At 41.4% G+C, this 122,348-nt stretch overlaps 1 protein-coding gene across 1 annotated transcript; it reads left to right on the top strand.

Annotated features, from left to right (window-relative positions):
• The first annotated feature begins 2,746 nt into the window (after nt 1-2,746).
• On the top strand, nt 2,747-97,485 carry sox6 (SRY-box transcription factor 6). The gene is made up of 18 exons (XM_033983214.2): nt 2,747-3,050; nt 5,078-5,184; nt 18,490-18,560; nt 23,406-23,456; nt 35,455-35,695; nt 37,679-37,889; nt 50,037-50,126; nt 58,902-59,074; nt 61,102-61,170; nt 70,124-70,244; nt 73,140-73,219; nt 78,903-79,052; nt 80,786-80,966; nt 81,575-81,759; nt 89,410-89,515; nt 94,733-94,906; nt 95,568-95,784; nt 96,724-97,485. Exons 4-18 carry the CDS (start codon nt 23,422-23,424, stop codon nt 97,034-97,036), a joined length of 2,346 nt encoding a protein of 781 aa, XP_033839105.1. The 5' UTR covers nt 2,747-3,050; nt 5,078-5,184; nt 18,490-18,560; nt 23,406-23,421; the 3' UTR covers nt 97,037-97,485.
• The last annotated feature ends 24,863 nt before the right edge of the window (nt 97,486-122,348 follow it).

The raw sequence follows: 122,348 nt of genomic DNA, 5'->3' as shown, positions 1-122,348 counted from the left end.
TTTTTTCTGTCAATACATTCTTTAGTAAGACAAAAGTTGCTTTAAAAAGTGTTTTTCTTTTCTTTTTTTAAATGAATGGAAATGTTCTGAAATATATAATTATTCCATATAAAATAAACTGTCATTTCACTGTCATAAATGTAGTTATAGAATACAATATTTTCTGTTGATGTGTTTTAGTGTTTTCTTAATCTGAGTGAAATATTTCAGCCATGATTCAGCTCTGCACCTTCTCCAGCCCCTCACTGTCCCATAACGACCCCCCTCCTCTTCACTCAGTGAATGGGGCGCTCTAATTAAACATGCAGAACAGGAGAAGAACACATGTTAATTTAATGTAACAAAAATGTTGATTTTTATGCACTCTCCTTTTCAAATATTTATGGGCTAGACTTGAATTTCAACATGCATCAAAGACTCACAGGATATGCAAATGCATCTGCCTTATACCCCCCAACAAGTTGGACTGTCTTCTGCTCAGCTCAGTTCTGTTACAACGGAGCCATCGCCAGCTCAGTTTTACAATTAGACTTGAGTTTGTAGAGCTGCTCTGTGTGGCACATGTTTAAAAAGAGTCATTTTGTATAATATACAGCATTATAAAGAATTATTATTATGGTATTAAATTATTATTGTTTCTAAAGTTAAATCTAAGACAAACTGATCAGGACTGACTCTTTTTTATTGTGACTGAATTTACACTTGATTTAGTGATGATCCTTTGCTCTGTGTAACTTCAGCCTCCTGTTTGTCTCTGCATGTCTCTGTCTCATCATGTGCTGTCCCGCTGTTGGCCAAAAGGTGGCGTATGGGACACGCAGAAGAGCCGGAGCCGCTGGAAACAGTGAACGAAATCAGCGCAAGGAACGAGTGAGCGCAGAGTGAGCACAGAGTGAGCACACACTCATAAGAGCAGAGAATAAAACACCAAACACACTATGTTATTCATGGACTAATCTAATTTAACATAATCATTTAAAACATACGGTTTATCTTTTAATAATGTGAATGATTTAATTGTTTAAAGAGTTCAAGTTCAAGTACCAGCAAAGTTTTCTTTTTTGTTCCTTTTTTTGTTTGTTGTGTCTTTCTTTCCACAATAGAAGCACCAGAGGAAGTCGAGGAGGACAAACTGCGTGGAAAAGCTGATATTCAGTGTGTTTTTTGTGATGCTCTTGTGGCTGTGGCCCACTTCACCTTGAGAGGAGAGAAAAGCCAAAGGAGCGGGGCGCCCAGGAGAGCGGTGTATGGGCATATTGTATATAGCTCTCTCTCCCTGTCCCTCCACCCTTCTCCCCATCTCTCTCCACCCTTCCTCTCTGCCTCTTTCTCATTGCTTCTCCTCCCTCTTTAGCTTTATGTGTATCTGCAGTTAACAATCACAATTTCCTTCAGCTGTCTCCTCTTTTTGTAAGTAACTTTATTCTTGTATCATTTTAGTCAGTGCATGTTTTAAGTGTTTTCTTGTTGTGGTTTCTGTTTGGACACCTCTCTGTCCCCAAATGCCTCTGATTTATAGATGACAACTTTTCCTTGTGCCTTGTGGCTTGTGTCTTCTCCTCTTTTCTCTGCTCTGGACATGAGGCACGAGGCTCAATGTACTTTTTGTTGGTTTGACGCGCGCCGGGCCTCTTTCAGGTTTCAGCTGTTAATTTAAAACACATGTCCTTTCAATGCACAGAATTGTTTCATTGTGAAGACTTCTGTTTTGGCAAGTGCTCTCCACCGGTGGCTCGTCTGGGTCAACCGCTGGACCTTTGATTTAATATCAGATACAGGCGCGTTTCTAATATGTGAGGACAAATATTGAAATAGTATCAAATGACTCTGAACAGAGAAGGAATAAATCCAACCAAGAAGATTCTTATCGCGCTGAGAGCCGTGCGTAAAACCAAAAACAATTGTAAAGGAATTAAAAATAGGGAAGAAAAATATAGAATAGTTATTAAAATAAAAAGTCCTTAGAAGAGGCGGGTCAGAGGTGAATTTTAACTCACTTCAGCTCATCACAACAAAAATACAGCGCATTTAAATTCCTGCACATGTCACTGAACAGAATCTTAACAAATCCATGTGCGTTAATTGTTTTACATTTAAAACATGGATACAATTTTATTCTCTTCATAAAAAGTCAAAATCTCTTATTTTCTATCTTTTTTTAAATTCCAAAATTATCATCACCACTATTTTATTTTTTGCCTGTCCACTTTTATAGATTTTGGAGCGGGAGGTGTGGATCTTCTAATTGTTGAGGTTGTAAAAGTCTCACTAACGGCGCAGTTTCGTGTCATTTTGCGCAGGTTTAATTGATGCGCACGCACAGTTCTCACACACGCACAAGTCCAAACAGGTCTCCAAACTCTTGAGGCTGTGACTGCGCGTCTCTCACCTGCTCTCTGTATCTCCTCGAGCAGCAGCAGCTGATTATTTACAGTTTGAAACACTTTCACTGAAGTTTGAGCAGGTCAGTGACGGGAGCGCGTCGTCCTCAATAGAAACGCGTTTCCATTTGTGACCTTAAAACAACTGTAGAAGAAGTAATCTCCTCAACTTTCACTCTGTAAGTAAGTGGCGTTTATTTAAGTAAAGGACAGTAACATATCCTTTTCTCTATACACTCCTCTCGCTCTCTTGTCTCGGGGTGAGGAGAGGGTGGGCAGAGGGGGAGGAGGAGGGGAGCCCTGCCTCTTTGCCTTCCTCAGATCAATGCTCTCTGGCCACTCACTTTCTGATGTTGCACGACGGGAAATGCTTTGAATACTTGCGACATGGCTGCGCGCATTGATTGCCAAGATTGACAGCGGCTCTACGCACCATCTTCTTCTACTTGTCTTGAGAGATAGCGAAAGGCGATACAACAAAAGGTAGTTGTAGTTTTGGACAGTTCACTCATGCACGCAGTGTTCACAGTGAGTCAGTCTACGGGATCCCCTCATATGGCCCCGTGTTAAGCAGTCTCAAGTTTTTTTTTTTCCGCTCAATAGACACAATCATCGTGTTAGTCTTTACGCGGGAGGAAAGGACGCACATCTACGACTGTGACCAACAAGGTAAACAACCACGTTTTTCCAATGCTTAACGTTGATACGTCTTCAGTCCTTTACGCGGATTAAGCCGCTGTCACTGGAAACTCCGGGCTTTACGCGCGCTCCATTTTCACTGTAAAAAGTCAAGCACTTGTCAACTTTTAGCCCCAGTTTATTCACAAGTGACGCTTGTAACTTTTAGGTCTGGTTTTGAGTCTGTGCGCGCTTCAAACTAAGAAAAACTACCAGAAGAAGCGAGAGTGGAGCGCGCTGTCCCCGCAGCCGAAAAACACTAGTGGCGCTAAATATAGACCAAAGCAAACGCACGCGGAGATAAGCGTTAAATTCTCTTTACAGACGGACTCAAATGGTGTTTTTGTAATATTTTTGGATGACGCTGTACGTTCAGATGAACAGTGTAAGTAACCGGACACTTGGGGAGTTTAACTTTGTCAGTCTGAGAGCAGCTGTCAGTGGAGTCCAGTCCACAGCGCGCGTTGAATCAGACTTTCAGATATAGGCCGAGTTAATTGGTGTTTATAACTTGTGCAGCGCTTTAAGTTTAAAAAATACCACACGTCTGGCTGTGCGTCTGAGCTGGAGGCAGTTTCACTTGTGTCCACAAAGGGGTACCATTCATTGACAGCGACGCACGCGGGTCTTATAAGACTATCAGACACGAAGAGGATAAGTTTATCTCCTCCTCTCGTTACACTCGTTACATCCAACTAACAGCGACTTCTTTTTGTCTTCTTCTAAAATGAGAGAAACATTTGGGCCCCGTGCAGCCTGGGAATTTGCTCTTCCTTTAACTTTCTCCGGGGGTCAGGGGAATTGACCTTTAAAGAATGCATAAGCCATAAATTAAATGCAACAATCGGCACAGAGAGCTTGTCCATTTAGAGAAGAAGATGCACTTGAACAGTTTCCCATTGAAGCCTTTTGCAGCGCGCTCAGTTTGCCACACTTTCCCTCTGTGCCAAGAGGAAAGAAGCTCAAAACGGGATCATTATTTTATTGTTTTTGCGCATTCATTTTGGGCAAATACCTAAAAAAAAAAAAATAAATAAAAATCTCCTTTTGACTCAATTTAATAGCTTGACAATAATTACAAAACTAGTTTAATTTCAATTTTTTAAAAAGGCTAAAACTAAAAATGTGCTGCCTACTTTTATTTTATTTACAGCTGCACAGAACAACACAAATCCCAGATAAATCCTTTTTCTCACATGATGCAAAATAATACAAAAATGTGAATTATCGCGAGAGTTAATAATGAGATAAAGAGCTGTGATTAAACTCTTCTAAATGCTCTAATCACCTGCCTTTGTGATGGAATTTACCCGGAACATACCTGCGACTAATTCATTAACGCGTAATTACACCTTGGGCACCTTTCCTTAAACCTGATATTACATCCAAAAGGGGAGTGTGTTTTGCACTTTGACTTGTCTAAACTCTGAGCTCAAACGCTGCGGTGGTGTGTCGTGCGTGTCAAGGCGTTTATTTCGTGTGGTATGTAGTGGAGTAGTACAGTTGCTCTTTGCTGAAGCTGTGAACGCAGGTCTCCAGATAAGGTAAGACCAAACGTCCCCAAGACTAAATGGCACACTTATAATTAGACTGCCCATTCAGCACATTGTCCGGGCTGCTATACACGGACACACGGCTCTGTCTCTCACTGAGCCTGTCTCTGACCTGACGCTGTGTGTTGTTGCTCAACCAAAAAAGAGAAAAGAGGAGAGCAAAGAGCGAAAAGCGAAAAGAGGAGAGCAAAAAAAGCAAAAAAGCAAAGAGCGCAAATCGAAACGCGCCAGTGCCCGACTGTGCCCAAAGACCCTGTGGCTCCATGTTCAGGCGAAATGTGTGTTTTTCATCATGTTTTTCATCATGTTTTATTGTCCACATTATTGCACTTGTCCAGGTTTTGTTATTGTTTTTATTACATTATATAAAGTCACGAACGACATTTAGATATCGTGAAAAGCCACATATTTACATCTATAAAATCCTTAATGAACTTTTCCTCTTTTTTTTTTTGTTTCTTCAAGGACTGGACCTTTGGAGGTGGCTTGAACATTTTTCCAGTTTTTGAGAAAGAGTGTGTTTCCCACCTGGACCCAGCACAACACACAGACTCTGTGACGCTCATGAAGCAGTAAGTTCAAAAAGATTTGAGCACTTTTTATTTTGGCATGTGAGGAGAAGCCACCTGGCTCGCTTGTCTAAACACATCCTGCTTCTGTCCAAGAACACTGTTTACTGCGCTGTAAAAGCAACACTGCTCCTCCGTGTGTGTACATTAATGTTTGAATTATAATGATTATTTGTTAAAAACTATCTATTCGGGGGGAGACAAATGTGCAGGAAAGAGACACTTTAAATTGTTTAGACTAGGTGTCACACTCTGAATTTACTTCTGTGCAACCTTTAACTGTCCTCATCTCTGCAGGTAGGATTTGTTTAAACTGAGCTCATGTGCCAGCAATTAGTGGGATCAAAGCAAACGCAGGGAAAGAGAGAATGGAGAGGATGGGGTGATAAAAGGAGGGCATGAAATCTTTTCACGGTGTAAGAAACTGTTTGACGACTTTAAAAACTTTGGTCATTGTTTATCCATAAATCGTGATTGGTCTTTGTGCGTCCAAAAGCACAAAAACGTTGCCTTTATGGACTCATCACGCCTCATCTGTCTCATGACGAGCACAGGGGCCGTTATCTCATTTCTTTCTCATCTTTATACAGAGCATACTTGTCGGCTACATCCAAACACAATCTGATTTAATCTGCACTGAGCAAAGGGGAAGCTTCAGTCCAGAGTCCACAGCACAGCCAGAAGTTGCATTAAATTACTATAATTTCAGAAATGATTAGATCATATTACTGTTGGTGTAACTAATCCTCTCAAAGTTTGGGAGCAGTTTCAGAATGAACGATTTCTTTTTTATTTTTATAATGTGGCATTTTTTATGTAGCTTTTTACAGTAAACAGTGCATAATTTTCTTGCTCAGGTGTTTTATGGGTTTATTTGTGGTTGAAATATGATTTATCTTAATAATATCAGAGTAAAGCTGCAGTGTGGAACAGAGTCATTAGATTAAAGTCACTAAAACAAGGATGTGTACATATTTTTGTACAGAAGAGATGCAGATTATTTTACTACAAAGAGAGAGATTCCAGGCTTTTAATAGTTGTGCGTTATTTTGTGACGTGTGTTGTCTTTGCCATTGCCCTTGTCGGACTCAGCAGTGACACGAGTATAATATTGTCATTGAGCTCATTAAAAAAAGCGTTTGTGTGGTTCCATATGTCCTGCTTTGGTTTCAAGTGGCAGAGCTGCAGAGGCAGAGCCAGGGCGTGTGAGGGAGCACTACTGAGCTCTCTTCATGTCGGTGAGGAGCGTCTAAGACCTGATGATAAACAAGATGTGAGGAGTAAACAACAGCCGGCCGCATAAAGGTAGAGGAGGGGGGCGGCAGACGGGCGACATAATCAATGTGGCAGCACATGTTGTGACATCTGTCTTTCTAAGTGTTATCTAATTTGCTGTAGAATATTTCAACAATGATCCAAACTGATGGGCACATGCCAAAACACACACTTTCTGATACAAAAAGAGCGTCTGACGTTATTCGGGAAATATAATCCGCTCAGTATCTGTAATGATTTGTGTGAAGTGACTGAATATGACGAGGACGGGGCAGTTTGTAAGTTTGAGTAGAACAGGAGGCGTCTGCTGACACGTTTGGTTTTATTGGGTCATTGTTGAATTTGAACTTGAGACGTTGTGCGACCGTCACATTTGTCATGTTCTTAATTATTGTGCGTCTTTATTGAAGTGGTTTTGAGACGTTCACTCGTCTCTGTGTCTGTGATGAGCGAACAGCCTTCATTTTATTTTTAGCATTTTAGGCTCAATGCCCCAAACGTCATTGACTAAACCTGAGCTGAGGACGCACAACCAGAAACACACAACACCAGTGTGTGTGTGTGTGTGAGCTGAGGACGCACAACCAGAAACACACAACACCAGTGTGTGTGTGAGCTCTGTGTGTGTGTGTGAGCTGAGGACGCACAACCAGAAACACACACACAACCAGAAACACACAGCACCAGTGTGTGTGTGTGTGTGTGTGAGCTCTGTGTGTGTGTGTGTGTGTGAGCTCTGTGTGTGTGTGTGAGCTGAGGACACACAACCAGAAACACACAACACCAGTGTGTGTGTGTGTGTGAGCTGAGGACGCACAACCAGAAACACACAACACCAGTGTGTGTGTGTGCTCTGTGTGTGTGTGTGAGCTCTGTGTGTGTGAGCTGAGGACGCACAACCAGAAACAAATAGCACCAGTGGGTGTGGGTGTGTGTGTATGTGTGTGAGCTGTGTGTGAGTTGTGTGTGTGTATGTGTGTGAGCTGTGTGTGAGTTGTGTGTGAGTTGTGTGACTTGTGTGTGAGTTGTATGTGTGAGTTGTGTGTGTGCTGTGTGTGAGTTGTGTGTGAGTTGTGTGTGAGTTGTGTGTGAGTTGTGTGTGTGCTCTGTTTGAGTTGTGTGTGTGTTGTGTGTGAGTTGTGTGTGTTGTGTGTGAGTTGTGTGCGTGCTGTGTTTGAGTTGTGTGTGAGTTGTGTGTGAGCTGTGTGTGAGTTGTGTGTGTGCTCTGTGTGAGTTGTGTGTGAGAGCTGTGTGTGTGCTCTGTGTGTGCTCTGTGTGAGCTGTGTGTGAGTTGTGTGTGAGTTGTGTGTGAGCTGTGTGTGAGTTGTGTGTGTGCTCTGTGTGTCAGTTGTGTGTTCAGTTGTGTGTTCAGTTGTGTGTGAGTTGTGTGTGCGTTGTATGTTCAGTTGTGTGTTCAGTTGTGTGTTCAGTTGTGTGTTCAGTTGTGTGTGAGTTGTGTGTGCATTGTATGTTCAGTTGTGTGTTCAGTTGTATGTTCAGTTGTGTGTGAGTTGTGTGTGTTGTATGTTCAGTTGTGTGTTCAGTTGTATGTGAGTTGTGTGTGTGTTGTATGTTCAGTTGTGTGTTCAGTTGTATGTTCAGTTGTGTGTGAGTTGTGTGTGTGTTGTATGTTCAGTTGTGTGTGAGTTGTGTGTGTGTTGTATGTTCAGTTGTGTGTTCAGTTGTGTGTGAGTTGTGTGTTCAGTTGTGCAGTGACAGGGCAGGGCCTGCTCTTCTGTCAATGAACAGTGTGTGAGTTGTGTGTGTGCTCTGTGTGCGTTGTGTGTTCAGTTGTGCGTTCAGTTGTGCAGCGACAGGGCAGGGCCTGCTCTTCTGTCAGTATGAACAGTGTGTGTGTTGTGTGTGAGTTGTGTGTTCAGTTGTGTGTTCAGTTGTGTGTGAGTTGTGTGTTCAGTTGTCTGCTCTTCTGTCAGTATGAACAGTGTGTGTGTTGTGTGTGAGTTGTGTGTTCAGTTGTGTGTGAGTTGTGTGTTCAGTTGTGTGTTCAGTTGTCTGCTCTTCTGTCAGTATGAACAGTGTTGCCGACATTAAAGGCTTGTGGATGAAAAAATATATAAATTTGTATCTTCACAGAAAAGTCTGTAATTGCACAAGTAACTTAAGTGTCTCATTCTGATGTGTATATGTGTGTGTATCAGTCAGAGCATTGTGTGTGTATCAGTCAGAGATTTATCCCAAAATAATTGGGCATTTTCTATAGTGCACAGAATAGTTGTGTATAATTAACACAGACTTCAAAATGCAGTGTCAGTGGTGATAGTAGCCTCTGTTGATTTTTAAGTCCCACATTAATATGTAGAGTTAATTGGGAGCGCGGTGGTGTCCATGTGCTCCACACACATGTGCTCCACACACATGTGCTCCACACACATGTGCTCCACACACAGGTCAGGACTGGAATCAGGTGGAGGAATCAGTGGGCCTCATTGTTTTTATGAATCAGATGAAGATTTGTACAGTGTCTGTGTGAAGATGGTTGGCTTTATTTCCATATCAAAGCTACGCACAGCGCTGTCGGGCAGTAATTAAAATGTGTTGGATTTTGGAGTCCCCGCGCACACACACTGCCACACACACAGCCACACACACCCCCACACACACAGCCACACACACTGCCACACACACAGCATATGGGCGCAGGTCGAGGGCGATGTGGAAACAGTGCAGGTGGCACCAACTGGATTTAAACAAACAAATGTGATGGTATTTGGCAATGAGAGCCACAATCTGCCATCAATGGAGCATCTTTACTTCACATTCTGATCATTAGCACCACTTCAAATCTCTGTTATGTTTTTATTGACATTAGATTAACATTTGATAATGGTTTTATTGTGAACATTTGAATGGAGATTGACATTTAGTCGTTACTTGTCAGTGATATGTTTGGTTGTTTTTACTGGAGAGTTCTGCAGCTTATTATTATTATGAGTTCAGACTTTGGAGAAAATTGTACTGTTGTTTGTGTTAGATGGCAGTTTCAGGAAATAAATATCGAAAGCCCTTTTATTTGATATGATTTTACAAAACAAAATTGTATCAAAAATGGTGATCAATATGAGGGATTTTTTTTGTTTTTTTTGTCATGTCGCACAGCCTTACTCGAGTCTCCCACAGCAGTCGCTCTGTTGACTTTGAGTCTTGTGCAGACACCAGGGAGAGCAGATTAGTTCTCCGCTCTGGGCTTCTCACGGCTCATCCTCATCACATCCATTCTCTGGTGATCTGTCCATTGTGCTTGGATCAGGCCTTCCTATGGGCCCGCTGCTGTAAGCCTGTCTGTATAAATATCACATGGACAATTAGGAACTTAAATGTGATTGTTGCCTGTGTTTTGGCAGTTGTGTGCCAGTAGAGTAGATATTTTTAGTTATTAGAGCTTTATCTTAGGGCAAATGTGACAAATATCTTATATGTTATTAAAGATGATGCAGAATATTTATACTGGATGTCATTTTTTTGCACATCTCCTGCTACAACCCAGTGGATGTAAACGTAAATCTTAAGTTTGTGTTTGTTTTCTCTACTTTTGTTGAATATGTTGCAGTTTTAAAATGCTCAGTAAAAGTGTATTTATGCATTTCTGTAAATAGGTGAATAGCCATAGTCTCATGAAAAGACCAACCATTGTCTCTCCTCATGGCCAGGTCTCGTTCACAGACTGTGATGTGGTTGTGGTCAAAAAGTGCATTATAAGGAAATGTCTTCAGCAGATGCAACCGCCATCTCTGGTCTTTCTACCGCACCTCGTCATTCTCTTAATAAAAGATGGGCTACTTGGAATCTGTTGATGAAATTAAAGACTTTGTGCGTACACTTTATATTACTGGAGTAACTATGCGACCAAGTTGTAGACCGTACAGTTGGGATGAGACACACTTCCCACAATCTATATTTTTATTATTATTTTACATTTTGCGCTGTCATTGTAGCTTCGTCTGGAGATGTTACTCACCAGTGTTGACCCTTTTGACCGAGCCAAAACGTAAACACATGGAAACAAAAAGATAATTTTCCACATGTGTGCACAATCTTGTGGCGTTAGATCTTGTCCCATCCCCACCGTACGTAGATTTAAAATACTGATTGTTAAAGTGCAGTTTTGACGTGTGCAATGCGAAAAAGGGAAACAACTGCTGAGTGCGGTGGAGAACGTTTTCTAACTCGCACAGCTGCACTTTTAAGGCGAGTTATAGTGAGGGAAACCCGGAACACGGAACGCGGACGAGAGCTGGAAGCGTAAAACCAATGAAAAGTGCGTGTGATAATCACTTTCTTCAATGGACTAAAAAGAGGAATCTGTTGAAATGATAGAGAATGCCTTGTGGGTTTGGCCCGTGCTATAAATTTCCCATGAGCCTCCAATGACAATCTGAGGGGATAGCTCTGGCACACGACACACACGCCCACATCCAGCGAACACACAGCACACCCCTCTCCCTCACCAGGACCACGGAGAGTCGGGCACTGACAGGAGGCAGAGGAGGAGGGGCCACCTACCGCCCGTCGCTGGTTTACACGAGAAACTATCCAGAATGATCAAAAATGTTTAACCCTTACCATAACAATCGACAATTTAAAACAAAATACTATAACAGGAAGCTCAAAGCCAAGAATACACAACAGGAAAAGGCAAAAGTAGTGACAGATTGTAGAAGATAAAGGTAATGCATCTTTTATAATTGTTTTGGGGAATAGTAGTCGTCACAAAAGATATATTTTACACTAGCGCCTTCGCAGGTCAGAGGGTGTATTATACGCTCTTTATTGTATGTTAGAGGCTGCGGTTTGCATTCAAAGAAGACCTTTTTAAATATGTTCATGATGTTCTTTCGCCCTTATCCAAGTGTCTCCGTTTGACCACCTAAACCATATCATATTTACGTGACCACGATACTTCCCTAACCCAAACCAAGTGCATGTAATTATTCTATACACCCAGAGAAATAAACTAAAGAAAACGTCATTCGTAAACGTTTTTGTCCAAAGACTTGTTGTTTCCATAAAACATGTGTTTGGTTGTGGAGAGGCTGGTGGAGGCTCCTTGCTGTATATAAACGCAGGCTGTGGTGCTGCAGCCTGTGTTTTGTTAGAGCGCAGAGAAAAGCTCCGTCCTTGGTTTGGGGGGTAGGACTGAGGGTAAACTGGGGAGGGACATGTTCCTCCTCATACTCAGCAAAGCTAAATTTATTGGTTACCATCTGCAGGGTGGAGGAGTTTGGGCTGTGGCCAGGCCAAAGAAAGGCTTCTAATTAAACAGTCATCATTATCAACTTGTGGTCAGTGATCATCATCCCACCGTGGTTCTCCAAGATGAACATGGAATCATTGAGGCTTTTGTGAGGCTGCTGCTGGACTGAATTAGAAAGGCAGAAACAGAGGAGAAAAGTGCTAGTGCGAGTGTTTTTTTCTCTGTGTCTTGGCAGAACAGCAGCATGAGGCCCTGTGCCATATCCACTCAGGTTTAAACAATTACCCAACATCAGAGAAACCAGTGGAGCCTCTGCGCTGGCACTGCTCCGGTGCTTCTGACGGCTGTTCCTCTGGCCATGCTTTAGACATGGCCAAGTGTCACATGTAAGCGAGGCTTTCGATAATTTCAATTAGTGTAAGAGGGTGTGCCTGCCGTATCTGTATCAGTGCTGATGGAGGAGCTTTCCTTTGAGCTTGACAGGCCCTTAATATAGTATTTCATGGTTTGATGTGTGAGTGACACAGTGGCGCTCCAAGAGGATGGCAAAATGCTTTATTAGGACCTAATTAGAAGCCAGTGATTAAAGGGGAAGTGCATGTGATTAGGAGACCTGCAGATGATGTGGAACATGGATGAATATTCAGCTTCAGAAGCTCAGAAAGTCTTTGTATGTGTCTGGGCGAGCTGTCACAATACACAGTCTATAGAGCAAAGAGCTTCTCCACACACTCGAGCCCTGGTCCTGGTTTGATCTTTGACTTTACGCTCTGCTGTGAACATCAGTTTTGCCTTTTGGATATGTGTTTATTTATTCATAGTGAAAGTCCATGATATTATTAAAATGTTGTCAAGTCAAGTAAGCGCCATAGAAACCCACAGCCAATTGAACATGAAACCATGAGGAATGCTGTGCAAAGCCAGGTCTGCTCTGGGGGCTTACGGCCCATGTAAAGAATCACACATTCTTGTGAGTCAGATCGCTGTGTAATCACACAGATAAATGGACTCACTATTATTACCCTCCTTCAATGGAGAGATTAGCATTAGATTTTCTTCACAAACTTTTTAACTTTGGTGGACATGTGATAGCCGTTACCATTAGAAATCATTTATGGGAGTGTTCTGAGGGCAGGAGATTGTCAGCAGAGCCTTGTGATTTTACAATTTCACAACTGACTTCCTCCTTAAAATGACACTGGCTTACCTGCCTATTACCCTCTTTGATTTCTACAGTACATGCCTCTGCGCTCGGAGAGGTATTCATAATAAGCTTAAACTCCACTGGCTTCATTGCTATATGGTGCTTATCTCTTGGCCATTCAACAGAGAGAAGACTCATATTTTTTCCAATTTCAACATTTTACTGCTGGCCCAGTGTCTGCCCAAAACCGTGTTTGAGGAGCAGTTGTGGGGAGTCTGCACACATACATGCAGACATAAAACATTATTTTGCCTTTTAGAAATGAACGCGGCAAAACTGCATCATTTTTATTGCACTAAAAGTCCCATAATTCCACATATTTTTGGTCTGTGTTTCTTTCAGTTTGTATTTTATCACATATTTAAATACATGAGCAGTCTGCGAGAGCCATTCATTTAAAAGTGTTTTCTTTTCTTATTTGATCAATGTCATATTCCAGTCAAAATGTTTGAATGTGTTTATATGACTCTTGTCCTAGTGAAGTGCTAAAAGTTCTTTTGTATATTTAAAGGAAATTCTACAGATACCTGAGTAGTTTGTGTTTCGCAGTGGTCCTGAAAAGATTGTCTTTTTATGAGTTTTGCTTGATCAGAATTATTAAAGAAGAAACTTTTTACATTTACAACCAATAACATGTTACATTAAGCAGCTAAATAAACACTGTAACGGCCTCAGAATGCTCCAGTCTGAGATTCATTTTTGTTCGGTCCACTCCCAGTTCCTCAGTTTCACCGCTCCTTGTGCCGTGCTGTAATGGGCTCCCAAGGCATGATGGGTACCGAATAACGATGTTTTCCTTACCCCCCTTATTCTGAGCTGTAAAAGTGAAACATGGGATATAGTATAGTCTAGTTTGTGATGTCAGTTGTTTTTGCTGGATATCCATACAGTGACTTTTGGGCTATTTTCCACGTTGTGTGGCACCGAGAGCATTATGTCACAAAGGGCACATTGTAGCGGCGCGGCTGTACGTCTGTTGTCTTTGCTCTGCTCACTCACCTTCTACAGTCCAAACCCAGACCCATTTCCTCTTCTTGTGCTGCTCTCAATATACAATGGCTCCATGGACGTACTACATAATGGAAAAACACATACATTCAAAACACTTTTGTCCAGACTAATTGCTTGTGGACACTTGGGCAGAAACGTGCATGCTTTACATCCACTTATTTGCTGAAGTCATTAAAAGTCTGTATTAAACATATAAATGCATAAGAGAGGTAAATCTTTATATACTGCATTGCCTGTATAGATATTTGTCTTTGAGAATCACACAGTGCGTTATAAGGATCAGGAGTGTCTTATAAAGAGCCTTCTGTTTTCCTTCTAATTGAATTTGCCACTAACATATGCTGGCAGGAACCTCTTACCTTGTTTGACTTACTGTATTTATTGCCTGACGGTAGAGGTAATTTGACCTTTCATTTCAAAGGCTCTTTTTTAATCCAGATAAGGAGTGTTAAACTCAATTAGAGCAGTGATCAGTGGTTCAAACACTACATTTGTTTCCTGTGAGGGTCCAAGTGGACGGAGGCCCTGCTCTCAGCTCTGAGCTCGGCCGGGGCAAAGCCAGGAGCTCTGCTGGAGGAGGGGCAAGAGAGTTCCTGCCATGTCACTGGAGATTTGTGTGCTCCGTTTAAATCATTTCCCTCTTTAGAAAATTAAGAAGGCAGAAATATTCTCAAACTGGTCATTTTCCCTCCCCCTAAATGGACTCATTTGCATTGGCAAAAGCTGCTGTTAATTGTAGGTTTCAAAAAAGACAAATGACCCAGACAACTGTAAATAAAAGCAAAAGAAGAGTCATATTGTTAATTGTCACAATGGTTCAGAGGGGCCATTGTGACAAGGGGCACGTGGCTGTTTCTTTATGATTACATCTGAGACTGTACAACCCTTTGTATTCTTATGGTTTTGTTTTAATTTAAATTCAAAACCATCAAAAAGAATGAGATTTTGACATGAATTTAATCGTGCTGCTCACAATAAAATCCAGTGGCACTAACTACCCAGAGGAAAGTGGCCATGTCCCTGCTCCCTCTTTCACAGGAAAAACACCAGTACCTTGTTGTAACCTGATCATTTATGGATCAGTTGTTTTCATTCTAGTTTAATTCACCATGTGATTGATTTGCAGAGCGGTGCTGTTGGAATATATCCTCCGTAAGCTGGTCTGAAATGGGGGTGATTTGAATACAGATGCTCACAGCTTTGGCCTTGTGACTGGAAGCACTTGGAGCTAGGAGACAATTGCAGGTTGATTATGTTGCTTCTGTCAGAAGTTGCACGTTCTTTGTACAAGGCTGTATTTGCATCTAAATGCTTATTGTAGACATCTAAACAGCATAAAGGCTGATTGTAAATGCCAGCTGTTAGGCCGTACTCAGAAATAAAACAAGAATTTCTATGAGGAAAATTGGGATGGAAATGAGGAAATTATTTTCAAACAGTGGAAGTGAAATCAATAACAAGGAAATGGTTGTATTTGTCTTGTGTATCCAGGCTGTGTTACACTCACATATGAATCTATTTACAGTGGGCTACTGCATGTGTATTTAACTGTGGGAAATTCACACTTTATATTCAAATGGATTTCTCTTTTGTTGTTATTATGGTTTGTATTAGTATTGGCTGTTGTTGCAGATAACTTTAACTATGTTGTGTTGTATTAGCTGAAAACAAATGGGAATATATCATGTTGTTTACTCAGTGCTTAAAGGCCCACAGTACACATGTGTTGCTATAGGTGTTTTAGACGGTGCCCGCTGCAGAGTGATTCCCCTGCTGACTGGCTCCTCCAGCTCTTTGTCCAGCTGCACTCAGTGTGTCGGGCTCCTTGGGAGACTGGCAGCCTTCTCCAGTGTGCCTCTACAATGGCCCAGCCTCCTTTGAGGTGTTAAAAACTTCCATTTATGCATCTCCCTGGACAAAAACGCACCAAGCCCATTTGAGTCCAGTGGCAACACAGCACACATTGTGGACATGCTTCTTGAGCACTCATTTCACAGATTCTAAAACCAGTATGTGGTGAACAGGATTTGAGGGGCTAAAGTGCCCCACGAGGACCAGGCGATAAGAGGCAGAATCGCCACCGCACAGTAAACTAGAAGATGGGCCGCGCAATATAACCACATTACCTGTGAGAGGGGCTTGTTTTCAGACTCTGCTCTCAATGCACACACAAACACAAAAGCAACAGAGAAATAAAGCAACAAAAACACAAGTGACTGGTACAAAGTGGTTCTGACATGGTCATCTTTTTGTGTTGTTTAGTTTGTACACAAAAGAAGTCCTTTGAGACTCAAGGTCGTTTGGAGCACAGAGATAATAAACAGAAGTAGAGATGTGCAGATGTGCAGATGATTCTTTGTGGTGTTTGTGCATCAAGAGCAGCATTTAACATACGACATTACTGTGATTATTTTATGTGAATGACCAGAGATTGAAATAGTACGCTTTCGCGGTGGCCTTCCACATACTGGATTATAGTGACGATATTAAATAGTACTTTCATATTTAGACGACGCAGCTGCCTACAGCATTGCCTTCGTATAGTGGGGCTTTTAAAATACAATCACATGTTGAGAGACTTCTCAGAGTTTTTCTGTGGTTCACACGTCAAACCAAATCAGCCCTCAGCCCATTTCCTCTTTTCCTCTGGGACTGCAGTGACAGCCTCGGTCCCGGACAGCTCCAGACCAGGCCTGTGCCGCTCCTGCTGCTGCTGCTGCAGAGATAACCACTCAGCACCAGCTCCGAGCAGCGGCCTGATGCCACAGATTACCTCTATTGTACAAATAACTCACTCTGCAGAATTCCTACTTTAGCATGTTTGATCGCAAAGGAGTGAGGATTTGGAATAGAGGAACATAATAGAGAAATGGAAGATTTTTTTTTTTTTTTTTACATGTTGCAGATCTGGACAAATTCCAAACAGGAGTGCAGGTTTGGACTTGCCTGTAGTCGGACTGCTGCTCATACAGTATACACCGCGTATTATGACCATGATTCACCTTCACTCTCAGAATAAATGTTGTATTGAAATAATAGAGGAGTGAAGTGTCTCTGTGACTGACCCTGCTCCGTGACACTGAACCACCGAGCGTTCCCTGAAAGACTCAGCTCTGTCTGTGAAACAAAGTGATAGAAACTGTCAATCTTATTTGACCATGAGAGTGGTTTAAGCCTTTGGAGTAGGAGGCTTGAACTCTGATATGATATATTTCTCTTCTCTGTTATTTTCGGTAACATTTCCACGAGCATGTCTTTCCTCTACTATAATTGTTTTCCTTACTTAACAGCATTTTAATCCTGACTTCCATTGTGTTTGGATATTTCGTGCACATTGTACGGCTGGTGATTTTGCCTGTGTTTGTGCGTGAGCTGGATGTTGTGAGCTACAGAAAAGGGCGCTCTTTGACAGAAATGCCACAGGTGGTTGTGAGCTCCTTTGATGCCAGTTTCAGGATTCTTGTGTCAAAGAACTACACCCCCGCTCATTCTGTACGACACGGACAACGAAACATGTTATTATTTCACCTGTGAGATGAAGCTGTACTGTTTAAACTGACCATTGTCGAACCAGAATCTCACTTACTTTAGATGTTTGAGCTTTTTAAACTTGGATTATTGTGAGCATGGCTGTCTTTCTTGTTCACATTGTCTTAAAAATAATCTACTTTGCCACGGGTTTTATTTAACTTGTCATTTGTAATATTTATTGTGAGACTTGCACAAATGGGTTCAGTGTGTTTAAACTCTATAATAGCTGTGTAAATATAAATCTATGAAGTAATGCAGTAGTATATACTATGAGTGAATATAATATGTGTGTGTGTTATTTTGGAGCTTAAATTGTGCATTCAGTCTGAGAGCTTTTCTTTCAGTTTGTGTCTCTGGAGTCCTCTTTGCCCATTGTCACCCCGCTGGCCTTTACATGACTCGTTCTCTCAACCCTCGCCTCCCTCCTCTCTGCTGCTCCCTCCCTTTCTCCCTTTCTCCCTTTCTCCCTCTATCCTGACTACAATACAGTGGTACAGTTATCCAACACTCTTTGTTGTTTGGGAGCACGTTGGCTCCTGCAGAATCAGACTGAGGTGCTGTACTCCAAATTAGTTTCAGATCAGTTAAGCGTGACCTTAAAAACCCTTGGCCTTGTTTAATTGGCAGTGCCGCGGTGGACTAATTGCATAAATCAGCTTGTAATGAGATCCAAGCTTATTGTGGAAAACAAGATAATGTGAGAAAATGAGCATGGATGAAGCCACTGTGCTGGAGATGTCTCTAACTGTGTGTCGTTTTATTATCCTGAATACATTGTCATTTTCCACATCACTAGTGCTAAGTCCCCACTGTAGTGTATGTCAAACGTAACGAGCCAAAACCAAAGAAAGCCTCTAATGTTTTTCAGTGGTGCTTGAAAAAAAGTGTAATGTGATTTGAAACATTTCTATTGGTGGCAGCTGTGTGGACTCGGGGTCAGCGTTGGCTTACACTAACCCCTAGTCATCAGTCACTGTCACCCCCTTTGCGTCCTGATTCCCTTTTAACAAAATATATTTTTAGCATCAATAATGTTTCATATTCTCTTTTTCTCTGTGTTTGTATCTGTCCTCAGGTCACTTACATGAATTCACAATCAACCGACCAGTGATCGCTGGAAGCCGGGGATTGAGTCTTTCAGTTTTTGTAAGTATCAATTTGCCCCTTCAGCTGTTTCTGTCTTGCCACATGTGTCGTGCCCCCCGCTGTCCTCTCCCACTCTGAACACCTGCATCAAATGAAGTGGACAAATGCTTAGGCTCACATTGTATGCACAATTAGAGGAGTTACATGCACTCAAAGTTAGACCTTTTCAGCACCACGCTTTGAAATGGCATTTTTACTGTGGTTTGCAGTACACTATTGTGCCCATAGTATACATACATAAATATAAAGTATTTGGGATGATATTATTGCATGTGAGAAGCCTGTAGCCTGGTACATCTTGAACAGTCATCACTGAGCAGATTAAAATACAGACCTTTAAAATTGTATCTAAGATATTAGGCAAATAAAAAAGAAATATCTTAGTTGATTTTATTATTTTTTCCCAAATGTCAGTGAAAATATCTTCTCAGTTATATTAGCATGGTTAAAAACACATGAGATTTTTGGGTGAATCCAAAGTTCATGGCCATTTACCATTGTGTAATTGTGACATTTCACATCAAACACTCTTCTGCTCTCATGAACACGCACCTGCCAGCAGCACGCAGCCTCGCGGGGCACAGACTCCTCCTGCACCAGATCAGATACAAAAAGCCAGGAAAAACATGCACAAAAATGTATTTATCATGATTATTATAACCATGAGACATTATTATAATAACCATAATATACCATAGTTAAAACACGGACAGAATGCAGTGTAATGCTCCACCACTCTGTTTATGTTATAAACTGTAATAACTAATATAGATATGGCTGGAGTCATCACCCTGCGGTACTGGGCCTAATGGCTTTATAAGACTGAAAACAGGACTAAAGAACATGTCATTAATTTCCCTGCTACCCCAGCTGTAGAAAGTAATGCATATCTAAAGTCCAGCAAAATGAATTAATGATTTCAACCATGAACTTTTCTCCCAAAACGCCATGAATCGTCTCACACTGATAATGCACACGACCCTGGAGTGTGAAATCCCTGTTGCGTTGAGAGTAGCCAGTTAATTGATTCGCAAATTATTTAAAGTTTGTAGTGCCCAGGGGAGTGCTAGCTCTAATGACAGCCCTTTTTGAAAGGGTTTAAAAACTCTTAGCAGCAAGCCCTTATTAAACTGTTACAAGAAGGTAACACGTCTAAATTGGGGCCAAAGTGAGATAAAGTGTGATTATTTTCTATTTCGTGATGAGGTTGTTTTACATGTTCTTAAAAAAGTGCCTTTAATACAGTGCAGTCGTAGCATAAATAGGTACATTGTCTCTGAACCTCAGTGGCAGCACTAAACGCCCCGTGCCGTTCTAACTAGTGAGCACAAGTTGGTGGGTCTCTGTGTTAATCTTGACCCATTAGCAACTGCTGTCATTCAGACACACGGCGTCAGCCCGATTTAAATAAAATGAAATGAAGATAGTTGTTTCTGGTCCCTTGGCTTCACTCATTGCCATAAACATATGCTCTGTGCCTCGCTTCCTTCCATCTTATTTATGACTTTAATTTGTTGTGTGGGCTGCGTAAGAAATCAAATTTAATCCAATCCTCCCAGGGACCCTGTCATATAATAACATGGTAATTTCTGTGTATCCTTTTGAAAAATGAGGAAATTAATTCTTCCTGACATGTTCTAATTATTCCAGTGTGAACGGCGGATGGTCTCCCCTCCCCCAGCCCCCTAAGTGTCAGTTGCTGACGGGTGGCGAGGTGCTAATGCTGACCAGCAGCGCGTTTAATTTGAAACATGAGCAGACACCTTTCAACACACCTTCCTAATGTTGGAGTGGCTCACACAAATTAATTCACTTCTCTGGCGGCAGCTTTGACGTGTGTACGCCGTATGTGCATCCACTCTGTGTGTTTTGTGCTTTCTGCAGAAGAGGTGGGATCAGGAGGGGGCTACGGTAGGGCATTAGGGTAGTGCAGGAGGGTACTAGGGTAGGGCACTGAGGTTATGTAACGCAGGACGGTCCTAGGGGAGTGCACTAGGGCAACACAGAACAGTACTAGGGTGGAGTACAAGGGAGGCACTAGGGTAGGACACTAGAGTAACACAAGAGGGTACTATGGTAGGGTACTTGGGTCACACATCTGCCCCCCACACAGCCCCAGATCAGGACCATTACCTAAATCAACCAGACACTTTTACACTGTTACACAGACACCGTGTCTTAGCTGCAGTGGAGCAATACTTTTACAACTTGTGCACTACACTGGAGATTAAATAAAAGGAAAATATTAAGTATAAAGTAAAAAAAAAGACAAAGGAATTATAATTATAAACATAAATGCAAGTGCACAAACAGGGCAGAGGGCTCTTAGTTTTAATACTTTGCCTAAAGCTGCAAATGCTCGAGAGGAAGAACTGAAAAAGAAGGAAATGGATTTTGTTGTTTTGTTTGTGTTTGTTGTCTGTGAGTTTTACTACAGAAAACACATAGTTGTGGTGTCAAGACTGAGGGGAGGAGAACACAGTTCTGTGAGCGGAGGGTGGGTCCCCCATGACTCAGAGAAGGCAGAGGCGTCAACATGGCCACTGGGTCCACAGGGATTAAAGTGTCCCCCATCACACCCTGCAGGGTTAATCACTGCCATTTTGGATCCACACAGAGGAGAAAACCAACTCTCCATCACGGTGGAAGAACTGAGGCCGACTCTGGCAGTGCAGCTTTACAAACATGTTTCCATTCTGCTAAAGAAGTATTTGGCGTCTTGGTTTATTTTTGGATAGTTATGGATAGTTTTTCATAGGCTCTTTATGAACCAACTCCCTCTTATCTTCTATATGATTAATGCATTAGTTGGAGCGTGTGTCTCTGTGTATTGTGTTCTCCGGGAGCATGTAAATGACTGAAGGCCGAGAGTGCTGTCCTGTGCCAAGACCCACATGGCTGCTGGCGGTGCATTAAATCAGCAGTCAATTTGACTGTAAGTTAGAAATCTGGGCTAGGTTAAGGGGATGTGCTGAAGCCGTGTTAATAGCGAGCTTGTTGTCCATATGGTACTGCTTTAATAGAGCACATTTGTTGCAGATGGTGGGAGACTTGGTTAGGCAGAGGCACATTTTGGCAGGGACTCATTCTTCGAAAGGGCTGCTGTGCTGCTCACCCTGGATCGGGCCAAACTGATGTCTATCCTCTGCCTCTCCTTCATCAAACCACTGCCCTTGAATATAATTTAAACCTGATCAGGCTTTTTGTCTCTGCGCACAAAGGATAGAGCTTAGTCACTTTTTCCAAAATGTTGCTACCAGCTTTCCAAACCGCACCTTTGCTTCGATGGACTAAGTTGAGTTTTTCTGACCACAATGGGATTGTAGACAGCAGGCACAGCTGAGGAAACACAAGCAGAGCGAAGGAGAGGAACAAGGGTTTGGAGTCCAACCAAAGATAAAGATAGAGCTGAGTGCTGCCGTATCCCATAAACAATTGGCTTTGAAAGCCCCATGAGCTCATGTGCATGCTTTTTAACAAAGTTATTATTTAGTCTTAATTTTTATCACTAGACTATTGTATTCCTTTATACTATTTTTCCTACACATTGTATTTGTGCATTCACACCTGCTTTTTGTAGTTTGATCTCTTGGGCGCTCACTGGAGGGATGTGTGCTTTTTGCACTGGCAGAAGTGAAGAGACACGCTCGATGTGCTCTGCTCTGTTTGACGGTTGTTTTCTCACGTTGTCACTGGCCTGGTGTGTCCTGGTTGTGATGGTATTATGTGCACAAGCCCAGCTGAGTGGAGAAAAGAGCAGAGCAGTGCCCCTGGCTATGCCACTCCTGCCTCCCCAGACACCTTATTGTGAGAAAAGTCTGGCTGAGCCCTCTGGGCCTGTGGATCCACTGCAGCGCTAAGTGCACCACCAACTCAAAGGCACAGTGTCCTTGGCTCCACTCATTCTTTCCATTCTCTCAGAGGCTTTGTCTTAGGAGCCAAGAGAGCAAGACGAGAAATGCCAAATTACACTCATGCTCCTCAAACTTTAGGTGTTCTGGGCCGGCGTGTTATTTAGAATATTTAGCATTTTTAAAAGATGGTGATTGTGGAACATAATATTACACACTCAAGGATTTTTTTCTGTAATTTTATTTTTTTTTCTGTAGTATTAACTTCCAAATTAGATCAATACCAGAGGGACCTAAAAGTTAGTTTAGAGAAGAAAAATAAATTATCATTAATTTGATCAAATTCCTACAATAATCTCAACCCAAAAATGAGTTTCCCGTTTAGGACCAGAACATGCACAGGGTTTCATCAATATCAATAACTCAGAACAGCAACAATATCAGAACAGAACAGTCTCAATATAAAACTGAAAAGTGTTGTGCAGTAAGTAATGATTATCCCCGTGTGTCCATGACTTTGCGGGCTCGGCTTCTGAGCGACCCCTGCGAGTGCTGACATCATGACCACATCCTCCTGCTTCACTTGAGCTGTGCGGCGCGCTCCGCAACCACACATGTGCTGCAGCTGGACCACCGCTGGCTACTCTGAAGTGAATACATGTATACATCTGCACACAGCCGTGGAACAGGCCTGGGTAGACATCAGTAGGCAAGGTTTATTTGATGCAAACATATCATCAGGCTCTCTGTGCAAAACCAATGTTGTATGCAAATCCACTCCCTCCACGGAAAGAGGTATAATTAATGATGTCAGTTCATAAAAGAGAGGATGGGTTTGCAGCCATACTCTTGCCTTAATTAAAGACATGCCTTATTATAGGAGTAAGATATATGTACTGTGTGTTTTCCCTCTTCTTTTTTCTTTCCCTTTTCTCTTTCTTGATTATTGCTCGTTTCATAGTGAAAATGGTTCTCTGTGATTTTTCCCTGCCAGAACCCCACACGCTGACATGGAGGGCTATCTACGTAGCAGCTTTTTACTGAGGTTAGTTTCCTTTACCTTGTTGCCATTCGGGAGGCGGAGCATGGGCGGTCCCGGGTCACTCGGGCTAAAACGTCGGACACATTTTTTCTTTTGTGTTTAGACTTTGTCCTGTGTTGGCGTACACTTGTTTGTGTATGCACATGTGTCTTTATCTCTGAGCTTGGTCAACATGGATTAGAGCATATTTACTTAAACCATATGTAATGACCATGTAGTGTCTGACCAACTGGCATGTTCACATAAGCCAAACAAACAACACAAACTAGAAGGGCAAAAACAGACAGTGTGAATATGAAAAGTGCAGGCATTGTGTCTATGACGTTTTTGCATGCTTTTGTTTGGCCTGACTCCAGAACTGCCCTAATCAGGGGTACGGCTGGGACTGGCCTCTCATTTCTTGTGATGTTCTGTTGTTTTTTCCTTGTGTTTTGTGTTTGTACTCAACCTACCATAAAGATTTACATTTTTAGTCTTTATCCTTGGTGTGATTCTAATTAAAAATGGGTGCTGTCATTACACACAGTGGAAGTAAATAGGAGCAAGTGTATTTACCATTGGCTCCTTTCCTAGTCAACCACCTTCTCTAGGCTCTAGTGTTGCTCCCTAATTAGGGCTGGCTCATTAGAAGCCACAGCAGCAGCATCTGCCTTTCAAAGCTTCTGTCAGCCAAACTTTACTAAAGCTAATGAATCCGCTTTGATTTCAGTTTCAAAAGGTCACTTATTTGATTAAATTAACAGCATTTTTCCACATAACTGTTGGGCCATTTTAAAAAGAAAGGACAATTTGATACGATTACACTTGCTTGTCAAAACGTCCTTCAGGAATTCAACAGGAAGTTCCCTTATGCTGCGAAATAGATTTTTATTTTATCTTTGGAGTCCATTAAAATGTAGCAAATGATCAAGTTCAATATTTACAAAAAGTGGATTTTTTTTTTTTTAATCTTGCTCTAAAAAGAAATCTAAGAAGGTAGTTATGGGTAGTGCACACTCTATTTCTTTTAAATTTATTACACTTTTTCAACTCTCTGATGATGTAAACAATGAATAACAGTAACAATGTACAGTTTATAAGTTATAGACGCGTGATATAGACGAGTGATGTCGGGGTAATCTCACATTCCGGAAGAATGAAAAAAAAAAGGAAAAATGACCTTTGCCCTTGCCCTGCTTTGAACTCTTCTTTTTTGTTCTGAACACAGAGAGAAAACAGAGTGATTATTGTAAGTAAACACATTACTTTGGCCCTAATCCACATCCTTCTGTCAGTGTGTGTTTTAATTAAAGAAGAAGCAACAGTAGAGACGTATCACGCACACTGGCTAAAGATTGGAGACCACGACAATCAGGGTAAGATTAAAGGCAGCTTCGCTTTAAGGTTAGCCATTTTGCTTGGAAGAGCTTTGTGTCCCGTAGCGGGCTGCGTGGAGGGGGCAGGAGGAGAGACAGGACAGGAACAGGATGGATGTGACAGTCCGACATTCCTGCTGCGAAGAATCCCAGTGTTTCTTCTCAAGTAAGTGATCCAGGCTAACGGGCTTCAACGGGCTGAGATATGGTTCAGGGCAGTCAACATTTATGAGCTTTTTAACCACGTATAAAGACTGATTCATGCCCGTTTGAGCACGTTGACAAATCCTGCATAGTCCTGGAGTTTCACGAACCACCTATCTCCGCCCACTATTCTGTACTTACTTGCATTTATTCAAAACATTCTGGCTTTTGGTCAAACATGTTGGGTGCAAAAATTGATTTAAGTTAAGGATATGCACGAAATACAATCGACCGTGTTTAAATGATAGTTTTGGTATGCTAAACCGATGGTAGGAAGCTGTCCTCTTACAGTTCGGGAGGGGGAGAGAGCGCGTGATAAACAGAAAGATGTCTTGAGTGTGCGTTAGCTCCCAGTGGACAGGACCTCCCCCTACATTTCTGCCATTATTTGATGTAATGAAAGGAGAAAGTGTGTAGCATTGAGATTGTTAATTAATTTAGTCTAACAAGATGAAGATAAATGAAACCCACTGAAGGTTGACTAGGCTAAGGGGCCCACTTAGCATTCCTCTTGCCCTCTAGCTCTGTCTCTCTCACTCCGCACAATGGAGCTCTGCTAATAGGTGCTGTACCGTGTTTGTACAACCCCGCCAAGCTCCCGTTTTGCAACTTTTACATACTAGACTCTGTCACAATATATTATTTATCTGCATGCAACTATATTTTAACACTGTAATTTTCTGATGTGTAATTTAAATATCTAAGGTTATTATGAAATTAGCGCTTGTGCAATTATGTTATGACAGTGATTTGTTTTTTTTGTATCCACGTATCCATTCTGTCACTTTGTCTCAGTAAAACCAACACAGATTTTATGATTGTGAGGCTGGTTATGTCTGAATTGCGGGGGGCTTGCATAAAAGGGTATTCTTTCTTCTGACGATGTGGCCCCCTCACATGAGCCTGTGTGACTCCCAGTCTTTCACCATATGAATGCTGCTGCTTTAATGCAGCCTGGGGGCTATTTGTGTGTCAAGACAGACAAAAAGCAAAGGGACAGTTTTCTTACAAAGGCACACAGTTGTCTTCATGGCCAAGCGAATCAGTAGTCTATGAAGGTTCGTCCTCAGTGGACACTCTTTAGTAGATGTTACGACAGCACAAACTAATCATTATGGCGCCTATTCTCAGTTCTCAAGTCATCAACAATGGGTAGTTGATTATATGGAAAACACCAGAACAATTATGTCTTGTGTTTTGGTGGCAGGGCAGCGTTTTAAAGTGCAGTCCTCCATAATGGCCTCATTATTGTTATTCTTGGAGCAGGCCTAAGGAGAAGGAATGCCTTGCTTCTACTATGCCATTATTTCGTAAATTTTCGATCAGCTCATCATGCTGTCTACTGGCAAACAGAAACATTACTAATTAAGAGTGAGTGAGTGCTTTTTTCTGCGACTTGAAAGGTATAGCACTCGATAGACTGTTAATATAAGAAGGGCACAAAAAAGCAGGATTAGAGCTGTTACCCTGGTAACTCCAACTTCCATCTGCGAGGGAACAATGAACTTGTGTTTCTCCTCCACCTATGCTTGAAAAAACCCAAAGCAAGGAAGCGAGCGTTGTGAAAGGACAAGACCCTTTTTAACAACAAAGTGGGATCCAGGCCTAATAGGCTCTTTGGTGCGAGATGTTAGGCGAGATCACTGGGGGATAGAAAAGCTGAAAGGTCCTGTGTAATCCTAGGACAGTGAAGGTCGCTCCAGCTTTTTACAATGGCAGTTTGTCTGACAAGTTTTTAGTACAAAATGTATTGGCTGCATAACAACATTACATTTACAGTACATTAAGATTCTGGGCTTTTATGTAATATGTGTTTTGTTATAAAAAGTTAAACAAGCTGGACTGAGTGAACAATTGCACTTGAATGGCTGCTTAAAGTGCTCCTGGTGTAAAACACTGTGCAGTTATAATGATCTGGGAGGAACAGTATGTGTTTCTCTTTGAGTTTTATGTCCCTTATTACAGCTGTGATACGTCGGCTCACATTAAGCTAATTTATGGTTGAGGCCAGCGTAACAGCAGTACAGGTTAATGAATTTGGCATTACTAATTAAATGTTATTGAGGGATGAATATGAATCCTGTAGTCAGAGGAGACAGCTGAGAAGAGAAGAGCAAAGGAGAATGGCACTGAAGACTTTTCTGGACCATCCCTCTTTCTTTAGCTTACATTTACAGATACTATAATATGAGTTTGAATGTGAGGTGAAATAGAGGACAGCTGTATTTAAGTGCATTGCCCTCACACAATACCTTTGATTACCGGCTATGAATTTTGATCCGTTATGGTGAATATGCCCACATAAACCAAATCTGAATGTGAGCTTGACACCTCCAACATGTCGCTTAAACACAATTTCTTTTCTCCCCGACCCTCTCCAGTGTCTGTACACTCCATGTCTGACATACTCTTCCTAAGAGCGAAGCCTTTCAATTTAGATTTCAATTATCATGTTAGTTTTGTGATTAGACTTTAGTCCTCCAGGAATCAGGCCTCTTTGCTCCTCTCTAACCCACTCTATTGCACTTCCCCTGCAATCACATCCCATCTGATGAATTGCGCATATAATTACGGAAGTTATTGAATATGCAGATCGCTGCTGACTTGGTGTGTGGTTCATAATGCTTCAACACTAACCGTATCAAATAAGGGTCTTCTATAAAGACCCGCTCTTCTCATATAAGAGGGTCAATGCATACTATTAGTCCCAAATAGCAGACAGCATCATGTCTTCAAACAAGTTCACTCCATGAAGTACTTCGCTCTTACTGGGTACACAAGTACTTGTACACTTTATTAAGTTTATTGTAGGGACTTGAACAACTCCACCAATGAAGAGCATTTTAGCAGGCCGTCTGTCGGTGCTGAAGGTGCTAAAGAAGGAACCGAAAGGAGGTATTTCCCCATGTTACAGTATGCATCGCCTTCTTCACTCTTCCATGATGCAATTCCATAGAGCTTTTCCAGGGAGTGCAACTCTTCACAGGCACACCCATGTGGGAAAGTTTTGATGCATTTTAGAAATGGTTTACAAATGCAAATGGAAGAAAATATTTTAGTGAGGGGGCATGTGTGAGGCAGAAGTTTGGCTGAGGGAAAAACATAAGAACAATAATGCAGAATAGTACATGTTTGTGTAGACACAGACAGGTTCAGATGACGCACTTGAGTCTGATGTGGCGGCGTAACGCCAGTACAAGCCTCAGATAGTGTGGGCTCTTATTCATTGTTATGGTTGTCTTCTGTAATTAGGGTTATGAGTGGGTGTGTGCAAATGGCACATTAACAGGCAGCATGTATATTATTGCGTTAATAGGATTGAGCGTGTTTACATCAACAGTTAGTTTTACACAAGGGCAAAGGGGCGACTGGAATGAATAGAAGCAGCAGCTATTTGTTATACTCAATTCCTTATACTCAACATTTAAATTCTAAACAGTGTAACTGGTTGCATAAAGTTATTTTGCAAAATACCAAGACACTTTAATGCTGTACAAAATATGTTTTGCTTCACTGTGGTCTATGTGGAGTAAGCTGCGATGTTGTGACTATTGTTTGCAAATGTACCAGTCCCAGTTTGCTGTGAAAGAGACATCTGCTCCAGTCCAGATAGTGACTCCAGCAACAAAGTCGAGAGAGTTTGAATCCGCACCAAGTCCAGCAATGATCTCTATCCTTTTATCAAATATTTGTGTAGCCTTCACTCTCTATTTACCCCCATTTTAGGTTTGCTGGCATAGCACAAATTCATTTTTGTAGTGTTGAGTGGCAAGTTCTTTTGTCATTTCCCCTCTGTTATAGAGTGTATTGTTCTGGGACACATAGAGTAAGGTTTTTAGGATTTTGACATCAAGTATGAAACCATATTTGTTTTTGATTGATTTAGTGATTGAAAAGGGAAGGGTGGGCACACATGTCCCAGGACAAAGAGTGTCTTTGTGTGGAGGGGCCCCAGTTGAAATGGAGGAGTAGTTTGAGATTACCAGATTATTTCCTCGCAGCCCTGTGAGTGAAGCGAGGCGAGCCGCAGCCCTGCGCCGTGCTGAGCTGAGGCTGAGCTGAGGCTGAGCTGAGGCTGAGCATAATGAGTGCGGTGGCAGAGAACCACAACAGAGCCGGGCCAGAGGCGGCCTGGGAACCAGAGGCCCATGGCCCGCAGCCAAGCACACACACAAGTCCTGCCACACACTTGTGGCTTTTTAAGAAAGCAATTTAGTTAATGATTTCATTTTGAAGCACTGTCATTGTGTGTGTGTCTTCTGACTGAACTGGTAAACGGTTTAAAGCAGGAAGTCTCTCAGTAAATGATGTTTGTAAACACATCTCCCACTGAACAGGCCCCAGAAACTATAAGAGGCAACCGAGCAGAGCGAGGCAACTGTCGCTAGCACCGGCCCTTAATATGTTGTGGTGAGTCTAACAGCTTTAGGTGCTGTAGGTCCATGTGGGTCCCTGTGGGTCCATGTGGGTCCCTGTGGGTGTGGGTGACTGCAGAGTCAGAGCACAGTACCACTGTATTGTGGTCAGACACATAGCTCCTGCAGACACACTGCTTTTTGTGTTTTAGTCAGCGTCTAATCCACTACAGTGGCCGCTTCCCCCAAGTGAAAATACTGCACATTTTTCTGTTCAACCATGTCTGTCAACCCTCTGATTTTATTAGGACTATGTTTCACATTCATTTACCCGGCTTCTCAGTGCGGGCCTGTGAATGAAACCATCTTAGCATTGCTAAAACAGCAGCTTGTACATGTCTGCTCTGAACCAAATTTTGGGGCAATTACTCAGATCAGTGGCCTGGGCTCAGGGCCTGCTCCTTAGATCTCGTTTTTCACCAGTCTCTTTTTTTGTATCAGCTGTCAATCACATTTGGTAACTTTTAACCACCTCCAAACACACTCATTTGGGCTCTCACTTTTGCTCTTCTCGCTCTTGTCCAACCTGTCAGAACGACACACACTGTTGACCATGCTTTCTATTCACCACTGCTAAATTAATTGGTTTCACTGCTTTAAATCAGCAATCAATGTCAGTTTCCCACTATAATAAGCCTTAATCATAAATCTTTGAGGTGTGGCTTGCCTGACCCCTATTTATCCTGGCTTGGATAGATGGCCTCATCTGGGTGGAGCAAATGAACTACCCCTGTTTTGATTTTCCAATTGACATGTCACATGAAACACTGCGATAGCGCCCCCTCTCCTCAGTCCCATCCCAGCCCCTCACAGCCCAAAAATACTCAAGAAGCCAAAGACAAAGGGAGTTGGCAAAATCCAGTCGTCACAAAGGAGAGAGACAGATTTGCGTCCATTCAATGCAATTCATTTATTCAAAAGGGCCCGATAAGAATAAGGCTGGAAAAATACTATAGAACAAGGGACTGGTCAGACTGAAGCTAATGAGATGTTGTGCTCCCAGCGTCTTGAATTGAAAAACGTTTTAATTATAATAATGTTGAAGGTAATTTCCTCATTTCCCCCTCGCCAAATATATCATTTTTTAACCAGAATGAATGGTAACAAAGCTACTATTCTTTTTGTAGACTTTACAAACGTGTGGTTTTGGGGAGCTGGTCATGTGAGCCCCTGCAGCTGAGTAAGAAAAGAGGCAGGTAGTGGTGGTGCAGAAAGTGCCACTGTTGTGTCCAAACCAGCAGCGGTTCTACCAACGCCAGTGCCAGCTATGACCTCATCATGGCAAGACTTGAGACGCCTTTGGAGTCTTTACCACAATGTACAGTACCATAATTCTCTACTTACATTTGGCTTTCTGTCCTCTGCCATCATCTGCAACATATTATTAATTACAACCTTAAACATTAATTCAAATTTAAGTTCATTGTCTTGGATAATAATCTGGGATGCACTGTCCAAAACCATAAATCTAAATCTTGGCTCGTTCTTCTTCTGATGACTGAGATAACTACTTGCAAAAAAAATATTGTAATGAATGGCAAAACGACTCGATGTGAAAAGTGCTTTGTTTACTCTTTGACATAAGGGGCCCCTCTATATTTCATGTGTCACCGCAGCCTTTCTCTGCTTTAACAATGTCTGATTGTTTCTCCGAAAACTCCAGGTTCCATGAACAGGAGTTTTCTGGTTTACTATGTTCTTGCCAAATTCTGATCTCTGTTTTCCTTCTGGTGCTCACAAAGGGCTCATAACTTACTGTCAACCACGAGGCAAGTCACAAAGCCGCACTGTAGCTCGAGAAAGACGCTCGTGTTAGGTGATGACTTGAGTCGGGAGGTTCAGATAAATGTGGCAAAAGTGAAATAAGCAGACAGCGAACTTTCAGTGTGTGCTCCTGTAGTTTTACTGTTACAATGACTTGGTAAATACTCGGTAAATTTCATTGAATACGACCTGCCTCTTGGGTTAATGTTTACAGATATAGTTTTGCATTTCTTTTCTCACACAGTCCTCTACATTTATCCAGGTTTGGGGCTGGGTTTTTGTCATTACAGAAGAGTATACACAGCAGCATCATTTCCTAGTGTGAGCTTGAATGTGACATGTGAAAGCTTGTACCTAGAGATGGGACAATAAACACTAATATTGTTTATGGTGATAAAAAGGGTCGACCATAATCGCTGGTGGGACGTTTTATAATCATGATAATCGCAAACAAAGGAAATTGACATTGTATCACCAAACTGTGCAGAACAAACTTACTTATCCATTAAATATGGACCCTACTCATAATATTAACATTACAATTATTCATAACCAGAGCATTTTTAAACTATCAGCTACTTTAATAATTCTCGGTAATCGTAATTATTTTGGCCATGATAATCGTGCCACCAAACGTCAGTGTTGTCCCATGCCTCCTTGCCCCTGACGTGTCGAGCCCTGAGATGCAGTACGGCAGAGCAGGACAGGCGTCTGTGGGAGCCCCCTGAGCTGCAGCCTGGGACACTTCCACCTGGAGGCGCCGTGCTGTGCTCTGCTCCAGACACTGTTGAGCAGCTGCACCACTGTTTAAAGTAACACACAAGGCACTTCCTCCAGTAGCATATTATTGCAAATAATTTACCCGCCAAAGTAATTATGACTGCTCTGCTCAGTATGTAAAGTGTACACTTCAGGTGGCTTGCTTAATTTGCTCTGGGCGGCTAGCCTTCGAGTGTGGGCTTTAGCTGCGGTAACTGTGGCACTTTCTAATAGAAAAGGCATCAGGAGAGGGTGTGAAGTGACGATGGAGTGCTTGTGTAATTGAGTTGACTTTTTGCAGGGGAAGGTCAACAATAATGGAGGAACAATTTAAACAAATTCATTTAGACAAGTCTCCTGTGACTGGGCTGTGGGCTGGCTAGTCGAAAAGTCTGTATTTTCACAACCATTTCTGATATTTTAGTATCATTATCTGCAATTATACTCTGTCAGCTGAGGTCTCCTTTTTCTCTTCATGAAACATAATGGAAATTGATATGTAAAAAAGGTTTTCTTTGCGTTCATAAGCATTTGTGCACAGTGGATGCATCTGAGCAGAAAAAGTGCGCCATGCGCTGCAGTTATTAAGAGTTGATTATGTATCCAGAAAGCTGGCTGCGGCACAGCGTGGCACAATCACAATAGAGGGTGATAATTTAATTGTGCTAAACGGTGGATTCGTGTCAGTGCTGCTCCAGCTGGGAGCTGTCAGGTCGTAATATCTCATTATGGCAGGTGAGGAACCCAGAGGAAGCCTGCCCTGGCACCTGTTAGAACAGGACCTACCCCGGAGGACTTTCTCACACGACTGTGCACTACCTCCCCCACCACCTTTCACTTTCATTTAGACATGTTCAGAATCACGTCTGTGCTCATTGTTTTATGACTCTGACTAAGGAGTGGCACAAAACATCAAACACTTTTTACTAATGTCATATTGTATGCACACATTTAAATGATTGTTTATTGTGTAAAACTATTTAGCATCTGACCCTCATAAATACATTTCAATCCAGGTAATCCCAGAATCTGCTTTAAAGTATATGATTATTGGCTTGTTTTATGTTCTTGACTCCATAAATACTGAAACGTTATGGGGGGAGTGTGTTTGAAAGCTCCTGCAGCACTATTCTGATGAAAGAGAACAGGTGCCAGATCCTTTGAGAGCTTTTAATAGTGACAATTACCGCAGACACCCTCAAGTTCAGTCACACACAAACTGCTCAGACAGACAGCGGACATAAACATTGCATGAAGACTTTCTCAAAGACATAGTGAATTATTTTCCGTACATTTTTGATGAAAGTAATTATGCCATGACCGGTATAGATTGGATGATTGCAAACAGGGTGGGCTGGCAGGGGATCACCGGTGTGGGGTTACCCATCACCATTGTCTATAAAAGGTAAACAGCTTAACAGAGCAGATAGTGTGGGTGACAGGCAGTTGGACCCTTTTATGATGAAAGAGGAAACGGGATAGCTCAGGACACATGGCTGAGCGTCATAAGACCTCGAGATGAGCAGCACACAACACCCCTCTAATGCCCAGCCAATTAAACAGAGGTTGTTTTGCGCCATGATGAAACATTATCGCCGGGAACAATTCATGACTCAAAGCATTCCTGGCCATATGAGTCCATGACTAGAGAACTTAGTCTTAAGCCTGTGTATGTCTGTAATATTGTGAGATATATTTAGCACAGGCCTCATTTTGATGTGAACTGCACGTCGACTGAGTGTTTCGCTGAAAGCAGACAGGAAGCCAGTGATTCATGTCCTTATTGATTACCTTGGTTTGTTAGCTGTCTATTGTTATTGTGTAATCAAGCATGAAGGAGGCATCACCTGGGATTTATAAGCTACTTTTCTCTGTCTGTCAAGAGGCTTTTCATTTATTGTAGGTGGCTGCATGTACCATTATTAAACAGATGTAAAGATTTAGAGGAATTTTTATTTTTCTTGCTTTTGTCTCCGTGTTAGACTCATGTATGCAAAAACACAGACATCTGATTTGAGCATAAAACGATTAGCAGATTTTGGCTGCCACATCGCCCCTTTCCCTTTCACATGTCATGAATAGTTTGGTATGGGCCCGGTCAGGGGTGGGGGCGGGCGCACTCTTTAGCTGCCTGAGCGCAGCCCTCCGAGCGCTACTAATAAATTATTAACTCCTGCTGACAAATACTGTTATGGAGACTGCTGCAGATCTGTTGCATTCTTTAACAAGATTGCTGTAGACACATGTTACAAGAGGATCGTCCTCTCTCCTATTCTCTCACTCACGCCTCAGCAGTTTGACTGATGGCTGGAGACCATAGTAAAAGTGCCTAAGAGACTGAATATTTAAACGGTAAAATAATACCACTTGACTTACGGTGTAGTACAGAAGCAGTGCTTTGTTTCACTCACACACTCCATTGAGAACAGTGTGTCTGCTGCACTTTGAGCTGAAACGTTTTGGAGACATTAATAAAAGAATGAACTCTATATACCACAGGAAACACAGACGTTATTAAAACTGGATACGTCGCTGTGACTTTTTAAAGTTTATTTGTGTTCAATATGAGTTCATTCTTATTGAATATATTATGTAACTTTTTGAAAAGCACAAATGCATGCACCAGCGACCTGTTCAGGTCTGTTTAAACAGCTGTTGACACACAGGAGATGAACTTGGATCATTGTTCACTCACTGTGCTGCAGTGCCTGTTCATTCACACTGTGCTTTATATTTGGGCAGAACATATTATTTTTCAAAAAGTGAATCATTATAATTCTGAGAAGCCATTACAGACGAGTCGTCTGAGGTATTTACTGGACTTATTTTCAATCTGTGATTCACTGAAGACTGTAGAGAGTAGACGTGTATTGGTTGTTTTGCTGCATGAAATAAAAAGTCAACATGTCCTGAAACTAAACCAGACAAGCCTTAAGGAGGGACGCTCTCACTCATCCTGAAGTGGAGTAAAGAAAAAGGCCACTGTTAACCAATCATTACATTTTCACTATGTTTTGTCTTGTTTACAACTAAAGCTGAGCCCTATTCTTAACCTGCAGCCCAGAATGAGTGTACTATACAAGAATATAAACCAGTATGCTTTGGATCCTTTCCAATCTTTTTCTCATAATTGGTAAGGCCATGTTATCCTTTTCTTTAATTAAATACCAAATGAATAATTCAATCTACAACCACAACACTTCTAATTTCATTCATTGCGGCACACTGCAAGAATGACGCGTCATTAATTGTGAGAAAAGTGATTTTCATAGTACAAATTCCTCACCAAAATAATTTCAATGGTGAAGTAAAAACTTAATAATAAAAAACTAACACCTGATATGTCAAACCTTCACTGTAATATTCATGAAAGTCTGACTTGCAAATGTTGTCCTGGTGTCACTTTTCATTTTAAAGTGTGATTTGTTGGTCTGTCAGTCTGTTCAATACCAGTTAGTTATGCATTTAAGCAATTATTAAAACTATTGAAATGTTTCTTTCCAGCCGAGTCATGTCTTCCAAAGCAGCCACGTCTCCTTTTGCTTCGGTGGTGGACGGAGAAGACCCCATGAACCAGGAGCACTTGTCCTGGGAGAAAGACGATAGTGCTGAGGCCCACTGCACTCCACAGCTGCCCCTGCACAATCTCCTCCATGGAAAAGGCCACCCTGAAGAGGTGCAGCCCCTCAGCAGTGTGCCGCCGGAGAGCGACTGGGACAGCCTGTTGTCCGCACAGCAGCGGATGGTAGGAACATCTCTATTCTTCACATTTTACAGATACTTTAATAATACAGGCGTTTACATTTACATTACTGTTTGTTTATGGATCACAAATAGTAAAATATGTCCAAGGAACAATAATAAAAAAATACCGCACACATTTGTTAAAATGGTGTAAAAGTATAGTACAAAATAGAAAATGATAGTCTATGATGATTTGTCCTGTGGTTGTTCCAGCCCCCTCTCAGCAGGGGCTCATTGTTACTTCCATGTCCAAAAATGAGTTTATCACAGGCTCCAGCTCCATAGTCCCTTAATGCTGTGAAACCTCAGGGATTCGGGGATTGCCCATTTGCAGCTCTGCCAAAACTAAACCATTAGCTATTATTAGGTTAAACTGGGGACCTCTCACTGTTTCCCAAATGTTTAAATCCCTTTTCTCTGCTTTGAGTAAAGCCTTGTTGCTTCTGAAATATTGTGGCCAAAAGACATGTTTTGTTTTCTTCTGGGGCACATATAGACACATTGTACATGGAAAGTGAGGACTTCTTTGATATAAGCCTGTGTTCAGGAGGAGCTTAGGCACTTGTGTGCTGTAGATAGAAGAGGCAGGTGGTTGTCTGTGACAGACGGCTCTATGGAAAAGAGACCCAGAGGGCCTCTGAAGTAACGCTGCAGTTGGCTCCTACGATCCTCTGCATCTGAACATAGCAGCACAATCACACACATCCACATCATTAGGTCCAGGACAAAGGGCTGTCATGAGGTCGAGGGAGGAGGCGTCTGCACAGGCGTCATCACTTAAACACGTTTTCTTTAGTCCAACACTTTAATACTATGCAGTAGACATCCATTCCCTTAAACTACTCTACATACACAAAGTTAAATTAATCTATAATAAAGGTTGAAAGACACATTGTCTGACAGATGAGTGAGTGGATACAGACCTCAGGAGGACCTGACATGTTGCCGGCTTTGCATCTGTGTGGGCTGTGTCCTGACCCAGAGCCAGCTGATTAACCCGCTGTCGCTGCACCCTCGAGCACCCTCCACTTTGTCTGCCACGCACCCTAATCAGTAACCCTGGCGCCGAGGCCGGGGCAGTGGGCCGTTCTGTTCTGCCACTCTGGCACATGAGCGAGACCACCGTACACCTCTGAGCTCACTGTGGCTGCAAAACCTGCACTGACAATGTCTGCACATTTAGAGGATCCTTACATTCCTTTAGGACATTATCTGTCTCCTCATGGAAAAATACATTTGTTGTTTGTACAAATGCTTTTTTGCCATGTTTTTTTTCTTTTTTCTCGTTTATAAGGATGTGTCCTGTTTATTCACTTGGTCTGGTGCTGATGTAGTGAAATGTAATGAGTGTGCTCCTGTGTGCGAGGTATCCTTCAAACTCTCCACCTTTCTTGTCCTTTTCCCCCTCATATCTTTGTTTGTGCACAGAGAGCACTTATCCAGTCAGCCAGAGACAGGGCCTTTAGTTAAATACTAAACCATACACAGGTGGGACTGAAAAACAACAACAGCCCGAGACAGGACACAGATTTATGATGGCTCAAGGCACTCAGCTGAGAATAGCTTTCTAGTAGAAAATGAACAAATTACACAGCAGTCACCGTAACACAAATGCACACTCAAAAGCAATTTAAGAAATTACAGTTGGGAGGTTTTTCTGTGTGATCTCGACACATGAAAAGTAAAGCCGGAGCACATTATGGATATGCCCTATGAAAATGTACCTCATCATTTCATCTCCATTTTTCACGTGTCATATCTCATTTACCAGTGCAGCGAGTTCTGTTGAAGATACTGTTTGAAAGCCGCAGAGAAGTCAAATCACTCTGAGCTGCAAAAACCTAGCAATCACCGTGTTTCAATAGTGGACTGTCAAAAAGCTCAATGGTGCTTTGATGGAGCGCGGGAACACACTTATCATTTAATAAAACCTTCATCCCTTGTTGCCATCACCCCTTCTCCCAACATTTGTTTGTCTTTACAGGAATCTGACAGCAATAAAGTATGTTCCCTGTACTCCTTCCGGAACAATTCCACTTCCCCGCACAAGCCGGAGGAGGGGGCCCGGGAGCGAGGCGACCTGCTGAGTGGATCGGCCTTTGGCACTCCGGAGCGGCGCAAAGGAAGCCTGGCCGACGTCGTGGATACGCTGAAGCAGAAGAAACTGGAGGAGATGACAAAGACAGAGCAAGACGGTATGCCTCTGCTGTAGCTCTGTGTGCGTGTGTGTGTGCGTGTGTGTGTGTGTGTGTGTGTGTGTGTGCTGCAGGTACATCATTACACAGCGTTTACAACTCTGGAAAAATGGAAAGACAACTGCAATAAAATAGGAGAATCTGGTATCTTTTTGGTGCAATAAAACAAAAAACTTTGGCTGCAGAAAATTATTGTATAAAACTATTGCACTTAAAAGTATTAAGTTGATGGAAATAAAATGATTAGAATATAAAAATTAAAAAAAAATATATATAAGGCTTTCTTTTCTTATAAGGTCAAGGTTTTCTCAAGAAGTATCGAAATTATTTTATACTCGACTACTCATTTACTACGATTTTCTTTTTCACTCACAACTTTTATTTTGGAATGTTTAAAGGGATACTCTACATTTTGTTTTATTTAGGAATAAATTGCAGCGATCTCTTATATTTTCCAGAGCTGTGTAATAATTCCTATTTTCTTAAGTTTCATAGTGTCTCTTGTGGCAGGTCTGTTGTTTTTTTCTGCAGCTGACAAAAGCACGCATTGGGATTTCTGACGTGTTTCCAGTGTTTGTTTTGACCCTTTTCCAGTGTGACAAATCCTATGGAGCAGAGTACAGCAGCAGAAATGTGGTCTGCCCTCGTGCCAAGGCAAACTCTACCACTGTAAAAATTATAAAAGTTAATGCCAGGAAAATTGCCCCTTTATGATTCCACTGAATACTTATCGCACCGAAGCTACCTAAAGTCAGAAAACTATCAAATATATTTTCCCCCGATTCTTCCCGTGGACGTTGATGTTTTTATATATTGCCATATTCATACTTTCCCCTGGTTGACTCTTCCTCCCACAGCCTGCAGTTTATCAAGAGTATGGCAGAAAAACAAATATTTGAAAGCGCTGCTGAAACACATCTCCCTTCTTAATTAGGGCTGCAGTAATATAACTACATCCAATCAAATGTTAAAGCCTCTCGGGAATGCATGTGTCTCATTTAGTGTCTGGGGAGCTCTTTGCTTAAGCACTTCATCAGATGAATAAATTAGACCACTGTTAGCCTAAAATAATTTCCCTCTTCTTTTGTAAGTGTTTGTTGGCTGATCTTTGTATCAGTCTCTAACCAAGTATTTAACCAGACACTAAGATCATTAAGGTGCTGAAACACTGCAGGGATTTGCTCAAAGTCAGAAGTTTTCAGTATATAATTTGAGTACTTTAAAAATGACCAAAACAAAAATATTTTTGGTGGTGGTTTTAACATTTACTTTTTAAAAAATGTACAAGCCCATCTGCTGTTACTACTCGTTTATAAGATTATAACATTTCTCAGTGTAGAAATAACTTCAGCTCGTTTATATTTTGTTGTTTTTTATTATAGTGTGGTATTCTTTTATAGAGTATTGTTTAAACATTATTTCATAACAAGCTAATCATATTTTTGGTGAAGTGTTAAAGAGTGAGTCTTTAAACCTTTATAAACGCTGCTTACACTACGGTGAGGTTGCTTTCTTTGGTCTCCATGTTTCTCCACATTCTTGCGGTGTGTTTCTGATGAGCTGAATTTTCAGACAGAATTGTCAGAGCTCTGTGTAGTGATGGCGGCTGTTATGGTAATGAGCCCCAGCTGGTGAAGGCTGGTTGTTGCAGTAATTTAAATGGTCAAGTGCAGCTTGTAATCCAGGGCCGTATGCTAGCACAGTGAGGAGAGGCTGCTTTAGAGTGCCATACAGCTGTTTTAATCTCCTGTTAATAATAGAGCCTGGGTCTGTCTCATGTACGCCGCATCATCACCACCAAAATAAACTCCCTTGTTGGAGGAAATTAGTTTCTGAGCAGGGAGCACGACACAAGACAAGAGGCTCACAAAGTTCAGCAGGCTGTCCCCAAAGCCTCAAACTGAGAGATGCTCTCTGTACGAGGGCACTTTAGGAAGCCTCTGTGGTGATGATCAGTGATCACTCTAAAAAGAATTGGCAAGGCCTAAAAAGTCAAAGGAGGTTCCCAGAACCTCTGGGAACTTACAATAGTGTGTGATTGTTTGTGTAATCCCCTGTGCTTGGAAAATGAAAAGAACAGGATTAACTTATTAAAGATCATAGAAGAAGGAAGAGGAGCCATTTGTTGTCTTAATGATGTTGCTAATGTAGCACAAGCAACAGATGAGCTAAATATACCGCTTATCTAAGCATGACAACTGTTGTGTCTAATTCTGCTGCCTAGTCGGGATCACTTGGGTCCTCGGAGACTCCTCACCATCTGCTGCCTTTCTTTTCTGGGTTTTCTTGTCTGGTCAAGAAAGTTCATTGTCCCCACTAACTCAGAATAAAAGTGCTGACCTAAAGAGAGTGGGAGCAAATGGTTCGTGTTACACTTTCATGCAGTACATTGCTCTTATATGGTGCGTGGGTGTCCACTTAAGTAAAACAAACCTTGGAGCAGTTGTGTAATATAGTATAATATTTAGGGATCTGATACGGGTATCACATGTCGGCGCCAATACAGAAACCTTTTCTGGATCAGGTTTCATCTCCTAGTTTGACGCATTGATGGATGAACTTAGACTGTAGTAATTCTGTAGTTAGTTAAGGGACAAATAACAAATAACAGCTACATGACACATTTGTCTTATTTTATTTTTGTTTAAAGGATATAAATGCTGTTATTAGTCTCCGCAGTGTAATAAAAGGTGCTAATAATAAATGTATGAATTATTAATTGGCTCTATCCCAATTCCTCTAATGATCATTTTACATTATACCTTTTTACAATAGCTGGACATTAACTTAATTGCGCATTGTCCAACTATTGAATATTATCCTTTACCCTGTGCTTTTCCTTCTACCTCTCTGCTCCTTTCTGGTCCTTAAAGTGCTTGAAGTGCTTGTGACTGTGCTAATGAATGAAAATGTCCTCCCCAGCAGTGAGCAAACGCATTTAGCTGAATAGTCACCTTTGCTGTAAAAGCTCTATTAGACCCAGTTGCCAGCAGGGCTAACGATTGTGCCCCATGTTTATTTACTAGGTATTGTAAATGTATTATTTATGGATAAGTCTCCCGACAGTCGTTGTCAAGAATTAAAAATGTCAGTATGAAGTATCAGGGGAAAAAAGAAATACATCCACCATTATAAAAACTCAAGGTGACCTTGATTTAAATCACATGCAATTAGAACAATTTTATATAATGCACTCAAGTAGTAATCAATACTATGCAAGTGGACAGCAGTAGTATGTGTTTAGTCTTTATGGTCGTCCCCAAAACAAGGACGGGGCTTGGCTATTGTAAAAATCACTGTAAAATAAAAAAATATATGCAGTTATATGACTTGAAAAAAGGCTAAAGAAACAGGAGCAGCAGAGTAAAATGAATCCACAGTAGCCCACTCCAGAGCTGGACCAGAAGCACTTGGCTCACATGTATTTACTGTTGCCTGTGGCTTTATTACCGCTATCTATTTGTGAGTGTAATCCGCTGCTGGAGGTGTGCATTATCACTGTGTAATGACTGAGCGCTAGGTTGAGTATGGAGCACTGATCAGCATTGTGTTTGTAGCCCTGGGTCATTATCCTCCATTACAACGGGCCGTGTAATGAGATTCAGGGCTGGCCGAGGGCTTTGGGAGGGGAAAAGATCAGCTCTAAGCCTGTGCTCTGACGGGCTCTGCTGAACTCTTGACTCTGTGGCACTGCTCCTGCTGACTCCACACAGAGACTCGCACACACACTGCAGGGGATCCTCTCCAACAAAAGAACATTACAACAAATACTGGATATAGGATCAGGGATATGTCTATTATGCACATAATTACTATTTTATATAAAAAAGAAAAATAATCTTAAATCTCTCATCTTTATTCTTTACCTCCTGTTTTTTTTCTGGTCTACCTCTTTTACTGTGTCTTTCATCCCAGCTGACGCGTCATCTGTCTCAACCATTTCCACCTAATTAACGTGATTCTTTGTTCCAGTGATCATAGCGTTGGCCTCTAATTCAATGCAGCAAGGCCTGTAAATGTAAATAATGTTCTGCTCTGATATCTCTATTCTTATGCGCGCACGTGAAGAGAGGCCACACTCACTTGTTTTAATGACCAACACGTATGTTCTTACTGCAGATGAGATGTGCTTGTGTTATTGCGCACACGTGTGTTCATACGGCGCTCCGGCTCCACTGGGGGTCCTCTGCTGTTTGAATGCGCCGTCTTGGCCTGTGGTGCTCTGGCCCAGCAGAGCAGCGCGCTGGTCTGTCACTTTTGTTTGAATAGGTAATGTAGGTCTGTTCAGGCTGAGCAGACATGAGCTGGAATCGCTTGTTAGGACACATGATCAAAAGACCCTCTGCTCTTTGCCAATCAACTCTCTTGTCACCCCGTGAAGCAGACGTTAAGATTTTGGGCTGTATGCAGTGGGCAGCCTGCCAGCCCACATGTGAACTTCTACAAAAGATGGACAGACGTTTACATTTGTCTCTTTGAGAGTCTTCTGACCTTTGTTTGTTTCTCTCTGTCCTCTTCTGTTGTACATGTGTGTGGCAACATAAACATTTTCTCTTGGCCTGTCACTTCCTGGGGCAGTGCTGCTCGAGTGCCAGTCTCACAGGCCAAGCCTGGGTGTGTATCTGTTTTAAATGGTGTGTGAGGGCCCAGTCCTCTGCTAAATTATGTATTTACTATTTGATTCCAAATGGATCCTCAAATAAGTCAGGCACATCTCCAGAGAAGTGGCAGTGCAGGTTTCCTGTTACACTATCTGAGATATAGATTTTGTTGCCCTCATTCTGCTGTCTTCGTCATTCAGATGACAAAACAAACAGCTGCTTCTTCAATGTGCCATTCTTTGCATTCAAGATCACCTTCCCCACTTCTCATATTCCGATTAGTCAACAGTAGCAACTGCTGTGGAGCATTCCAGGGGCCATCTTCCTGGGTTTCAGCTGTTGAGCTGGTCCCCCTGCACCCATGCAGCACAAAACTCCCATTGTGATCCTGACTTAGTGGCTGCACAGGAACCCCTTGATAGGAGGAAACGGGTGTCTCTGGGAGACAAATCACAGCCAGGGCTGCACAGAGCCTTGTTTGTCCTCACACTTGCTCACCCAAACACACACACACACACACACAATGGCCATAGGTAAATATCTGCTATAGTTCAGATACAACGTCCCAACTATTATTTCCACACTAAAGCGTAGAGTAGAATTAAACATCTCATGCATTGATTTAAACACTTGCACAAATAAACAAGTCTGTTTTTTTATTATTAAAAAACATGCAACAAAACCTGTTGTTCAAGGAGTTGATATTAGTCGTACAAGTGTAAGCTACGTGAGGTTATCAGGCTTTCCCGCTGTGTATATGTCTGTGGGAGAATGCCTGAATTAGATTTACATGACAGACTTGTGTGCCAGCTCAGTATCACTGTCCTCTCAGTGGCATTCAGCACGGAGCATTCTCCACACATATCTTGACAAAAGAGCTGGTGTCATCTGACCGAGGATCAAAATAGTGCAAATGTAACTCACACCCTGGGCACAGCCAGCCCCTGTGGCCTGCTAATGATTTCAGCGCACATTGCAGGCTTGTTCTGTAAGTCAGAGGTACGTCAGCCATCCAGCGCCTGTATCCGCAATGAAACAAGCAAACAAGACAACTAGCAGATGAGACACTTAATCATATTTGCATTGTTTTCTTAACAGCGAGCATGAATGTGGTACACAAACTGTGATGAGCCGCCTCTTGAACAAAGAGACTATTTAATCAGGACGATTAAACAGATGTTCCACCCTCGCGGCGCACTGTCTTTCTCCTTGTTCAATAACATTACATGTGCCAGAGGATGGGATGGGAATGTCAGCTGAAACGAATAGAAATTTGTTTTATTGCTCTGTGAGCCTTATTGCCAATGATGATAATTATTTGATGAATGCCATCTCCCTTTGGTTATTCCCTCTTTGTCATTTTGTAGACTGTGCAGGTCAGAGTTTAATTTGTCTGAAAATCCTGCCATTGAAACGTCTTTAATATGATTTACTCCGATTGTTATAAGATGTCATGTTTTTAAAATGATATTTATTTTGATTTTTAAATACACTTGTATTTTTATTGTTTAGATTAATTTAATGGTCACAACATCATTCTCCTGTAAGAAAAAAGTTACAGTATATTTAAGTTTAGGATTAAATAAAGTTGCAGCTTGTTTTAACCAAAAAGTTCAGTGCGGAGCTGAATGCATCCACGCGGTTCATATTAGTCTTTTTGTCCTTGTGGAGTCAGGCACCCATTAATTTACTAAATCTCACTGAACAGCCATGATCGCAGTGCATTTTCTTTCACATATCTATTAATTTTACATAGTTGGATAAATGTGAATGTTTCCCTGCATTGATTAGCCGCCAAGTTTACAGCTGACAGTTAAATTGCAGGGTACCCCCCATAAAACCCTTCGATGCAAGGTACCCAGTAATTTAATTTTTGTGAGAAATTATTATAATTTATTACAGTATGTGGACTCTAATTATTATCAGAATCAAATTATTATATCTAGTATGCAAGTTCTTCTCCTGTTACTGATTCATCAACAGTCTCAATGCAAACACTGTACATTTGACATCATTTCTTTAGATATTATGTGTAAAATATGATGCTTATATGAATAATTCCTTGCACATTGTTTGGATTTTTGCGAGACACAGTGCAGTAGCTACACATGTACAGGGGATGAAAAGTTCATATTGCTATCCAAGCATTTAATGGTGGTAGTTCTTAAAAGTGACCTTGTGGGGTGGAGAGAGGAGCAGCACAGCAGCTCCTTCCAGCTGCACACATGGCATCCATCGGGGGCACAATCACGCACAGTCCCAACACCTCGGGCTCGGACATATGTTGAGTTTTATTTCATTCTTCTGACATTAATCCTATTCACCAGCTGTTCTGCCAGCTGCCACTCTCCGGCTTAAGGGGAGATTGCAGTTTTGGGGGCTCTGAGTGCTGTTTTATCTCACTCCTCATCTTCTCACCAAGTTTGGATGAGATTCTTGGCTTCTCCAATTATATTTTCAGATTTCATGAGCTGTTTATTGTCCACCTTTAGGATACATTTCTACATGTGATTGTGAATTATTTTCTCTAAAATGACATGCAGATAATTGGAGTATGCAACAAAAACATAATATGTATTTCTTATGTATATTAATATTATTTTCTGTAGTATGGTGATTGGTCCGGTGCAGCTGTCACACACGACCTGTCTCTTATGCCCCTTAACTTTTCCTCCTCTCTTAAGTGAGCATTTGCTAAGAATCACATCAATGGAAGCTGCTTAACCCTCAGTCATTTAATAGCATTTCTGTAGGATTAGCCTGGACATGGCCCCAGCCTGTACAGTTATGATTATTGACATATCGGGTCTGACATATTTCACATTTATGTGCATTGTCTGGAAGCATACTCAAGTGTTCCCAATGTCATTCCTTCTGAAGTACGAGCAGGCACTGTGCGAGCAGGGGCCACAATGAATTGATCATTGCTCACTGCTCACTTTAATAATTCAAGCCTGATTGCCACAGAGTGCCGCAGTAAAATGGATTGGGAGAGGTCACATGGTGCTCAGCTCAGGAGGTGAGGCCTCTTGGGGATGCTTAATTCATATATGCTTGATAGACACGTGTCCTATTTAAAGAGGTCAGGCTGCTGTGTGGGACTGTGGCTTCTGTGAGTGGCCAGGTCACCGCTGGAGGATTAACACACTGATCAGAGGAAAGGTAACGCAAAAAGTCACGTGTTTAACAATCTTTAGTAAGATAAATTATTTAAATATTCACAGTATTTATGGTAGTTAAAACCTGGGGCCTGTTTTTGATTTGAACTTTTTGAACAGCAAACAAACGACATTATCTGAATTTCTTTTGTATATTCAGTGTCCCGGAGTATAATAATAGCAGCTGTTTACACCAGGATGGTCTGAAGGTGTCTAAGTGAGATGTTCAGCAAGTGGAATAATGAATAGGTGTCAGTTAAAGAAAGCCCACCTCCACGAGCAGGTGCTCCTTCTCTATACAGTGACATGTCTTAAGGAGATGGACCTTTTTATGTATGCATGCCATCACTCCTGATTAAACCTAGTCTGGGGTTATTTTACTGCTCCAAAAGTCTTCTGGAAATGGTAAAGGTTATTAAAATTGTTGACAAGGAGGAAAGGTAATTGCCTGAAAATGAGCGACAACGCACTGTTGTAGCGAGTGTTTTTTCCCCTCAGCTCCCTCTTTAGTGGTTGCATTGTGCGGCATCACCCGGGTGTGTAACCTATTGCGTTCCGATTGCTCCCTTGCAATTAGTGCCCTTTTTGTCCTCACTTCAATAACACCATGATTATGGAGACTTCAGGAGTATTTGCAGCATCCAACAGCTGTTGTCTCAGGAACTACCGGCTGAATGACAAAAACATGTTTTCTTTCTGCATTTCACTTCCCTGACTGCCTCTTGTAATTATTATGTTTTATTTGGTGTGATGATGGGGTCTTGTTTTTAGTGTGTCTGTGATTAAGATATTCAAAGGACTCCTTGGAGTGTGCCACAGTCATTTTCTTTTTTATCGTTCTCGACTTTTGATTTGTTTCCCGTGAAGTGCGGAGTGGATGGGAAATTAGACGTCAGCCTATCATTGTCTGAGTCGGAGTCAGGGAGTTTTAGAGCTGTATGACTAAATTAGACAAATGCACCAAATCTCACTCTGAATGAAGAGAGTTTGAAAAAGACATTTTAGTCACAATTTGGGCCAATGAAATACAGACATTTTTACATCCACATTTACACCGTAATGTTTAGGGAAGAATTGTATTTTAACCATTTCATGTTATTTTAAAAAATCAACAATTATATGTTTTGTTCATGTTTTTTTTTTCCTTTTTCATATAAAGATTTAATGATTTGTTGATCAAATAGCCTGTAGAAATTTCTCTACGGATATTTAATATACGATGTTCCTACTTTATATTTAACCAAATGTTTATGCTCATTGCCATCTAATTATTGATGTCCTGACTGCACATTTCCCCCTTGAGGCTGGAGCTCTGATATACAAGGCTCTGCCAGGGGGAAGACTCCTGGTGTGTTATCCATGACTTATAGCTAATTTGACTCCCTGAGATAGCCCTCTTTTCTCTGCCAATGGCTTTCTACACAACAAACACTCAAACACAAGTATCATCTTTCACCCCAGAGAATAGAGCGCACACACAAAGTCTGAATGTGGCCACAGACAGTTGAAACGTTTTCATTGCTGACAACACAGGGAAATCTAACACCCACTGCTGCATGTCGTAACAAACCATTTTTGTACTGGCACTCTTTTGAAACATGATGACATGTTTGTATCTATCAACACATTTAGTCAATTTTGTTAGACGAGAGATGTAAAATATATGGATTATTTTTCTCCAGAACTTTTAAAAATAAAATATGATCAGTGATAATAATGATACTTTATAGCCATTTAGAACAATATTTATGTTAAGAATGATATTTCCACAGTTTTTTTCTGTATAAATTGCATGTATTTTAGTTTGAGTTTTCTTCAATAATAATTTTTAAAAAGCTGATGTAACATCAACACACACGCACACACACATCTGTATTGTAATAACACAGAATAAAACATGGTATGTTGTGTTGTCAGTGCAGCTTGTTGACTGTAACCTGCCTGAGCTGTGGTTTACAGAACATGATCCTCTGGCAGCGCTGACGACCAGGTGCTGAAAGCACTGTTTATGTCATACACTGAGACAGAGACATTCCTTTGTACAGATTTATGAGGATCATTAGCTTTGTTTTTAATACAGAGAAAAAGTGTACTCTAATCTGAAGCTGATCTTGGCTCGAGGTGTATCCCTTCATCCTCCTTCAGCCACATCAATCGCACCATCCCTGCACAGGAAGACTGTACACCTGATTACAGAGCCGATTGCAGATAAACACTTTCATTTTGGCAGTAATAACTTGGAGTGCTCACTTTTCACCATCTTTTGATGACTCAAAGAAAAGAAACTAGTTTGAGGGCATTTTTCAGCTTTGAGCCCCAGTGCAGGAAATGTCACAATGAGACGCCGCGTCGGGCTAAGCCGTCCACACTCCATGTCCCTCTGGATAGGAGCATATCTTGGACGCTCTCTCCTCCAGTAGTTTTGTCTTGTATGTTGCTATCTGCACTGGCTGCAGAGCAGAGGGGCCGTGCCAGGCGAGGGTCCATAGGGACCGTTGGAATCACTGGGGCTGGAGGAAGTTGGTCCTGGTCCAGTGGGGCGATCTGGGCTTGGTGACAAGCCAAGCTGTCTACTGCAGGGACGCTGGGAAAATGTAAATAAGAGCCTGATAAGGGCTATTGTTTTCATTCCATTCTCATCCCAGCTGAATGGCCGACTCCCAGCCACAGAGCATTTTATCTCCAGAGGGGAGGCAAAGAAATGTGAACAAGGAGGCTCAAGGAGATTTAGGGGCCCCCAATGAAAAATAAAAATAAACTCATTTGGTTATTCTACTATTTCATTCTTCGGGATGACCTCGGCTAATCACATAAGAGCAGAAACTTTCATTGGACAGAAGTTTTAAGCATTGAGCACAACTTAGTTTCATTTTTAAGTCTCTTTTTTCTGACCCGTTTCTTATGTATTACACAGTACACATACATTTCTTTTGTGTTCAAAACCATTTTTGGTTGTGCTTTGTCCAGCAGCTCCAACAGTGGAAGGTGCGAGTTATTTCATGGAGTAATCTAGGTCATTATTCACCTCTCCCAGGTGGACGGCAGGGAGGACAGCGCTGCATTCCAGCTGTAGTGTGTGCCGGTGAGGACTTGGCAGTTCGTGTCTGGCCCGTGCAGGGATGGAGAAGTGAGGGAGCTGGAGCACAGGGGGAGGACTGGAGGAGAATGGAAGCTGGCACCACATTATCTCCAAATGTTGGTGCATTCCTTAATGATCAAGTGCCGGAGGAGCATCTGTGTTGAAACTGTGTTTGAGACGGAGCATATGTGTCCTTATTAACATATGCTGTCTATGTTTCTTTAATTCCCCTTTATGCCTCTGTAAATAGGCCTTTTTCAGGGTTTGAAGGGAAAACAACTATGTCTGCTTGCATTATGATTCAAAGGGATGTTGCTGTCCGGGGAGAGGATACAACCTCCACCCGGGGCAGAGGGAAGCTAAACTGTGCTATGCTCCCTTGGACATAACCCTTTTGAAGAATCTTGTGCCACGTAGGGAGTTAACACACACAAACAACGCGCTGCCTTTTCTCTCCCTTCTCTTTGGGTCAAGGGGACAAACTGTGAGATGGGAATTGGAAAGTCAATAAAGCAGAAGCAATGTTATAATGACCCTGGACTCTAGATGTCCTGTCGACCCCCATCACTTTGGAGGAAGAGGACAATCAAACAAAATGGTCACTGCTTGATGTATCTGAAAGCCGTCCCTAAAACAGGCCACATCAGCTCCGAAGTGGTCTTACCCCCAGTTTATCAAGAGAGAGTTTTTTGGGTTTTTTTGAACATTCACAGTATTTTTCATTTTATAAAACAAAATCTAAATCAGTACACTGATCACTAAACGCATGTATGGAAAGCATGATGAGTATTCTCTTTTCTCAAACTCTGTGCTCATTTCACGGTGCAGTGGCTGGAGCAGGGTGTCTGTGTCTGGATGGGAACAGGCTGACCCCTCCTGCTCTGGGATGGTGGAGGTCTGGGTCAGCGAGCCCACTGTGTTCTTTATCAGCTGCCCAAGCGACAGCGTGGCAGATTACAGCCATTCCTCCTCTGATTCATTGTCTGCTGAACAAATGTTAATTGTTTTCATCATTGGCAACTATGTGAATGTTCGGACATACCAAGTCTCACTCCTTAATGTGTATCTCTGCCCTTACATTATCCCACAATGCCTCACTCCACCCACTGCTTATCTCAGCTGTCAGAATGACTCTCATTTTATGTTTGCTGTGCAATGTCCTGTCATCACAAATATTTTATTTAATCACCTCTTTGACCTAAGTCCTTTCATTCAAATGAAAATATTAAAAATGTCAAACGTCAAAAAAGAAATAAAAAGCAGTTTGGTTGTAAGCTGTTGAATTTCATCAATATTTTGTGTTTTTCAGAGTCTACATGCATGGAGAAGCTTCTTTCTAAAGACTGGAAGGAAAAAATGGAACGACTCAACACAAGCGAGCTTCTGGCAGAAGTCAAAGGTAGGAAACAATAATTACACTAAATATGTGGCTTTAAAGGGATTTTTCAGCATGTTGACAAGTACTGTCTAGTACTAAATCATCTCAGACACTGATTTGCAGTTCAAAGAAAAAGCCTATGGCCTTGTGTTCTCATCTTTTGTTTGAATGTGGATAGTTCTTAGTTTACACTTTCTCTGGAGCTCTGTTGGACAGTGATTTTTGTTGTTACTTTCGTTGGCAGTGAGGCTGGACTCTCCTGTCGGGGCAGTGTGTACATGTCGTTTTGGTAATTGTTCAGTCCAAATTGTGTTTGACCTGAACAGAGCTGAACCAAAGGAAAAGAGTGTCTGACAGGAAACGCCTTATGCTGCGTATTAAGTAAAGCCCAACAGCACTCCCTCAGAATGTGTTTTAGTCAGGCTGAAGGTGGGCCGCGGGTGGGCAGGGCTCCTCGGACCTCAGCACCGACTGTTACTGAGAACATCCATGTTTATACAGCCCAGCACAATACCAGCTGTCTGATAACACTGGCACTCAGGCCCTCTCCCTGTTGTACTGTTCATCAGATAACACCAGTCTGTTTTTATATCTTAATCACCAAATACCACAATTCTCCAAAGTAAAAGGATTACATGCAAAATTATTTCTGACTTGTGCCAACTTCAGTTTTGAAGAGAAGCACTCGCTCAACATTTTATTGACGTATTTCTTTTGTGGCTGTTACACTGTGTTCACTTGTGTAAAGACAAAATAATATTGTCTTTGCTTTGAAGTTTTTCATCTGACGTGATCAAAATGTGTTAAATTTTAATTGTATGAAAACATATGGTTAATAATATTATTTTTATGAAGTATATCATGTCGTTTACTAAATAGTATTGATTGTAGCTGCCCACAGTCTGTGCCAGATCAAAGTGCAGTAGGTGAAATGTTTAAAATGATTTGGCCTTTTGAAAGCCACACTGTTAAATTAGAGGCAGGCTATTTCTAGTGTTTGATAAATAGGAATGGGAAGGTTACTTGGTCTGTAAACAGGTAGGGAGTCTGATAATACACTGTGGCCAGTGTGTGTTATGGAGACAGCCAATACACCACCGTTCCCGATATATAAATGTATCTCCTATCACAGTGGCACCCTCAGATTTTTAATTAGCATGCCATTTCATATGACTGTAGATATTTCAAAGGGCTGCTTTGTGCTCCCCCTTACAAATGTCTCTCTCTCTGCGTTTGATGTCTGCCTGATGTAAATGTGGGCAATTAAAAAGAAGCCCAGGGTCGGAGATGAACAAGGTCTGCCTAATTAAAACACAAACAAAGGTACCAAGCAAAAAGCACCTCATGATTAAGATCTAAAGTGTTATGATGAATGCAAGGCTCCATTTATTGTTAGGTTCAAATTGGCACAAAAGGCTAACATTCCACTATCTCCAAACCAAAGAAAGACGACAAGCTGTCATAAAAGCTATATTACAGTAATCCCACATTGTAAAGTAAATCTATCTTTTTGCATTTTTCAAGCTCTTGGTAGTTGTGGTTTAACAGATGATGGGATTTGGTTGGCACAGGATGGATTATATGTATTAATATTATTTTATGGGTCTTAAAGCACAAAAAGGCCCTAAACAATAGAAATGACAGGTTTGACCCGAGGCTTAAACCATAAAAAGAAAAAAACATTCTTTTACTGCAGTTGTGTTGGAACCTGCCCTGAACGCTGCAGCGGTGAACATGTTCAAAGAATAAACAAACAAAAGAATACAATAGTATCGTCAACATCAGATTTTTAGAGCTTGTCCTACCTTTACCTTTACGATTTTTACTAGTATACATGTTTTTAAGGGTGCGAAATAGAAACTTCAACTTTTTTTGACTAAAAGTAAAGCTTAAGTAACAGACGGAGCGGTGCGAGTTTTGCGGGGTGGTGTTGTTTACGGTTGATGATTTCAGATCCCGCACTGAGCCTTTCGTACAGCATAAGAAAGGGCTTAGCATCAGCCGGGCCAGCAGAGTTTGAGAAGGAGCATTAGTGACGGATTTCTTTTCACCAGTCGATTCAGAGGTAACTGTTTGTTTTCATACCTGATCTTAGCTGTCAATCTGCAGGCATGATGTGGGGGAGATGAAATCTCCTGAACAAAACCACAGCGCAGTGAGGCAGGCTGTTGGACGGGCTCCAAACCACAGAGACTTTGAGATAATAGGAGGAAGGAGGAGCAGTAGACAGCCCAAAGAGCGCTGGAAAGAAATATTAGATGTGTGTATTTAGACTTGACCATTTATAATAATATACCCGGCACTGCAGCAGACATTACACAGTTTAACACTTTTTGTAGGGCACATATCATCTTACTGTGAATGCCCTGTATGTATGTAAACACGCATTGTGTCACATACTGTATACTGTTCATATGAAGATAAGGTTTGTTTATGCTGCTCTCTGCGTACAGGGCTTAAGTCTCATACTCCGCAGATCTGTTTGAGTTTCCCTGCTGAGTGCCAGTTCCCCGGCCCGCTGTTGGGGGCCACGGCGGGTGAAAATGCACAAGCATTTACTTAAACTGAAGGAAAATATGTTGTTTCTAAATCAGAACACAAGCTGTATTCATTCTAATGGAAAAAAAGAAAAAGCTTAACATTGTACATTGGCATTGAAAAGGCAGTTTGAATTCTGAAGCGCAGAAATCGGGGCTGTGGAGTGTCACAATCGATTAGAGGCTGGAGACTACATGACAGTGTTGAAGGCACACACACAGCTCTGTCGTGGGCAGATAAGTGCAAGCCCTTTAGGAGGACCGTACAGCAGAGGGCAGCGGCTCAGGCCTGATTTGATGCTAGCTCTACCTGTGCTGGCTTAAGCTCCTGCAGCAAGAACTCATCTGAAGACACAATAGTTCACTTTAACAACACCCCCATTCTCAAGTGGGACATCACAGTAAATAATCTAATTATGTCCTCACGAAACGGCCCAACGTACATTTTTGCACCACGAAATAAGCCTGTATTTTTCCATCTCTACATCTGAATATTATTCTATATAATATTTACCAAAACACACAAAGCATGTACTCACAACTGGCACAAAACAGCATCTGTCCTGTTGCAGCCGTCCAAAATGCCACAGTTTGCATTTTCTCCATAACACTTCAGTCAACTGTTTGCCCTGTGCACTCAGGTGAAATATGAGCCACAGTAAATCATTATTCCTCAGGCCACATTTGCCAGATGAATGTATGAGAGTGTTGGACTGTGTGTTTTCTCCTCTAATGAATTGAGGAATTTAGCTTGTGGCAATAGAGGTAAAAAGGAAGTGCTGTTCTCCTGTGTGAGCCCAAGTCTAAGGGTAAAGATCTGCATTTTATGTGTCTTTGAATCTACATCACGGCTTCACTATACAGCAAATGGTCATTTACTAGAACTTCAGTTTGACCGTAAAGTACTAGTTTTTCTTTAATTCTTTTAATTTTTTCATAGAAATTTACAGTTTACTATTGAGTTTTCTGTGAGATTGCTGGAGTTTTTAGAAATGGTTCGAGCACAGTGCCTTTTCTTCTGATCCATATAACATTATACAGTTTCAATCTTGATTAAGACTAAGTCATTTCTAACCATCAATTTATGTTCAGAAAATTAATCATCTTTTTTTAATAAGACAAAATAAAATAAAAACATATTTGTTGGATGAAACATTTCCCTTTTTGTCCTATGTCCCAGCCCTCTGTCTGATGCTAAAAAGTGACCATTTGGAAATCTTCATTTGTTACTCGGTTTAATTCTTTTGTGTCAGTTTTGAAGGAGCCTGTGGTGTAACAAAGGAAATATAAATGTAAAAAACACTGTTGATCTTTGCTCAGATCTCATGAGGATAACCTTGTAGGCATCTCGAGTTATATAAAGGTGTTATTAAAATACTTGCCCTTGTAGGTCGAGCGTAGGTTTTTCCTCTGTATTTGGAATACAGAGCTAACTGCAAAAAATGTCAGGCATTGTGAGCTTTATAAAGTCTTCAAGACATCGTTTTGACACAGGCCAAGGAAAAGAACTTCCAGCTTTAATTATTGACTGAATGTTTTAAAACCAATAAAGGAATGAACTATGAAAAGAATAGACAAGATCCACATTAAAACCCAAGTTTAATTGTATGCTTTTCTGAATGATTTTATTTTTCCTTCGTCTACTGTCGACTACTTTTGAGTGCTTTGTGAGTGTGGGCCTTGAAAAGTCTATACGCTTTTCTGAGTTGAGGGCAGAGGGGTCAGACTCTATTATAAAATACAACAAAAGATGAATCATTACTTTTTCAAAAACATTGTTTGCATAAAATAGTTTGATGTGACACTTGCACGCAGAGCAATTAAGACGTGCTAAGATGTCTGGCTCTTTGTACGGCTTTGTACATTCACAGAAAGGTGTAAGCAGTGTTGTTAGGCTTTCCTTTTTTCTGTAGTTTTACAGCAGCAATTCATTTTTTTATCTTTATCTTTGCTTAAGTACCTGTCCAGTGTCATGGATAGACATTAAAGTCTTGCATCTCCCACATTATCATAATTAAAGTGAAGAGTGAATCTTCCGCCATCATCAAAATATTAGACTATCTCCATTTGGCATGAACAGCACAACTACACTAGATGAGACGCTCCTTTATTAAGAGCTCCTCCATATGCCAATCATAAAAGTCTGAAACCCATTTAGACCAAAATGATATTCCCTGGCTATAAGTGTCTTCATGCAGTAAAATATGTTGATGAATGCATGAAAAACCAAATTTACTAATAAGATCACATATGTAGTGGATTGCGGCAGGAGGTTCCTAAAAGTAAATTAAATGGAGCCTATTCTCGGGTCCTGACAGGTATTCCATAACAAGGTAATAGGTTTCAGGGCATGAATTGGCTTATAGTGTGCTGCCATGTTGTATTGGAAGGGTAAGGGATTAGGGGGCGCAGCTGCCAGTCTGACATGCTCTTGTGAGGCACTGCTTATGCTTACTGTTCGAGTTTTATTGGCAAGATTAACAGCGTTTTATATCGGGGCAGAGGCAGCCGGCCAGGTAAAACAGCTGTTGCTCATATTGTCTGGGTTGTAGGACAAGGAGACATGTTAACACTGCATTATGGGACGCACATATGGAGGAGCGAGTGAGTAGCTGTACGTGGATAGTCCTGTTCCTGCAGCCTGATGTCCTGCCAGTGCATTGACTTTGTGGCTTTATGTGACCCGAGAACAACATTTGTTTTTATTTGATTTTATGAACTTTAGCACAAACATCTCTTTGTACATTTTTTCCTTTTCCGGTTTAAGAAAGAAAGGTCTTTGGGTTAAAAGTTGTCAAAGACTTACAAAGGTGTCAATAGATACCATTAGCGTTCATTCAGTCCGCTTTGTGCTTGGTCCAAAATGGTCGTAGGGTCAAATGAATTGAGAGTTCACACGTGTTACTCAGAAACATGTATTTTATTGATTGTAGCAGCGTGATACACACTACATCTGTACAAAATCCTGTCTACATACATTTTTTGAAGGGAGTAGCAAGTGCCTCAGCATCTCAGGCATGTAAGCTATGTGTGCGCTGTGGAAGGATACCGCTTGGTACAGTCTCAGCATCTAGACAAGCCTTAATTTACTTAGGATGGGCTCAAGCCGACCTTATAAAGACAAAGAAATTCCAGTCCTGAGCTGCTAAAAAACTCAATTCAGATCTGGTCATAATGGCTCAGCTGTCCCAACCGAAAGCGCGGAAGAGAATAGGGTGCCTTGTGATTTTCCCCCTTTTTACCCTCACCCTCCCTCACTTTTTTGGTCTTTTTTGTGCCTGAATCTTTTATCTGTGTTATTCACTCGGGACTCTTCAAAGTAACAAGCCTCCTTCTTTTCCCTGGTACTGGACTTGGAACCCAAATTAGAGACTGCTTGATTAGAGCGGAGAGGAGGGAGCCAAGAGAGAGGGAGATGTGGGTATTGGACAGAACAAATCGCGCCCCTACAAAGTGCCTTTTATCCAAAGACCCGAGGCTCAAATGCCCCCATCTCTCCCCAAGCAACCGTGGCTCTGCTTGTTTTCCTCTTATCATTTATTTAGCCGCCCGGTGATGTTTGCTGTCCCACTTTATGACATTTGAAGGAAGAAAAAATCTGTAGGTAAATGCTGAATAAGCTGAATAAACTCGTCCACTTCCTGTTTGTTTAAATGTCTCTGTCTCTCTCTGTCTCTTGTGTTGGGGCTGTCAGAGGCGACCCTCACATCATGGTGTCACTGTGTTGCATCAATACTGGCTGCTGGGTTTATGTAGCACCAGGGCAGTTCAGAGATGTCTGTCTGCCATCACAAACCCAAAGCGAGGAGACGCGTTAACAGACCCCAGCCCCACCACTGTTAAAAGCCATGCAATATGCAGGAAACCGGCTCTTTTGTCAGCGCGCTGGTCAGACACAGACCACGACTGCCCTCTTTACCACCGCCCAATAAAACTTTTATCTGCATTTTAAAGCTGATCCATAATTTACAACAGAAAGAAAGAGATTTCTTTCCCTGAAAACATATGTATTTGATTTTGTTTTATTATGTACATCGGTGCTACTACTCAAACGCATTGCCAAGGAAATTCGGAAGAATAAGTACTTTCAAATAACCAATTTTTGGTGAGAATAATAAACAAAAATGACAAAAGTCCCAAACAAAAAGGGCAGCTGGGACTTCCCACAGTTCAAGCTCAAGACAATGGCCCCTCTGTTTTGCATTCTCTGAGTGTCCAGGCTGAGCTCTCCGCTCTTCAACTGGCTCACCAGAGTCTACAATAAAACGCTTAATTCCCAGTAAATACACCTTAAATAAAACAATTGGAGTTTATTTTACTCTAGTCATTTATAATGAAAGAACAAACACTTTGGCATATTCTTAATCAGACCTGTAATTAGGCTCTAGGCGAGAATGTGTCATTGATTCCAGATGTTTAGTTCAGCTGTGTCTGGTTTGGACCTGATGGACTCAGTCTTTACCTGAACATTGTTTTCTTTGTGGTCTTTTCCTCCCCATTTTCTATTGTGCCTCTGCTACTGTACTGATAGCGATTTATTGTGACGGTGAATGTTGACTCCTTATGACCTGGAAATAACATGGACAAACCAAAGGTTAATCAAGTCTGTCCTGATTGCATCAATTTTACAGATAAGCTTTTTACAACAAGTGTAGTCGGCTGGATAAAAAGTCAATTCAGGCCTTGGAATCTACACGCAGACCCCATGAATAGCGTCTTTTAGGCGCTTTTTTCGTTTTCGAGTATAAATAGAGAATTGCCGCTCTCTTCCATTGCAGAGAGCGGCGGAGTCGAGCCGAGGTTCAGACAAGCCTGCTGCCAGTAAATTGCTCTGAATGGGTTCTAGAGGTTGACAGGCCCTATTAAGACAAACGGCTTTCCTCATCAGAGAGATAAAATAAATCAGGTGTTTAGTCAAATTAAAATAGTTTGAGTGGAGAGGGCCCCTGGGAGCGCTCGCAGAACTCAAGACAGATGTGTCCAGAGACCAGGGGAAGACACCCAGGAAAGACTTGGCCCCTGGTTGGCCCCGCGCCAGTGCACACTCGACTGTTATCGGGACTACTACCATGCTTTTATCCTTTTCTCTGCCTCTGTCCCATTGTCGTTGTTCTCCCCGATCAGCTTGTCACACTGGAGTGGAGTGGGAGGAGAGTGAGTTACTGTCTAGCCTCTCACGGGCAATTATGTTGGCTGTGTAAGTCAATGGTAGGATCACTTAGCATTGATTAGACAGAAAGAGAGAGAGCGGTGCAGCAGAGTGGCGCTCTTGATAACACACACACGGTGCAGACATGTGACTCGCCTCGCACTGGTTAGGCATGCATGCAATATACTCTACGTACTACATACTACATACTACATACTACATACTACATACAGGATCATTCAAAACACACGCTGACATGGACTAAACCAGCTCTATTGTAAGAGGAAAGGTAATACAGCTAAAAAACTAAAACTATAGCTAAAAAAAGGCTAAAACCATGAGTGAGCCAGTGCTAAACCACTAAACAAACTGCACTGAATTCACATATAGCACCTCAAATGAAACTTCAAACGATTCCTGCTTTGCGCCCAAAGTCTGGATGGTAATTTTATTTGAGGTTCCTTTCTAGACACTAAAGGTCACGGCACTGTAATTTCAAACATAAAAGACAATAAACCAGTTTCAAAAATAGTAAAATCCATCATATTAGAGTGATGTTTAAATTCGGTCGTACTTGTGCCACATTTAAAAACGTTAAGTCTGGCGTTTCTCTTCTATGCGTTGCTGACATCACACAAAGTTAGGACCAGAGGACGCTCGTCGGAACAAAGCCTCCTGTTATAGTACTTTGATATAAACTGCCAGCTCAGTTTGACAGCGCCCTGCGGCTCTTTGTCCACGGGCTGGGAACAATTCCTTGCCTTTCTCTCCCTGAAAGCTGTGAACACCAGCTACAGTGAAACAGACAACTTCAGGCTGCGTGACCTTAACACTCCAAGTGAAATCACGGCAGTCGACTGCTGCCCATGTGGGTCTCTTTGTGCTTTACATTGTGAGCGGTACAATAACACAAAGTGATGATTGGTATGTGCGCCATGGTTTCTTTTCTATATTTAGTCTTACACAATAGCCAGGGCCCTCCACAGACTCCCTCTTGTTGCTTATTTGGTCATAGCTTCTGGGATACTCAAAACCAGGCTTTAAATGTAGGTTTCCAGGAGCAGTGTTTGTCTTTCTGCCTCCTCATGTCTGCTCTGTCTGCGTGCCCAGGTACTCCGGAGAGCCTGGCAGAGAAGGAGCACCAGCTTTCCACCATGATCACGCAGCTCATCAGCCTGAGGGAGCAGCTCCTGGCGGCTCACGACGAGCAGAAAAAACTGGCTGCTTCACAGATGGAGAAACAGAGACAGCAAATGGAGCTGGCCCGTCAGCAGCAAGAACAGGTAACTCCATTGTGCTGTTTCAGTTTAGGTTTATTTAAACTTTTTTTTTTTCAAAGCTGGACACATTTCTGAATGTTAAATTTAGGGCTGTAGGGCATTAGGCGTTTAGTCAGTGAATTAGCTGATGTTATTAGTGGTATTTCAAATTATTTATACAGACAGGACAGAAAGGAGAACGCAGAGAGTTAGCAGTAGTTTTGTATTCAAATATGCAATTTACTTTATTTGTTTTGTCAGTGCACTTTAGGACAAATATATATAGGTATTTTTGAGAGGCCTTTTGCTAATTCCTTTTGCTTTTTAGTCAACTTATCAACGCACAAGGGGATTTCTTTTGTCGAATACAGCTAAAACTGAGAGGATTTTATTGTCCAGTTGTACTTTTATTATTTATTATATTATATTGTCTGAAATCAAATCGTAAATTCCACGATAACACAAATCTAAAATATCTAAACGACATGTAGAGTGCAGACCGCGCCGCCCTGTGTCCTATTGTGTGTTTTCTATTTTCTCTTTATCTCTTAAGACATCTCACATAGATCTTCCTAAAGTGGCGACTCTAATTCTGCGGCATGTCTTTATTTGACACCCGCTGCCAATAAAATCTTGCTCTGCACAAGTTATAAGAAATAATATTAGATTTAAGAGTTTCTGTATTACCTCTGATTCTCCTGTCATGCTCTCTCGCCCACATTTATGCTGTGTGGCTGGAAAAGCGTTATTATGACTATGCCAACAAATGCAAGGGAATGTGAGAATTAAACGTTATATTAAACATGGAAGTCCTCTATATCTTATAAATCGGCTCCTATTAGAACAAGGCTGGCATTAGATTTGCAGCACAAATCAGGCCAATGAGCCATATTGTACAAATCAGCAAATTAGCGGGGGCCATGAAGTGTGTTAATGTCTGGGAAGAAATAAGGACACAAACTATCTACACGGGCGACACTTTTATTATCAGCAGCCGCTCTAATGGCTATGAGTCAATTATCAGCAAGGAGTTCACTCAGAGTTTTCCCTGCTCGCTCGCACCTTCTCCGGCTAAATGAAAAGATACCCCATCTACCTTGGAGTGATGTATTTGGTCATAGTACACTAATAATACATTAACAGTATTGATTTCTTTTTCAATCAATGATGTACATTTGCAAACTACCCCTCGACTGTGCGTGCTGTGCCGCGGAGACACCAACGCAACATAAACGCCGCGATAGGCAAACGTTTCATTATTTTCAGGGTGTTTTTGAAAAGGACGAATATTAATAAAACCAAAGTGAGAGCGCTGGCCCACTGAGAGTCAGGATTTCATCAAGCCATCAAGATACAACGCAGTAATTAACTGTTGACACTCCTGAGGAAGCCGGCACAAATTAATCTTGACACATTTGCAGACGACTGGTATCTTACAGTGAACACTTTGTAATTATATTTAAAAATGAAAATGAAATGACACTTAAAACTGGGTTGTCACGCTCAATGAAGTGGGTATGTAGTAGGAGGGACGGCGGCGGGGATGAGCGCAAGTCACGCTGCAGAGATTTAAGTTGCGTTTATCCTGCGGCGAGGCTTTTTCTGTTTACTATTGTCATTTTTTTGTGTTGTCACTTCTTAAACTATGAGATGCAATTAGGAGTATATTAGATTATCACAGAGACAGTGAAAATATTCATCGAAAATACTGTGTTTATATATTTTTAATTCAAATGTGATGCTGATTTTGATGATTTTGTAATGTCGCTTTAAGCCCTTATAAACAAAGAGAATTATATCTGTCAAATCTGTTCAAAAAATACAATTAAGAGTATGTAGTATTTGCAAATCACAAAGACAGAAGAAGGATTTTATTTCAACTTTGCATAGAATATACTGTCACTTATGATTTTAATTCAGTCCGTATAAATAAACAATAATTAAATGAACGCATATCTGTAAAATCTGCACTGATATCCACATTTATTTTATTTTTTTATATTTTTATTTTACGTCATAACCAATCTATGTTTTTTTTTTTCCTTGTCCAGATTGCAAGACAACAGCAGCAGCTTTTGCAGCAGCAGCACAAAATCAACCTCCTCCAGCAGCAGATCCAGGTCAGTGAGTGTGTTTCTGTAGACTGGTAACATTTGCCCTTTTCTGTTTACCACACACTTTCTCTCTGGTGTAATTAGTGTATACCTACTGTTACTAAGATCAATACAATTAAACTTTAAAGCACTTGCCATTACCAACTTCTGTTCGGGACTGTTCTTCTAATCTTTTCTTTAATTTCACGTCAATCCACCATTCAACACTCATCAAATGTTAATTACCTGTTGGTAATCGCAGGGGCTTTAAAATATGGAGGGGAATAATTAGCACGTCTTAATGAACAAAAAAGGGGGAAAAGTAACAAGAGCTAATGAGTAGTGTTAATGAGGAGGAGCTTGTAGGTGGGGGACATGAAAGAGGCTGGTAAATGCCTTTGGAACAGAGCAGTCCCACGCGGCCCACGGAGCAGCCTTCACACTGTACTCTGACATGCTTTTGATTATTTGGCCAGCATTGTTGCTCTCTTAAGTTTTGTTATTAGTGCGCTTGATGCTACACAGAGCCAAAATAGGACCACCCAGGCAGAACATAGCTGGACATGGTCTGATTGTGCACGGTATCGTCGGAGCGGTCACTGGCAGTGGTCAAGGCTGAGGGCTGGATGCCTGAGTGAACCCCACGTTATCCTGTTGCTGTGCTCCGTGTCAGGCACGTCCCTCTCCACTGCCTCCTCTCTTTGTTCTTACGGACAACTCCCTTTTCAGTGGTATTATTTGAATCTTCCTCAAAAACTCTTCAACATTTATCTTATAAAAGCAGTGCCATTTCGACTGTGGTGAATTCTGCTCCTCAGTCCAAACTCTGCAAAAGCGGATACAATTATTTTTAACTAGAGTACTTTGTTCATACTTCTGTGCAGTGTGAAATGTGTACTGTTTATTACAAAACAATCACTTACAATGGGGAAATTGAAAACAAATGTCATGTTAGTTTAAAGCATTGGCTGCTGTGTAAAATGCTCTTAATCTGTGACAGATTGATTTAGCCTGTGCGTTTGTGTCTGCTGGTGAGGGGAGCACTAATCCTTATTTAGGACCCTTCTGACCATCAAAGTCTGTTTTGGCTGGAGGGAGAAAAGCTCCTATGGCTTCATGCGAGGTCAGTTAAATGGTGATACTGTGGACATCAGTGGTCACTGTCCAAACAGTAAAAGTCTGTAAAACTATTGGGGGTGGAACTTGAGACTGTTGTTGCTCAGGTAATGACTCCTGAGGTGTTCAGAGCAGAGGCTTCAAAAGGAAGGTGGTCGTTAAAATGTGGGTAAGGGGAAATAGCAGTTTAATTAAGTTCTATTGGGATCCAGCCTTCATTTATCCTCCCCATCACTCTCACAAGAAAGAGAGATTTACTCTTTGTCCTCCCGGATTACAATGTCACTTGTCTTAAGATAGCAGATGTTTTGATTGCAGTGGTGGGGGCTTATCAAAGCCTAAGGCTTTGTGTGCTTCTGTTTAGCTTGTTTTTATTTGTTTAGCCCATCTCTGAAATGCTCCTGGCACTTGTTCAATCCCAGGATGAGATTAACTTTTGAGTTAAATGATCTGAAATTTTGAAAGGCGTCTGAGTTTGCCACAGTTAAGTGAAGTTATTAAGCACAATGTTTGGGCCTTGTCTTTATTAAAACCTATATGATATTTAGATCATAGCTGTGGTTCCTTCCAGGGGAATCCAGAGCTCTGTATCTTCACAGGGACCTCCACATGGAGACTCACATCAAGAGAATAAATATTGGCTGAAAGGTCATGGTGAACTTTATCTTCACAAACAGCTGGAGAACGCAGTGCTGCCAAGATGAAACAGAGGAACCATTTTATTTGATTTTTATTATTACAATATCATAAAACAGTTTTTTATCCACTGTGGCATTGATGTGTCACCTCTGCGTGCGTTAAGAACCAAGTGGGAACAGATAACAACTTTCTGTGGAGGCCATTGTCACAGAGTTTTCTCAGTGTTTACACAACCTTGACTGTTCTTTATTTTTCTCATCAAGTGCAGTGTTTCCCTGTTCCCTTCAGTCCTCACTGTGTGTAATCTGACTTTGTATTTGTCTTTATCGTGTTCATAATTACAGTTGGAAAGTTAAACATTTTACTGAAGCTGAAACGAGGAAAAATGGTAAATAAAACTGTCTCTGAATCTGAATGACAGGTAGTTCTCCTCAGTCATCTCTTAATAATAACCATTGTTTAAATAGTGTTGGAAATTCATTTTTAAAAACATACAACCAGGGATCAGTTTGTAAAACACATTTATTACTCTGATTTTATTTCTTAATATAAAAAAAAATCATCTCTAAAATTGCAACCGCATGGTAAATATTCCAAACGAGCCGTCTGTTTTTAAACCACCCCAGAGCAGTATGGTAATTGCACAAAGATAACTGTGCTAATTTGTGTGTTCTCTGATGCTTTTGTTGTTTCCCCGGCACAAATGATTTTCGCAGTGTGAGCCTCTTATTAACGCACTGCCTCGAAAAGCTCAAAAAGTAGATATTGTTAAAGAGAATGTGTAAGTCCCCTAATTAGCGCAGCTTGATTGGAACTGTTAGCATGATAATAAGAGAATAATAGAGGAGGGATATTGTAATGTGTGCGTTGTGTGTGTGTGTGTGTGTGTGTGTGTGTGTGTGTGTGTGTGTGTGTGCGTGTCTGGGGCGCTTGTGATTTGCCGCCAGCGTTTCCCTGTGTGTGGAAGCTGTAGCGGGATTATGTGGGGTATTACCAGCCCAGTCAGACGAGGCTTGGCTCCCACCCAGGCAGGCTCGGTCCATTTGAAGAGACTGTTAGCTGATGAAGATGTGCACATGCAAGACCGAAGATAAAAGAACGCCACGACCCGACTCATTAGCCCCTGTGATTTAATATATTGACACTTGGATCCAAATAATTCAGTTTAGTGGACCTGATTGTTGGGAAGAGAGGGAGGGATCAATTTAATTAGTTATGAAATAGGACCGCTTGTCAGGAGGCGAGGAGTAAATGCTGACGTTTAATAAAGTTGTGCATTTCAAACAATAAAGACGGCGCCGTTTTCTGAGTTAATAAGAAGAGGAGTAATGGACGCTACCTCGGCTCAAGTGATTATCTGTGAATGCAGTTAATGGAACTGAGATTTTCTATGCAAATATTGCCCCGGTAAAACAAGTCTTTACACTTTTTGGGTTGTCATATCCTTGTTTCTGCTTGTCTTTTCTTTCTTTATTTTATGTAACTGCTCCAGTGTGAGAGCGCATTCTTGAGGGTCTGTTTTTTACCAGTTTAGTTACCTGAAGGCTTTGTAAATCTGTCCTTCAGGAGGATAAGTTATGAGGTCAGCTTCGAGCGTTCTCCTCTGCTGTAAAGAATAACTTAAGACTAAGGATTTTGTCAGATGCAAAACAATAATTGGATCTATACCAGTCGTTTCCAGCCTCATACATGCTCTTCTATGTTTTTTCTAAATATTAATAAGACTAATATTGCTGCTGATGTTCCTAAAAGAGTGTCTGATCGTTCACATTCCCCTGGCTTTGCTCTTGTGAACACTTATAGATCCCTGCACCGCTGCTTGGGAAACACGGCTCTCCTTTACACAGCTCTGATAGGGCCACATTTCTTCAGCAGAACTTGCCCTGTGGTCTGTTGTTGATTTAGTCTCGTATGTGTGTTTACTCTACTAATGTTCTCGGCAAACTGTTTTGTCTTTACACTTGCCTGGCGCGGTCGTCCTCCTCCGCGGTGGGCTCTGTCAGAGGGAAACACAGCCACATTAACTGGATCCACAGAGCTCAGGCGGCCAGCGCAGAGGCGTGTGTTTGCTTAGGCCACCACTGCCCGCGCAGTATTCAGCTCTGGGCCCGCTCAATAAGGACGGTTTTGTTTTAGCTATGAAAGAAAGTCCAGGCGTTTCCCAGGGGATTACGCTCAATACGTGTTTTGTGTAATCGCGAATCTTATCATATTTTTTTATATTCAAACATTATCACTGTTGAAACATTTGATGAAGCATTTGATTAAACTTACTCAACAATGCGACTCAAACACAAACACAATAGTCGCCATTTACCTTTTACACACACAGTATATTTATTTTCCAGGTTGTGCGTTTAACAATGACATGACCGTCTTAAACAGAATGTAACTGAGCTGAAGATGCCACAGTCGCCTTCTTAAGTGACAGCCAGTTGTGCTTATCTCACTCACCCATGTCCAATGTTCTTTAGCGCCCTCCTTTGCCCACCGCCCCACCGCGCCCCCTCCTCCCCCCTCCTCCCCCCACCACCACCAACGAAGGTCTGAGGCTGTTGACTCGTACGGGGCAGACATGTGTTTAAGGGGGAAACTCCTTAAACACGTCTGATAATCCTTTCTCTATTCATGTACACATTATGAGTGAGACTCTTTGCTAATTTTGGCAGCTTTAAATTCTTTTGGATTCAGAGTCATTATAAATTTAACTTGTACATGCAGACACTAGCTTCACTCAGTTCCAGTGGTGCTGCTTGGACGTCTGGTCTGTGCAGAGGGTTTTAAGTGAAGTGGGTGAGGGGGCTGGACTGCCCCCACTTTCAAGCTCCCGACTTAATATAGACATATTGGAATGGCTCTTTTCCAAGGAGGCTTGTTTTACTGTGTAAGGAATTAGTGGAACAAGAAGTCATCTATTGGTTAGTCCCTAAGGAATAACCCGACTCTTGTGTCTACTTTTACTGCCTTTTCTATAAAGCCCTTTGTCCGAGTTAAAGCTCAAGGGAGCCACACAAAACTGTTATCAATATTATTATCAACTGTTATCGTAATCATTGCTTCAACATTGACATAGGATACAAGTTTGTACAAATGCTCTGGTGTGTTCAGAGTTATATAAATCTCAGTCTTAACAATAAAGATGTCATTAAATATTAGGCTTATGCTTGGGGCGAAAAAAGAAAACCCAACTGTGTGGACATATTTGTCATGTGTCTTTGAAGGTGCCATAAACTTACTCAAATTATCTTGAATATAGTATTTATACATCAAAAGAATATGCATTATATAAGTGAAATTATTAAATGGCCTTAAACAAGATGGCTATGTCTTTTACGTCTGGTTATAAAGTAATGTCATCCAAGTTCATGTGCAGTGAGAAAGTACAGAGGTCAGAGACAGTTCACATAAGTGTCTGTTTGTCGGTGACCTGCCCCGCTCCATTGTCTGTGCCCTCCTTGTTTAAGGACTGTTACCTCACTGAAGGAGACAGTCAGGAAGAATACAGCTGCTTCAGTCTAGTGGGTGGTAATATAAAGACCTTCATTTAGAGCCACAAGTCTGGAGCATCAAAGTCTGCTTTAAATCTATTGATCTACTCGTCTGATTACCATTAGCCACAGACAAATCCATACCGCATCACACTGCTGTCGGATCAAAGTGGAACTGTGCCATATGATGTGTGGCTGTCTGGATGCACCTTAGTGTAACTGATAGTAATAATAAGGTATGTGTCTTTGTGAAATTTACCAGTGGGTTGGTGCAATATTCTGCAGTATTCTGTGAGTGTCCATGTGGAGCTGAGTTGTTGAACTTTTGAAAATTATAGGTGCTATTAAATAATTTTATAAATAGTTTTAGGTAATGAAATTAATTGCTTCCCACCTTCACTTTATAACAGTGTGGTGGCAAATACAATTTTGCTGTAATTTCTTTCAAATTCATTAAAAGGTGATTCCGGTTGCAGCAGTTCAATGGAGTGAGGAAAAGTATGTGAAATATCAGATCGTAGAGCAACAGCTGGAGCCTCCTCTGGTGTGATGTGAAGAAAAAAAAAGAAGGTCTACGTGAAAATGAAAGTTACTGCAAGCTGCAAATCTTACAGCTATAGTAGTGTTTCAGTGTGTGAGTATTTTAGTAAAAGATTAGTCGAATAGGCCGCTGATAAGACGCTTCACAATCGATTGCATAGATTTACAATTATAGTATCGGTTTGTATGAGATTGTATCAGTGACAAACAGCTGTGAGAGGTGAGAGAAAAGGTGTCAAGTAGGAATTCATGTGGATTATTGCACAAAATCTTTATGAAATGAGTAAGACACATGTGTAAAAGAGGCAGCTGTTCCTCTTCGTCTTCTCATTGTGTGGCTGTATTGTGGTTGTATTGTAGACTGACGTTTTTTGCTTTCGAAGAGATGCCGGCAGGGGTCCTGAGCCCTCCTGGGAGCTGTTTAGAGGCTCTAGCAGAAAGTGACGAGCAGGGTGTTGACAGAAGCCTTGCTCAGAGCTATGTACATCTTTGTATGATTTGCTTGTGTGTCCCTTTTGATTACAGGAGTTACACTGCAGGATCAGAGGTGCATGTTAGGGAATAGTTAAAACAAGTGTGATTTCTGTATATCCTGTTACATAAAAATGACATTGTTATGTTATGTATTTAGTCCAAAGTGTTTGCGAGTTAAACAGATTGCTGGCTGCTTACTCCAGGCTTCATCAGGCCGTATGAATTGATGATACATGTTGTAAAGATGCCGAGTTCCCCGGAAACCTCTGTTGGTGCGTGTGCTGTGGAGCAGGGGCCAGGGCCAAGTCTGTCTGACTGATCACTACAGATGCTCCTCTTCAAGTATTCTGAGTCAGATTCTTAGCTCCGGGTCTTGAGGGACAAACAATAGCACCTGTTCCTCATAAGATCGCCCATTCATGTATCTTTAATGAAGCCTGCGGGCAGATGGTGTGAAATGACATTATCCAGTACTTAGCAATGCTAAAACAAAGGCAGAGCAGTGCCAGCGCCACAATGCGGCTGTATTTACGAGAGGAAGGAAGGACTCTCGCTCACATCTGCTGCACTTCACTCTCCGAGTCCAGCCCTGCAATAGAAACATCCTTGGCACACAGTGTATGCAGCCCTCTCCAGTTAACTTTTCATTTGCTCATAAAGTTTGTCGAAGTTTTACATGGTCTTATATATTTATTCCTTTTTTTTTTTTTTTTTTTTTTTTTTTTAATTTTCCATAAATTAATTCAGACTTTCTAAATCAGTTTCATTTTATTTAATCTTTGAAAAATGATCACAAATACAGGTCCGCTCTGCTCTAAATGTAATAATAAGCCACTCGCTTTAGAATAAACATTTTCCCTATAAATTTGTTGGCGGTCCTGATTAATTAAAATGTTATAATTAATTGCACCACTTTACAAATCAGAAGCCATTTAATTAAAATATTAATACATAATTACAGTAGGCTATAAAAACATTTTTGGACAATTTAATGTATTTTATTTATGTTTCTATGGATTTATAAAACCAGCAAACAACCATTTTTCAACAAGGAACACAGAAGTAAGTACTTTAGTGACAGAAAGGCAGTAAAACCTGTACAAATATTTGTCGTGGCATTTTGTTGCTAAATAATGACTATTCTTTACAGGCATATTTCTCTACCTGTGTTATTTACAGCTGGTGTTTAAGATTAGCCACACACTGCTAACACACTGCTCTGCCCCGTGACTGCCACACATTCAGCTGCAGACTCCATCTGGTTTTACAGTCCAAATACACAGACAGAGAAACGCTGTGTTCCCCTGTGTCCCTCCGCCTGTCACCGGCCCTACCTCATGTTGTGACATTAATTATTGTGTTTTTCCATATGTTCCATACATGCAAGGCCAAGAACCATGTTTCATCCTTTGAGCTGGGCAACGTGGAGCCCAAATCCATAAAGCCATGTTTTATTTTTAAGTAATTTGCCGTAGATTCTTTGACCTTTTTCTTTTTTACAGGATAAGCACTTATAGCAACATTACTAAACACTTTTTCTGTTCTTCTACAATGCACTTTCTGCACCGCTCTAAAATCTCAGTAGACATAAATGTTTTAGTTTTCGGTTGAGCTTTGCACCTCTTGACAGATCGATAAAGTCGTTTTGAGTAGCGTTCTTGCTGTCGTAGAAGTGGGGTGCACCTGGTATGGACAGGGTAGACCGGGGGTGGGCGGTGGTAGCAGACCTCAGGCAGAGCGTGTGGGGGTGGAGCAGCTCTGTGCAGGTTGATTTCATGCCCCAATGCAGCAGCAGTAATTGCACCCAGACCTTTTTTATTGCAGGTTGATTTTAAAGAGGGATGAATGAGGAGACATTCTGTAAAGTGTTTATTTTGGGGGATGACCTTTATTAACCCATTTTCCAGACTGGTTCCCTTGAGGTGTTCTGGCCCAGTGCTAGATTAACCCTTGCAGGTCCTGCTCCTCATCACTGACTTTCAGGAAGCAGGCAATGACAGTGTGATTGGCCAGCGCAACATGTGTGCGAACGGTACTTTTAAAAATGCAAGCCACCGTTGAACTCTCGGCAGAGGCTTTGCACTGATATTCCCAGTAGGCCGCTAGTCAGCAACAGGCAAGATGGTGAAGGTTAATCTGTGAGTGGAAGAGACAGAGAATGACATCCAAGTGAAATACAGCGGGCAATGAGCACTCCCGCCTGCGTCTCTCCCGCTGAAAATAGCTTCAGTAAATGACGACATTGTCTTTAGGCTTTATCACCTGTATCTTTGTGATTATGTGAGCTGGTGAACTTTCCCCGAGGTGACTGTGCATGCATGTACATGATAATCGGCCCTGTAACTGCACCTGTGTAATGCATTCAGCAATGCTCTGCTGACATGTCGTATTGAGTTTAACAGCCAGGCCAAATGCCTTTGTAACTGCCCCACTCCTCAATGGGAGCCAGAGCCTCATAGATCCTCTGTCCTCTGTCCTGCGTGTCATTTCATTTGACCTAACTGTAACAATGTGTGTATGCTGAGCCTTTGATGTGTCCAGGTAAAATTGTAGCTTGGATGAATGTATTGTGTGAGCACACGAGGGCCGTCAGTGGCACAGAGCCCCTGTCAACACACGTTAGACAGAGCTGTGATCTGGCCTCCCCCTGAGATGCCTCTGTTTCTATGTACCATGCCCGTGCTTAGGCCTCTCTCTGATCTCTGCTCCTATCTGTTCAGCAGGTCCAGGGTCACATGCCTCCGCTCATGATCCCCATTTTTCCACACGACCAACGCACTCTGGCAGCAGCAGCCGCTGCCCAGCAAGGCTTTCTCTTCCCTCCAGGAATGTCTTATAAGCCAGGTATGTTCTCACATCTAATCCTGATTTACATCTGTCTTTTAAGTGGAGTATAATGAGCTGTAAAAAGTTGATTAAGGCCTAACAGTGGCATGCCATGCTCAATCTCAACTTGAACCTGAGGCAAAGACACAGCAGCTCCCCCATCTATGTGCAACAATAGGTGAAGACAGACCTTGACAGGAATGTGAAATATTCTACATTAAAGTATCTTTAGGAGACTTCTGATCACGTTACAAAACCCTGGATGTGTAGCATCGTGACACATAATGCAATTTTATTTAATAGACCAATTGTATAATTAAAGGATAATCATATTATAATGGTAAAAGCAGACTTAGTTTCATGCACTGCTTTTACTTCATGTACCAACATGTTTCTCCTTTGTCTTTTGAGTCAAGAATGCCTCACCAAACGCCTGCCATTTTAAAATGTACCACACACATATTTCCCCAGTACTCTGTCTACATAAAGCACAAACATATGTTTTAAAAACATTTTTTTTTTTCAACATCTTGCACCCGGAAAATGGAACTTCATAGTTTTTTTTATCATATTTTTTTGTGTGTTACCTGAGATAGTGTGAAAACTGGCAAGTTGTCAGGAAGGAGAAACACAAAGAAGTCAACATGCTTACAGCAAAATATGAAAAGGAGTGGTTGAGCAGTTAATGAATTAACTATAAAACCACACAGTGAAAAAATAAAGTCAGCTCTTTTGGAATTGTGGAGGCATGACAGCTTAAACAAAGTGCCTGAGGGGGAGTCTTTTACCAGTTTGCTTTATGAAATAGGATTGACACGAAAAATGTTTTAGTTCAAATAACAGGAGCTATTATGGAATCATGGTCAGGGGTCGTCCTGTGTACGCCTCGTGCATTATTCATGAGCTCACAAAGAAATACCAGAAGGGGTCTGAAAATGACTCTTCACACAAGGTATTTGCCAGACCTCGGCCGTGTTACACAATAAACAGACGACAATGTTATCGCCGCCTGCCGAGTGAACAATAAGCTGCCGCCTATTTCTTCATGAAGTGAGTGGCCAAGCATTCACTCCTAAGACTAATACACACTAATCTGATGTTACCATTATGACACAGCTCCCAGGGACCACTTCTTTCGGCAGTGGCCCTGTGGCGTTCGCATGGAAACCGTCATTCCTGCACCGTAGTGTTAAGTCATCAGCCCGTCCACCGTCTGTGCTCAATGGCCTGGTGTTGCATGGTAGACAAGCACAGCCATAGAAACAGCTACTCATCTTTTAAACAAATAGACATGCAATGGACTTCCCAGTCTGTTTACACAGAGTGAGGCCAAATGAAAGCATTAAGACTGATGGACCGCTAACATCCACTATCCAATGTAGACATATAGTTACTTATAATGTTTATTTTACATTTGCTGTGTATGCATAGAATGGTTTGTTTGTTATTGTTAAAGCCGGTTAAAAATACATTGTAAATTCAAAACCAAGCCTGTGACAAGATCAAGTGTGGGAATTGTAGTCAGGGAGGACATTCATCACCACTTGATCTGCGCCTGGAAAGGTCAGTGGTACATCTGTCAACTCTCGGGAAATATATGACTTACGTTTCATGGTACCACAGGAGCAGAACTATAGTTTGCATTGACCCATCTAAAGTCACTATTCAAAAGCAAGCGAATGTGCAAAGATAAAACTGTTTAACTCCTTTTAACAATACGATAGAAGAGCTAAACTGGCCTGCTGCCTGTTCTCCTAAAGTCGCACCCCGTCTTGAAGTGCAGGACCCCCAGCACTGAGGGCGCGCTCACTTAGCACATGACCCTCCGTGGTTTCACATAACATCTAAAGACACCCTGCCATTTATTACCATTCTCCATCACAGACAGAGACAGAAGGAAAGTGATACCAAAAAGAGGCGTCGTAGAAATAACCACAGTGCATACAGGCCAGCACTATTTGAAACCAGCTCTCCTGTGTGATTTTATTTGCTACTAAATGGGGATAGAGTTTCCATGGCTTGTATCACATTGTGCTGCGCTGTACAAGATCGTAAAGAGAGGCGAGCAGGCGAGGGCAAAGTGAAAGAGAAGGTATATACATTTAGCCTGTCTTGGGCTTAATGGCTCCATATGTTTGTGAAGAGAAGTGACAGGCAGAAGTGGGGTGTGAGCACGGGCCAAGTCCCCCATCCCCCCCCCCCCCCCCAGCCCCCTCACAGACACATGTACCCGTCTAGGGCTGCCCCGTCCGTCTCCACACACTAGCCCGAGTGTGTGAAAGCTTCTGGTAGTCAGTTAAACACCCCTGTGAATATCACTCACACAGCGGCCATTTTTATATCCCTGTCTGACAAATGTGCTGATGGCAGGCCAACAGTAGTGAATTGTAACGAATAGTGCAGCTATTTAGAGACCATTTTTTTCTTACTTGATCGCAGTGATATGGGAGCCGATAGGCCTACAGTTTCACTCCTTTCCTCTTGTTATTGTGAGTGCACACTTGTTGTAACTAGTCCTACCCACAAGTGTTTTCAATCTGCTGCCAAAATCTCACTCAAGAACAATGTCATGTTGAACAATAGCCAGAAGAGTCAAGGTTTATGAGAGAACACAGTGCTCATTTCATGTAATGACATTTTGAATACAACAGACTTGTTACAACTGCTGAGCGGTTAAAATACATGTTTATAGTGCAGTCAACTTGTATAGACCAATAGTGCTTTAAATTGCGTGTAATCCTTCTCCAGACAGACCTTCTCAGTCTTTTGTTAGTGCAGATGTGGGACGTCTCGTTGTGCTGTGCCACTGTGCTGCACTTTGGACGGCCCGGGATCCGTGTTGGCACTTGTCTGGTGGCTGTGGGCTGGTTCATTGTCTGAACCTGTAAGCATTGTTGTTCCTCTCTTTGACAGGTGATAACTACCCCGTGCAGTTCATTCCATCCACAATGGCAGCTGCAGCAGCGTCAGGACTCAGCCCCCTCCAGCTTCAGGTATGTACAGTACGATGACAAAGAATGCAAGGGACGCCCGCCAAGCCCAGGGCAGAGAGAGGGCTAAGCAGCTGTACGCTAAGTAATGAGCCGCACACTAAATAATCCAGGAGCCCTCAGCGCACACACGCTTATCACTGCACATATGTAATTTATCCCATTTTATAGAGGATTTAGCCCCACTTGCGCCACCAGACAGAGCTGGGAAGATAATAGTTATTAGAGGTAATGGGAAACACTTTGGTTGCCTTAATCATTTGCCAGCACATTTATCAGAACACACTTGGCTATGTAAGCTACAATCGCACAATCGCAGCCTCTTTGTTTCTCATTTTACTTCAATAGATCCTCTTTTTTTTTTTTTTTTTTTTACAGTTTAGTTTAAAGTCTCCTATTAAAAGTTCTACCATAGAAGTAAGTTATGGGTGTGGTTAAAACTGTACGTTTTAAAGCAGGTTGAAATATGTTTTAAGCCCCACAGGCTTCTCCAGGACTGTTCTCACATGCAATTAAAAAAGCTGAACTCAGGTCAGGGCATAACCCAAGGCCATACTCTTTAATCAAGTTATTTATCAGGTTCTTTTATTAACTATTATTCAAAATGACTGCGACTCGTACATATGTGATAGATTATTCCTAAATAACCATAACTACATAACTAAAACATAAATGGAATCTTAATTAAATGTCTTTTTTTTTGTTTCCTCGTGGATATGACTTCTGAAAATAGATTAAAGATCAACAAAATATCTCAGATCTGTGGTTAGTGTTCACCACTGCTTTGTCAACAAACTGAAAAGCCAGTGAACATTTGAACAACAACAATAACAGTACTTGAGAGAGAAAAACAGCTCTCAGTGATGTATGTGGCATTTGTCCTTCCCACTGTCAGTGTTAACAAGCCTTGGCAAGTTGTAACAATGCATGCAGCTGGCTCTGTGTTGTTCTGTAGACATGAGAGGAGCTATCAGAAGCATGCAAGGTGTTCAATGAGTTTTCTCTAGCTGTTTTTATACTTAAGTACATCTGAGTTCTTTTTAGATTTGCTGCAGTTCAGGACATGCACACCGAGTCTATTTTAGTGCATGAGGTCAGATAAGACAGTCATATATCTAAAGGATGGGGTGAGGAGGGGAAGACGGGTTGGAATGATTAATTCTGAGTATGTATCTAACCCTGGGAATGGGCAAAAACAGTGAATCCAGGACCATGACTCTGCCGACCTTTCGAGAGAACACAGTAAACAAAAAGAGGTGCATTTCCACATTAATTGAAGTCTGTCATCTTGTCACATTTCTGCCTGCTGCCTGCTATTTACCCTGCATAGAGAGTCCCCTTAAAACAGCAAGGCAAGTCAAACATGCCCTTTTCTACACAAACCATGGGGCTGCCACCACTTCCTCTACAAAGCACAGGGAGACCGTCATGATTAAAAACAGCGTATCAGCCTAGACGTGGAATTAAAGTTAGACTTGTCTCCTCCCCCCAGAGCAATAATAGCACCAGAACCCACCATTTGCATCAAATGATTGAGAGGTATATGGCTTTGAAAGAGGAGGGTTCATTTTAAAGCAGGGATTATAACGTGTGCTCACAGTGAAATGAGAATGAAGACGTCTTTGGTGGTATTGTTACTTAAAGGTTCACAGTAACTATCCTCTGTTAAGTAATGACATCAGTGGAGGTTTATAGTGAGAATCTGAAGTATTTTGCTCAATGCATAATCACAAAAACTACAGCTGTAACCTTTGGAACTTTTCCAGTTTTAGAGTTTAGTGATACCTCGTCTCCTTTACACACACAGAAATTGTCTCACACATGTGACCAGCCACCCTAATTAAAATATCTCCTGTCAGTGTGATGGCAAGGTATAATTTCCATCGATTTACTCAGTTTAGATTGTGCAATATATGAACCTTAAAATAACCTTGTTGGAAGAACTAATTCCCACAATGCAGCCAAGGTAATGTGATCAGCCATCCAGTCAGAGAGGCGAGCAGCTCTGTCAGTCCTAATGTCGACCACATAGCCCCTTCACAATTTCTCCATCTAAGGCCCTCCCCTCTTTCTCTTCAAGAGAAGAAAAACCAACAAGGTAACAAAGGCCTGAAGCTGATGGATGTAAATGAATTCTCACGGATGCGTTTCAGTGCTGGAGACTGTAATTTGCTTGTCAATACAGGGTGGTAGCATCACTCCACTGGCTGGCAGTCAGCAAGTGGCTGTCACCAGGCATTGCTGTACCACAGGGCAATTTCACTCAATGTTTTCCTGACAGATTGGCTCTCATTCTCAACTCACAGGAGAGGAGGCGCGTAAACTATCCCAGCGCGACATGCCCCTCTTCATTAGTGCCCACACTGAGCTGGGATGAGGCCAGGGCCAGCAGGAAACAATGCCTGCATCCGGGCCTGTCCTTCCCTGATTACAAGTGACACCTCTCACCTAACACAGGAAATTGTGCTCAGATTGTTCCACAATTTATGTAGACACCTACAACAAGCTATTGGCTGATAACACAAGTGGAGAGTATTCCTAATTTTACAAAGCTAGTTGTTTGTGATGGTTGTAAAAGCAAAGTTACATTCTGCCTGTATGTATATCTCTGTGGACAGGTGTTGTATTATGTTTGCTTTCTACCCAATCTAAATATACACTTATTGAAACATTGTACTATATTCTATGAAACACCTAAACGTGATCCTCTGCAAACGAGTGAAGGTCTCGTACTCTCCTTAATGACCAAAGTGAAGAGGATGTTTGAACGTGTAGGAAAACCTGTGTAGTGCAGATGTGTAAATCACATCATTAATATGTGAATAAGTTGTGACTTTGAAAGAGAAAGACAGAGCGACAGGAGGAGGGAAGAAAAGGTAGAACAGACGAACTGTAGAGAGCAGCTGTTTCTGTGTTTACGAGCAGAGGAGTCCGGTCTTTGAAGGTAACCCAGCGCAGGGCAGCCTCACTCGCGGTGCGTGGAAGCCTGGCTAATAGGACGGCTAGGTGAGCAGCTGTGAGGAGGCAGTGGTGAACAGAGGGACAGATGGACAGATAGAGTGGATAATGCAGTAAGCAGCATTGAATGGGAGTGCCGGCTCCTGAGTCCCAGGCCCCCAAGATCCCAGGCACTCACACATATCACGGCCTACGTTTGTGTCAGTAAATGAGAGCGCGCACACAGAAAGTGCAAGAGAAGGATTCAACTATTTAAAAGAGTGAAAACATTGTGGAGCCTGAGGACGGGGGAGGGGCAGGAGCAGACCAGGTTGGTTGCCAGCAGATGAGACAGATGTTGGGCCATACTGGAAAGCTTCGGCACAGTGCACCAGGACGCCTTCCTCCAATCCTGACATCTGGGCCTCGCCTGGGTCAGCCTGCCTAGTCGCCCTGGGCAATGAGCCTGTACAAGCCTTGTGGCAAACGGGGCTGGCGCATGGGCGGCTTCTTAAATGGTGTGGTGCAACGAAGCACAATTAATGCCCTCATATTCAGCTCAGTGCCCCACGCTCGGGCCAAAGAGAGGTGAATGAGACACTGACAGACTCGACGTTTATGCTGTACAAAATCATAAATGCACTATGTTAAATGTATGTTAATAGTGTAAAAGTAATCGTTTTAATACATAGTTTTATAGTTTTATTTCCAGCCCAAACTATTGGTATGTCTGTCATAATCATTTCACTATGTTTGTATTTCAGTCAAATGTCTCTTGCTTTAACCTCAGCTGCCTCCAGAGGGCTTGTTTTTAATTAGCAGAGGCTAACACACTGACCTTGGATGTGCTGCTTTCACTCAGATCCATGCTTCCTGAAAACTGCTCTGTCCTAGTGGGACACAGGGGATGATTAGGACCAGACAGACTGAGGCTTTTTGTTTTGTTCATATTTTTTTGTAAATGTTTGCTATAATAACAGATATCAAAAATCTATGACATACTATAGATTTAAAATAACATTTATTACAGTTGACTTTTGTGCTGCCCCCACCTGGCAACACAACAGTACAGAGTCTTTGTATGAAACAGCAGCTGTCTGCTTAAGGAGGCCACATTATCCCCAGCCTTTGGCAGTGTAATCCCACTTATATTTATACTTCCTGTGTTGTTTTGTGATCTTGTATGCCAGTGTTGGTATACAGTTCCACTACTGTGTCATTTGTGCGACGTGGTTTGAATCTTAGACCACATAAAAAGTTTGAATTCACATCCAGAAAGGGTTTTTGTGTGTCCTTGGGCAATGTGTTACAGGTTAAGACACCTTTCATCAGTCTTCCCTCTGATTATATTTATTGTTCTTTAGCTCTGAAGGCAGTCTGTTCCTTGTTACAAGGGTAACCATTCCCTCTCACCCCATGGCATTGACCTGCTAATCAGTGGTGAAAAGGGGCATCCTGGCTGCCTCTAATTTGAGGTAAAGTCTAATTATGCTCTTTTTCCGGGACAATAAAGTTCTTCCCACTCAAGGTCAGGGCCATACTTGTCGACAGTGTGTTAGCAAACATCTGTACAACAGACTGGGGCCAGACAGTGACAAACAGGTCTGCAGACTTCCTCTGTCTTTGTCAGTGGTGTCTTTAAAGCACATAGTTAACTGCTCACATTAACGAACTCGGGCTCAGATGAGAGGAAAATGAAGTTGGTCTGCCCCTGAGTGGAGTCCATCACACACAAAAGGCTGTTGGTGAGGGAGGTGGGGCAGTGCTATCATTTGGAAACGTAATCAGTTTGTCATTTCCTCTGCCTGTGTGTCGTTGTTATCCTTATGTTTTCTGAAAGAATAGGGCCTTTGTACTGCGCATGAGGCCTTGATACTGTTACACGCAGGATCATTCACATTTTTGTCTACAGAAATGTTCTTCAACCTAAAGAACCAGTGTCAGCGAAGGCCACAATAAATCATTTTCTGGTACAGTTGCTTTGAATAATACAAAAGTCATTGTCAACTATTACTGTCTGTACCACCACACGGATAGTGGAAATAATTCGAGGTTTTCCAGGTGAAAGTGGCAGCAGTAAAACAGCCTTTATCATTTTGAAATATTCAGTACAGATGTTATGGATTGGTCTTTAGATGTTTGAGGTATAATTATTGTTGCCTGACAGTTTGTCCAACCGCCAGTCTATAAATGTCTGATGAACTCTGACCATCTCACTGATTTAAAGCCAATGAAAATATCAATGCTTCCATGGGTGTGCTGGTTGCAGGTTTGTAAGCCTTAATAATGCTCGTGTGTAACATGCTCTGTGATGGCCGTCCAGCTGAGGTTGGCTTTTCATTGTGGACTGTCTCAGATGACTGTGCGGAGACAAATCACAGGCCAGACACTTCAAGGGGAAGCTGTGTCGATCTGGAGAAACAAGAGATCTTTGCTAACACACTCGCATCCAGTCGACAAACTTTTCTCTGTGATGAGTGGAAAATAGGGGCTCCAAGTATTTTGAATGAATGCCATGTCTGTGTGGTTTTTAATACTGCTGTCTCTCTGGGTTCAGCCTTTGAAATACAGTTAAGACCTTTGATGGAGGTTCTCTGCCAGCCTCATGGAAAGAGACGAGCGACGTGAAAGAGAGAACAGCAGATGAAGGCCCACACTCAGTTCTAGAGAGGGGGAAAAACAGAATATAAAACTCTTGCTGTTTGCCGGATTTGGACGTTAACGCTTGGGTTTCTCTACCTCCCTGCAGCAACTGTATGCCGCCCAGCTCGCCAACATGCAGGTCTCTCCCGGAGCCAAGATGCCTCCACTCCCCCAGGCTCTCAATGCTAGCGGGCCCATCTCCCCCTCCTCTCTGAAGAACGACAAGAGCTCCTCCAGCCCCATCACTCAAGTCAAGGTACTATTATTCCCTTCAACTTTTTATAGGACAGGCCTTGATCGCTGCTTGGCCAGTTCTAGCTTTTAACTGCACAAACAACTGATAGTACATGTTCACATTTTGACGGTTTTGCACAATAATACGTTTTATTTTATTTATATGACACTTTCCAACATAATACAATGATGTTTTTCAGTATTTCTCCATTTGTAATAGTCGTGTTTGTTTGACTTTAGATTCACTGTTTGCATTTCTTTTAATTACAAGGCCCTAGGGAAAACTCCGCCATATGTTTCCCAAAGAAATAGTTATATACAATCCAATTCATTAATATATTATTGCACAGATGTTTTGCTTTTTTCATCCATTAAAAAAAAAAAAACAATGTTAAATATTAAGTACATATTAGTATTCGGCCTAAACAATATTTTTAAGCAGGTTTGTAATGCATTTTGTGGCTAATTTCTCAACCGAAACGTAACACTGGCGTTTCCCTGACAGGTAAAAGAATAAGATTCACAATTATTTACGCCATTAATAATATAAATGAGTGTAGTAGTTAATGAAGTAGATAATGTCAGTCAGCGTCAGACGGATAGAAGCAGCTCTTTGATCGTTGGCGCGCGTGTTATCTGGTCATTATTTATTCTTGGAGGCAGAGTGCAGACAGTACGGGCAGGCTGGAGGAGAGAGAGAGCAGATGAAGATGTACAGAAAGACAGAATCAGCTTTAATTAGTGTGAACAAAGGAGCTGGGCAACTGTGAGGAAGATCACAGCGGTGCAGCCCCTGTCAGAGGATGGATGGTGGAGGAAAAGACCAGGCCGAGATGTTACTGTTTCACGAGAGCAAGATTAAGACCGGAAAACAATAAAAAAATAATGAAAAAGTTTATTTTAATTCAGCTTAGGTTCCTTCTATATGTCAGGCATTTTATTCACAGGCAAAACAAGGTGGTTTTATCTGTATGGCACAATACAAACAAATCAAAATATGAATAATCACAAATAATCATCATACAATTAACATTAAAGGTTTTGCCCTGGTTTAGTCCTGGTTTAGCCCTGGTTTAGTCCTGGTTTAGTCCTGGTTTAGTCTTGGTTTAGCCCTGGTTTAGACCTGCTTTAGTTCTGGTTTAGTCCTGGTTTGGTCCTGGTTCAGTCCTGGTTCAATCCTGGTTTAGTCCTGGTTTAGTCCTGGTTTAGTCCCGGTTTAGTCCTCCCAGTTTAGTCCCAGTTTAGTCCCAGTTTAGTCCCGGTTCAATCCCGGTTCAATCCCGGTTTAGTCCCGGTTTAGCCCTAGTTTAGTCCTGGTTTAGTCCCGGTTTAGTCCCGGTTTAGCCCTAGTTTAGTCCCGGTTTAGCCCTAGTTTAGTCCTGGTTTAGTCCCGGTTTAGTCCCGGTTTAGCCCTAGTTTAGTCCCAGTTTAGTCCTGGTTTAGTCCCAGTTTAGTCCTGGTTTAGTACTGGTTTAGTCCTGGTTTAGTCCTGGTTTAGTACTGGTTTAGTCCTGGTTTAGCCCTGGTTTAGTCCTGGTTTTGCCCTGGTTTAGTCCTGGTTTAGTCCTGGTTTAGTCCTGGTTTAGTCCTGGTTTAGTACTGGTTTAGTCCAAAATTGTGCCAAATCCTAATGGAAAATACCAGGAAAACATGAGATTTGTGGTGTTTGGGAAATGTGGATTTTTTCAAATCGTGGGAGGAGAGCACCTTATTGACTTCTGTTTTCTATCATTCATATCTCGGCTGCTGCCACAGGAGGAAGGAACACAGCCGCTCAACCTGTCGGCCCGGCCAAAGACCACAGAGCTGGTCAAGTCCCCCACATCCCCGACACAAAACCTGTTTCCCGGCAGTAAACCGAGCCCCAACAGTCTGCTGGGCAAAGGAGGAATCCCCAGTCCACTCGGAGGAGGCATGGGCCGAGCCTCGTCTTTAGGTGAGTCAGAGATTGTGATCAGCAGGGATTTGTAGAAGTAAACGTGTAGAAAAATTCACATTACATTAGGGATTCATAAGCATTCTTTAACTTATATTGAAAGTGTAATGTTTTATGAACTTCTGTATATTATTTTTTTGGGGTAAATTAAACGTGCTCTGTGCCATTTTTCTGGTGCTGTGTCCATCACATGTTTATCTATGGACATGTTATATTTTTGCTTGCCTGGAATATTTTTCTGTGAGGCATTAAATAAGCCTAGCAATGATTTAATTACATTTTTTTTTTTTTATTGATCTGTCACGTAACTTGGCCTGGTGGTGTCTCTTAATTTGTCTACTTGAAAAGATAAATATATAATGGCATGTGTGAAAACTTCTATGCAAAATAATAACTAAATAAATAATAAATAATATTTCAATGGAGACTGGCAGGCGGAAAAGTTACCCAGTGCATCTTAGAATTATTATTTTTATTTTTATTTATTATTATTTTTTTATGTGAACGTATTTAAATAATATTAATTAGTAATTTTTTAATGCTGTGTTTGTCTGAATTTTCTGATTATAAATGAGTCTCGTGTGCGTTTTCCGCTTGTTCCTGTGCAGATATCCTTTCCAGTCTAAACTCCACAGCGTTGTTTGGGGACCAGGACACGGTGATGAAGGCGATCCAGGAAGCTCGTAAGATGAGAGAGCAGATCCAGAGGGAGCAGCTGCAGCATCACCAGCAGGGCATGGAGGCGAAGCTGTCCGCCCTCACCTCAGTGGGCCTCAACAACTGCAGAGACAAGGTTAGCACTTCTTAGCAACGTGATTAAGATGCACACAGGAAATATACTACACCAACTGAACAAAAATCACGCTCCTTGAAAGTAGGAGTCAGGAGAGATGTGCAGATTATTCTTAAAACCAATATCTGTACTTTAATCCTAGTCCAGGGTGGTCACATTGAAAGGCGCTGGCATTGAAGTGTATAAATGTGTGTTTATTCAAATGAGCCATGTTTAAGTGCGTGGAGAGGCTGGGTGTTGTTGATGCTGGTGTGATGGTCGGGACAGGCCATGGCAGTGCCCAGTGTGGCCCAAGAACTCTCTGAAGTCTCTGCCCAATTAAAGCTGCCTCACAGTCCTGTCCGTCCCCTGACACGGGATGGGGCTGCTTTGTACCAGGAGCACACACTCCCAGGGATTCCCTTTAAAAATATCTTCAATCGATGAGTCAATCAAGGAGAGAAAAAAGCTGTCCTCCTCGCTTCAGCTTGATGCCATGTTGCCAGTTGGCTGTGAGGAACAGGCAGGAACTGGGAGCGATGCTCATTAATATTTGAGCACCTGACACTTTCAACCAACAGCCTCAACTAGGTCAATATATATGTAAAAAAGTGAATCAACATCTATTTTGATTTCTCTTTAATTTGGTGCTTGCAAGTGATAAGTGTCTGTTTGTGCAGGTGGTAATCAAACACAATGGAAAAATATAGAGTCACTTAATATTTGAATCATTTATTTTTAGAAGACAAATCATATAAATAATAATATTGCAATAATAATCAATAAATTATACTATTTTTTAATCATTTATCTAATCTTAACATGAGTTCTTTATTCTTGAACTGCTTGTGATGAATTAAATACATTTATATCCGACTCAAATAATTAAAAGCCTAATAGAATTGTGTTTTATGACGATATTAATTTGTATGTCTTGTTGAATGACACCTTAACGAAGCCTTACACCGTGTGATGCCTGACTCGGAGCCTGGTGCAAATCACTGTGAGATATTGTCACCTTTTCGTTTCAGTGACATTGGCTCTATTAGGACGGCGTGAAATTAGAGGCACGCTTTATCAAGTCAGCTAAAAGAATTGCCCCATCATCTTCATCCTTTCGGCCGCAATAAAGAACAGTGGGTTGTAATTCAGCGGTGAAACGAGGGGAGGAGAGAGAGCCTTTTGCTGATACAAGCCAAGGGACTAGAACGGTTTGAATGCCCTGGATAAAAGCTTTCACTTTGGTCAGTTTCAGAATATTAATATTTCACGAAAGCGGCTCACCTGACATAAATATGGTGTGGTCTTTAATAGCTCCCCTCCCAGTCTCTTGTTTGGAAGTTTATCATGGTGAGAGCTTATATGAAGAAGATTCTGGAAAGGTAACATAAATGGGATTAAGGAGAGGTTAAGATCATCCAGTGTGGCTGTTAGAGGGGATATTAAATATTGATTTATCCCAGTGTAATGACCGGGAAGAGAAGTGGGTCTAAGTGCTGCTTACAGATGGATCAATTCATCTTTTTGTACAAAGTGTATTTGAGCAGTACAATGCTTTCATTACTGGCCTTTATCAGTAACATTTCTGCCTGTTCTCTGGCTCTGAGGTCAGTGCTCGAGGAGAACAGAGCCCAGAGCGCAGATCAGACTCGAACCAGGAAGAATGTCAAATATTTATACGTTATAGATATTTTGTCTTGTTTGTCTGTTTTTACTACATCCCATCCGTACAATAAAACCTTTTACAAGCCCTGTGCAATTTACTTTTTTTGAAATATTAATATAAAGGCATATTGTCTGCTGAGGGCAATTACTTTGTTCCATTATTTACCATGCCCCCATTACCCAGTGGAGGCTTTTACCTACTACATGCCACTGTTCAGTCAAATACAGTGCATCTGTGTTTATTTATAACTATTTGAATTGTTTCCTTTTATTATTCTGTTATGGGGCCAGGGATATGAAGCATATACTGTATATCTGTATTTTTACACAGGAACCTACTTTAAACCTTGTGTCTGCCGTGTACTTTTGAAACTGCAGTGGCTCTGATCAAAAACAATGATAAAAGTATCTTGGACAAAGTACTGTGCATCAAACACAGTCACGAGTCTTTCTAGACTTGGCCTGGTGAGAAACAGCTGCATGTCTCATACAGTTGAGTCTGTTTGATCCTCTCAGAGACAATAAATGTGTAATTGTCTAGAAACTGCAAAATGTAAATTGTCCATAAAAAGCTGTTCACTTTTGATCGGACAAAAGCATGATTTATTTCTGATACAGAAAACTGTGGAGTCTGCAGAATATGCTCCTTAAACTTAGATACACTTCACTTTTGGCCCTGTTTCAGACCCATACATGCCCTTGTGGCTCACAGATAAAATATCCCTGTGCTGACATGTCCCTAACTGGAATCAAAAGGTGAAAGGCCAGTGTATTAACCTATTGAACTGCCCCTTTCTGCCCTACAACATCTCCTCTTCTCAGTATTGACCACCACAATTGTCCTTTTCCCATAGCCAACAGCTCAGCCTGTAAATATTCAAATAGAGCTTACACTGGTGCAGCCTTCTAACCTATTGGCTCTAGCGGTTGTACTGCTCACTTATGTGTGTGCTTAGTGTGTGTGCTGCCCAGGTCCCATTCAAGCAAAGCTTCACAAAGACTTTGAATATAATCTTGTCTGGTCTGCAGCCCTGGAAGCAATTTTCTGCGCCTTTTCGACTGCTGTCTTGGAAATTGCAAACCAAGGCGTTTTGGCTGCAAAGTAAATCCTTGGCATACATGGGTTTGCCCATCCAAATTAGATTATGCACAGACCCAGACACTGACTGCGGCCAGCAAGAGCTATTGTGAAGATTGCTTCCATTAATGTTTTGTCCATTTGTCATCATCCATTTATAAATAAAAACAAAAGATAGTTTCATGATGTGTTTACCTGTTGTGCATCATCTCAGCTCAAGTCTTTGGCTCTGTCCCAGAAAATGCCTCCATCATGGCTGCTCATTTGGCTGTGTCTTCTCCATTATTTTCTGCTCTTGTCTGTTAACACAGAGTTTCTGGCCTGCCGCTGTTGCCCATAATACCAGTGGCCAGGATGGCTCAAACCTGTGATGCCATCCTGACCACAAAGCTCACACAACAAAAGGCCGCCTTACAGAGCATTTATATCTACGCTACAGTGACAGTCGGCCCATAATAGTCTGCTGGAGCCTTTGTCCACATGCGAAAGAGCTTGTGGTAATGTTGCAGTTTCTGATCCTGCTGTTTGCATCCTGGAGGGACTGATAAGCCATGAGATTTAACTCAACTTAAGATTTCTTTGAGGGCCCAGTGGACAGTTCTGGATCATTGAGGATTGGAAAGTACATGATCCCGATGCAAATGGGCCCAGTAGGACAGAAGAGCACATCAGAGAAGAAAAATCCTTCCTTTATACCAACAGTCTAATTTGTACAAGGGCTGAGTCGAGAGAGGACAAAACCATATACTTGAAACGATCACAATAAACCAACTATTTTAGTAGATTTCACTTGTTGTACCTATTATTTTTTCAGTTGAATTATTTGATGAAAACAAACAATAAACTGTTGTTTGGCACAAAGCCCAGACCAGGGTTAGCTCACCAGTCTTTCCATAGTTTAATTGAATTAAAGATCTTTCTTCTGCGTGTTTTAAACAAATGAGGTGATGCCCTGGCAGTACAAATGGTTCCACAATATCCAACCATCTTTGCTCTATGCGATATTGGAAATGACTGTTACTGAAGTAGTGCCAGCCTTTTGTGGCTGCTACTGTTGATTCTGCTCCATGCATTAGCCTTAGCAAAGCACGAGCGCCGAAAAAAGGAGCGAGTCTGCGTTAAAGGAACTGTGGGTTCACCGCATGGCTTGATATACTTAACTTTTAAATGGTTCAAACTAAAACAAAAACTGCAGAAACACCATAGACTTATAAATAACATTGCAATTGATTAAAATAGAAATACGAAACAGATGAGGCGTTGAGTTTGGAGCAGCCATGTTAAGTGCCCCCTTTGTGCACAGGGGGTGGGCACATGGCTGAGGGCTTCAGTCTGAGAGAGTCTTCGCTTGAGGACCACGACCACAGCGATGACTGACACTCGATACACAAAGAACTGCATTGTGGTCCCAGGCACACTGCCTTACTCCACTTTCCACATACCAGGTGTGTGATACAGCCACCACCAGGACGTCACATATCAGGGTCCGTTTGGGCTTTTAGATGAAAAGCAGATGAGGAAAACATGACTAAAACAATACAATAACACACTGCTACATTTTGTTCAATATTATTAAAGGCGCTGTACCTTATTTTTTTAAAAAGCACTTTATAATTATCTTTTTAGAGCTGCTAAAACAATATAACTCCTCAGGGTCAAGACACATATTGGATTATTGGGCTACATAAAAAAAAATAACAATGTAATTTTAAGACCATAAATGCTATATCTGTCATCACCACAGTTTTTAACCTTTGGAACAATCACAGGACCCCGCCTGGAGGTACTTCTAAAGCAGAGTGAAGTGAGTGTATTGGCTGTGTACTGTTTAAATATAGGGCAGGAGTAGGCACAATGCATAGAGCCATCCGCCACCCGCCTTTTGCCCAGAATACGCCCTGTGGGCACAGCAGCAGGCCTCCGGCACATGTTCTGTGGCCGCTAGATTAAAGCTCTCTGCACTGCTCCAACAGGGGACTCTTTGGGGCTTCATCACACAAGAAGATCCACGCACTGTCTCAGCTCTTCCTCCCCCATTACTGACTTAACTGTACAACCATGTGCAGCGAGACTAAAGTCCATCCATTACCCAAACTTGAAAGACAAAAGACCGCACAGGCAGGGCAGATGAAATTATTGTGGGTGGCAGTTTTCCACTACAGCTTGGAGTGTGCTGCTATAATTTTAGTTGTGGCGTAGGGAGCTGCATGCTGAAGTCATTTGAGGGAGGTACCAGTCTGCTGCCAGGAGTCGTGGTTAAAGTAGGAGGGGAATAATGTCCACATCTTTTGTTTCCTATGTCTTTATCTTATTACACTGTGCTTTTCTCCTGTCCTCTTCAGACATTAGAACCATTATGTGCTTTAGTTGCTTTCAGCGTTTAACAGTGTTCGTCTTCAGTTATATTTATGCTCTCAGAATTCATTCATTTTCTTGGACCATTTTACAATAAACTCTTGTGTGCGCTGCTCGTCCGTGCCTGGCAGGAGAGACAATTTCCCCAGATACGGCGTGTCCTTTGCTACTCCTGTGTGTCAGAGTGATCAGTAAAAATTTAATGACACTATAAAATAATAAAAGTACCATTAATTTATCACAGCACTTGATGCGTTGGCTGTAAGGAAGCATTAGTTCACTGAATATTTTCATGACTTAAAACAAAACCCTGATGCAGGACAGATAATTTATTGCTTTAATTTCAGCAATAATTGTAATTCCTGGACATAAATTACCCAACTTATAACCAATAAGTATATTAGGCTTAGTATATAAAATTTTATTAAAATTTGTGATGCCATATTGCTTGGCGCATGATGAGATTAGCTAAGTACAGTTTTAATTAGCATCGCCAACACGATAAAAGGATGATGATATGTGTGTCGGACCTTCCAAATAAAAAATGTAACATTTCAAACTTTTTGGACAAGAGCTCCAGTGTATTTTTAGTTTTCTGTGCTGCCAATCCTCACTAATCTTGTGACTTTGTGCGATGAAAAGGAAACAGTTGAACCCTAAGCTGGTTATTAATGAAACTCAGTGATGGATGGCCCCTGTTCGTCTTACTTCTCAGTCCAACGTGATTCTTAATGATCATGAGTTTATAAAAGGACTTGATTGATCAGTGGGGACCAACCAAGCACAGAAGAGGGATGACATGACTACTTTATTACAGATATACAGTGCTCCCTGAATGTCTTCTTCCCTCTGCACTGTCCAAGGAGCATGTGAAGCAGCCCCATTGCCCGTGCAGCTAATCACACATCAGTCACTTTGTCATCATGCTGCTGGCTTCTTTCATTAAGAGCAATAATGTGGCGCGCTGATGAATACAGCGCTGTGTGCACATCCACTGTGTTGTGCTTCTGCACAAAATGTGACACACAGAGAGGCACCATACTGCATCTTCCCTTTACAAAGTGTCGTCCTGCGCAGCGGGGTCCACCACATATATCATAATTAGAAAACACTTAAGTAAGCAAAGGGCCGTCAGATGGACAGGCTCTAATCACAGGCTACAAGCAGGTAGTGGTTAATTGTATATCAAAATCACTCAACTGGCCATAAATAATGACTGCTCCTTCAAGTATGATGGAAAATTGCAGTGCTTTTTTTCTTTTTGTGTCATGTCCTTTTTTTTAAAGAATAGTTAATAAAAGCATGACTCAAATTAAATCATGTGAAATGTCTTAAATGGACTTCAACAATCTTGTCTTTTCTTGTCATTTCTGAGACAAAACACAAGGATGGGATTAAAAGTGACATTTGTTCATTGCATTTTGACAGTTTATACTAATATTAGTAAGGGAAATAAATGTAAAATAAGTATAAATAAACATATTGCTATATTGTTTATTGATAGTTGCTTTTTGGGGAGAAAGCAAAAACATTTTTTTTAGGAAGAACACTGGTCTAAAAGATGAATGTGCTTTGTTGCTGTGTCCCAGGGCACTTGTTGTGCCTCAGCTCTACCTGTAGATGTGCTCAGGCTGTATCTGATAGTCCCGAGTACAATGAGACGTGCCATAGGTCAGACCAGACACTGCATCTTTGGCAGAGATCGAGAGCTCGCCATGGGAGTGAAACAAATGTGTTTTTGAATACTTGTAACAGGCCTGTTTTTGCTGTCATCCCGACAGAACTAAGGGTCCAGAGGATTATTTGTATCATACGAGTCAAAGTGTCTATCTGGAGCCTTTAGAGAGGACGACAGCCCCTTGCTAATGCCCCGTGTATTCACCAAGGAAGTAGGTCATTCAACAATGGAGCCAGCAGCAGTCGGCACTCTCCCCTTGCATAATACATTAAGTGTAATGTGCAGCAACTATTCAGTGCCCCCCGAAAGCTGTTATTTTATTCTGTAAATGCACACTGACATGACATTTAATATTGTCACGGCACGCTGAATGACAGGGTTTCATTGTGTGTCAAGTACAACATGATGCCAAGTTTAATCTGAGCACAAAGCGACATGACAAACGGGAAAACACGGTGTGTTCTCCAAAGCATGAAGTCTGAATAAATGATGGGCGCTGAGCTGTGGGCGCTGTACACTTGAAGGGAGGATGTAAGGAGAAGATTACAGAGGAAAATCTGAGCACTGCAAAGAGGGCCACGGCTCCATTGTGTGCTCAGGATCACAAAGTATCCTTCTGTAAATCTATTTACAGCACCCCTGGCCCTCACTGTCTCTCTGCCTCCTGTCATCCATTATAGCAGCGGCTGAATAGAGAGATGAGAGAGGGAAAAAGCTACATCTAGCTCATGTCAAAAGAGCAGCTCTTCAAAAGAACCTCCATTTATCAAATACAAATACACTTTTTTTCTTCTCAAAATTTCAGATTCCTGATGGGGTTATTTTTTACAATTCTGCTGCAGTAAAACTGTGTATATCTTTGTTCCTGTACCTGACTGTTTGTATTTCTCCACAGGAAAGGGCACACTTTGAGAGTATCGGGCATCACCTCAGCAAACTGAGTGAGGAAGGGAAAATCGGCCACAGAGTTATTGACCTCACCAGACCAGAGGATCTTGACGGTAAAGACATTATATTTATATACATATATATGTTCATGATGAATATTAATTTAAAATACTGCCTTCACTTGAATCTGACATCACATGTGAAAGCGCCCCCAGCTCCTCTGTATGTTCAACATAGCAGTCATTGTGTTGGCCCTGAGGTTTTCACAGGCAGGTGAGTGAAAGACAAGAGTGCCCCAGGACAAAACTGGCTTTTTTCCAAATTCACCTCCATTGCCTCTGGTCTTTTTTGAGGTCCTGGGCACAGGAGTGTAAATTTGAGTTGCGCCTATGTGACACTGTTATCGCCTTTTGTGACCCTGGATGCTGCACAGTAACAAGACGTGCTTTGGTTTTCAACTGCTTGTCTGACATAAATATTTGTGTCAGTTTCCATGGTACTTGAGCAAAAGGGACACAGTTGTTGATGCCGAGAAGAATCATAGTTAATGTAACTTTAGAGTTCAGTTTATCTCAAAGTGTTACCGTCCTGAGTTATACTTCACACACATGTCTGAGGATGACAAAGAACAGCATTTAGTGAATAAAGTTATGTTTTCAGTCCATGTTTATGTCTGTTCTGCACAGTAGTGATGTCCCAGGGGGCGCTCTCGGTGCCTCCTGGGGGCGCGCTCTAAAACTGGGCGCTGTGTCCTTTTAAGTCCATCACTGTTGTCGGCCGAGGCTCCAGACGCCTCACAGCAGCGTCCCAGTGGACGAGGGATCAGGGCATGTGGAGGTCAGAGGACAGGAGAGGGAAAGGCTGGGAGCCTTGTAGTAATCATAACTCAAACAGTTAGCAGTTAGCTTCTTTTTTCTTACACTTCGGATCGAGCTGAGCCTCTTTTTGAGCTGCAGCAATAGAGAAACTGCGTTTTATGATGTGAACCACAAAGTGTTTACTCTGCTGAGAACATGTTTACTCTTCAATCCTTTGCTCAACAAGGCTCCATTTCCAGCATACCTTTACATAAAGAGATGTGTAGTGTTTTAGACTCACTATTTTATTTAGTTTATACAATTTACTTCTTGTTTTTTGTAACGTCGCCACAAATTGAACGATAAACATCACTGGGTAAATGTTTGTGAATTGTGTTTTATTGTTTTTTATACATTTTAAATTGGCCAGACTCATGACAAACTACCAGCTTTACTTAAATTTCTGTTAAATTCTGTAGGCCATACATTAATAGTGTGTATAATTAAGCTTTTTCATTGGATGATTCAAGTTCAAACGTTGAAATGCTGAGTTTCCTCTGTAATTCACCACCCGTTTCCTCAGAAAAATAGTTTGGCATTTCCAGAAAAGGAAAATTACTGGGTGTACCTCCCTAGCCTTATGTTGGGTGTGAAAGCCCCATGGTTAGTCGCAGAACAGAGCAGCCACACTGCAGTACAGTGGACTTCTGTAATCACTGCACTACACACACGCCTCAGGGAGCTTAGGCTAATATTTACAAAGAACGCAAGAATCAAACGGTACAGGTTGGTAATCGACCGAAAAGGATAAGAGCCACATTAGACGACTACAATATGAACACTAAGCAAATATTCTTCTACGATGTGAAATCCATTACAGTCATAAAAGTCATCATTTTAAAAAACAATACAAATGCTCCTGAGACGACTCTTATTAGTATTCATTTAATGTGAATAATGTTTTTGAATATTTACTGCTTTAGATACATTCATCCTCTTACCTCACCGGCCTCCGCACACTCAGACCACAGGACGTTTCTATAGGGCAGTGTGGTATCACTGACGTGTGTTTGCCCAAACCGCCCCCATCACTGTCGCTCCAGAGAGAACAGACGGCTTGTTGAGAGATGTGTTGAAATGAGAAACAAAATTCATTCAAATGTCCAGTAAATCTGTGTCGTCAGTGTCGCCCTGATGGGAACAAAAACACACAAGTCCATTGTTATAAAGTGAAAAATCTTTAAGGTTTTTTCTTGGAACAAAAAGTGAAGTTTTGAGTTTGCTGTTACACTTTTTTTTTTTTCTTTTTTTTTTTTTGTGAGCGTGGGAAACAGCTCCAGCTTTGACCACCAAGGAGTGCTCCTCGAAAAGACAGAGATGAGGAGGCAATGAATAATCTCCAACAGTTGAACAGGTCAATGCAATTAAATAAAACTCTTTTTTGAAGTTGTAAAACACAGGTCACAAATCCCTCACTGACATTGTGAGGCTTGCTTGGAAGTTGTAAAGGATTAAGTTGTACTTTAAGTTAAATGCATACACAAGAGAGTATCAAGTTGAAACAGGTCTGCTGTTTGTTCCCATGTTCCCATGTGCATGTGGCGGCATGCTAAAGCTCATACGCTTCACTAGGATCTCAAATAAAAAAGGGGATTGACTTGTAATAATAGGGCTTATATCTCTTGTAATTTGTAATGGTTTAATTAGCGTGCTTTGAGCTGTGCGGAGGCCAGTGCCAGGGCGCTACTCTCTAGCCTTTCTCTTCAAACACATAAGTCTAGCCTGATCCTGCTCAGGGAGCGGCCCTATTGTCAGGTTAAATGCCTGCAGTCGGAGGTGTTAGCTGTGCTCCTGACACAGAGGGCTGGGCAGGTCCATGATTGTTCCTCCTCACGGGCTCTTCCTCTGCAGCAGATTCCTGGGTGACATTCTGTGTCTGCCCTGAACAAAGATCCAGAGCACAGAGGTAGAAGGGGGTCGAGTCTGAGCCTGTAGCTCACAGGTGTGGGCCTTTCGGGCCCTGCTATGTTCTCTCTTTATTCTTCTCTTTTGTGCAGTCTATCTCTTACCCCCTCGCAGTCTCACACACAATCAGTCTTTCTCACATAATTCATGCACTCATCAGCAGCGTGTCCAGGAGAGACAAATTAAAAGGGGATTCTCATATCGCTCTGTCACACTTGAGCTGCAGGCCTCATGAATCACAATAAATTCTATTAAACAGCGCTCCCCTGTGTCACCGCCTCCAGAGCTGCACCCAGGGGCCTGCCCTGTCACTGCTAAACATCTGTGTTTATTTACACAATCACACAGCTAACTAACTGATTCCTAAATGTCCTGTCTCTCTTGGAAAAATGTTACTGTTCATTTGCAAAATGTCAGAGCACCGTTGTAATTTTTAATGAAAAGCCAGAAACAATGTTGCTGTAAATTGCATGCTGCCCTGCATAGGAGGCGTCTGATTAAGCCACATGTAGGCTGCACGCAGGTGACAAGCAGAATTATCTGGTAATTCACCCATTCAAATGTCAAATTGAATGTGGTTTTCTCAAAGAAAGTCTCACACTAAGGCCCTGATTGTTATTTTTAAATCCAGCCCTAACCCCAGATGGAGACTTCTTGTTTTCTTCACATCCACAGTTCCTTTGCTCAGACTCAGATGCCGCGGCTCATCGGGCTTCCTCCCCTGAACGGTCACGTGGGTGGTTTCGGGCTAACTGTGAATGTGACACTTGCTGATGGCAGTTGCTTGTTGTGTCCCTCGCAGAGAGAGGCTCACCTCTGCCCGTATGCATGCACACAGTATATAAATTGCTGAATCAGTGTCAGTGATAGAGTAATGGCACGGGAGCATCGTAAATTACGGCGAGTGATCCCAGGGCGCAGACACTGGCTGTCGTGTCTGAGTGAGCGCTGCGCTCCTGAGCTAATGAATACCTTCATCTGGCCCCAGCAGTCAGCAGATTGGCCCGTGTTGATGGATACTGTCAGCCCTGCGCCACACCACATTTCATTGCACAATAAACATGGTTGTCAAATCCAAACAAAGTAAAATCAATTCATTCTCTACAGTGAGTGCATGCTAAATGAAATTAACGCGCTGCGGCCTTGATAACAGCAAAAGTACAGTATTATTTTTGGATTGATAGATGCTGAAGTTGACCATACAGACTGACATCACACATGTAATTTAAACTTATATAATACACACTTTTATCATAGCACACTCTGCACCAGTACTTCTTTAGATTTTCAACATAAGCTTGGTGTATTGTTAAAATTATAGCCACAGTTACAAATATAAACTGTAGGAGTCTGAAGTAAAACTCTGAGTGAAAACGTGACATATTCTTCTTTAATGTATCACAGTCAGATCATTGTTGGCACATTATTATTTCAAGCTTTGGGGAAACAGAAACACTTCACATTGACACAGTGATAGTGTCTTGAGTGATGCAAACTGCACCTTATTTTTGAAAATGTTTGCTCTGCTCTGTTACTCATTAAGAGTTTGAATTTGTTTATCAGCTGAAATAATAATAGAAATCAAACCCCAGGTACCATGTGCCAAGGCTGCAACTGGAATGGTCTAATGAGAAGACTTCACATGTGGATGATGAAATATGCATGAGTCATCCCAAGCTTTCTTTTCCAGATTTGAGATCATTAAAGATGTATCGTGGCATATGGAAGGCTTTTTTGTCTTATTTTTCAAGCCTTGTTTATCAACATGTTTTGTTTGTTTAAATATTCATATTGCTTTTATTTAATTCTTTCACATCTTACGTATAAAAGGAAGCAAATGCGCATGCAAACAGAAATCATTATCAGCCTGATGTACAGTTTAATTCTGGGGGAAACTCTCTCCTCATGCTGATTGTGAATGGCCTGATTGAAAAACAGCACTTTGCACAATCGGCACACTCTTTTATCCCAGATCTGTGCTGGTTTGTTTGTCAGCGCTCTGGAGCAAATAAAAAAATATAGAGAGGAGAAAGACGGGGTTGATATGGCTAAATCAATGACGTTTACACATTTAGAAAGCTCTAAATGTGCATTATAACCAAAATAAACATAACAGTCAACATATTTTGGTGTTCAAGATTTAAGTTTGGGATTTCTCCTTTATGTTTTATTGACACATGGAATATTATGTAAAATCCATAGAAGAACATTTGCCATTGCCATTAGATTTACATAGAATAAGAGTAAAGGAGATTGGGTTTTCATTTTTAAACTGGCTGTTCACTTTTATTGTACATAATCTGCTGGTCACTTTTTCCACCCTGTGAAACGTGCAGCTCTCTGGGGGGTGCGTAGTCGGCACTCGTCCGGAACAATGTTCACAATGGAGCTGATAATGGCAATGGCAGCAGATGACAGAGAGGTTGAACAGAGAGACTGAACGTGGCCTGTCATTTAATCAATGTCCTGCCTTGCCCTCTCCTCTTGTTCCTGCTCTGGCCATTCCAGGGTCCAAGGAAGTCAATGGCTCTTCAGATAAACCCCAACCCTATTATTGTTGGCCAACAGGAGGCGCTGGACCTACAGAAGCTCGAGTCTTCAGGGAATCCAGAGGCAGAAACAACAATGAGCCTCACATCAAGAGGCCGATGAACGCTTTCATGGTGTGGGCAAAAGATGAACGGAGGAAAATTCTGCAGGCCTTTCCAGACATGCACAACTCCAACATCAGCAAGATCCTCGGTAAGATCAACAACACACACACAAGCGATACACGTCTGCACAGTTTATTAGCTTTAGATCTTTACAATGTCCTTTTCCTTATGGCGACTTACTTTCTCCGTGACTTTTAGGAGCATGAACACTTTTAACAGATGCTTCTTTCTGCCTCTCTTGATTCATTACACATCCCTTTGTTTACTGCGTTTATCTTTGTCTTTTATAAATATTGAGTGATTTATGTCGTTCGGAAAGCTCAAGTTCTTTTTTTAAACATTTAATTCTGTTCTTTTACTCTTTTATTCGTGCGTTGTCTTTGTAAATGCATCGCTGTAATGGAATAGAGCAGCTCCTGTGCGTGAAGGGGCACTATTATCAGACGGCGTAGCTCTGCATACAGATGGATTTATAACCTATCACTACCATAAGTGTTTGTCATGAAAAATGACAGAGGCTAAATGGGTCTTGTCCCCTTTGCGTTGGAGTCCATACATCAGAGCTGTTAAAAGTGCTGTCATGCTCTACCTCACGGGACTCTTCACAAAGCTGCACTGTTTAGCATACAGTTTGAGCTCGCACAAATACACGACGCACAACTTAAACTCTACTAATGCTCCAGCTCACTATCTACAGCACAGTTTTGAGTTGTGTTTCAGTTTCATACATTGTGGAACATGTTCTGCAGGTTCTCGATGGAAGTCAATGTCAAACCAAGACAAACAGCCGTACTACGAAGAACAGGCCCGTCTGAGCAAGCTGCACCTAGAGAAGTACCCGAACTACAAGTACAAGCCCAGGCCTAAGAGGACCTGCATTATTGACGGGAAGAAATTGCGCATTGGAGAGTACAAGCAGTTGATGCGTTCACGCCGACAAGAGATGAGACAGTTCTTCACTGTGGGGTGAGTCCTGCTGTCACAAATCCCACAGTCTAACCACACGCTGCAAAAGAACATCACAAATGCACTCAAAACTTTTGGACATGTTTTAAATTTAGGATGATGCAACGCAACATATTTCTGGGTCAAGTTAAAGTATTTTTTGCTTCAATGGCACAATTTGCCAAGTAAGAATGAATTTGTCGACACTCACAACATTTAAGCTATAATAAAACAACACACAAGAGCCTGATTTAATTCACACTGAAGTAATGTGGATACTTTCAATGCTGCGTTCATTTATATATAAGTATAAGTATGTCCCAAGAATGTTTTATATTAATTATGATTATTACAGTTTTTATATTTCCCTTTTTCACTTTTCTAGGGGGCCTTAAATTATTTTCCTTTATCTATAATCATTTTTTTAGACAATAGTTTTGCACAAATGGGGCATGAAGTGGAGCCATTATTATAGGATATAAGCAGTAAGTATAGGCTTACAGAAGCCCGGAGGGCAGCAGTCTGCAGTTTAACACTTGAATTTACTGTGTGTGGTTAGCAGGATAGTCCTTCTCCAGGTGTTCCCATGTCAGTCATAAGCAGCAGTGACTGGTGTATCAATCACCGAGCGCAGAAGCAGCACTGGTTTTATGTCACCAATAAACGGGCTAGTGTTTCTGAACAACTCAAAAACGGGACCTGTCGTGGTTTTTTCCTCTTAAATCCTTTTCACAGAGACACTGGCACCAAGCACCGTCGTTTAGCAGTCTCATTTCAAACGCTTTTACAACAGAAAAGAAAATCGCTTTTGACAGACTCACACTTTCACTTAAGTTAAACCATTTTTTCCAGCTTTTAGCGATAGTGAGGCCTTTCACACAGAGTAACTCGTACACTCATATTTGTGGTTAAAGTCGACATAGCTAATGATTTTTTTTTTTTTTTTTTGGGTCCCTACAGACAACCACCGCAAATCCCCATCAGCACCAGCGCCAGTATGGTCTACGGTCCCGGGGCTGTTACCATGGCGACCACCACACCCTCACCTCAGATGACATCGGAGTGTTCGAGCGCGTCGGCGAGTCCGGAGCCCTCCATCCCCGTCATCCAGAGCACCTACAACATGAAGCTAGAGCCCAACCCAATGTCAGTGAACAACAGCGAGGTGGTCAACGGCGAAGACGACATGGACATGTACGAGGACTTCGAGGACGACCCCAAATCGGACTATAGTAGTGAAAATGAAACGCAGGAGCCAGTGAACACCAACTGAAGCGCGGACAGGAAGACGTGTGATGTGACGGAGGGTAGAACGAACAAGTACATCTGAAAAATCCCAGTGTTTTAACAAAGAACACTGATTCATAAAAGGGTTTGAAGCTAGCATGCAGTTGTGGCTTCCCAAACTAAAAGCTATTTGGTCTTAAGTGTGTGAAGCAGTTTGGTTGTGGTAATTTAAGTTTTTTTTTTTTTATCTCATTGTTTTTTTTGTTTTTTGCCATGGTGTTTTCATAGACATTTGTATTAATATTATTATTGTTAGGTTGATGCCTACAAACCGTCAGAACTTGAAATTGAACGTAATAATTTTCCTCTTAATAATTAGGTGATAAATGACAACTGTTCAAGATGAGAATAATATTGTCACTCAGGTATAGTGTGCCAGCAGCTTGTGAATGTTTTAATCAATAGACAACCAGTACTAAATTATAACACATTTCCTACAAAGTATAAACTATTATTATTATTATTATTATTATTATTATTATTATTATTATCATTATCATTATCATTATCATTATCATTATTATTATTATTATTATTATTATTATTATTATTATTATTACACCACACGATTTTGTGCAGAAGTGCCAAATCTTTCAAGTTGTTCCTAAAATCTGTCAGGTCTTCTGGGGGAGACTTAGTGAGTCTTAGACAATCTCTTGATCTCTTAATGCAGCTTCATTATCCAGTCTTTCTTTAATTTACCCTAACAGAATAAACAAATGAAACTCAGGAAGTCAGTGGGAGACATCTTGGAGCTGTAGTATAAGATGCACATGGAGCTCCACAGAGCCCAATGCAGTGATCATCAATGAAAGGGCCAGCGCTTTCATTTTATCGTCCACAAGAGGCAGCGGAGCATCCCTGACTCTTTTCCAGTGTGCCACAGTCTGACTCACCAAGTTCTTAATCAGAGTGATTGTAATCAGGCCAGCATGCTAAAGGGCCAAAGGCCTTCAATCTGTGGGATTGGAACAGCAGCGAAAGGCAGCTTTGGGGCATTACATTCTCAAATTGATGTTGTACAATGTAGAGCTACAGTACATTCTGTTAAACACTTAAGCCCCACTTGGATGGCAACTTTAAAGCCTGCGGTCTTAAAGCTTCATTTTTAAATGTTAATTCTTTTGAGACATTGTAAATCTTAAATTGACACTAAGAAGTCTTAAAGCAGAGTGTGGTCATTGGGTTGAAGTAATGACCTGATTACTGCAGCAGTCTTAAGAAGAGGGACAGTTTCTGAGGATGTTCCTAAACAGAAAAGCCTTAAATCAAATGTTTGTTTCTTAAATGATCTTGTCGTGTTGACATGATGTTGGTAAATGCTAACTTGCATTAGTGCACTTGGACAAATTCTCACGCGCTCATTATAGTATATTATAGTTCTAATCTAATTAGCTCCTGAATGCACTTATTTCTTACACAGAAAGAGAACAACATGTAATTATGCAGATGCAAGGGCCACAAATCTCTGATTTGGGCTTAAAAAGCTGACGAGTGTTGACCTTCTGAAGGCTGCAGCCTGATAAAAGCCCCAGAGCAGTCGAGGCCTTGATGGGGCGACTCAGATCCTCTTTATGGGGCAGAAGGTCTAAGTGGCTCCCCTCTTAGCCATGCCCTGCTCTGACCCCTGCCCAGTGCAACCTCAGCACCCAGGGGGCGCCATCTGGCCCGGGGCAAAAGAACACACTGGGGAGGGCAGAGGAACAATAAACGCCGTGTGTGTGTCCCTCATTGTGCTCTCCATCAAAGTGCTGGAAGTAAGGCCTCAACAGGGCTCCCACCCTGCTCCAATCACCAGGCGCTGCTGAGCAGATGGAACAAGTACATCAAGCTGTGGGGGATTATTGAAATGACTGACGACTGGATATCATCTGAAATACACCATTATTAATGTATGACTCCAGCTATTCCCCCCGTGCCCTTGAACCTGTCCAGTGCATCAGGTCCACTGTCTTTAGATCTGGAGGGTTGGTTTCTCGCTGTAGCTGCTTAAAATCCCACTGCTGGTCACTGCATTTTAAAGCTCTCACTAAACGACAGTAGCTACAAGTTCACTGCTTGTCCTCAATGCCATCCACAGTCTAATGACACCTGTAATTCCTTCTTTATTTCTTATCATTGCATCTTGTCTGCATTTCATTGTTTGTTGAGGTACAGAACATTTCAGGACGCTCAGACAAAGCCCTCCGAGTGGCCGTCCCTCCTGTTCAGTGTGATGTGTCTGCTCCTGTTTGCTGGTGGATAGATCGCTTTGTATGTGATGTAAATATGTTCTTGACCATGCCCCTCTGACCGAGTGTGGCGGGCAGATAAACGGACTCTTCACAGAACTGACTGTGCTCATGCAGCGGAAAAGACAAAAAAACATTTCAAGAGGAGACAATGTTTCATAATGATGTAAGCACTGGATATACAGTTAAATTGTATTTTTATCAATGCTGATTAATGTGAAGCTGTTTGAGGAAAAAAAAAAAATCTAAATTCCCCAGCCGGACATTATGCTTTCACAGTTGCCAGATCTGAGTCGGTTTTGTCTACTTATTTTGTTTATTTATACAAGACACATGTGATGAATGAACTCTTTGTTTAAGCTTCAGGGCTGCCTAGGGTAGAGCACAAGAAAGCGAGCAGAAAATGTAACAGCGACGCTCAGTTAACCATGAAACGCCAGACTTCAGTGCATTGTATATTGTATTTGTATCAACATAGTATTTATTAGCCACCGCTGGCTCTAAAACTGTCAGTCGAAAAAGAAAAAGGACAATCAAAACGAACCCATCGGAGAAATTTGAGCTCACAAATATCAGTCAATCCAACATCTCATCCATTTATTGTAAATAAGACACAGGGAATATATTTTGTTTATGAGTGTTTAGTGAAGTATAAGTTATGTTTTTGGCTAATCTATTTTATTTTCAGTATGTTTTTATTTTTGTAAGTGGTTTCATGTTTTTCAAACCTGACAAGTCACTGTACCTCATGTCGATGCTGAAATGTTTTTTGGGACAAAGGCAGGTTTGGACCGGAGACAAGCACCTCATTTGTTTTGATAATCTTCCACAGAATAGACAAGTAGATGTATTAAACGGAAAATATTTACAACTAAGGTACTATTTAAAACGACATGCACTTGACACAGAGTTTATCAATAATGTCAAATCATAAAATCCGATGCTGAGTTCTCGTCAGCGAAATATCAATTGAATAATCGTCTGGAATAATCGGCATGCATTGGGCTTGCATATTTTCCACAATGTGTTTTAAGAATGATTGTTTTTAGTGATGCTTTTACATGTTTTTTTCAACGTGGGAGTGTGCAAATATTTATTGTTTTTCATGTGTCAAAAGCGCAGGTTTGTGCCTCTTTTTTTTAGTCTTAGTTTCTCTTTTATTCTTTTTTTGTCTGTTGCTGTTTCATGACTCTCCAGCCACATCTTCAACACTTTTCTTTGATTCACTCGTTGGACGCGGAAGTGTTCTTAACGCACCATTGAAGACGACGCGGATGCTGTTGAACCCGACTTACTGTATTTGATTTCTATGTAATGTCTTTGGTGGGAATGTTCTCTGTGTTAATTTATCAGCACAATTCACTGACATGCTGGACTGATGCTAGCTGCTGTTCAGAAGTGTACAATTTGTTGTTCGGAGGCGACTTTAAGCGTTGCCTTTGGTACTTTGCTTTTTAGAGTCTTTTAAGCAACACTGTGTGGCTCTGTGGTCACTGGAGCCTGAGTTTGAAATGTCTGGCAGCCTGATACAGTTTTCTGCGTAGAAATCTTTTTTTTTTTTTTTTCCCTGGCAGGTACCTAGACCCATGGCAAGTATTGTTTGGGTGTTCTTAGAGAAAATGAAATACATAGTGTCTGTTGCTGCTTTTAAAGAAGTTTATGTCTGAATATGTAAATAGTTTATCATAATATCTTGTACAGTCCAATGTAAAGTTTTTAATTCAACTTAAAAAAATGTTGCCATCATTTGTGTTCACATTCTTCATACAGCTCAAAAGATCAGTCATTTGCTAGGGCTATTATTGCTCAAATGAAAAGAAAAAATACAATGTTAAAAAACTTTTTATGTTTTTGTTTTATTTTTGCTTGGCTTCGAAGTGTAAACAAGCAAGTCTTTGGTTTCCTTGTGCAGTATTGACGTAAGGTGAATAATTTTACAGTGATGTGTGGAGAGGACTCTCCCGGCCTCAGATAGAAGTCTATATAAACCAATGAGAGACACAGACTGGTGTGTCATCTGTATGTGATGAAACGAGCCCAGAGGACAGTTCAGGCAGAACATAACGTAACAGCATTTGTCACGTCTCGCCCCATTGTAACTGTGCAGTGGTATAGGCTCAACAACTGCCTGTTCAACTCATTTACCTCAACAACCTCCTCCTTTTCTGTAAGAGACACACTCATGTGCTGCAGAAAGATTCTCACGTCACTCCATCTTTTGTACTGCTGTTGACACAAATTAAAGAAACATTTTGTTTTAAAAACGCTGGTGACTTTATGTCTTCTTGCTTACACTTACACTGACATTTTATCATCTTAGTGAAATTATGCACACGTTATAACTGATTTTATATATTTTATTTGCCTTATTTGGTCAGTGTTAGTATTCTTTCACTTTTAATAATTATTACAGGACATATAACAAAGTGTGTATACATGTAAAACAAATATTCATCTAGAGATTTAATAAAAATGAAAATTAAAGTAGTCTGAGTCCAACACCCCCACAGTGTTTGACAGAATCACATCTCAATGAAACCCAGATGTGATAAAGTGGAGCAGGGAGTGTAACATTAGTGATTTTGAAACTAAATATTTACTAAATAATCGTCACACATTTACTTTACACTGGTGTGGAAATTTGAGCAATAATTCACAGTATTTTCCACAAACGCTTGAATTATTAACCCATCTTCCAAACAACACTGGTGTGGTTAGTATTTGTACTTGATCGTGCAGAGGGGCGGTGTTTTTGTGCGTCTTCCCTGTGTCTGAAACCCTCCTCCGCTGGATCGTGTGCTGCTGTGTTTGTGCCAGAGGTCATCCCCGGGCCCAGACCACGTCCATCACTCCTCTTTGGACGCCTGCCACACACTCCTCGTTATCATCATAATTAGAATGAGAGCTTCCGCCTGCATTCCTTTTAAATAATGTCTCAGTGGATGCACAGGTACAACATGCTAAATTAATTGTTATGATGAGTTAGCGTGCTAATTTATATCGGTCTGGCCTGCACTGCAAAACTACACGAGGCTGAGTGCAGTTTTAATTATAATCTTATTTCTAAAACTTGTAATGAACTTAAAACATCCAGAAATACTCAATATCCTGATTTGACTTTAATTAATGTCACATTTTCAGTAGCTTCGTGTGCGTCTTGATCTTTCGTCACTCATCATAACTCATCTTAAATAAATAAAACTGTGCGTATTTAAATCTAAAATGGAAGAATAGAGTAAATGAACTTGGATTTTACAGTGTAATGCTTATTCCAAAAGAGAAAACTTCTTTTTACTGTTTTAATTCCACAGTTTCATCAATCATGGCGTCTTTTACTATTGTGCAGCTTGGTGCCATCCCAGGAGCGTATAAAAGCTCTGGTTTAACAGCGGAGTCCGTAATAGATGTCTACAATCCTTCCACCAGCAGCTGTAGATGGAAAACTAGACACACACCTCGCCACAATAAATCTCAGAGTCATTTTCCAAGCGAGCGTGACAACTAATGGCAGGGTGAATAGTTCTGTGCTTTGTGTGTTTGCAGGGGCATCATTGTGCGAATATATGTGCACCCATCTGAATCTGCTGACCTGGGACGTTCTCATTTCAACTCTTTTCCCACCTCTTTGTCTGCGAGGGGGTATTATGGAGCCAGGGATGAGCTATGGGAAGTAATCCACTGCTGCTCCTAAGTGGCCTGTGTGAATGAAATGCCAGCGCTCTACAAAGATGTGTATGTTCCAAACAGCAAATAATAATTAATATGACGGCTGCGCGGTCGGAGCAGCTCTCGCGCAGCTCTGATGACTAAATATCGCCAGGACACCGAGGTGGAACAATATTTTACTCTTGTGCAGAGCAGCCGCAGCCTCGGTGAATGTGTTTCCACTAGAACAGCTGCGATTTATCTGATTTTCTCATTAGGATTGACTCATGACTTTATTGTAGCGGCTTTGGCAAACGCTGCTCAGGTACAGCTCACTCACATTTCCTCCTGTGTTACTGCGTGTACTACATGTTACACCTGCACGATGGGATTTGTACTTTATACACTCCAAAAGAACAGTCCGACATGCCTGGAAATAAGTTATGAGAACATATAATCCAAGCAATTTGTTTGGCTTAGAATAAAATATTTGAGCCAAAGGAAAAAACTGTAAAAATATGAATGTTTTAGTATTGTTTTTTTTTTTTTAAACTATTATTATTAAAACTATTACAATGCTACAAGTCGGATGTGTTGTAGCATTTTGAAATTCATCTTATACTTTTGACTTTTCCTTTTTTTACTGTCTGTTTCAACACAAGCAAATACTTTTTTCCACATTTGTTTTTTGTTTACTGCACCGTTCCTTTGAATAAACAGACAATGACAGAATTGTATATGTTGTAGAGAAAAAGTTTCTGCGTCTTTACTGCCAGCACACACATCCTCTCCGATGCTTTAATCCTTAGAGGTGAAGGACTTAGGAAATCTTGCTAATTTCACAGATGGTTTAAAATAGATTAGTGTGGAGGAGCAGCTCCTGAGAAGGCCTGACCCACCAGGCTCCCTGTGCAGCTGCCAAAAGCCTGCGCCTCATGCACACAAGTGCCTTCCAAAAGTCCTGCAAGGTTAAACTCAAACTTAAGGATCCTCTGCATATCCACGCCTCAGCTGCAACTGCATCAATATGCCTCAATTACACCTCTCTCCTCTGTACGAGCCGTCTGCGAGAGTTCACTTTGAGCTTTCATTCAACTCAAAGAAAGTGTCTGGAGTCAGGACATGAGGATCACTGATACTGAACACAGCTCAGGCACTGTTGTCTAGAATTCACTGCAGTCGTGTCAATCACATGAAATATTACATTTTCATGAAAAGACAAATCATTTTTTGATGCTATAAGACATTTCTGAAAACCAGTCCAGTGAATTCCAAAGGCTCATCTTTTTATTGTAACATCAGCTTCATCTTTTGTTATTTTACTGTATGTAGTTTTATAAAAAAGTTCCTGGGAACAACTTTCCGTCCATGTCTTGGACTCTGAGACAATGAGCGATTCTCTTTGAAATCACTGTGTGTCCACTTGGCCGCACTGACCGCTCTTGTTGCTGTGAATTAGACATTTAGTACAATGCCTCCAGCAGCATTCTTTGTGTTTGGTGCATAAAGGAGAGGAGCAGACTGTGCGTGCTATTCTGACCAGGCCAAAGCTGCTGCCCGCGCTGGCTGTGTCCGGGCTCCCTGACACGACTCTGGCCTGGCTCTAAAGGCCCAGCTGGGAGTTTGAATGTGCAAAGACAATAGTGCCGGGTGAAAAACTCGACATGGTTTTGTTTCACTTGTCATTCTTCAGGCCATAGCAGTGAGGAGAGCCTAGGAACCATCTGAATGCTATTTGTGCTTTTTTGACCCATATTTGGGACAGCCCAGACACTGTGAGAAGAGTCAGACAATGCAGAGCAGCTTGGCCCAGAATCCTGCACTTTTTTTGTGTGATGTGAATTGTCTCCAGAGAATAACCTCGGGATGTTTTGGGCCAGTGTAACATATGTAACACACACCGGTCGTCACGTGGTGCATCAGACGCATCAGTCACAATAAACACGTAACATAATTATGGATCTATTATTCTACAGTTTTATCTTTTTCCTCGTCTTTCTGTGTGGAGTTTTCAAGTTTTTCAAGCGTCCTTCTTGTGTTGCATCCCACTATACCCAGGTTTTTCTGCAGCTCGGTCGACATGAAGCTGGTTAGACGCCCCTTTGACCTATGACCCCCATTCAACTCTGCTCTTTGTGCCAGGTTTGATACTGTAAAACTCTACAGGATGTGACATTTTGGAGATCACTGATACATCCAGCCACAAGAGCGACCGTGGAGTCTACTGGAGTCCCACCCTGACCCGTAACATAAACATAAAATCAGTCAACATTTATACTTGTTGAAGGTTGAATAATATATTTATTACTTTGGCCGTCCGTGCTTATTTGAATTTTGGATTAAAACTGAAATAGAAAATGCTAGAATTGTAATTTCTCTTCATTTCTAAACATGAACGTGCTCCTGTAGATCTGACGTCTTCCACTAGCTCCTCTTTAATCCCAGGCCGTATGAGAATGGCCTTTTTAACATTTAAAAACACGTCAGGCATATTTTATTAATGCAGGTTGTGATAACAGTCAAAACACATTAGTATCTGTGTAAAGCAATCAGTCCTGTGAAGCAGTTGTTAGGAACACTGGGCTGCTAAATGAACTTTGCAGATTCACGCGGGACAATATTTCAGAAAATGTAATTTTGTATACTGTTTCACATGGCTGCCTCTCCGCGCTGCATTTGTCTCCCAAAGCGTTTGACTGAATTTCTGTGGGGAAGAATAAATGCTTAACGTTTTTTAAAAGCGCCCCGGCTCCGTGCACATTTTGAAGAATTAACCAAAATAAAGGTCCCTTTCTTGGAGATGTGTTCTAGTGGCAGAGCTATCACTCAGCTCCCTCATGCATATGTGAATCACACACCTTTATGAATATGGAAATGTTTCAGAATGCCTCATTAATTAGTAATTCATGCATTTTTCACAAGCTCCATACTAGTGCAGTCTTATGAATTCTCAGCACAAGTGGAAGAAAGGATTCCTCATCCCATTTTCACTTGGTTTGAGCTACATCTGTAATTTGTGTAATTCAATGAATATGATTTGCTATTGCTGCAGCTGTCTCCTAATATGATCTATGGATGTGAAATGTGCTATTGCACTTACAATGTTAACAGGCAGATTTCATCACTTAGATGTTTGCTCATACTATTATATTTGGGTTGAAATACCCAAAATGGGTCCAAATGAGTTTTCTCAGTGTGTGTGTTTGATGAAATAATCCTATGGTTTTGCTGCTGTAACATATTTAACTCACAGAGTCAGAGCAGAAGAAAAATCAGAGTCTGTGCCCAACACTCTCGAGACAACATGACATTTCATATGGAGATAACTCCACAATGAGATACAACAACAACATGTGTGATCTGCTCTAGTCCAGGGTTAGTTCTGACTGAATCTCAGGTCAGAATGTGTGAATGCAGCTTTAATTCATCTTCTGAAACAGTATCACATCATTACAGCCACATTGACTCTAAATGTGAACACTGTGAAACAGCCACAGCTCCACACACCGCCAGCTCATCTGTGCTCCTGATATTTGACATAAATATCAGCACTGCCCTGGGACATCCTGGACATGTGGCTTTCAAATGAGGCTCTTGTTAAAGCGTTCTGTTCTGCACTCCATTCAAACGCAGTCCACTTCATCTCCTGTTCTGACCAGCAGCGGACCATGAATTTAACATGAACCATAGAGTCCTGCAGCCTCACACACACGAGCCGAGCGTGCGTTCATCCGGGAATAGAGTCTACTACCTTGTGAGGGCATCCACTTTGTCTGGAGCCCCCCATTGGTTCGTGTGTATGTTAATGTACGAGAGCCCTTCATTGGAAACGCCGTGAGCAGTGAGGAACAGGCGCCCTGGGACTGACTGCAGTAAATAGCGTATGTGATGGCAGGGGTTAACAGAAACAAACACATGTGTCATCATAATAACATATAGCACTTTGGCAATCACAAACGCAACATTAAATCATTCACCGGGATTGTTTGAATAAAACTGTGTTCGCTCTAAATAATGACGCTGGCTTTAGAGTTGGGGGAGGGACCACATCAGCTGACGTAGACAAACTGTGAATGAAATCAAGAGTTGTGCTGTTTTACAACTCTCTGCTGAAGGCTGCGGCTGACTTTAGCACAAAACATCATTATAGTAAGAGTTAAGATGTTTTATTTGGATGATTCAGGTGCACAGGTAGAAGGAAAATGCTCAAAACTGAAAATACAAAACAACTAACTAATACTAATACAGAAAATATTGAACAAATGCATAAAATCTGCTGTAGATTAACACCATGCAGCAAATCTGACAAAAATGCAAATACACAGAATAATAATAACTGTGCATGGTTAGCAGTATTAAATATTCAGTACCTGGCTCCAGTGGGACTATCGGTAATGGAATGATTCTTGGGAGTTATTTTCACATGTAAAATGGTTGAATTTGGAGCGTTTGATGAGACTTTTGATTAAAGTCTAAAACAGAGACTCCCCTCAAACCTCCCTGAAAGTCGCTGGATGTAGAGACGACAGTGATCAGACCCAAAACATCCACAGGTCAGTTGTGTCTGAGGCGTCTCTTTTCTGCAGTGTGAGATTGACACAGGACCAAAGTGAGTTTAATTATCTGCACTTTAAATTGCTCCATCCTCGTGCAGAGTTATGCTGGAGCACAACAGCTGCAGATGGTGGATTGTTGAATCATTCTGGGCGATTTGCTTTGAATCGCACGCTGACCCCCTGGGCACAATTAATTTTTATACGAAAAAAAAAAGAAAGAAAAATACAAATATAATTTTAGGTGAAGATAAGTACATATCATTATTACTCATGCCAGTACTTCAAACATTCAGTTCATTAATGAGGGTCCGTGTGTTCAGGGTAAAGCTGTACACACTGTGTGTAATATGTATAGTACTGCACATGACAAAAGGCCTCAGATTACTGCAGTAAAAGCCAAAGCTGCTGCTCCGTGTTCATCCCAGTCTTAATAACACACATAATAGATAATCATGTCCTCATTTACAGCTCCTTCACTGACCCTTGTATAAACGGCCTGCTCCTGGTCAAATGTGTGCACAATAAGCTCATGTTAGTTTAATCCTCAGAACCGGAGCTCTGATCTTTATTATCCTAATCTAATTATGGCCCGGCGCTCATGAGCGTGATTGGACTGGGAGAGAGAGGTGTGAATAATGCCACAGTGCAGACTACGGCGATGCCGCTGGCACAGGCAGCACAAATGGTCTTATATCAATTATGGAAACATGATTAGCGAGCTTTTGTCTGTGGGTCCCACAGTGCACCCGCTCCTGCAGATGCCTCAATTATCTTCACCCAGAGGTGGCACCGCGTTTGATTCAGCTCGACCTCCTAAATGTCTACTGTAATTCTAATGTCTCATTAATGTTGCACTGTCTCAGACACAAAACATTAAAGCTAACAAAGATCACAGGAGCGTCCACAACTCTTAACCCGAATCTGAAATCCACCGCAGCCTCTCACACATCATTCTGCTGCTAATTAGTCTCTGTACAAAGGACTAGAGCCAGGGCAGAACTCCGATCATTATTTCTCACCAAATAATGCTATCAAACATTGGAGGGCTTTGCAATTACTCTGCCAGTTAAAAAAGAGATATATTCACTTTGTGCAAAAGAGTTCGGGCATTGTTATTAAGTCCAGAAAGTGCACAGAGCACAGTAGTTTTAGACAAACACACATCCAATTAAATAATCAAACATGAAGCGGAAAAGCTCACAACATATAAATGAGTAGTTTCTGTTGTTTCTGTCTCACATTAGGCCTGGACCTGGAGCTGAGATCATCCTGTGAAAACCTGAACAATCCTTTTTATTGGTTTTACAGTTAAATACAGTTTATTTCATCTGAACATTCAACAATATCTGTGGTTTTGTTCTGAAAAATATCAAAGCTCTAACTTTTATACAGAAACTTTCTGGAAGCAAGCCTTAAATAAATTATTGCAACCCATTTATGTTGTTAATTCAGGGAATCAGTTGAGCCGGTGCCGTGGCTATTTGATCTGTCATATATTTGGCACCTTGTACAGACACATGTTTGCTGCTGCAGTGGAACCTTCACCGTCTGGTTCACATTAAGCACTGAGTTTTAAAAGCATTTTAACCGGTCTACTAAATTGTAATGCAATTTTTCCAGAGTTGTCCAGTTAAGGATGTAATGGTGTGTGGTTGGGAATAAAACACTGACTGCACTAAACAGTTGTCATTGATTTTCTTGTGATTTGCTTTAAGGCCCCCTCCGACGCGACTGCAATTACCCCAGACGTGGAGACTGCAGTAGGTAAAGGAGACTGTTACTGGCACCGTCCAGGTCACACTTCTGCGCACAATAAAACAAAACAAATTCAAGAGTTTTTTTTTCTTCCTGCTGACAGTGAGCTCATAGATGTGACCAATGAAATGAAATAAACTCTTTTACAAATAATTTGATTTGATTTGTGCCGCAGTGGAAAGTGTGTGGTGTAATGGATGTGTCCCAACCACACAGGCGCACACTCGGCCCCACCGGCTTGATGACTACCAGCGCTGAGGATTAGTGCTGTACGAGCCCTGTACTTAAACAAGGGGACGCAGAAACCAAAGAGCTTGTGTTCCACTCAACCGCAGGATTTATTCTGACAAAGTCGCCCAAGAAAAGACATAAAATGACGTGAGCGCCGGGCGGAAAAGAGCAGCTGGAAGATGGCAGAGGGAATCAAGTTTAAAGATGAATGTTTCCTGAAATAACCAAAAACCTACTGTCATATTTGCCAGGCAACACCAGCAATTACAAGCAGCTTGTAAACACAGGTCCTCAATGTGCAGTTAGTTAGACTGTGGTGAGGAGAAGGGACTGGCGAGGATAAAGAAAACACAAAAGACAAGTGAAAAGTGTGAGAGAAAAATAAATAACAGATTTAGTTCATGCTATTCACCAGTCGCACTTTCTGCAGGCACAGTATGTCCTCAAGAGAAAGCTGAGTTTCATTTATGTGCAGTAGAAAGTGATGGTTACAATATGGAACAATTAAAAATAAATAAATTAATATGTCACAATTTACAAATACAACAATAACAAGATCAGAATTTAAGTTTATCTTTGGGGAAAAATGCAAACACACTTCACGACAGACGCCTAAACACAATAAAGTCATGCGTTAACATTTAGTTCACTCAGAATAAAGCGGGACACCTCCAGAGGACCTTTAGAGAGTGGTTAGAGGAGCCTGAGGTGATCTGGTTCTAAAGATGATATCAGTAAACCACTGGACCCTGAATGCACCATCTGAGAGCTGAATCTGAGGTTAAACTTATTCTTTCCTGTTGAGAAGCAAACATGTTGGTGAGATGTGCACCGTGTGAGAGGAAGAGCAGAAGAAGAACGGCCAACGTGATGCACTTTTTAACTTTGTCGGGACACGAGGGTTGTTTGACTGAGAGTATTTGTGATAATGGGACAAGCATGTGTTAAGATAAGGAGTGAAAGAGTCCTGTGTGAGAGAACAACAGTCTTTGTGTGGGACTGGCCCGGTGTGTGTCCAGGAGTAAAGCTCCTTTACCCACAATCCTCATCCAAATGTGTGAAAGGGTGGACTGATCTCTTACACAGTTTACAATTCCCACTTAAAAGTTCAAGCAGAGTTTTCACCGCTTACAGTTGTTTATTTTTCTAAAGTAAACACACTGTCAGTACACAGTACCTGTGACCTGTCCCGGGTCTGTGGCAGGTGATGAGATGAACTTGGTCCACGATTGGGCTGTTCTGTTTGGACGTCCCACTTCTCTTTACATTAGAGTAAACCATATCAGAGACACTGGAGCCAGAAGGAGACCAGATTTCAGCAGTGCTGCTCCGGCCTGGAGCGACGGATCATTTACCTCAGGAAATCAAAGTCCGCGGCGGCACATCTGATCTGGAGTGGACCCAGCGGTACAGAAAGGAAAGTGTGAAACCTGGAGAAAGAGAGCACTCAGTGAGGAAATCCATTACCAGTGAGAAGCCAACAAGCATGAAAGGAGCTGTCTTGTTAAATTGGCTGCCTGATAAAGCAGGTCTTTGGCCGGGGAGCCACTCACAGTCACCACCAGTGACACCAGGCAGAAGAAGAGACTCACTGCTGCAGGCAAATGTCGAGTCACTGCTCCAGAAAGTCCAGCGGGACGGATGACGGGCTTAATACTGTCCATGTGAGGGTCAAGTGGCATTGATCCTGAACACCCAGATATTACAGCTGTGATGTTATAAAGGTGTGCCGTGTGCACAGTGTGTTATTTTAAATAAACCTTTGAATTTAGAAATGCTCATGTGGACTTGTTAACTGCACGTTATGGGAGTATATGAAAAAAAAATAGTCCCTTTAGCATATTAAATCATATTTAATGTATCTCTTAAGCATAATAGCTACAAATAATGAGTACATGGACAAACGGCGCAGACTGGTGTGTGTGTAGTGTAAGTTTGTGTTGACCTTGACTCGTCCCCTGTGTATGTTTTGGAGTTTGAGAGATTGCTCTTGGCAGCGTCTCAGGTGGACAGAGCTGAGTGGCATCAGGTATGTTCAACCTGCCGTCTCTGACCACTGACCCTTTAATCGTCTTGGCTCTCTTAAGCTGCTGGTGAACCCCCACTAGATTTGTTTTTAATGCGCTGTGATTTTTTTTCTTCCTCGCTCCTGCCCCTTTTTCATCTCCATCCTGCTGCGGCTCAAACCTCAGTGAAGTCAAGACCAAATCCTCCACATCGCAAGAGAAAGACTCGTCAGGTTTACGATTAGCAAAGTGTTAAGTATCGTTTATTATTGTACATGTTTGTAAAAGAAACTTAACTTGAACTGTACAGGGTTTATGTGAACATCTGCATATCTCACACTGTCTGCTCCTACGATAAATAAAGCTCTGACCTGTAAATCTGGACAAATCATTTATTGTACACACATAAAAATAACACATGGCTCACAGAAGCATGTACTGCAATAGAGTAATGAAGTAAAAATAGTAAAGTATCTGTATAAGTAGTTAAGTATCTGTACTTTTAAAGCCGACATGTTTTACTTTTACTTTTACTTCACTACATTTGAGAGCAGTATCTGTACTTTCTACTCTGCTACATTTTTTAACTGGACTGAAAGTGTTTTTTATGATTATTTGAGAGCTGCTGAAAAGTCTGAAGGATTTATTTTGAACACATTTTTATTCTTGAACAAACTAAAATATACAAATAAAAACAGCTAGAAAAAAAACCAAAAAAACTATTGAATCAATTGTTTCTACGGAACAAAATTCAGCCCAAACCTTTAGCAAAATCAATACATTTGAAACCTTATAAGATCTCAAAAATATGTGTGAAATACTTTTACTTTTTACTCTTTAAGTACATTTTTAAACGGGTGCTTTAATACTTTTATTTTAAATTTTTTCACATGATACTTTTACTTTTACTTGAGTTTTTTTAATCTATAGTTTTACCGTAGTTACAAATTTAAATACTTCTTCCATCACGGCGTCGATATAAATCACAATACTATCTACTTTGTTCATATTAAGACATTTTAATTTAAACTCAGCACTTTTTGCACTGACCTGCTTCTTTTAATAGTTAAATTTAAGCATTTATTTGTCCAGATTGGATGTATATAAGCTGCAGCGCTGTGGGTACACGGAGCCAGACTATTGGGTGTTCCCAGTGTTATTACATGAGACTTTCCATCATAACATTATTTCATTTTATTGGGTCAACAATGAAATTTTCTTTCGATCAACTTACCCTAAAACTGGCACGTATACGGTGTCATGGTGTTCTTGTAAAAGTCTGCATAGAAAGAATTGTGTCATAGCTTGGAGTGAGCTGATTTATACTTCATTCATTTAATTAGACTAGTGAAAAAAGCGTGGAGTGTTGAACCACACCTGCATTTTAGAAGCAGTGGAGACGTGGGTGAACAAAAGGAGCTATTGTTGACGTCTGTGGGTCAGAAGCGCCGCCACTGTGCCTCTACAACATTCCATGGTGTCACATAATACTGTCAGTTTCCTGTTCAAAGTGCCAGCCCAGATTTTGGGAGCAAATTCAGAGTTTTTTGTGTACTTTCATGTTACATTTAAACGTACATGTGCATTGGACATAGACACAAACGGACATGCAAGTAGTTTAAGGTTTAAAATGGAGCTGGAGCACGGGTCAGAATGGTTTATACTTAATTTATGTGTAATTACAGGACTAATCTACAGCGTCAAAGTATTAATTATTACAGAAACTGACTGTTCTGTGTGTTTTTCCTGCAATATTTTGTGCGTTTGCGATAATACGGCACCGTCCATATCAAATAAATACACATATAAATGCACAAATTAATTAATAATAGTAGAAAAGTTGTGTGTTTTTTTCCCTTCACAATAACCTCAGACAGTGGTGTCATTGTTCAACCCCTAATGACGTGATTATCTTCATTTGTTGTGACTAATACCAGACGTTTGTGGAGCCAATCCCTGACAAATACTGATAAAGTTCAACATTTGTGAATCATAAGTTTGGTTAATTCTTTCCAAAACAGTAAATCTCTCACAGACTTACATAGGCCACTGTTCTCCATCTAAAATAAACAAATTGCAAAACTATTAACGGGTTTACTCACACATTTGACTCAGCGGATGTTTGAAAAAGTGTTAAAAGAGTAGAAAAATGTAAACTAAGGAAGCACAAAGCCTGGTTAGGTCTAAAAAAAAAAGGGAATTGTGTCGTATCAGAACAAATAAAGCCACTACCCGATAAAACTCAAAGTGATTCACGCGCAAAAACATCGTGCTCAGTTCAAAGTCTCTATAAACGTTAGACCAGGCCGTTCTTATTGTTTGCCGTTTCTCCTGTGTCTTCTCATATTTATACAGCAGAATTTCCATCCATTTGCTCTAAGTGTGATTCATGAGCGTTGGTATTCATACACTACTGGGTATTTTCCTCAGCTGTAAATTTTCAAAAATGTGTGTTTATGTGTCAGAACCTTTGGAAATAAAGTGTTATGCATCTCCAGTGTATGAAAGAGGGCTGGTGCGTAATATTTTTATAGCTTTCTCTATAATATGCTTAACACCATCATGTAAAAACACAGCCAAAGAAATAACTCACTTTGAATGCAAAAAAAATGAGTTTTCCCTCATGATCTAATCTGTAAAGCTGGTCATTGTGTGGTGGACTGTATGTTTTACTGTTGAGCCTGTGACGATATCTGTCATCACCTCTGGATTTATCTTGGCCAAAAACTCTGCTAACTTACTAAACTAGACTAATCCCACAGACTCTACTGAATAAACTCCAAAAGACATGAACTAATACATTAATAAACACATTATGGATGTGTTTAATTATTTAAGGGCTGTGTTTAGCGTTATACGTGTGTACACATCGGATTTTCCAATTTTACGACTGCTCTTGAACGCACCGCTGCAGACTCTTCTCCACAGCATCTTTCTTTTGACGTTTATCCATCGTAAAAGTGAGTTTGTCTTTGATTAATGCACATATATCCAAATGTGCTCACAAAAAGTTTTAACTTTTATCTGTATTTGCTGAGTTAAACTTTATAATCAACAGGTTTGTAACTAAACTAACTAAAGTGTAACTAAACTCTGCTGCTAAATCTGATTTTGAGTCACATTTCAGTTCTTTTTAGCTGTGCATATTTATTTATTTATTTATTTATTTATCTTTATTTATGCAGGGGGACCCAATGAGACACTTGGACTCTCTTTTTCGTGGGCGACCTGTTTAAAATACAATACAAACTGAAAAAAAAACAACAATCAAAAACAAATAAGTCCATATAAAACATCAAAACAAGTGCAGGTGTGTGTATAAAAGTTTGTTATCAGATTATTAAACTGCAACTGTGTCACCAGCGTGTCCAGTTTTGCTTTTCCTTGGAGTGTTTTCTGTTTTTGTGAAGCAAAACAGCTAAAAATCCTCTTTCCCGTCTCAGTTCTGGTGCAGCTCGTCCTCAGCCTCATAAAGTCGTGTGATCTGGTGTTAAATGTTCTGTATCAATGATTAAAAAAAAGGTGAGAGATTCTGACAGTTTTTGAAGTCGTCTCTTATAGATAAACTTCATACAGAGCTGTTCTTTTCTAACAGACAGTGATGGACAACCCACTTTTTCATAGAGAAACAGACGAGTTTAAATCCATCACCTGTAATAAAACGAAGGGCTGAGTGAAATAGTGGATCTAATGTTTTCAAAGCAGAGGCTGAAGTCTGTGCACCACATCCCCATAATCCAATACGGACAGGACGGTTGCTTGCACTATTTCTTTTCTGTAACTCATTGAGATACAATATTTGTTTCTGTAATAAAATGATAATTTAGTTTATTAGACATATGAGTGAAAAGGTTTTATTCTGCACTTTTCTGTTTTAATGTTAATTTTATGATGATTATTTGTGATTATTTATGTTTTGATTTGATTTTGTTTTATGTTTTTATTACTTTGTGTTCGAATCGTGCTGTACAAATAAACTTGCCATTTCAAAATCATTTGTTTTTAACCGTGCAAAGTAGATTTACTCATTTAAATGCCATTGTAACGTGGTTATATGTGGTTTTGCGTGGGGCTGTTCTCCTGTAGGATAAAATAATATGTTAATAAAGTGCTTAATTGTATTTGAGGTGTTTGGAAATTTGAAAGGCAAAGTGTGACAGTGAAAAAGCCAAATATGCATCCTATTATAAACAAAAAATAAGTGTGTATTTTTGTTCAGAATGTTTGTATTCCAGCTATTGGAACTAACAGCAAACATTTTTTGTGCTCTGATCAATATGTCTAACAAATTAATGACAGTCAATAACTTCCCCCTGCACAGTGCATGTTGAGGAACAGAAGCCTGGCTCAAAAAGCCCACAAAATCAATATCTTTGGGTGTGAGTGTCATACAGAGCCATGTAACACTTCTCTTTCTACACAGTGAATGGAGGCAGTGAGGGGAAAAACAGCCCTAAACATTCGTCTGGTGAAAATGTGCAAATGAGACTTGGCCTTGTGCAGCTCGGAGCTCCAGCGCAGCAGACGTTAACGAGGAAGGGGAGACGAGAAGCAGCTCCCCGCCACACCACCGAAATAAACCCAAATAATAGACCTCAAGGATGTAATTAGGAGAATTGTGATTCAACAATGAGGTAACTATCAAGTTGTCGAGCCACAACGGGCAGCTAAAAGTAATGTTTAAATGTGTTATGACATCATTTATGTTCAATTGAATTTTCCCCTGGCTGGCACAACGTCTCACGGCTCTGAAACCAACCTGCTATCAAACAGGAGCTCATAGACTCCTCCACTTGAATGAGGGCGCTGTTAGAATCTAATTAAAGACCCCAGCTAATAGAGTCAAACCCTTTATTAGCAAGGCATGTTATAAACTGATTCACAAAATAGCAGGGTACCCAGTGATAAATGCACATTTTTTATTTGATGGCTCTAAATTTGTAAATGTACGCAATAAAATTCTTAAAGGAATTATTAATCTAATTGGAAAATGTGCAATAGTGGTAGAAGCAGGTGTTTCACTGTAACAGCCTCGCGAGTTAAAGCCAAAATAATCTTTTTTAGGGGCCAATTCTGACGATTTCCCCTAATTGATTGATGGTGTTGATTCTGTAAAACTCGCTGTCTGTTCCGTGCACCGCTCTGACAAATAAATAAATAATAGCAGTGATTTTTGTCCCGACTAAACCCCTCGTTTCCTTCCAGACGTCACAGACACAGCAGTGCACCGCGGCTCGCTTCTGATGGACTGGAGCTAATTCGGCCTGAGCTAAACTTCCTGTATTTTGCTCAGTCAAGTGGTCGTCCCAAACTAAATTTCGGCCTACGCTTCAGCTAAAAAGTGAAATATCTGTCCTTTATATTGACCCATCAGTGATAGATTTTATTACCTGTGGTTCATTTACAGCGAAGACAGATGGATTTCGCTCGTGGTTAGAGCTGCTACGCCTTTGTATTTTCTTATTACCACATGAAAAAAAGCATTAAATAGTGTCAGTCCAGCTAATAACGAGTCAAGCCCTTCCCCAGCGAGACATGTTTTATCATCTGTTTCACAAAAGAGCAGGGCACTGGGTAAAAAGCCCACATTTTGCATGATTAATTGCAAATCATAACATTGTCCCCAAACGTGCCACGGGTAAATAAGATGAAGCGACAAGTAACAAACATTTATTTTGGTGCGCGTCTGCTCATGAATTTAATTAGCCTTTTTTTTGTGTAACCCGTGAACCCCGAGCCTCACCCCTGCTGTAAGAAGCCGAATTCATTAAGCTGTTTTCTGCCCTCTGATTTTCACACCACGGCTTTGAACATCTGCACCCTGTCATGTATCATCCCATTCATTTCTACTTAATTTGATCCTAATAAGTGGCTACATGAGGAGCCAGATGCGCTGCTTCCACTGTGGCACCCAAGTTTTGTTTGAGGGGAGTTGTGCCATGTGCAAAGGTGGACAAGGGAGGTGCACTTTCCAACCTTATAAATATGGAGATAACCTTTTGTGATTTTTTTTTTTTACCCTTTTCCAGAGATGAAGTTGTGGTTGTCAGCGCACATAGGAATCAGTCAACGCTACACAAAGTCCCTGAGGGTATGTCCGAGATCTTGCTTTTCATTTTGACTAATTCCCAAAGACCTGTTTACAAGAAAAACATCAAACACATTTGTAAGTTTAGGAGTTGATAATAATAGAACATGATTGACTTTTGGGGGTCATGTAGTTAGTTTAAGGCGGTGGAAAGTGTTGAGATCTGCAGTGGACAAGATGCTGGAGTATTTCTGATTATGTTTTCTGGATGGAGCACCGGGTAAACTTGACTGCTAATCAGGACCATATGTTATTCTCTGGCCCTCAGTCTGGTCTTGCCGTTTTGAGTGGCTCCTAGACGTGGCTCCTGACATGCCCTGGATTGAGTCGCGGTAACTAGCGGCCTGCTTGTGCTAATGAACTGAGAGCTGGATGCCCAAAACCTTCTGTCCCGCGAGAGACTCAAGAGCGCCTCCACAAGCCAAGAGATGCACCATGGAACCACCGGCCTCCTACCTGTGAGAGTTTGTCCAATACACATGTGTCGTGGTAGCTTTATTTTAAAAACAATGACAGATAAAAGTAATCATTTCACCTCTATTGATTAGCAAAATGTGCCAATACCTCCAGCAGAAATGAGGGTGCAGACAAACATACACAGGTGCATCGTCAACTACCCAAAGATATAAAAAGAGTGTGTTTTTCTTTGGCCACTGACACAGACAAACTCCCCAAACTGTTTCTGATAAATCTGTCCTAAATGCTGCTTTGTCTTGTCCTGATGGCCGGTCTCTGTAAGCAAACTCCAATTGTCTGTGTAAACATAAAAGGTCAGCCCCGCGCTGACATAGAGCAGAGGAGAATGTGCATTAGCTGAAATCAGGTGAGTTCCCCTGATTATAATTTCAGAACGCATCGGGGTCACGGGGTCAAAAGTGTCATGTTGTGGGGAGACCCTTATTACTCAGGAGGGGGAAAATGAACTGAACTGGAGGAAAAGCCTCTCGTCTGGATGGAGAGAGGCATCTGCTCCCGTTTAACCCCAGGCCACAGTGGCATTCTGGGTAATCAGAGTGGCCACTGTGCTGCATGAAAAGCAGCACATAAAAGTGACAGGCCCGGTTAGGAGAGTCCTTGCGGCGACAGAAATATTGTCGTGTCAACACGGTGATAAACAACAATAGAGAGTGAGACGTGGTGACTGATAGCAGCTGTGCGTACAGCTGTTTGTACTGGCTCACACACTCACACGCTCGTTGTCATTCACAGTAACTGCTGCTTAGTGTATCTGTCAGCTGACTGGTTCCTCATTGTCTCCCTGCTCTCGGAGGCTCTGTGTGCGCCGCGCAGGCCCCTCAGGCAAACAGCTTTGTTCTACAGGATGTCGGGGCTCCCCGGGCTGCCTCTCGCGCCGCTCCTCTGCTAACTGGGGAAGTGGAGGAGATTAAATGGAACATCCTGAATCACATAGTTCCTAATGCTTTGTGACATGCACACTCTGCTGAGACTGTAGGCGCCTGACACAAAGGAGCAGTGACAAAACAAATAGTGGCTCTTCCAGAGATGCCACAAGACATGTGTACATCACTTACACTGATGTAGACTGACACAAGTGGGAATGTTCACAATACTACATTCAATAAATTATGTAGAGTCTTTGAGTGGCATTTTCAGATTGCATCTTAAACAAAGAAAGTCAATAGATTTGACCGAGACAACTAGTATATTAGTATGTTAAATATGAGGCTGTGTTTTCAGATGAGGCTGTTTTTAAAGCACGGCTTGTAATAGTATATTAATGAAGCACTTGATACTGTTGAATGAATTATTGACGACAAGACGGTGGTCCCAAGTCAGTCTGTCAGTCAGTCCAGTCTGCACAGGATGAGGACTTCTGGGAAAAGGTCCCGAGAGGAAAAGTCCTCCAAAGCCTGGCTTTGTTAAGGCTGTGGTTGTAGCTTTTTACTGCAGCTGTAATTAAGCAGAAAGATGGAAAGAATGAAGATGCTCTTAGTTAAAGCTTTGTCAGTCAGCCATGCATGCCATCATACGTGTGCCAAGACTAACATTAAAAGCCTGAACACTCAATACATAACTGCATAAGTGAGAGGACGATGGAGCCGCACAGGAGGTCTGGGATATTGTGGTGGACGCAGAGAGAAAAGAAAAGACGTGATGACAGTCAGATGCAGGGAAAATAAAACGTCTGAAACAGTCATTATTATTTCATACAAATGCCTTTTCTTTGCTTGAAAAATTTAAGCCGCAATGGCAGCACCAACGCTGCACATGTCAAAAGAAAGCCCAGGGACCGCAGATGATTTAAGTGGGAGAGCAGAGCATATGCAAAAACCACATGTGTAACAGCCATCAGTAAACAGTGAATATGTGGTAAACTTGGCAGGACACAGACATTTTTTTAAAAGCTCTGCCAGTGTGTTAAATAAAGAGAGGGCCCAGCGCTTGACGTACGCAAGTGTGTGTGTGCGGCCCCAAATATGATTAACCACAACAGGACGTCATAGCAACAGAACGACTCTGGCTCCTCAACTTCAGCCAGTTACTTTATTGTATTTAAAAGTTATTGCAATATAATACTAATGTAGGAGAGAATATAGCCTGTACGCCACTAAACTACCACTGAAGAGAACATTTAATTTGGTGTTATTATCTCATAGGGCAATTACACTGCGAAAAACAGTCGAGGTGGATACATTTTGGAAACCGTTTATTTTTTAATAGCTCGAGTTTACTGTTTAATTATCTTTCATTTCCATTATTTTGTTATCATGGGTGAAGTAAACTGTGGCACCGCTAGTGTTAACGCTGAAGTAAAACATGCAATTAATATGAAATTGTGTATTATTTGTGTACAGTTTGCATAGTTTTGTGCTAGTTTCTGTTGGTATATATTAGTTGCAGTTAGTAGTAGCGGCGTAGTTCAATTTTAATCATATATTTTGCTAATTTTTCCTATACTAACAATAATAACGTTCTCATTTTGCTGTAGGACAATAACCCTCCAGTCTACATTTCTTTACATTCATTTGCTCCGGGGTACAAACCAAATCAATCCTACTTTCTTTTTGAATATTGATCACATTTAGCCAATAGTATAAAGTACAAATAGTACTTTAATTCCCCATTTAAAATCATACGTTATGCTAATGCCCTATTTACGATGCCCAACAACAACAACATTCAAATTGAACTGGGTGAACGACCCCTCCATTCCCTCCCCAGTCTAATTATGCATCTTATTGGACGCCACACATTCAGTCAACAACCAATAAACAAATTTGTGTATATTGCTGCATTCTTTAGTCATTAGATCATAGGGCATCTGTACATGAAAATAAACAAGCAACCTTCTTGTGGTGGCCTGTGTGGGATTCTAACAGTGGCGACGGCTTTGATGTGAGGTCCTTGATCTGCTGGGCCCATGGTGTCATATCCTCCTGTGATGTGCCAGATTAATTAGGTGGAACGGCTATTTATCCCTTAAAATCATAATACTAATTTACCCAATGCAATGGGCTGCCTCTGTGGGTGGCGGCAGTGGCTCCAACGTCTATTAAAAACGCTTAGACAACATCTGATGAGCCCCCCGTTCTGAATGGATCACAAATCAGCACAGACATGAAGAAGAAGGAACGCCAATTATTAACAAGAATCAATTATGTAAATATCAACACGTGGATTTGGTGACCCTGGTTTCGCAACTCGTTTTGGCAGTTCAAATGAGCAGCCAAAATGTTCCCTTCATTTTTAAATAACTAAAGGAGGCAGAGGATGAAATCTACTCTACGTTTTGTACCTTAAGCTTAAGTAATAAATGCATCATCAGACAATTAAATCATAGTGTTAATAAACTGTAAATCAGATCATGTTTCCTTTAAGTAAATGGTAAAGTAAAGTTCAGCCTATGTGAAGTAAATAGAGCTAATGATACGACCAGCACTAGCGGAAAAAGAAGAGCTATGAGTATTGAACTTCACCGCCTCTTTCTACACTTCTTTCCTATACTAAAAGTACTCTTAATATGAATAAATACACCCTGGACATTGGGTATTTTTTAAAGGAAAATCTAAAAAAGTTTTAGAAATCTTGCATCAATAAACCTGTCCCAAAATATGAAGTTTTCAACAGGAAGGAAGGAAAAAGGAAGAAGTCTGGAAAGGGGACAGAGCCGGCCTCGTGTGCACAGACACCGGACCTGCCAAACCTTACAATCAAATCTTTTGCTTTGCCTCTTTGTGTCCAGTCCACAGATAGTCCACATTGTCCATCTGTGTGTGTACAATTCTGCCATGTAGGGCCCCTGGTTCCCTTGAGCGTGAATGCAGCTCGTTCTTGTGAATGCTATCTCAGAGCGCCAGCGCCCAGAATGCTGCCTATTCCCACACCCTGCGAACGCCACGGGGGGATAAGGAAAACACAATTGATAGAAAGTGTATTCTTTTCCATATAGGTTCCCACCAGCATGTCGCTAACTGTTTCCGCTACCTTATCAAAGAACAAATGGCTTTGAAAGGAGCCAAACAAAGCAGCTGCCTTCATTGTTGCCGACTTTTTTGACAAGGCCTAATCTGGGTTTCCATCGGGCAGTGAAGTAACCTCCACCAGCAGTTCCTCTATGGGACAAGCAGAGGTGTACCACGTGCCACCTGCTATTGTTGGACACAATACGGGACATATACTAACGTCTATACAAAAAACATGTGCTATCTTTTCAGCCGTTACAACTTGACAAATATCAGAGAGGGGCTTCCATAATAATAAGTCTCCTAATCACACCCAGCCTAATGACCCTGCCTGGTTCATACACCTCAGTGAGTCCTGCACT

The sequence above is a fragment of the Periophthalmus magnuspinnatus genome, chromosome 3 (assembly GCF_009829125.3).
Source record: "Periophthalmus magnuspinnatus isolate fPerMag1 chromosome 3, fPerMag1.2.pri, whole genome shotgun sequence".
NCBI lineage: Eukaryota > Metazoa > Chordata > Actinopteri > Gobiiformes > Gobiidae > Periophthalmus > Periophthalmus magnuspinnatus.
Note: the sequence above shows the minus strand (reverse complement) of the source record. Positions and strands in the feature narration are given on the sequence as shown.

Excerpts from the sequence above, each read along its gene's own strand:
- sox6 (XM_033983214.2), top strand. The coding sequence starts at position 23,422 with ATGGAGGGCTATCTACGTAGCAGCTTTTTACTGAG. Across the intron at positions 59,075-61,101 it reads CCCGTCAGCAGCAAGAACAG|ATTGCAAGACAACAGCAGCA; the intron begins GTAACTCCATTG and ends TTCCTTGTCCAG. Across the intron at positions 61,171-70,123 it reads TCCTCCAGCAGCAGATCCAG|GTCCAGGGTCACATGCCTCC; the intron begins GTCAGTGAGTGT and ends TCTGTTCAGCAG.